The 144,179-nt window shown below is 47.6% G+C and overlaps 2 protein-coding genes across 2 annotated transcripts in view; both read right to left on the bottom strand.

The window, feature by feature from the left end:
* Positions 1-19,324, bottom strand: part of EIF2B5 (eukaryotic translation initiation factor 2B subunit epsilon) — a 105,331-nt gene extending 86,007 nt beyond the window's left edge. Inside the window, exons 1-2 of the mRNA XM_078667980.1 lie at positions 19,100-19,324; positions 16,317-16,441 (exon numbers count right to left, since the gene is read on the bottom strand). Coding sequence (XP_078524106.1) covers positions 16,317-16,441; positions 19,100-19,252 — 278 coding nt within the window. The 5' untranslated portion in view covers positions 19,253-19,324. The remainder of the gene's footprint in view (positions 1-16,316; positions 16,442-19,099) is intronic.
* A 61,938-nt stretch (positions 19,325-81,262) lies between these two features.
* Positions 81,263-143,780, bottom strand: LOC144790715 (5-hydroxytryptamine receptor 3A-like). The gene is made up of 9 exons (XM_078665433.1): positions 143,729-143,780; positions 130,268-130,431; positions 129,129-129,203; positions 123,424-123,482; positions 118,279-118,490; positions 110,245-110,405; positions 92,878-93,088; positions 86,498-86,725; positions 81,263-81,531 (listed from the first exon to the last, which is right to left on the bottom strand). Exons 1-9 carry the CDS (start codon positions 143,778-143,780, stop codon positions 81,263-81,265), a joined length of 1,431 nt encoding a protein of 476 aa, XP_078521559.1.
* Between the last annotated feature and the right edge of the window lie 399 nt (positions 143,781-144,179).

Genomic DNA, 144,179 nt, shown 5'->3' with positions numbered 1-144,179 from the left:
CTTGCCCTCGGCTCCACATAAGGTGCCATGATCCTGGCTACCATCCTTGGGCCGAGACCTATCCTGCAGAGGACCGCCTGGAGGAACCCCCAATCCACGCGGTCAAACGCCTTCTCAGCGTCTAGTGACAGGAGGCACGCCGGAATGTGCCAATGATGCACCTTCCCTACCAAGTGTGCCAATCTCCGCACGTTGTCTGCCCCTTGGCGGCCCCGGATGAAGCCCACCTGATCAGGGTCCACGAGTTCCGGCATGTGGGGGTCAAGTCTCTTGGCCAGCATCTTCGTGTAAATTTTAAAATCAGTATTGAGCAGCGCAATCGGGCGATATGACGAGCAAAGCGCCGGATCTTTCCCAGGCTTAGGGATTAGAGCTATTTCCGCCATCCCCATGTCCGGGGAGGGACCCTGGCCACCATCGAAGGAAGCAAAAAGCCTGAGGAGGTAAGGACCTAGCTGCTCCCGGAAGATCCGGTAAAAAGAAAGCGGTAGGCCGTCAGGGCCCGGCGTCTTCCCCAAGTTCAGATCCTTGATGGCCTCAGTCACCTCGGTAAGTGAAAGCGGCTCCTCCAACCTACCCGCCACGTCGGGATGCAAGCGCGTCCCGCCGTAGTGTTCCAGGACCTCCTCCGGCGGGGTAGCGCCGGCTGGATCTGCCGTGTACAAGGAGGTGTAATAGTCCCTGAACGCCTGCAGTTTAGCCTCCATCGCCGTTGCCCGAGACCCGTCCGGGAGCAGCACGTTCGCTATGTGGGATCTGGCCGCCTTGACCCTCAGACGTCTCGCCAGAAGCTTCCCCACCTTGTCCCCACCGTCAAAATGTACGCGCTTTAATGCTAATAGAGATTTCTCCGCACGGTTCGCACGTAGCATGCGCAATTGCCCCCGCAGGTTCGCCAGATGCCTCCGCGCTTTCAGAGTGGACCCCTCTTGGTGTCGCGCCTCCGCCTCCCTCAAGGCCACCACCAGGCCCTCCTCCACTGCCCGTCTTTCTCGCGCTCTCGCTATCTCAAGAGAAGTGATATGACCCCGAATAGTAGCCTTGAAGGCGTCCCACACTACCGGGAACGGCGTTTCCGGCAGATCGTTAAACTCAAAGTAGGAGGCGATGGCCGTGCGGATGTCATCTACCGCCGCAGTATCTCTGAGGAGGTGAGGGGGCAGGCGCCACTTTCGTTCCCTGGGGGGACCACTCCGCAGGTCACGGAGGCGTAACTCCACGTGCGCATGGTCCGAGATGGAAATGTCCGACATGTCCACATCCACCACATCACATATCAGGTCATGCGATACGAACAAGTGATCGATGCGGGAATAAGAGCGATGCGCACTCGAATAAAAAGAGTAGTCCCGTTTGTCGGGGAAGAAGTAGCGCCAAGCGTCGAAGAGACCCAAGTCGCCCAACTGTTTACGCAGCGCTGAGGACATCGCCCCCGATCCATGAAAGGAGCCCGCACTCCGGTCCAGCGCAGGGCACCACACCAAATTAAGGTCGCCCCCTAAGATGAGCGAGGGTCCGCCCCGAAGGACGTGAGCATGTAAGAGGTCCCGAATGAAGCGATCCTGTGCCAGGTTGGGCGCATACACATTGCACAACGCAAGACGGCGAGAGCCTACCTCGACCGAAACCTTGAGGAAGCGTCCGTCACCACCCCGGAAGAGCTTGTCAGTGCCCCGCCTGATGCCAGCTTTGCACAAAACCGCCACCCCAGCTGTTTTCGTATCTGCCGAAGCCCAGAATTGGAGGGGGTATCTAGGGTGCGCCATGCGTTTTGTATCTGCCTGGAGAAGGTGGGTCTCCTGAATGAAAATGATGTCCGGGTCATGCTGCAGGAAGTAATGCCAGAGCTGTTGACGCTTATTGGGCGAGTTAAGGCCCTTAACATTGAGTGATAAAATCTTAAGGGGTCTGGCCGAATCACTCGCCATCATGGAGGTCCCCAAGGTCAGTACGCAGAGCTACGCGCAGCAGAGCACCCACCATCCCAGAGCCCCACCCAGAGGGCCCACCCCCGCCCTCCGCCCCAACCTCCACCCCCTGTCCCCCATAGCAAACAGAGAAAGGAAGAAAAGATAGAAAAAAGAGAAAAAGGAAAGTCGAACAAGAAAGCCAAACATTCAGCAATCTGAAGGACCAACGGCCTAGGCCGCAAAGACTAGGCCAACTGGGCCAAAGTGCACTGTCTCCGCAGTAGGGCATCCTACACCCTCGGGTTTGAATGTCCATCGGGATGTCACTCCCCAGGAGACAGCCTCGGTGGGACATGGCTGGCCGGGAACACTAGAGGGTATGGAGCCCCCACCCTCCTAGGCCCGGCAAAAGGAGTTCAGGAGTCCAAGCCACCCCCCTCCCGTCCCACAACCATCCCCGCCCTCCGGAGGGGGATAAGAGAACAGTACCTCAGGTAGAGCGACTTAGGTATGCTGTCCATCTCACGGTGTGGAGGACCGTCCCGTAGGCGAGCGGTCTGCACGGTCGATCTCCGCCTCTTCCAGCGCTCTAATGTGGGCAATGACCTCCTGCCTGGCTTGGCTCGTTGTTGGTACGTCAGCAGGTGTCGCACGCTGTCTCCTCGGCACCGTGGTCCAGTCCGGGGTAAGCTGTGTCCTCTTGCTCGGAGGGCGCCTGGAGGGGGTCCCCGGTGGAGAGCCTGCAATGTTGAGGAGTCGCGCCGCCTCATCGTAGGATCGCAGGGATTTACGCCTACCCTCCCATTGAAAGATAAGTGCAAAGGGGTGGCCCCACTGATACGAGATGTTCAGGGACCGCAGTTTCTCCGTCACTGGGCGGAAAGCGCGTCGCCTCTTCAAGGTGTTGGGCGCCAAATCCTGAAAGATCTGGATCCTGTGGCCCTTGTATTGCAGGTCCGGTTTGTCCCTAGCACGCTTCCAAATCTCCTCCTTCTCCACAAAAAAATGCACCCTCGTGATGATGTCCGGGAGGAGCCCCGATCTCCCTGCAGGCGCCGCCACTCGATGAGCCCGGTCCAGTGTGGGGGGTGATACGTCCTCGTCGCCCCGCACCTCGTGGAGGAGTTGCGCCACAAAGTCCATCATGTCCTCCCCTTCTTCTCCGAGCGGCACGCCACGGATGCGGAGGTTGTTCCGCCTGCCCCGGTTCTCCAAATCCTCCTGCTTGATTTGGAGTTCAATGTTCTGTTGCTCCAGGGCCGTTAGACGCTGCCATAGTTGTTCCTGGTCCTCGGTGCGCGTGTCCGCTGTCCTCTCCAGGCTGTCCACACGGTCCCCCAAGTCTGTGACGTCTTTCCGAAGTTCCGTGACACACGAGTGGACCTCCGACCGCAGGGACCCGATCTCCGTCTTAAGGTCGGTCATGAAGGCGGCCATGAACGCCTGTGTGACCGGGGGGGAATCCGCAATCTCCGCAGGTGGGCCACCACTGGCCGCCGGCGCTCCCGCTTTGCCCCACATGGCCGTCACCGGGTTTCCCTTGGAGGCCGGTGCAGAGTCCGCCCTGTTGGTCCTGTTCGTGCGCGTCATCCTTTGCGTGGGCTACAGGGCGTCTTCCAAGCCGCGTCAGGGGCCTCGTCCGCCGCAGGCTGCTCGGGCGAAAGCGCAAAGCGCAAAGGGAGGCGGCAGAAGGCACCCGCGCACAGACTCGCACTCAGGGGCCCCGGCCTCGCAACAGCACACCCCACGTGGCACAGCAGACAGTCCAGGGAGCCCTAGGCCACAGCTTCTCCGCCCCCTATGCACGTCCAGCCAGGTATAGCAGCAGGTCTAGCAGCAGGTCCCCTCGTGTTCCTCCAGCGGGGGCTCCTAGTCCTCCAGAGGGGGCCAGCACCAGGAAGGGACACACACAGTTGCCCCAGGCCCGCTTTCACCTCCTAGGGAAGAACCGCCGCGAAAGCGCGCTGATCCGGCGCCTCCCTGAAGGCAGGCGACGTCCGCTCTCCAAAGTGCCCCGGGGGCACCCCCAGCCGTAGTCCGCCGTACTGGTCGTCCCCTCCGCTTCCCGCCTCGGCTCTGCAGGGCCGGGCTCTCCAGGCAGTCCGCTGGAGGCTAGCAAAGTCTCCGACCCACCCTGGGGCCTGAGTCCAGATTCCGCCGCTTCACCGCCCCACTCTTTGCAGCGCGGGGGATGGTTGCCTCAGAACCGCAAGCCGCTCCGGGGCCCCCTCTCCGTCACCCCTCCTTACCGCCGCGGCACAGGTGAGATCGCCGCTGAGAGGCAGTGCGGGAAGGGCGGGGGTCGCTCCGGGTAGGGATCGCCGGCAGCCTCAGGGCCTCCAAAGCACCGCTGCGGGTCGCCTCCTCCGCGGACCCAAGATGGCGGACGGACCCGGTGAACTTCCTCTCAGGGAGTCGGCCGCCCGTTCCCGCCGGCGCACAGGCGGATCGCAGAGGTTTCCTGCGGCCAGATGCGGTGCCCAGCTGGTCAGGGGTACCAGGGAGGAGGGTGGTGAATCCGGACCCCCGAAATCCGCCTTAATAGCTGATGATAGGCCCAACGGCAGCGGGAGCTCCGCAGGCACACGTCCGCTCACATCGCCGCCAAGCCACGCCCCCTTTTCATTTTTTTAATTAATACTTAAATAAAAGTGATTGTAATTTATAATGGCAATAGCTTAAACTTTTGTAAATAACTTTTGTGAAGATTATGTTCAGTGTATTTTATTGTGACGAAAATCCAAGAACAGAAGTGAAATATTACCATCTTTTTGTGACATTTGTAATCAAGCTTGAAACATTGAGAGACCATATTTGAATCAGTTGTTGTTTAATGGTTGCACAGATTGATGATGTGAGGCCGCGGAGCCATGTTGTGGTGGCGACGAGTGATACCGTGGTAGCGCATAGTGATGCCGTGGAGGCCCCGAGTGATGCCGTGGAGGCCCCGAGTGATGCCGTGGAGGCCCCGAGTGATGCCGTGGAGGTGATGCCGTGGAGGCCCCGAGTCACGCCGTGGAGGCCCCGAGTCACGCCGTGGAGGCCCCGAGTCACGCCGTGGAGGTGATGCCGTGGAGGCCCCGAGTCATGCCGTGGAGGCCCCGAGTGATGCCCGGGTGGCCCCGAGTGATGCCCGGGTGGCCCCGAGTCATGCCCGGGTGGCCCCGAGTGATGCCGCGGAGGCCCCGAGTGATGCCGCGGAGGCCCCGAGTGATGCCGCGGAGGCCCCGAGTGATGCCGCGGAGGCCCCGAGTGATGCCGCGGAGGCCCCGAGTGATGCCGCGGAGGCCCCGAGTGATGCCGCGGAGGCCCCGAGTGATGCCGCGGAGGCCCCGAGTGATGCCGCGGAGGCCCCGAGTGATGCCGCGGAGGCCCCGAGTGATGCCGCGGAGGCCCCGAGTGATGCCGCGGAGGCCCCGAGTGATGCCGCGGAGGCCCCGAGTGATGCCGCGGAGGCCCCGAGCGATGCCGCGGAGGCCCCGAGCGATGCCGCGGAGGCCCCGAGCGATGCCGCGGAGGCCCCGAGCGATGCAGCGGAGGCCCCGAGCGATGCAGCGGAGGCCCCGAGCGATGCAGCGGAGGCCCCGAGCGATGCAGCGGAGGCCCCGAGCGATGCAGCGGAGGCCCCGAGCGATGCAGCGGAGGCCCCGAGCGATGCAGCGGAGGCCCCGAGCGCTGCTGCGGAGGCCCAGAGCGCTGCTGCGGAGGCCCAGAGCGCTGCTGCGGAGGCCCAGAGCGCTGCTGCGGAGGCCCCGAGCGCTGCTGCGGAGGCCCCGAGCGCTGCTGCGGAGGCCCAGAGCGCTGTTGCGGAGGCCCAGAGCGCTGCTGCGGAGGCCCAGAGCGCTGCTGCGGAGGCCCAGAGCGCTGCTGCGGAGGCCCAGAGCGCTGCTGCGGAGGCCCAGAGCGCTGCTGCGGAGGCCCAGAGCGATGCTGCGGAGGCCCAGAGCGATGCTGTGGTAGCGCATAGTGATGCTGTGGTGTTCCAGAGTGATGCTGGGGTGGCGCTGAGTGATGCTGGGGTGGCGCTGAGTGATGCTGGGGTGGCGCTGAGTGATGCTGGGGTGGCGCTGAGTGATGCTGGGGTGGCGCTGAGTGATGCTGGGGTGGCGCTGAGTGATGCTGGGGTGGCGCTGAGTGATGCTGGGGTGGCGCTGAGTGATGCTGGGGTGGCGCTGAGTGATGCTGGGGTGGCGCTGAGTGATGCTGGGGTGGCGCTGAGTGATGCTGGGGTGGCGCTGAGTGATGCTGGGGTGGCGCTGAGTGATGCTGGGGTGGCGCTGAGTGATGCTGGGGTGGCGCTGAGTGATGCTGGGGTGGCGCTGAGTGATGCTGGGGTGGCGCTGAGTGATGCTGGGGTGGCGCTGAGTGATGCTGGGGTGGCGCTGAGTGATGCTGGGGTGGCGCTGAGTGATGCTGGGGTGGCGCTGAGTGATGCTGGGGTGGCGCTGAGTGATGCTGGGGTGGCGCTGAGTGATGCTGGGGTGGCGCTGAGTGATGCTGGGGTGGCGCTGAGTGATGCTGGGGTGGCGCTGAGTGATGCTGGGGTGGCGCTGAGTGATGCTGGGGTGGCGCTGAGTGATGCTGGGGTGGCGCTGAGTGATGCTGGGGTGGCGCTGAGTGATGCTGGGGTGGCGCTGAGTGATGCTGGGGTGGCGCTGAGTGATGCTGGGGTGGCGCTGAGTGATGCTGGGGTGGCGCTGAGTGATGCTGGGGTGGCGCTGAGTGATGCTGGGGTGGCGCTGAGTGATGCTGGGGTGGCGCTGAGTGATGCTGGGGTGGCGCTGAGTGATGCTGGGGTGGCGCTGAGTGATGCTGGAGTGGCGCTGAGTGATGCTGAGTGAATGTGGTGGTGCCGAGTGATAATGTGGTGGTGCAGAGTGATAATGTGGTGGTGCCGAGTGATAATGTGGTGGTGCCCGAGCGCTGCTGCGGAGGCCCAGAGCGCTGCTGCGGAGGCCCAGAGCGCTGCTGCGGAGGCCCAGAGCGCTGCTGCGGAGGCCCAGAGCGCTGCTGCGGAGGCCCAGAGCGCTGCTGCGGAGGCCCAGAGCGCTGCTGCGGTGGCGCATAGTGATGCTGTGGTAGCGCATAGTGATGCTGTGGTGTTCCAGAGTGATGCTGTGGTAGCGCATAGTGATGCTGTGGTGTTCCAGAGTGATGCTGTGGTAGCGCATAGTGATGCTGTGGTGTTCCGGAGTGATGCTGTGGTGTTCCGGAGTGATGCTGTGGTGGTGCGGAGTGATGCTGTGGTGGTGCGGAGTGATGCTGTGGTGGTGCGGAGTGATGCTGTGGTGGTGCTGAGTGATGCTGTGGTGGTGCAGAGTGGTGATGCTGTGGTGGTGCAGAGTGGTGATGCTGTGGTGGTGCAGAGTGGTGATGCTGTGGTGGTGCAGAGTGGTGATGCTGTGGTGGTGCAGAGTGGTGATGCTGTGGTGGTGCAGAGTGGTGATGCTGTGGTGGTGCTGAGTGAGGCCGTGGTGGTGCTGAGTGAGGCCGTGGTGGTGCTGAGTGAGGCCGTGGTGGTGCTGAGTGAGGCCGTGGTGGTGCTGAGTGAGGCCGTGGTGGTGCTGAGTGAGGCCGTGGTGGTGCTGAGTGAGGCCGTGGTGGTGCTGAGTGAGGCCGTGGTGGTGCTGAGTGAGGCCGTGGTGGTGCTGAGTGAGGCCGTGGTGGTGCTGAGTGAGGCCGTGGTGGTGCTGAGTGAGGCCGTGGTGGTGCTGAGTGAGGCCGTGGTGGTGCTGAGTGAGGCCGTGGTGGTGCTGAGTGAGGCCGTGGTGGTGCTGAGTGAGGCCGTGGTGGTGCTGAGTGAGGCCGTGGTGGTGCTGAGTGAGGCCGTGGTGGTGCTGAGTGAGGCCGTGGTGGTGCTGAGTGAGGCCGTGGTGGTGCTGAGTGAGGCCGTGGTGGTGCTGAGTGAGGCCGTGGTGGTGCTGAGTGAGGCCGTGGTGGTGCTGAGTGAGGCCGTGGTGGTGCTGAGTGAGGCCGGGGTGGTGCTGAGTGAGGCCGGGGTGGTGCTGAGTGAGGCCGGGGTGGTGCTGAGTGAGGCCGGGGTGGTGCTGAGTGAGGCCGGGGTGGTGCTGAGTGAGGCCGGGGTGGTGCTGAGTGAGGCCGGGGTGGTGCTGAGTGAGGCCGGGGTGGTGCTGAGTGAGGCCGGGGTGGTGCTGAGTGAGGCCGGGGTGGTGCTGAGTGAGGCCGGGGTGGTGCTGAGTGAGGCCGGGGTGGTGCTGAGTGAGGCCGGGGTGGTGCTGAGTGAGGCCGGGGTGGTGCTGAGTGAGGCCGGGGTGGTGCTGAGTGAGGCCGGGGTGGTGCTGAGTGAGGCCGGGGTGGTGCTGAGTGAGGCCGGGGTGGTGCTGAGTGAGGCCGGGGTGGTGCTGAGTGAGGCCGGGGTGGTGCTGAGTGAGGCCGGGGTGGTGCTGAGTGAGGCCGGGGTGGTGCTGAGTGAGGCCGGGGTGGTGCTGAGTGAGGCCGGGGTGGTGCTGAGTGAGGCCGGGGTGGTGCTGAGTGAGGCCGGGGTGGTGCTGAGTGAGGCCGGGGTGGTGCTGAGTGAGGCCGGGGTGGTGCTGAGTGAGGCCGGGGTGGTGCTGAGTGAGGCCGGGTTGGTGCTGAGTGAGGCCGGGGTGGTGCTGAGTGAGGCCGGGGTGGTGCTGAGTGAGGCCGGGGTGGTGCTGAGTGAGGCCGGGGTGGTGCTGAGTGAGGCCGGGGTGGTGCTGAGTGAGGCCGGGGTGGTGCTGAGTGAGGCTGGGGTGGTGCTGAGTGATGCTGGGTGGTGCTGAGTGATGCTGGGGTGGCGCTGAGTGATGCTGGGGTGGCGCTGAGTGATGCTGGGGTGGCGCTGAGTGATGCTGTGGTGGTGCTGAGTGATGCCGTGGTGGTGCTGAGTGATGCTGGGGTGGCGCTGAGTGATGCTGGGGTGGCGCTGAGTGATGCTGTGGTGGTGCGGAGTGGTGCTGTGCTTGATTTTCAAATATTGTCAAAGGTAGTGTTGGATAAAAATTGGTCACAGAGTGCAGTCTTTTTTGAAGTCACATTAGTTACAGATTAAAAGTTATAGAATAGAGTCTTTTTAAAGTCAAATCACTGCAATTCCTGGAGAGGGATAAACAATGTAGTGAAACTCAAGGAGGAGGTTTCAGTTGGGATTCAGGTTGTATGATGGACTTTAAAGCCTGATGTGCTGATTGAGAAGATATTTTAATGGTCTTTTGTAGCTCACGAAGGAGGGGTTTGAGATTCCACGACAGAGAGGGGCTGTGAAGGACAGAGAGGGGCTGTGAAGGACAGAGAGGCGACGCGCGGCGGACATCAAAGGAAGGGTGGGAGGGGAAAAAAAACTGATTAGCGAGCGAGAAAAGCCAGAAACACCAGGGGGGTGGGGAAGCAGATTGCCTTCAAGCTTTAAGCAAGCCCCTTTTACAAAAGCTCTCGCATTTGACGTGGCCAGCGAGTGGGAGGGAGCAGAAGCCTTTGATGGTGGTGTGCGAGGCCAAGCGCGCGCCTGGGGAAGCTTCATGCATGAGTGAACAACATGCATTTAACGAAATCCGGCTGGTTCAACAGATTTTCGTTCAGGAGTAATGGGTTCAGAGTTATAAATAACTCGAAGAAAAACCAAAGGTGATGATGGACGGAGCGTTGACAATACAAACACTCACCCCCAGTCAACTGATCTGGGTTTAATCCATCACCGTTCTTTAGCTCACTCCGCCACCCCAGTTCAGACATGGCCATATGCAAATCAGTCTGACCCTGTGCCTAATGGGAACAGTCCAGCCCGAACTTAGGGCGAACAAAGAAAAACCAAAGGTGATGATGGACGGAGATTTGTCAATACAAACACTCACCCCCAGTCCAGCCCTAAGTTGGCAGGGTATGCCCAGACGTGAGTCCCTTGCTCACTTTGCCACTGGAGTCAAGCAAGCCCGGCTGAAGACGGCTGTAATGCCAGAAACCGGTCCTGGGAAACTTGATTCCGGTCCAGGGAAGACATGGCTTGGCAGTTCGGGCTGGACTGTTCCCATGAGGCACAGGGTCAGACTGATTTGCATATAGCCATGTCTGAACTGGGGTGGCGGAGTGAGCTAAAGAACGGTGATGGATTAAACCCAGATCAGTTGACTGGGGGTGAGTGTTTGTATTGGCAATGCTCCGTCCATCATCACCTTTGGTTTTTCTTTATAAATAACTCGACCTAAAAAGAGGCACTTTCCTACACTTACCCTGGAAGTTCACTCCCTACCTCAACAAGAGTTGTTTTTGTTACTTGAATGGCGTGAAAGACTGCCCTATGACAAAGACAGTTCTCTTAGAGTGGCCATTCAACACAATTTTAGAAGGAGGATTTAATCAATCAAGCATTTGGAAAGCGCACTACTTACCCGTGAGGGTCTCAAGGCGCTATTGGGGGGGGGGGGGGGGGGTGAATGCTGCTACTGTGTGAAAAGCCAGGTCTTGAGGAGTCTTCTGAAGGTCAGTAGGTCTTGGGTCTGCCGAAGGCAGATGGGGAGGGTGTTCCATGTCTTGGTCGGCGAGGTGGGAGAATGATCTGCCGCCCGCGGTCACTCTTCGCATGCGGGGGACAGTGGCGAGGACGTGGTCGGCGGAACGGAGCTGGCGGTGTAGAAGAGGAGTCTGCTGTTGAGGTACGCTGGTCCGGTGTTGTGGAGTGCTTTGTGTGCGTGGGTGAGGAGCTTGAAGGTTATCCTCTTTTTGATGGGAAGCTAGTGCAGGTCTCTCAGGTGGGGTGTGAAGTGGCTGCGTCGAGGGATGCCGAGAATCAGGTGTGTGAAGGCGTTCTCGATGCGTTGGAGCCGTTTCAGGAGTTTGGCCGAGGCTCCTGCGTAGAGGGTGTTTCCGTACTCCCGTCTCCTGCTGACGAGGGCCTGGGTGTTCCTCCTTCTTGTTTCGGCGGGGATCCACTTGTAGATCCTGCGGAGCATGTGGAGGGTGTTGAAGATGGAGGAAGAGAGGGCGTTGTTATTGTTATTTTTGATTTATAACGCGCCCAATCACCTACAGGTCTCTAGGCGCTCGGAAATCGATGATACAAACAACAACTTGGCAATACAGAAAAAGGTATCCACTAGTCTAAATAGCATTCATAGACCTCCTAAACAATAGTGTTTTTAAACCCTTCCTAAAGCGTAGGAGGTTCTCTTCCCTGTGCAGCGACTCAGGTAGTGTGTTCCATAGCTGAGGAACTAGCACAGAGAAGGCTCTTCCTCCACTGGTAACAAGTTTGTACCGGGGGCAGACCAATAGTTGAGAGTCTGAAGATCTAAGAGTTCTCATTGGACTGTACACCACCATGCGGTCTTTGATGTATGCAGGCGCCAAACCATAAATTGCTTTGTGGGCTATGCACAGATTTTTAAATTCTACTCGCTCTTTAATAGGGAGCCAATGAAGGCTCTGTAGCAGGGGAGATGCTTTGGATCGTCTTGGCAGTCTAAAAATGAGACGAGCAGCGTAGTTCATAATGACCTGTAACCTATTAGTCAGGGTTTTTGGCAGGCCAAGGTAGAGGGCGTTTCCGTAGTCTATCCTCGAGATCACGATGGCTGCGACAATAGAACGTAGCATGGATTGGGCGTTAACCTGTTCCTCATGGAGAGGGTGGAGTTGAGGCTGACCCCTAGGTTGCGTGCGTGGTCGGTGGGAGTAGGAGCTGTTCCTAGTGCGGTCAGCCACCAGGAGTCGTCCCAGGCCAAGGGGGTGGATCCAAGGATGAGGACCTCCGTTTTGTCCGAGTTCAGCTTCAGTCGCCTGTTTCTCATCCAGTCAGCGACGGCCTTCATTCCCTCGTGGAGGTTAGTTTTGGCGGTGTGGGGGTCTTTGGTGAGGGAGAGCATCAGCTGGGTGTCATCGGCGTAGGAGATGATGTGGAGGTCGTGCAGTTGGGCAACGTGGGCGAGCGATGCCATGTAGATGTTGAACAGCGTTGGGCTGAGGGATGAGCCCTGGGGTACGCTGCAGATGATCTCGGTGGCTTCGGAGCGGAAGGGGGGGGGGGGGGCGGACGCTCTGTGTTCTGCCGGAGAGGAAGGAGGTGGTCCAGTCTAGGGCGTTCTCTTGGATCCCAGCGTTGTGGAGGCGTGTTTGTAGTGTGCGGTGGCAGACCGTGCTGAAGGCGGCTGACAGGTCAAGGAAGATGAGGGCCGCGGTTTCTCCGTTGTCTAGCAGGGTTATGATGTCGTCGGTGGCGGCAATGAGGGCAGTTTCGGTGCTGGGCATGCTGCGGAACCCGGAGTGGGACGGGTCCAGGATGCTGTTCTCCTCCATGAATCTGGTCAGTTGTTTGTCGACGGCCTTCTAGATGACCTTCATGAACTGTTGTTCCTGAAGACGAGGCAAATGCAGGGTCAGCTAAAGTTGCACAATGGATTTTCTGACAGGCAAGAGCAGCAGCATGAATGCAAGAGTAAATTAGGCCCATTGGTCTCTGAAACTACCAGGATGATGACCATCTTCAAAAAGAAGATCATAGATAGTTTCTTGTGATTATACCCTCTCCAGTTAAAGATCTCAGTATTGGAGTCTTCTTAGGATATAATGACACACACTAATGTAAGTGTGCGTTGTTGGCCCTGCTTATACTCAACTTCTCCCCGAGAGAACGACCCCCTATCATCTTTCCCAATCCAACAATATTTATCTAACAGGATATAAGAGTTTAATTCTGTAATTTGGGGAGGTGCGAGTATAAATTACCATGACAATGTTTATTTTTAGAGAACGTTTTTGATGGTTTTAGTTATAATCGAAATGTAACATGTAATTATGAGTTCAGAGTACCTTGCATTTATTCAAACAAGTTTTCTACATCATGCGTTGCTTCAATCTTCCAACTAATTTCCAGGCAAAAAGTTATAGTTCTTTCCATGAGAAATTTATCTTACAAAAGTGTTATATGATCTAACAACTTCAGCTGATACATCTTTTGTGGCATGTGTTACGAAACAATCTTTAGCGAACAGACTTCAAAATAGTGCTTATACTAAAAGTAATATCCTTTCTGAACATCATCCACTGCACCTTCTACCAATGTCTCCTGTTCAACTGTCTTTGGGAATATGTTTGTTCATCACACGCTGGTTTTAATCTCCTAACAATATCACCTTAACCATTCCATTAAGAGCACTCTGCCCTCCATACCAAATAATTCCTTAAAAATACAGTTCTCAATATGGTATCAAGCGCCTTGACTAGTTGTAGACCGCACTCTAATCACATCTTATTTTCACCGCTCAACCATTACTGCTCATAGACCATTCAGATTCAAAAGTGCTGCATGCAGTGTGCTTGAGCTCTTATTTGCCTTCATGTGTCTCCAGTGGAAGACAGAACCTCCCAAGAGAGCTATCAAGAATCGCCACTATTAACTAAAGTCTCTAACAAGGCACCAGCTGGGGCTACTTGATGGGTATAGAGACCACCAAGTTGTGAAGAGTATCACACACCCATCAAGTTTCTTGGATGACTCCGCCATCAAATAAGCTCTAACCAGATTTTGTCAAATGGGCAAATGCAGAGTAGGGCATCTACATACTGTGAGACAACGATGCTTTGAAAAGATTAGGGCAATGTAGTAACGGTGGGCAAATAAACAATGGCCGGGAGTTAGACAAACTGCAAGCATTCGTCCCAATCACCTTTTGTGTGTTTGATGTGCTGCCCTAAGTGGCAAGGGAATGCCTAGACGTGGGTCCCGTGCTCACTGTGCCACTGGAATTAAGCTACACCTGACAAAAGAACCACAATCAGGGCGAAACTGGTCTTGAGTTGCTTGTATTCTGATTCAGCAAGGGTCTGGTCTGGCATTTCGGGCAGGACTGCTTCTATTGGAGCAGGGTCAAGACTGATTTGCACATGGATGGGTCCAACCTGAGGTGGCATGATGGGCAAAGGAACGATGGGTTGGAATGCTACCCCAAAAGATTGCTAGTGGTTTATACAAATTGCAGGCATTTCTCCCATCAATTTGTGTGTGTTTCATAAATAACGTGGTACAGGCATCACACAAATTAAAATCACCCATCAGATGTGGATGCCATTGTTAATTTATTTAGACCTCTCAGAATATGCGAATGTTAAATTAAAACAATGGTCTATGTGCTGTAAATGCCAACTAAGGCCTTGGAAAAAGAAATTACAAGGTAACAGAACATTAAATAAACATAAATATGTTAGGCTTTCTGCTTGGCTGTTGCCCGTCAATGAAATCCAAACGACATATGATGGTATTCAATCTTTTCTTCCCAAAACTACTAAATCTGATCCAATAACTTCTTTCACAACAATACAGTGCCTCTAGGTATGGGATAATTGCAATCACCTACATAGTTAGCAAATCTTTTTGACCAACCCCAAAATATACACACATGATTAACCAAAAACATTTCCCATAATCCCTTCATTCACTGAGACCTTCCAAATAGTCAGAAAATCCACTGACAGATGAAATATCCTACGCAAACTGGAGTTACTCACAAGAATGATCTAGAGTGCTCTCCAACACAACAAAATCTCCCTTCGTGTGTCAGACAGATTCTCCTCGAATCAAAACCTATTATTATGCAATATTACAAAGGCTGCCTGCTAAGTACAAGAAATACACCCTTTGCTGGGGAAAAAAAAGCAGTTTACATTTTCTCTACTTTTAGGTCTAGATTTTACTTACAAAGAAACAGCTAAAGTCAGGTCTCAGGGACAAACAATTATCACTCTCTGCACTTCCACATTAAATTTATACAACAAACATCCAACTTCCTTTTTGGGTAAGACTCCGCTAACGTGTGTCTGTGTAAGGCATTTGAAAGCTGCCAAACCTTTTAGAAAACAGCTTGCATTTTCACACCTGATTCCCTTACATTGACTGAACCAAAACCTGCAACTCAGCCTCTTATTAATAAACAACTGCATAAACTGAGACTTAGAATTTTGTTTTGATACTTATTTTTTTGTGTTCGGTACTTTTAAAACAAGTCACATTGCAATCAGTACAAGGCCCCAAGGCATTACAGGCATTAACAATGGAAGTATGAAATGCCCCATACAGTCATTTAAATACATTCCTCCCAGGAGTATTGTTAAAATGAGCCCATATCCCCCTCATCAAATCACTTGCTCCATAATTTGGCATGCTTAGCTGGACAACCCAGTGCCTCGTAGAACGGCTTCTCTTGTTGGGTACACCAGTCCACCCCCTTCTCCCCAGTGCCAGAGTAGGGGGCCTTCACTGGGCTGCGATATCCCACTTGGCCACCAGCAAGACTATCCCCAATAAAGCCCGGTCTGCCCAAATCCCCCCCACTCCCTCCGGCACCCCCAGTAATATCACTAATTGGGAGAGATCAAGCTCTAGGACCACAACCGTGGAAAGTTCAGCGGTTACTCTCCTCCAGTATCGCTGTTTGCGATCACAGGACCATGCCATATGGAAAATATCAGCAGGTGCTTGGCAGCAGCGAAAGCATGAGGGGCTGGGCAGCAATTTTGCCCAATGGAGACTCATGAGGGACAGATATGGACAGTGCAAATAATATGTCTGCACCAGGCACAGAAGTGACGACATTGTCAGAACCGTAGGGGCCATCAAGGCGCCCCTCCAGTCTGAATATTCTATTGGACCAAGCCACCCTTCTCAGAGTGCTTTGAGTGTCGCTAAGGTGTCTGGGGTGTTAGTGATAAAGAGTATGACTTATCTGAGACACTACCATTTTACCCAGTGCCCCCATCATGGTATTTGCTTCCAATGAACTTAATTCTAGAATTAGTGTGCCTGGAGAACATGCACCCGTAACACATGCCGTAATTAAAGGTATTTGTGGAATTGTTTTCCAGATAGGGAATACGTTTGTTAAAGGTCTTGAAATAGGCCATGTGGGAGCCCTTCCAGACATCCCTTGGAAGTGTGATGCCAATGACATCCCAGCGGGCGAAACCTGGGACTGAGAATTCTCAAGGCCAACATCTCTGTATCCGGCAACTAGTTGCAGACATCTGAATGGAACTAAAGGAAAGGTCAAGCTAGCTTCCAACCTAAAGTTGCAGATCAGTTCCTTAAAGAGGGATCTGAAGCAATCTTGCCCATGTGGGGGATAGGAAACCTGTGCCAGGCTTCACTGTACACAAATTAACGGAGGGTATATACATCAGTCGCAGATTTCGTAAATCATGTGTACAGGGATTCTACTCAAGAAACAAAAGGAATGCAGTTCTTCAAGTACAACATAATTGAGGAAAGGAACATGTGTGGTTTACAACCACAAAAGTATTTCTGAAGGCTCTCCACTCATACAACGCTGGTTCACTGCATCCAATTCTGGCCCCCATTTCCAGCACTGGGAAAGAGCGAGAAAACATGATCATCAAGACAAGTAGGAGACTGAGAATTTAGGTAATAGAAGCACTACTTACTGTAAATGTTCCTTGATCTGTTGGCTCATACAGCAACAAAAAATAAAGGTCTCTTGAACTCCAGTAGCCGTAAGGAATTCAAGCGTATAATCGATCAATGCCACATTGACCAGCGGAAGGAGGACCTGCAAACAGAACATACACATGTAATGAGCACATCATGTGACTGGTTGGATGCCTTCATTAGTAAATGAGATAACAGGCATCAAGAGATAAGAGCAGGCAAGAAAACTGAGGAGCACCAACAACCTACTTCTCATCCCCCCCGACGTACTCCTTTTTGGGAAATGCCCCCAAAATCTGGAACTCCCTACCAACAAATCTCAGAACAAACCCCTCCTTCGTGACCTTAAAAAAACACTCAAGGATCTCCTCCCCGCTCGACACCTCTAACCTTCGAGCAATTTCACTGCAGTGCCTTCCCATAGACTCTCCTTTTTGCTCTGTCTGCTATCTCTTATTCACCTGTGTACATGTTGTAAAGCGCTCTGATACCCTCGGGTCTTGCTAGCGCTATATAAAACTCTCTAAATAAAATAAAAAATAAAGCTGACAGACAATGGTTTATTTGTTGTTTTGCTAAGGTGCAAAGCGGGAAATCTCACATATCTCAGATAGGTTTTACAGTTCTCAATGGGATAATCATGCAATCCTTAAGCGAAAGATGGGGGGCAAATGTGATTTCACCATCAGAGGTATTCCAAGTTATATACTGAGAACGTGAGCAAGAGATGTACAATCAATGAGCAGCACTTCATTAAACGTAGCTGGGGTAGTCTATTTAACTAGCTTTCTCGGTGTAAATGAATTTGATTATATATGAAGATAATGTACTCAAATCAATTAAATTAGCTCAAAAGATTTGAAGGCAGAGTGTGCTTCCTTTTCGCATTTACTTAACTAAGCATATATGTATGATAACATTATGCTGCCACTTTACTGGAAACACATGTAAACAGGCATTTTGGCAGCATGTTTGAGTAAATTACACGTATATAACCAAGTTTGAATAGAACTATTAACTAAAATGGCAACCACGTTCAGATACATCCATCCTACTATAGGGCAGAGATCAAACCACGAGGCTGAGCATCCTAATTTGTTTATCCTAAACTCTTGCACACTCGCACAAGGATCTATGTGGAGTTGTAGCAAACAAGAAAAACATGCAGTCATTCAAAATGAATGCCAGAAACCGGACCTCGGAAGCTTGTTTCCGGTCCAGGGAAGGCATGGCTTGGCAGTTCGGGCTGGACTGTTCCCAAGAGGCACAGGGTCAGACTGATTTGCATATGGCCATGTCTGAACTGGGGTGGCAGAGTGGGCTAAAGAACAGTGATGGATTAAACCCAGATCTTTTGACTGGGTGTGAGTGTTTGATTGGTTCAGATGCTCCGTCCATCACCACCCCCTTTTGTACCGCTTTTGGCCGCCATAAGTGTGGCAGGGTATGCTCAGACGCGAGTCCCTTGCTCACTTTGCCACTGGATTCAAGCAAGCCGGGCTGAAGACGGCTGTAATGCCAGAAACCGGTCCTCGGAAGCTTGTTTCCGGTCCAGGGAAGGCATGGCTTGGCAGTTCGGGCTGGACTGTTCCCATGAGGCACAGAGTCAGACTGATTTGCATATGGCAATGTCTGAACTGGGGTGGCAGAGTGGACTAAAGAACGGTGATGGATTAAACCCAGATCTTTTGACTGGGTGTGAGTGTTTGATTGGTTCAGATGCTCCGTCCATCACCACCCCCTTTTGTACCGCAATTGTGTGTGCTTGTGGGTCTACTGGATTACAATGAGAAACCATAGCATGTCAAACATTTAAAGTATTGGCGTCAGAATAATTTAAGTGTACGCTTTTAAAAAATATGTAAAAGATGTAGTCAAAACATTCATCACACTACTGGTGGCTGCAAGACCACTCCTGCACAGTTAAGCTTTGTGCGAGGTACCACCTGCTAATGCAGGCCACAGAGACAAAACTCAAGGTGCAAATAGTGAAAGGCGCAGAAGCCTACAAAGAATTCCAAGTGTAAACAAGTAAACACAACACCAATCGTAGTATAGCCAGCAGACTTTACAGTACTACACTAAAACACAGTAGGGGTAGAGGTGGATTAGCAGCTCAAGGTTCTCTAACACACAGAACTGGTACATTGTAGGCAGCAGAACAAGCTTCCTGCGCAAACAAAAACATCCCTTGTGTTTGAGCATTGTAGTATGTCAATATTTGAAGAAATCCAATAACGAGGTAATCCACTTGTAAATGTAAGTTTAATAGGGGAAAAGGACCCACGACCTCCTGCTTACAGTTTCAAAGCAGGTTCTAATTAAAGCCATGTACCAACATTCTAATCAGTAAAGTTCTACATTCAACATTTCCTAAGTGACATAAGAATTCTACATTCAACACTCTATAGAGATAACCCTAAATACATTACAAGCATCTTAAAGTTTATTGATTAGTAGTGTAATGAGCTTTCTTTTTTTAGAAACTTTATTTTTCCGTTTACACGTTACAATAAATGAGCAGCTTTAATATAGCCCAGGTGCCCTGCAGAATCCCAAACTCTCATAGCCTCCTAAGGGTTAATAGTCCTTATCTCCTACATGCAGAGGTCTTGGTGGGTTCTCCTATGCCTCTCACGGCTCCTCCCACCAGGACTTCTCCTCTCCCAGTCCCTCTCACATTACGCTAAAGTTCTAGCCCAAATCCCCCATTAAACCCAGTGCTCTGTGTACCCGCCACCATATGTGCCTGGCGTCACCCTGTCCCAGCTCCACTCACCCGAGCCCGGTCCTTGCTCACGGGGTTGAAGCGCCGGCTGAAGCTATCCGCCACCAGCACGGCTTGCAGGGGCGGCTCCTCGTCCTGCTCCGCCGGCCCTCGGCCGCCACTGCTCGGACGCTTCCCTCCCCGACTAGCAACAGTGGCCGCCATGTTTAGCTGAAGCCGAAGGGCCACGCGCGATGACGTCAAAGACCAGGGCCACGCGGATCTGCTGTCAGTGACAGAGTGCTGCGGACAAGGAAAAGAGACTAGAGCATACAGGCATCAAAACAAAAGAAGGACATGTGTGTGGTGGGACGCGTTACTAGGCAACCGGTTGGATATCCTATGTGCACTTCCCCAGGTACTGTGAAACAATAAACAAGCATTGAAAATGCAATAGGTCTCGCCCTCGTTTAAGTTAAAGCAATTCTGTTTGCAATTAGGCGGCTTTTTAGCTTTGCTTTTATTAGTGTTATTCAAACTTTCATGTACCTAACATGCATATGTATGCATGTATGTATAGGTATGCATGCTTTTATATTTGTATTTATATAGATATGCAGATGTATATATGTGTGTTTATATATATATACACACATATACATATATATATAAATGCATATGCATATATATATATATACATATATATATATATATATATATATATATATATATATATATGTGCATATGTGTGCGTGTAGAGAGAGGTAGGGAGAGGTAGAGAGGTAGAGAGTAAGTAGTAGAGAGTGAGTAGTAGACAGTGAGTAGTGAAGAGTGAGTAGAAAAGAATAGAGAGTGAGTAGTAGACAGTGAGTAGTAGAGAGTGAGTAGTAGAGAGCGAGTAGTAGAGAGTAGTAGAGTGAATAGTAGAGAGTGAGTAGTAGTAGAGAGTGAGTAGTAGAGAGTAGTAAAGAGTAGTAGAGAGTAGAGAGTGGTCGAGAGTGTAGTAGAGAGTGAGTAGTAGAGAGTAGTAAAGAGTAGTAGAGAGTAGTAGAGAGTGAGTAGTAGAGAGTAGTAGAGAGTGAGTAGTAGAAATTAGAGTAGAGAGTAGTAGATAATGAGTAGTAGAGAGTAATAGAGTGAGTAATAGAGAGTGAGTAGTAGAGAATGAGTAGTAGAGAGTGAGTAGTAGAGAGTAGTGAAGAGTGAGTAGTAGAGAGTGAGTAGTAGAGAATAGAGAGCAGAGTAGTGAAGAGTGAGTAGTAGAGAGTGAGTAGAAGAGAATAGAGAGTAGAGTAGTAGAGAGTGAGTAGTAGAGAGTAGTAGAGTGAGTAGTAGAGTAGAGAGTAGTAGAGAATGAGTAGTAGGGAGTGAGTAGTAGAGAGTGAGTAGTAGAGAGTAGTAAAGAGTTAGTAGAGAGTGAGAATTAGAGAATAGAGAGTAGAGAGCAGTGAAGAGTGAGTAGTAGAGATTGAGTAGTAGAGAATAGATAATAGAGAGTAGTAGAGAGTGAGTAGTAGAGAGTAGTAGAGAGTGAGTAGTAGAGAGTAGAGTAGAGTAGAGTAAAGAGTTAGTAGTAGCGAGTAAGTAGTAGGGAGTAGTAGAGAGTAGTAAAGAGTGAGTCGTAGAGAGTAGAGTAGAGAATAGTAGAAAGTAGTAAAGTAGTAGAGAGTGAGTAGTAGAGAGTAGTAGAGTGAGTAGTGGAGAGTGAGTAGTAGACAGTGAGTAGAGAGTAATTAGAGAGTGAGTAGTAGAGAGTGAGTAGTAGAGAGTGGGTAGTAGTAGAGAGCGAGTAGTAGAGAATAGCATAGAGTGAGTAGAGTAGAGTAGAGTGTGTAGTAGAGAGTAAGTAGTAGAGAGTAGTAGAGAGTGAGTAGTAGAGAGTAGTAAAGAGCTAGTAGTAGAGAGTGAGTAGTAGAGAGTAGTAGAGAGTGAGTAGTAGAGTGGGTAGTAGATAGTAGTAGAGAGAGAGTAGAGAATAGAGAGTAGTAGAGAGAGTAGTAGAGAGTAGTAAAGAGTAGTAGAGGGTAGTAGAGAGAGAATAGTAGAGAATAGTAGATAATAAGTAGTAGAGAGTAGTAGAGTGAGTAATAGAGAGTGAGTAGTAGAGAATGAGTAGTAGAGAGTGAGTAGTAGAGAGCAGTGAAGAGTGAATAGTAGAGTGAGTAGTAGAGAATAGAGAGTAGTGAAGAGTGAGTAGTAGAGAGTGAGTAGAAGAGAATAGAGAGTAGAGAGTAGTAGAGTGAGTAGTAGAGATTCGAGTAGAGAGTAGTAGAGTGAGTAGTAGAGAGTAGTAGAGTGAGTAGTAGAGTAGAGAGCAGTAGAGTGAGTAGTAGAGAATGAGTAGTAGAGAGTGAGTAGAAGAGAGTAGTAGAGAGTGAGTAGTAGAGAGTAGTGAAGAGTTAGCAGAGAGTGAGTAGTAGAGAATAGAGAGTAGAGAGTAGTAGAGAATGAGTAGTAGAGAGTAGTAGAGAGTGAGTAGTAGAGAGTAGAGTAGAGTAGAGAGTTAGTAGTAGCGAGTAAGTAATAGGGAGTAGTAGAGAGTAGTAAAGAGTGAGTAGTAGAGAGTAGAGTAGAGAGTAGTAGAAAGTAGTAGAGTAGTAGAGAGTAGTAGAGTGAGTTGAAGTTGAAATTGAAAATATTTGTAAAGCGCTCTGTGGCCAAGCGGCTTCCTGGCGCTAGGAGATTAACATTTGCCGATAGCAGACGCACCAGGGAGTAACTAGGAAGAGAAAGCTTGGGAAAACAGATGGGTTTTGAGGGCCTTACGGAAATGCAAGTAGACAGGGATGGATCTGATGGTCAATGGGAGGCTGTTCCAGAGACGGGGGGCAAGGATGGAAAATCTAGTGCCGCCTACTCTGGACTTACGGAAGCGGGGAACACTTAAAAGTGCCTGGCTAGAGGAGCAGAGATTGCGGGAAGGAAGATAGTGGATGATCATGGAATTGATAAAGACCGGGGCCATGCGAGCGCAGGCCATGAAGACCATGCAGCCCATCTTGAAGAGGGTTCTCTCCAGGATGGGGAGCCAGTGGATGGACCTGAGTAGAGGGGTAGTGTGGTGAAATTTAGGAAGCCGGTGGATAAGGCGAGCGGCCTGATTCTGGATGGACTGGAAGCGCCGCAGCTCGTAGGCAGGAATGCCCACGTACAAGCAGTTCCCGTAGTCCAACCGTGAGAGAATCATGGCCAAAACAATGATTTTGAGGGCATCAAAGGAAAAAAAACGGGAGATCTTTCGGATAATCCTGAGGGACAAAAAACAAGATGAAACAACAGAGCTAACCTGGGGACGCATGGAGAGGTCCTGGCTGATTTTAATTCCCAGGGTTCTAACTGAAGCAGAGGGAACTGGGGGAGGACCAAGGATGGAAGGCCAGAAGGCAGGGGTCCAGAGACTGGTGGACCCACCAGTCAGGACCAACTCCGTCTTTTCCGGATTAAGCTTTAGATGGTTTTGGTTCATCCAATCAGAAATAAAAATAAGTGTGGTTTGAAATTTAAGTAGGGAGTCAGGGTCGTGGGAAAGATCAAAAACAAGCTGAAGGTCATCAGCATAGTTGTACACGGTGACCTCCATGTTTAACAGAGAAACAATAAGGGGATAGATATAAAGGTTGAAAAGGAGAGGGGAAAGGGAGGAACCTTGGGGAACCCCGCAGGGCACCGAGCGGGGGGGGGGGGGCAGAAAAACCAGAGAGACGGACAGCCTGCGTCCGACCTTGGAGAAATGAGGCGAGTCAAGAGAAGGCGGGACCCTGGATGCCCGCTGCCTTGACACGGTCGAGGAGGATGGAATGGTCGACCGTGTCAAAAGCAGCGGACAAATCGAGGAGCACCAAGGCTTGGGGGGAGTTGGAATCAGCCTTACTCTTCAGCTCGTCCAGAACAGAGAGGACCACAGATTCGCTCGAATGGACGAAAGCCAGCTTGATGGGAGGTCAGAAAATGGTTGTCCTCGATGTAGGCCGAAAGGCAGGAGGTGATGTGGCTCTCCAGAATCTTGCCTAAGTAGGGGAGCAAGGAAATGAGCCTGAAATTGGCAGGGAGAGTGGGGTCAGAGCCGGATTTTTTTAAGATAGGGATAACTGTGGCCGATTTAAAGAAGGCTGGAACTATACCCTGGGAAATAGAAGCATTTAGAAGGGAAAGGGGGGTCGGGGCAACCAGAAAACAACTCCCTTAAAACGCGAGCCGGTGCACAGTCGGCAGGGGAGCCTGACTTAACTTTCCTGAGCAGAACAAGGAAGGATTCCTTAGAGATGGGTGGAAATTGGGTGAGAAAAGAGGACAGAGAGGGAGGGGGAGGGAAGGGGAAGAAGAGAAGATGGCAGGGGGATGTTCCATTTGAGTAATAGAGAGTGAGTAGTAGACAGTGAGTAGAGAGTAATTGGAGAGTGAGTAGTAGAGAGTAGTAAAGAGTGAGTAGTAGAGAGTAAGTAGTAGAGAATAGAGAGTAGTAGAGAGTGGGTAGTAGTAGAGAGTGGGTAGTAGTAGAGAGCGAGTAGTAGAGAATAGTATAGAGTGAGTTGTAGAGAGTAGAGTAGAGTAGAGTAGAGAGTGTGTAGTAGAGAGTAAGTAGTAGAGAGTAGTAGAGAGTGAGTTGTAGAGAGTAGTAGAGAGCTAGTAGTAGAGAAAGAGTAGTAGAGAGTGAGTTGTAGAGAGTGGGTAGTAGAGAGTAGTAGAGAGAGAGTAGTAGAAAGAGAGTAGTCTAGCACAGTATAGCGGGCATGGCGCGCTTAAAAACTGGCCATCGGCTTCTGGGGTGGCGCTGTTCCCGCCACAGGCACAGCCCGGCCTGGAGTGTGATCACGGGCACCGAGACCAACACAACAACACGAGGCCCCCACACTGCCCTAGACACTCGCGGGGTCGCCTGTATTGGTGCAGTTCACGGGCATTTGTTGGCTAGACCCCTGCCAGACTCCCATCTGATAACTGTCTAAATATAGCTGCACTATTTATATGCACTTCAATTTTTGCTGTTGTAGCCAAGCAACAAATAACATTGGCCCCTCCTCTCAGAGATTATTTGCCCTTCGAGGGGCTATATTAACTGCTCGTCAGGCCGCCAGAACCAAAAATAAACTGATATTCAGGGCTTGCCAGGGTCTATGGGTCACCATTGCCCGCCATGCCAAAACATGTGGGTCACATTGATTAGGCGGACGTATCTTTATTCCCTTTTAAGAGTAGAAATCTCAGGTGTTTTCTGCTCAGGCGATCACCGTTAAGAGGCAAATGAAGCTAATACCATCTGCCTAAGATCACACATAATGACAGTGGAGGAATTGGAATCAATCAAGTTAGTGTCTGAGCTCCATCCCTCACACTGACACGTGAAGCCCTGCCTGTGCGGGGAGATGGATATCAGTCAGCGCGCAACCGCGGGCCAGGAGAGGGGCAAGTATACCAAACAAGCATGTGTGTTTAAAGTGAAAGCATGCATGTTTAACAAGATAGCTGCGGACTGTCCACTGTCCTTACATGCACGCGCATGCTGTTAGGTTTGGACAAATGGTGAGAGCAGCCATCTTTGTCCATCCCTATTCGTGAATGTAAGGCTTTGGGAGAATCGATTACAAAAGGTCCTCTCTGGTGACACAGCGCATGCGCTGCTTTCGCCAGGCGAGACCTAAAAAGGTCTACCTATAATAACTTCAGGAATTTTAAATTCTATTAAGGACATGGATACGAGGATTACTCGACTCTTTCTTTACTACAAAATTCACAGCAGCCGTTGGAAACAATCAGATACCAGAAATTCAAATACACTTTTTTTTCTTACCTGTCAGGAGCACATAAATTCTGTTCCTGTATTACCATATTTGCGTCACCTTTTCGTATTTTATAATCTTTAATGCGTTTGTAACTTCTTGACCGCATCGCTGCGGCAGGAATTCCCCCGGGATGCGGAAGAATTCCACGCGTGCGTGGTTCGGGCGGCCCCCGGTCGTCCTCCGCACACACCCACCTTGACGTCAGACAGCTGTGGGCCGTCCGACGCACGGAAGCGGTTAATTTGCAACGTACCTTATTTGTAACTTACCCTACTGGCGCCACCCCCTCGTATTTTATAGTATTGAATGTATCTGGAACTTGTTAAGTTGAAACTTTCACCACAAGAACTACTCTCATTTCTTACGTATTTTACTTCGCTCTATTGTAAAGCGCTCTGGGTAAGGTTTGCACTATATAAAAATGCCTAAATAAATAAATAAATACATTCAAGACAGCATTATGGTAGGCATAACGAGTGTGACAAAAGTGTTGTGCACTGACCTGCAGGAGCAGGTTTCTAGTAGTGCAAACTCCTAGTCATGCAAAACCAGCCCCTGTAGGGTGAAGCCCGCTGATTTTTTATAGCTAACGCATCAAGATTTTTCAATTCTATTAAGGACACCGAGGTTCTCTTTCTTATTACTGAAAATACAGCAGCCAATGACAACTTTAAACAGAAAAAAACATTTAAACTACATTTCCCATGAGCCATTTGTCTGTTATCAATACTGCTCCACCAATCAGGACCCACCAGCCCTTATAAAACCCCATGAACCTTTAGTCCTTCCTCTTTCTTTGCAAAATAAAACACAGTTCAAACCAAGTATGAATGGCCTCTATGCAACATGGAATCCAGGAACAACTCCAAACAGCTGTCCAACTTCAGACATTCATCTCGACGTCCAGGAATCCAGGAGCACAATTCCATTTCTTTATCCTTGCAACTCAGCAAATGTTCCCCAGAAAATGTCTGAGTCAATTTGGTATCTGTGCCTTTCAAACATGAGAATCAATCAAAAAACCTGAATAATGGGGGCGTGGCTTGGCCAGCGATGATGGCGGTCGAGTTGTAGGTGCGCTCCGACCAGCCAACTAAAATCCTTTCAATCTATCCTGCCTCTGGACATCCCGAGCGGCGAGACTAGTCCCGGAGAGTTCACCGTTCATCTAGGTGACTCTCCGATAGCAGTCGGAGCCCCGAAGCTGCAACAGCGGCACTGGTGGAGGCCCAGTGCCGAGTGGCAACCTAGAGGGAGACAGGGGGAACTGAGCCGGGGCCTCCCGTACCTTGTCTGGCCAACAGCGTGTGCCTGGGGGTCGGCGTGACTGGCGTGGTGTGGCCGGAGGGGGTGGAGCACTCGGCCTTCCGGCGCCAGTGTTGGTGTGTTCCCCCCTGCCGCTGCGGCAGCGCTGGAGGAGGCTGAGCTGTGGCAGCCAGTGGGCAGTAAGCGAGGAGACTGGTGACAGCCAGGCTGCGGTGACTGTCTCTCTGGGCAGGGAAGCTTCGGGAGAGCGGCAGCCATTTTGTGGAGCTCTGGGCGGCCGTGGTGAGTTACCTGGACCCCGGTGTGGTGTGGCAGGTGGGAGTGAGCCGGCTCGGAGTGGGGGATGCCCCCTTACCCCCACCCCATTAGTTTTCCTTTCCTGGACGGCATCAGCCACTGCCCTGTGTGAGCTCGGCGGCCGGGTCGGGCCGCGGTGGTGGTGGGGAGTGGAAGGGCCCCATGGTCCCACGGTTGGTCGGCCCCTCAGGTAGTGTTGCAGTGGACATCCAGGCGACCTGGTCATAGCTGTACCTACTGTAGGGCAGCAACTCTGGTGGGGCCCGAGGAGGACGCGGCCCAGCTTCTGGTTGCAGTCGGGCCTCTCAACAGTGTGCTAGGGGACACGAGCCATGCTCTGGTCCTTGCTGGGCCCATTCCCACGCGTCGGTGGTCAGATTGGGCCATAGTGGAGTGGGGTGCGGCCCTCCGGGACTGAGGCAGAGGCGATTTGGTGATTGCTTTGGGGGCCCCCCGCGACAGACACGGCCCACCTGGAGCTCTTGGGACAGCGACTATTGGTCTAGAAGACACGCCGATTGGCCCAAGATCTACGCCTGGACCGCGACCTCCTATTGCCTCCGGGGCCAGCGAGGAGGCAATAGGAGGTCGCGGTCCAGGTGTAGATCTCGATCTGGCTCCACTCTCCGGAAGAAGGATTCGTCGCCGGAGAAGCAAACATTGGCAGAATGACTCTTGGGCCCAACGGAATGTGGGTCTCTGCACTTTGTATCTGGATGTCTAGTTAGGCTTGTCTTTATTCAAGGCTGGGAACCTGGCCACGCGGAGGCGGGCTGGTAGGAGTGTGGCCCGAAAGTTGTGGGTAGTTATTTAGGGATCCATTCGAGGGAGTGGTTCTTGTCCCCCGGTTGGGGACATGGCTACGATCCGACCGCAACAGGTGCTTCCATGTTTGTGAGGTACGGGGTGGGGGGGGATGGGGGTTGGGGGGTTTGTTTGATTTCGTATTTGTGCTGATTGTTTGCCATGTTTTCTGCATGCTGAGTCGTGCAGACACCCGTACAGAGGGCAGTGATTCTACACCATGTCTGGCGCGGAGGAGGACGGATAGCCCCTGGCTTCCTGCATATAGTCAGCTGGAATGTGTGCGGGGCGCTAGATAAAGTGAAGCGAGGGGCGATCCTTCAGTTTGCTTAGAGGGCTGGGGCCGACGTGCTCCTGCTACACGCGAGGATTTGAAGGTGTGGTCCCGCATGCCCCTTACGATTTATGGCAGGTCGGCCATTTTCAAAATGGTAGTGCTTCCCCGCCTTCTATATTAATTGCAAAACCACCCCTACCAGATTTCGCCCCGCTGGTTCTAGCAGGTTAATTTGGCGCTGGGTGGGTTTCTATGGGAGGGGTGTGCAGTTTGTGTGGCCCTGCGCACATGCTTCCTATCCACATACACTGGAGGGCTTGCTATGTCGGATGTCCTCTCCTATTATCAGGCAGCACATTTACTTGTTCTTAATGAGTGGTGGTACGGGGACAGAGGGGACCCGGCCTATGCGCTCGAGCGACACCTGATGGGTGCTAGGTCTCTACACACGCTGCTGTATTCTGCGTCCTTTCGAAAGTGCCTTCCCTCGGCTACGCAGGTGGTGTTTCATGTCTGGAGGCGGGCTCAGAGTAGGATGGGGCGGTGGAATATTTTGACCCGGGAGACTCCTCTTTGGGGAAATGGGCGGTTGCACCATCTGGCAGCACTACAGGGCTTCCAGGGTTGGGACTCTATAGGAGTCTTGTCCCTGGGAGACGTGATGACAGACTTGACACTCAAATCCTTCCAAGAACTTCGAGACGAATATGGGATGCCGCGATCCCAGTTCTTCAAATACCTGCAGTTCAGGCATGTACTGACACCTCACCTGGAAGGTCTGACTTTAGTCCAATAGAGGCTAAGGTGTTTATGGGGGAATTACCCAATCGAAAGATCTCTCGCATCTATCAGACGTTAGTTCATCATTGTTCCAATGACTTACAGAGACTCAAGACAGCATGGGAAGGGGATGTGGGCAACCTCGAGGAAGAGGACTAGGTGGAAGCACTGGCGAGCCCGCAGGGGGCAGCAATATCTACACGCCTACGACTAGTACAGTTCAAATACTTGCATCGTACATACTTCACCAGAGTGCGCCTGTGGAGGGCAGGAATGATTGGCTCCCCTCAGTGTCTCCGCTGTGGTACTGATGAGGGCACGCTTCTACATACAGTCTGGGGGTGCCTGGCGCTACATCGATACTGGAGGGGGGTGTTCTCCTGCCTGTCAGAGGTGTTGGCATGGGAGCTTCCGTGCACCCCCACGATTGGCCTTGCTGCATGTGATGGAGGGTATTGGGGGCAATAGATATAAGCGTCATTTGTTGCTGCTGGGTCTCATGCTGGCAAAGAGGGACATAGCCAGGGCATGGAAGGCGCCCCGGGCTCCACCATTGGCTACATTGAAGAATGGGATGGACTTTTGTATGGGGCTCGAGCTGACGATCTTTATTGCCAGGGGATGCCCCCGTAAACATTTTAAGATTTGGAAAAGGTGGGCGGATTACCGTGGGCTGGAACTGGACCCGCCGCCAGAGGGGGTCGATCCCTTGCCAGTTTGATAGGTGGGTGGAATTTGGGTTTTGCAGGGTGCTTGATGGAATCAGTGTGATACTTCGGAAAAGTAAATCATTGTTAGTGGCGGCATAAACGCAATCGGGAGGAGGGAGGGAGGGGGGTTTGTTTGGTTTTAAAAAGTCAACTGCATTATTGTTGATCCATTGATGTGTGCAGTAGACTCCGGGGTGGGGAGCTATGCAGGGATGTATGACGTTACTCCGCATACCGTTACAACTACCTACCATTACAACGCGACCTTTACAACGCATACCATTACAACGCATAGCGCTTTGGGGTGCTGGATAGTGGTAAGTATAATTTACTATTCTAACTCCAGTCCCCGTGGACCCTAGGGAAGGTGTTGGATAGTAAATTATACCATTCCCTATCCTATAGCGCCCCCCAGCGCAATGCGTTGTAATGGTATGCGTTATAAAAGTCGCGTTGTAATGGTAGTGCGGAGTAACGAATGCGTTGTAACAGGTGCATACCGCTATGCAGTATATGTGACCTGTGACAAATCAAATCTGTTTAAAAAAAACAAAAAAACCTGAATAATAACGAAAGAAACCTATCAACAGGAGGGCAACGAATCACAACAACATATGAGTAATCATTAATTACATCACTGTGGCGGGGTAGAAGAAGGGGACCGGAGACTGGACCTTGGTAGGTAAGGCTTTATTTTTATATATGATCTCTTTTTAGTACTGGATAGTCTTTCCCGGGTGAATCAAGCTGGGTCCGTTGTGGCAGCAGGAGTCGGGACCTTCTTATTATCCTCCTTGTTACAGGCTCTTCTATACCGGCTGGGTTGAGTGGTCGTCACCCTCCGTTACAGGATGTAAAAAAATAAAAGAAATGCAGAGTTTTTAGGCACTCGTTCTCTTCTCTTAAGACCCCAAGGGACAACCAGGGAGTGAGGGTTCACCACTGATGGTGTATAAACAACAACTATTTACAGGGCACGACGGTGTTGGAATACAGTGCAGGGTAACACGGGGAGGGAAAGGGAAGTAACCCGCGATAGTGAGGGGACTATTTACACTTAGTGCCCAGGCGCCCGTCTTTTACACAGCGCTCTCACTTCGGGACCTCTCCCCGCCTCCCCACACAGTCCGTCACCCGCCTTCGTACCTGGCTTAGCCACACTCCTCCAGGAGTGCGGCTGGGCGACTCGTGGGGACGGTGGCCTCCTGGCTTCTCCTCTTCACGGCTTTCTGGACACGTTCCTCCGCTTCGGCTTCACTGCTCCGCCACTCCCGTTGCTCACACCACGATCTCCTCCTCGGCTCCGTGACGTCCCACGCCAAGTCCGTGGCTTCCGCCTTTTCATCCAATCCGTGACGGTCAGCTTCTTCCGGGGGCGGGACTTCTATGGACGAATATGCACAATTAAAGGCGCCTTCCTCCTCGTCCTCGTAGTGCGCCGTCCACAGAGGGTCAGTGTCGACTGCCCACTCGTTCTGCGGGAATTGAAGAGAGGGGAGAGGGGGAGAATCAACAGCCCACCAATCCGTCAATAAAAGAGTATGTTCGATGACGGGGTCTCCGGACTACAATCACATAATGCATTTGTAACTTTCGGGTGGGATAATCCTAGTCTCCACGTCCTTAATAGAATTGAAAATTCTTGACACGTTAGGTAGAAACATTTGTATTCTATGTCAGGACCTGAGGCTTCGGATATGCTTATTTAAAGCTGTGGCACCACCAACCAAGCTACATCCACTATAGGTTTGTGGTAAAAGATCCTAAAGGTCGAATCAGAGAACCAATGTCTAGCTGCTAAAATGTCTTCCGACTGAGATCCCAATGAATACGATTTGGAAGCCATGGTGCATCGAACTGAGTGCTCTCCAAAGGCAGGTACATCAATCCCAACTTCAGCTAAAAGCCACTTGACTCACCTGGCCAAAGTCGCTGAAAAAACTGGTCAAAAAGTTTTTGAGAGTGAAATAAATAGCCGACCAGACTGATCCCTGCGAAGCTCACGGGTACAATCATCATAAGCTTTAAGACATTTGACTACACACACTTTCTGATTGTCTGGAAATGCTGCATAGCTTACACAATGTGAATTGGTCTTTGTACTGTTAGAGATCCGAAAAGACACCTCTGAAGGTGAAAATACTCTACGTGCTATGTCCAGAGCCTTTACATCTGACACTCACCTTCATGAAATAACGCACAAAAGGACAGTCAATTTAGCCGACAATGGCTTCTTTGAGAGAGCTTCATTTGCAGGCCAAGATCGCAAAATGTAAGGACCACATCAACATCCCCAGACCCAGCTCTCCAGTGCTGCTGCACCACTCTGTGTTTATCTGAGTGCTTTCTTCTGCTTTTCCCTCATTTTTATTGCTTTCAACTTCCTTCCCCCATTTTTCTAACTGCTTTCTCCTGCTCTTGTCTCATTTTTCACTGCTTCCTCCTTCCTCTCCCCTGTTTTTCTGAGTGATTTCTCCTGCTTTTGCCTAATTTTTCACTGCTTCGAATAGTTTATATCCTCATCTTCTGCTCCCGCTTAGCCCCACCCACCTCCTCCCAGCAACCCTCCCTTCACCCAGGACCTACTTAATAGTGGCTGCAGCGCGACCCCATTAAGCAGGCTCCAGGACCAGTTCTCCCGTGCTGCTGCACCACTCTGCTCCCTCCCTGTTTTTCTGAGTGCTTTCTACTGCTTTTGCCTTGTTTTTCACTGTTTCTCCTTGTTTTTTCCCTCATCTTCTGGTCTCACCTAGCCCTGTCCACCATCTTCCAGAACCCCTCCCTCCTCCCAGGACCTTGTTAATGGAGACCGCAGCGCGACACCATTGAGAAGGTCTCAGGACCAGCTCTCCCGTGCTGCTGCACTGCTCTGCTTCCTTCCTGTTTCCCTCTCCCCCATTTTTCTGAGTGCTTTCTCCTACCTTTGCCTCGATTTTCACAGGTTTCTCCTTCATCTCTCCCATTTTTCTGAATGCTTCCTGCTGCTTTTGCATAATGTTTCACTGCTTTCCCTGCGAAGCAGTTACCAACTCCAGTGCCTTGAGACCCTCACAGGTGAGTTGCTACACTTTATAAATACTGATTGATTGATTGACCATCCCTCAAGACTGAGTGCTTAGGGTTGGGAGGGAGAACCATCATGATACCCCAAGGAGTTTGCAAATCAATGGGGGTTCCCTGGTTTACCTCCTAAATGAGAATGCCCAGCTGAGAAGGCAGAGGGGAAGTTGTTGACCATCCTGTAAGCCATGCCTTGCACAGCAAGATGAGATAAGAAAATAACAATCATTTGTAAATCTGCCACTAAGGAAACCACACTCCGCTCACCACACCAATAAACCTATCATCACCATGCGGTAGCATGTCTTTTATGGGCACTGGGAGCCCAAGATTGGGAGAGGAAGAAAGTGGCTTTAATGAAATGCCTACCACTTGCCATCCTCTCCTGAAACCCCCAAGCCATGAGGGGCAGCCGCCCTCCATTATCAATGGTTGACAAAGCCCCATTGAATGTGAGAGAAGGTCCTGACAGGTCAGAATACTCACCGGTATGGCACACGATAGCGCCACCGCAAACCACGGTTGCTCTTTCCATCAGGGAATCACCATTATCAAGTCTGCTTTCTGTCACCACACCTCGGTGAGAACCCGCTGACTCATCACAAACAGAGGGAAAGAAAGTTTCCCATCCATGACTGAAAAAAAGCATCCAAACTCATAGACAGGGGGATCGGACTCCAACTGTAAAACATTGGATTGCGCATTCAGATGTAACACAAGCAGATCAACCACACAGAGCACCTACAACTGAGTCATGATCCTGAATTTGTGAGGGTGAAGTCTCCAGATGCTAGAGTTACGAAGGAACTGAGATTCCCAGTCCGCCACTATGATTATCGGACCCAGAAAATATTTTGCGGTCACCGCTATTTGATGCTTCAGACAATAAGGCCAGAAATCCTTGGCCATGTCAGCTAGGAGGCGCGAGTGTACCCCTCAGCTTGTTGATGTACCTCACTGCCGAAGTATTGTCCATCCGAAGAAGGATATAACATTTCATCTTGTGAGGAGACAATGTCTTGACAGCAAAGCATCCCGCTAGAAGCTTAAGGCAACTGATATGGAGGTGGATTTCTACTGAAGATCATCTGCCTTCCGTAGCAATTGGGCCACCGCAGCCCCTTCTGCTGGCATCGGACTCTATGATCACCTCAGAAATGTTGGCGAATATGGCCTTGCCGTTCTAGGCATCTATGAGATCCAGTCACCAGGAGATCTCATTTCTGTCTTCCTCTGACAAAATGATTTTTCTGAATAGGCCAGCCCTTTTCAAAGGGGGCACATTTTGAGCCTTTGCAGAGCTCGATAATGGAGAGAACTCAGAAATATATGTCATGGGTTGATGACGTTAGAAAGCCCACCAACCTGGCTACCATCCGCATCGAGATCATCTGAGAGGCGAGAGCTGATCTCAGTGGCTTCTTGGTGGCCACCATATCTGGGAGAGAGAGCTTGAGGTGTGCCAAGACTGAATCTACTTGGAACGCTAGCAATTCCAGACTGAGATAGAACTAAGAGAGACTTAATGACATTAATGATGAATCCTAAGTCCTGGAGAAGTTGGATGGACCAAGATAGAAGTAGGACCTTGTCTTGGCGTTGGTCCATGATAAGAAGGTCATCTAGATAGACAGTCAATCTCACCCCATCTCTCTCGGAGGTTCTCCACTACTGGTCATAAAAACTTTGTGAAGCACCAAGGGGCCGAGATTAGGCCAAATGGTAGAGCTGCAAATTTGTACCACTGCTGATGCCAGTGAAACTGGAGAAATCTCCTGTGAGGGGAGAAAATCTGAACGGTCAAGTAAGCATCCTTTAGGTGAAGTCGCACCATCCAGCCTTTTTCTTGAAAGAGGTCTTGAAGAAGAGGAATGCCCTCCATTTTGAAGTGGTGATAGACCACCCAAGAATTAAACTGCTTGAGGTTGAGAGCAAGGTGGAAGTCTCCCCCTTTCTTCTGCATAAAAAATATAGTGCTGGCAAACCCCATGGAGCGTTGGAGGGTGTGACTACCGCCTCCTTTTTGATCAGTTCTTGGATCTCGGAGTCGATGAAAAGACTTTCTGTCTACAAAAATTGGGGAGGGGAGGGGAGAGAACCCTGTTTGGGAGTCCCATAAAATTCCAGCTTGTACCCCTGCACAATATCAAAAATCCAAGCATTGTGCGTGACTATTTCCCAATTGCGTAGAAAATGCCTGGCTCTGCCCCCCAGAATAACTTCAGAACATGGAATGATCTTTACCTGCATAAGAGGAATCTGAGGTTGAGTTTCCTCCATGACAGTTACTCCTCTGGGAGTGCCCACGGCCCCCCAGAGCTCTGGAGGAGTAGAAGGTATTTGAGCCAGAGAAGGAAGTTGCTCCTCTTCCTCTGTCGGCGTAACCTTGGGGAGAAGCATGGTAGAAACCACGGCCCGACGCACGACCTCTGAAGCTCCTGACCCTTGCAAAAATGCTTGCTGTTGAAAACGTTTTTAGAGAGGATGGGGTTATCCAACGCAGAGAAAGTGTCTACATATTTTCCCAGATCTTTTACGAATATATCACCAAATAGGAGACCGTTTTCCAATGGGCCCTCCTCCAAAATTGCTAATTCAGCAAGTTTCGGATCTATCCGCGTTAGCAGAGACCTGCGTTTTTCTGACGAAATGACGCAGTTGGCGCTGCCGAGGAGGCACAACCTAGCAGGACATCATGAACAATGTGAGCATTTATCTCCTTGGCTTGAACCGCCATCTCCAACATTTTGGTGAGAGGCCTGAGATGTCAAACAGTTTGTCCTGACAACTGCGCCATGCGTGGTTGATTCCCTTTTTGCGATCTCTGACATATTTCTTCAGAAATGCCACCATGATGGGATCTAGGTCGGGAAAGTCAGCAACCTTACCCAGGAGAGACGGTCTAGGGCATTCAAAACACTGTTTTGCGCACACCTCTCTTTTGAAACCTTTGCCCAATCAGGGCTGGACATAATCTGCCACCTCTTGACATGGGGCCCAAAATGTCGAGCGAGGGTGAATGATGTCATCCGGATCGAAATCCAGAGATCTGTTCTGAATCCCTGCAGGACTCTCACCTATGTTATGACATTTGTGTTTACATTTGGAAGTGGAGGGTAGGGATTCATCATGAGACTGTTCAGACCCGGAAGCCTGAGAGGAAGTGACATCAGCGTAAGGATCTGTCCTATGAGAAGACCTCAAAGGGCCTGGCGCTGTTGGTATGCCATATTCATGGTCCAACAGAGCGGAGCTAGAGACCTATTCCAGCGCTTCAGTGTGTGGCCACCCAGATGCTGAAGGAAGGCAGGATCCTTTGATCTCATCTCAAAGGAGGAGGAGCCCAGGAGGACCTTGCGTTCAGTTCTCTCCTGCCATAGTGCGCCATGGGTTGCACAAAGGGACTGGGTGCTCAAATTAACATACTATTCACTGACTTTGTAGGTCTCGCCTGTCGATGCGCATGCGCATCGAGCTTGCGAGACTATTGGGGCTTAAACAGTCTTTAACCAACTTGCAAGGAATCGTGGCGATTCCTTGCAGTGCCCGTGAAATTCAAGCTCAATGCGCATGCGCATTGACATTAAAAGCGCGTGCACATGCCCCCAGCCGCCTGCCTTGCATGTCTTTTCCCTCAGCCGCACTCCTCCCACACCCCCGCTCCGCCCCCTCCCCTGTCTGCCGTGTCGCATTTCTTCAGGGCACTTTCTCCACGGCCGCCAGGCCACATCAAAGGCTTCCCCAGCACTGCCCCACCCATCAATCACCATCCCACTGCCACCCCCCTCCCTCTCCATATGGTGCGCTCTGCCTCAGGCCTCTGAGCCGTCCCTACGCTCCCCACCCACCCCCATCCTTCACACCCTTTGTCATTACTTCGGCCCAAGCCTGAGCCATCCCTACGCTCCCCGCCCACCCCCCTCCTTCACACCCTTCGGCACCACTCCGGCCCCGATCCTGAGCCGTCACTTATTCACGGCCGCAGGCCATGACTCGCATGTACTTCCCCGGCTCTGCTCCCCGCCCCACCTCCTCTCTATCCCTCGCTCTCCTTGTTTTGTTCTCATTCTCGCAAGCTTTTACCAAGTCTCAAGGCCGCACTTTCAAGGCCTGTCTCTTTCACGGCCAATGCTTGTTTACTTCGTCTCCCCCTAACCCCAACACTTCGAGATCGCTGTTATTTTTTTATTTTTATTTAATTAGTCGATTCCCGTGATTTGTGTATTTAAATTAGTAGTTTAGGAGATTAACGTTGAGCCAACGCCTAGGCTCGAACTCTGGTCTCCAAGTCTCTGGTCGGTGAAACTGTTTCAGCACAACAACAGCCACATCACAACCCACCATTTGGAGCAATGCGCTCCCGCCATGCCCCCCACAGCAGTGCCAAGAGCTTGTTAATTCTTAACTAACTGCGCAAATTGCTCTGTACCACAAACTGCTACCCCCCACGCCTCAACTCTCCACGTCTGCACTTCTACTCTTCCCTACTCTCTAACACTACACCCTCTCACGCAGGCTCTCCACACTTTCACTCGCTTTCCCTGCTCCTTCACCTGTCGGACTCCTCTTCGTCCTCTCACATTTATACCTGTTTAGTCCCATCTTTCCGGCTTTCCCTTCCCATCTCCTCCCTCTGCCTCATCTCCCTGACTTGTCATTCGACGACCCCCTCAGACACAGCCCAAGCCTTCCATCCATCGTACTCGCTTGCTTCCTCCCACCTTCCTCACCCTTTAACAATGTCCTACCCTCCAAGGTATCTCCCACATGCTTTACCTCTTACACTCCCCCTAACACACATGCTCTCCCCTCTTCATCGGCTCTTCTCTCCCTGTAACTTCTTCCCTTCCAACACCTTCTCCTCCCTTACCCACTCCTTCTCTCGGCCCCATGCTCCCTTCACACTCTGCCCCCCCCCCATCTCTCTCTTTTTTTCTGCCTACGCTGCCTTTACTGCCCCGTCCTCGCCTTTACGAATTTACGCTGTTTACCGTGTGTCTCTTCTTTTACAACTTATTTGAGTGTTTTTTGTGTCTACACTCCAGGCTTTTGGGGTTCTGTTAACCCAGGGGCGTAACGCAGGCACCTGGAGAGGGGCATAATTTGAGCCGGTGGTTACCGGTACGCACATGGGGAAATGCCATTAAAATATAACAGTTACTCCACTGTATGGTCTTAAATGTAAGGTTAGGTGGCTATGGGGGAGAGGAGTCACAAGTGCAGTGAAATAAACTTTCACTTTTAGCTTTCGTGTGGCCGCGCTTGCTAAAGCCTCCTGCCCTACCCCTTCCTTATCCCCTCTCCTTTGTGCCTCTTCCAAGAGCCAGCTGAAACGGGAGGAGATGGACTTGTTTTCGAGGTGCAAATGGGTTTTATTTAAAGGCGGTTCTGTACACTGACTGTCCAGTTGTGCAGTGGGAGAGGTGACATTGTGTACACCGTTGCATCAGCCTTGAAAGTGTGCAGTGTTGAGTGTGCATGTGTTTGTTGCATCCACCACCACCACATCCACCACCACCACATCCACCATCACCACCACATCCACCATCACCACCACATCCACCATCACCACCACATCCACCATCACCACCACATCCACCACCGCATCCACCACATCCACCATCACCACATCCACCGCATCCACCACCACCACATCCACCGCATCCACCACCACCACATCCACCACCACATCCACCACCACATCCTTCATCACCTCCACCACCACATCCACCATCACCTCCACCACCACATCCACCATCACCTCCACCACCACCTCCACCATCACCTCCACCACCACATCCACCATCACCTCCACTGCCACATCCACCGCCACATCCACCACCACATCCACCACACCCACCACCACTACATCCACCACCACCACCACCACCACCCCATCCACCACCGCCACCACCACCACCGCATCCACCATCACCACATCCACCGCATCCACCACCACCGCATCCACCACCACATCCACCTCCACATCCACCATCACCTCCACATCCACCATGACATCCACCGCCACATCCACCACCACCGCATCCACCACCACCGCATCCACCACCACCGCATCCACCACCGCATCCACCACCGCATCCACCACCACCGCATCCACCACCACCTCCACCGCCACATCCACCACATCCACCATCGCATCCACCACCACATCCACCGCCACATCCACCAGACCCACCACCACCACCACATCCCCCACCACATCCACCACCACCACATCCACCACCACATCCACCGCATCCACCACCACCGCATCCACCACCGCATCCACCACCGCATCCACCACCACATCCACCACCACATCCACCACCACATCCACCACCACATCCACCACCACATCCACCACCACATCCACCACCACATCCACCACACCCACCACCACACCCACCACCACTACATCCACCACCACCACCACCCCATCCACCACCACCACCGCATCCACCACCACCGCATCCACCACCACCGCATCCACCACCACATCCACCACCACATCCACCATCACCACCACATCCACCACCACATCCACCACCACCACATCCACCACCACCACATCCACCACCACCACATCCACCACCACCACATCCACCGCCACATCCACCGCCACATCCACCACCACATCCACCACACCCACCACCACCACATCCACTACACCCACCACCACTACATCCACCACCACCACCCCATCCACCACCACCACCCCATCCACCACCACCACCGCATCCACCACCACCTCCACATCCACCATCACCTCCACATCCACCATGACATCCACCGCCACATCCACCACCACCGCATCCACCACCACCGCATCCACCACCACCGCATCCACCACCACCGCATCCACCACCGCATCCACCACCGCATCCACCACCGCATCCACCACCACCGCATCCACCACCACCTCCACCGCCACATCCACCACATCCACCATCGCATCCACCACCACATCCACCGCCACATCCACCAGACCCACCACCACCACCACATCCCCCACCACATCCACCACCACCACATCCACCACCACATCCACCGCATCCACCACCGCATCCACCACCGCATCCACCACCACATCCACCACCACATCCACCACCACATCCACCACCACATCCACCACCACATCCACCACCACATCCACCACCACATCCACCACCACATCCACCACACCCACCACCACACCCACCACCACTACATCCACCACCACCACCACCCCATCCACCACCACCACCGCATCCACCACCACCGCATCCACCACCACCGCATCCACCACCACATCCACCACCACATCCACCATCACCACCACATCCACCACCACATCCACCACCACCACATCCACCACCACCACATCCACCACCACATCCACCACCACCACATCCACCATCACCACCACATCCACCATCACCACCACATCCACCATCACCACCACATCCACCATCACCACCACATCCACCACCGCATCCACCACATCCACCATCACCACATCCACCGCATCCACCACCACCACATCCACCGCATCCACCACCACCACATCCACCACCACATCCACCACCACATCCTTCATCACCTCCACCACCACATCCACCATCACCTCCACCACCACATCCACCATCACCTCCACCACCACCTCCACCATCACCTCCACCACCACATCCACCATCACCTCCACTGCCACATCCACCGCCACATCCACCACCACATCCACCACACCCACCACCACTACATCCACCACCACCACCACCACCACCCCATCCACCACCGCCACCACCACCACCGCATCCACCATCACCACATCCACCGCATCCACCACCACCGCATCCACCACCACATCCACCTCCACATCCACCATCACCTCCACATCCACCATGACATCCACCGCCACATCCACCACCACCGCATCCACCACCACCGCATCCACCACCACCGCATCCACCACCGCATCCACCACCGCATCCACCACCACCGCATCCACCACCACCTCCACCGCCACATCCACCACATCCACCATCGCATCCACCACCACATCCACCGCCACATCCACCAGACCCACCACCACCACCACATCCCCCACCACATCCACCACCACCACATCCACCACCACATCCACCGCATCCACCACCACCGCATCCACCACCGCATCCACCACCGCATCCACCACCACATCCACCACCACATCCACCACCACATCCACCACCACATCCACCACCACATCCACCACCACATCCACCACACCCACCACCACACCCACCACCACTACATCCACCACCACCACCACCCCATCCACCACCACCACCGCATCCACCACCACCGCATCCACCACCACCGCATCCACCACCACATCCACCACCACATCCACCATCACCACCACATCCACCACCACATCCACCACCACCACATCCACCACCACCACATCCACCACCACCACATCCACCACCACCACATCCACCGCCACATCCACCGCCACATCCACCACCACATCCACCACACCCACCACCACCACATCCACTACACCCACCACCACTACATCCACCACCACCACCCCATCCACCACCACCACCCCATCCACCACCACCACCGCATCCACCACCACCTCCACATCCACCATCACCTCCACATCCACCATGACATCCACCGCCACATCCACCACCACCGCATCCACCACCACCGCATCCACCACCACCGCATCCACCACCACCGCATCCACCACCGCATCCACCACCGCATCCACCACCGCATCCACCACCACCGCATCCACCACCACCTCCACCGCCACATCCACCACATCCACCATCGCATCCACCACCACATCCACCGCCACATCCACCAGACCCACCACCACCACCACATCCCCCACCACATCCACCACCACCACATCCACCACCACATCCACCGCATCCACCACCGCATCCACCACCGCATCCACCACCACATCCACCACCACATCCACCACCACATCCACCACCACATCCACCACCACATCCACCACCACATCCACCACCACATCCACCACCACATCCACCACACCCACCACCACACCCACCACCACTACATCCACCACCACCACCACCCCATCCACCACCACCACCGCATCCACCACCACCGCATCCACCACCACCGCATCCACCACCACATCCACCACCACATCCACCATCACCACCACATCCACCACCACATCCACCACCACCACATCCACCACCACCACATCCACCACCACCACATCCACCACCACCACATCCACCGCCACATCCACCGCCACATCCACCACCACATCCACCACACCCACCACCACCACATCCACTACACCCACCACCACTACATCCACCACCACCACCCCATCCACCACCACCACCCCATCCACCACCACCACCGCATCCACCACCACCACCGCATCCACCACACCACATCCACCGCATCCACCACCACCACATCCACCGCATCCACCACCACCACATCCACCATCACCACCACATCCACCTCCACATCCACCTCCACATCCACCATCACCTCCACATCCACCATGACATCCAACGCCACATCCACCACCACATCCACCACCACCACATCCACCACATGCACCACCGCATCCACCACCACATCCACCACCACCACATCCACCACATCCACCACCGCATCCACCACCACCACATCCACCACCGCATCCACCACCGCATCCACCACCGCATCCACCACCGCATCCACCACCGCATCCACCACCGCATCCACCACCACCGCATCCACCACCACCGCATCCACCACCACCACATCCACCACCACCACATCCACCACCACATCCACCACCACATCCACCACCACATCCACCACCACATCCACTATCACCTCGACATCCACCATGACATCCACCGCCACATCCACCACATGCACCACCACCGCATCCACCACATGCACCACCACTGCATCCACCACCACATCCACCACACCTACCACATCCACCACCACGTCCACCACCACATCCACCGCATCCACCACCACATCCACCACCACCGCATCCACCACCACATCCACCACCACATCCACCACCACATCCACCACCACATCCACCACCACATCCACCACCACATCCACCACCACATCCACCACCACATCCCCATCCACCACCACCACCACATCCACCACCACCCCATCCACCACCACCACCCCATCCACCACCACCACCGCATCCAGCACCACCACCGCATCCACCAACACCGCATCCACCGCATCCACCATCACCACCACATCCACCTCCACATCCACCTCCACAACCACCATCACCTCCACATCCACCATGACATCCACCGCCACATCCACCACCACATCCACCACCACCACATCCACCACATGCACCACCGCATCCACCACCACCACATCCACCACATGCACCACCGCAACCACCACCACATCCACCACCACCACATGCACCACCACATCCACCACCACCACATGCACCACCACCACATGCACCACCGCATCCACCACCGCATCCACCACCGCATCCACCACCGCATCCACCACCACCACATCCACCACCACCACATCCACCACCACCACATCCACCACCACCACATCCACCACCACCACATCCACCACCACCACATCATCCACCACATCATCCACCACATCCTCCAACACATCCTCCAACACATCCACCACCACTTTCACCACCACCGCATCCACCACCACCACCGCATCCACCACATCCACCACATCCACCACCACATCCACCACCACATCCACCACCACATCCACCACCACATCCACTATCACCTCGACATCCACCATGACATCCACCGCCACATCCACCACATGCACCACCACCGCATCCACCACATGCACCACCACTGCATCCACCACCACATCCACCACACCTACCACATCCACCACCACACCCACCACCACACCCACCACCACGTCCACCACCACATCCACCGCATCCACCACCACATCCACCACCGCATCCACCACCACCTCCACCACCACATCCACCACATCCACCACCACCACATCCACCACCACCACATCCACCACCACCCCATCCACCACATCCACCACCTCATCCACCACCGCATCCACCACCACCACATCCACCACACCCACCACACCCACCACCATCATTTCCACCACCACATCCACCACATCCACCATCACCACATCCACCATCACCACATCCACCACATCCACCACCACATCCACCACATCCACCACCACATCCACCACCACCACATCCACCACCACCACATCCACCCCCACATCCACCACCAACACCACCGCATCCACCCCCATCACCACCACATCCACCATCACCACCACCACCACATCCACCACCACCATATCCCCCAGATCCACCACCACCACATCTATATGTGTGTGTGTGTGTGTGTGTGTGTGTATGTCGCTCTGTGTGTGTGGAGGTGCAAATGCAAGGTTCTTGGATTTTCGTCACAATAAAATACACTGAACATAATCTTCACAAAAGATATTTACAAACGTTTAAGCTATTGCCATTATAAATTACAATACATTTTATTTAAGTAATAATTATTCACAAAATTAAAAGCCATTGTTATTTGTAATATCAATACATCTAAGTCACGTAAATCCAACACACATTGCATTACAAATGCTATAGGTGTCACATTTGCGAAAGTCAAAACTATTGACATTGTAACTGACAAAGCTATTAATTTTGCTATTTTCAAAACCAACACATAAATAAAAAAAGTCGAACTTTCCTAATGCGAGACCTATTGCATTTCCAATGCTTGTTACACCGAGTTATCCAGTGCCTACACTATTCTTTCTTCCACCTGTTACTCATATGGCAATTCACTGTACTACCCCCAGGACTCGTCCTCAGGGAGGAACTGCACCACAAAGATGCAGGGCACCGATTCATACCCTCCAGGAAAGTTTGTTAAGCAAAAAGAGGGGAGGGGAAAGGAGGTGAAGTGCAGTGCACCGTTGTGATTGGTCTGAGCGTCGTGGTTGGGCGCTCAGTCAGGGAATGGGGGCCTGGGCATGTTCTCCACACAGGCTGTAATGCAGCCAGCATGGAGAACAATGAAAGTGTGCATGACTGTTTTGATCGGCCCGAGAGGGCCGGCCAAACAGTCATGTGCATTTAGGAGTGGGCAAACCACTCCTCTCCTGCCCTGCTGCGATGGCAAAGCAGCCCCGCCCTCCCACCCATCTTCACGACAGCACGAAGCATAAAATGATATTAACTCAAAGTTATTATCTTTTTATGTTTCTACTTCGCACTGCTTAAAAGGTATGGGGCAATGCTCCCCCGCCATAGCAGAGGAGCCGCCACGGGTATTGAATTGGACCCGTTGAACAAAATTGCATTGAACCCTCACACAATATCAATTACCTCCCAGCACTGAATGAATCTAGGATATCTAGAATTCCTGCCTCACAGTTCCAGCATCAAACAACGTCTCACAGGGTAATAATACAAACATGTATTCATAATTAATAACTTTCTTACATGAAAAAAGAACATATAGCACCGGAAATTTTGTTAAAAATATATTTTCAGAATATTTAACAGGACTTTTGAAAGGCATCAAAACTTCTTGAAAACTGTGTATTCATACACGGTCTTCAAGTTATGATTTTGTTTTATATTGTTACCCTGTGAGACATTTTTGTACTATAATTCACTCAGGTCTCAACTGGGTTTACGGGTTTCTCCTGTTGTTTGTATCTTTGCAGTTCCAGAAAGCATACAAGGAAGAGCAGTCTCTCCAACCCCGGTTCAGAATACTGGGGGTTTGTCTTCACTCACTCTGTGTGAATGCTAAAGTTCCTCTCTTGCTTTCATGGTCCTCAGCTGAGTCTGGGGTTCTTTTACACTGGTGAATGGAATCTTCCCGCAACCTCTCTCTTGTCCGGCTATGCTTGTCTCTTATCTTGAGAAGTCCTTCTGTAGGCATCAGCGGGGAGGCCAAGATTGGTGCATGTTTCTTCTGATGATTCTGAAGATTGTTGTTTCCCTACCCACTTAAAAATTATGTGAAAAGGGTTTAATCAACTGTAGGCAGCTTCTTTCACTGAGATATTCTGTCTCTAAAGACCTTGGGCCCCTTTTAGAGCATTTTGATGCAGGGCAGCGCCGCAAAGCTTCCTGCCTTATGCCGTATGAGATATGGCTCATTCCTGTCCTCTTTATCAGCGCTGGTGCACCAATGGCTGCAAAGGGCCAACGCAGGTACCCTTGCACCATGCTGCAAGGGTGTCTGCGTTGAAATTTGGGTTTTTTTTGTTGAGGAAGGGACACCTTCCTTCGCAAAAACAACCCATACACCACCTCTGGGGAGGAGCAGGGTTTTGCCGCATTTCCGAAACTATGCATTGTTGTAAACCTGGGAATGTGTCAAAAACCATGGGCATTGAGTGGAAACACCCAGAGCAAGGCTCATGGCACGCCTCCCTGGGCAGCGTGAGGCAACGCAGCGACTTGCGCTGCGTTGCCTTACACCATCTGTATGAAGCCACGAAAAAAGCAAAACCAAAGGGGATGATGGACCAAAGGGGATGATGGACGGAGTGTTGAACAGTGCGAGCACTCACCCCCAGTCAACTGATCTGGGCTTAATCCATCATCATTCTTTAGCTCACTCCGCCACCCCAGTTCAGACATGGCCATATGCAAATCAGTCTGACCCTGTGCCTCATGGGAACAGTCCAGCCTTAACTGCCAAGCCATGCCTTCCCTGGACCGGAAACAAGCATCCTGGAACGGTTTCGGCCACACAGAGTGGCTTTCTGTGGCCTCGTAGATATGGGTAAGCCCAGTGCGCCACCAGAACATTAAAAAAGTGGCGCACTGGGCTTGTAAATAAGCCCTCTTGATTTTGGCCACGTGATGGTACTGGAATCTACACTTTGTTGGATGAGAACTCCCTTCCGAATTTCACCTTAACCATGTTGGCTGTTTGACTTTGTAGAAGTGCACAATTCCCAAAATATTGCCTAACTTGCTTTATCAAGGCCACTGTGTGGTATGTGTCCAATCTAACTTGGTCACCCCAATTGTTCTATAAAGGCCTTTGTTCATAGTTCTTCACAGTGCCTCCTTCGGCTCCTCTTGACACTTCTCGAATTGATTATATCCTTTTAGCTCATTGAGAACTTGTAACATGGAGCTTATTGGTTTTTTTTTGCGTCTGGCCCAGTGGAAGAGAGTTCACTGTCTGCGGAGGCAGTGTATGGCAACCTCTTGGGCAAAGAAAAGAGTCCACCTTCCTCATGCTTCCCTGCTGAAACAAGTTTTTGTTGTTTGAACTGATAGAGCGCGCGAGGTCACCCAACCAATAATTTCGCCGCTTCCGGCCCATATATTTCAATTCACCATATACATTGACCGGGTGACTTCACGGGCTGCTACCAATTTGTGTGAATTCCCTACTGTTATTCCTCAGCGTACCCGACTTACCATCGACCGACACGGGTACCTATGACCACGATGGATCAGGGAGCTAGCTGTAAAAGGAAAGGCAGCAAAATACAACTCAAAATGACATTCAATACCTTTGTAAAATGACCACGGACAACTGGAAGTTTTAAAGTCTTTATCTAAAGTTCGTCCTCAGTAAGCATTAGATTTACAAGGATAAGACAATCGATAATCAAGATAATGACAAGTACATAACTATAGAGAAATAAAGTCAGGGTAATCATGGAAATGCTAATATGGGATGCAACAGGAAACGCTATGCATTTAGGGCAAAAGTTCTTTGGACAGTTTAAGAAAGGCCGTTCTAGACCATATCAGAAAATGACAAACTGCAATGCAAAATATGATTTCTAACAGGTAGGGTAACATGGGAAACGTTATGGAAATATGCAATGACTTTACGTTTCAATAATTTGCGGCAAAAGCATGGAAAAATCAACATATGCAAAGGTGTGTCTTTATTGAAGCAAAAGACAGAAAAATAGAAAGGTGCAGTTTCAGGAGATTCGGAGTAATATTTACCTAGACTGGTGTGAAAACCAAACCCTGGCCACGGGTCAGTTAAGGACAGGAAACCCTCAAGGAAGGATACCCCTCAATGGACAGCAGGTGCAGAATGGACACCCAGGGCAGGACAGGAAACCCTCAGATTAGGAATCAGGACAGGACCTCAGGACAGGACAGGAAACCCTCAGGACAGGACCAGCACCCGCAGTTCGGAAGCAACGCCTGCGCTCCACCCTCTCTGCAGCTATCGATCAAGACCCCGATTGGGTCAGCGAACTCCCAGCAAAGTGCTCCGCCAGCACTGTAAGGTTCAGTAGAACCTTAGTCTATGGTCAATTTCGGACAGAGTACTCCGCAGTGCTCTGTATCTTCAGTCACCTATTGAGTGCGTTGGGTCAGTGACAGGTCAGCTAAACAAGACAAGTCGGACGACTTCCCTAGGTGAACCCAGGGTAGATATACAGTTTAGGGACGGTGTAACACCCCCCAATGTTGCAAAGTGTCAGAATCCCTCAATTTGGATTGGTCCTAAGATAGGATTTGGGTAACACACCAATCAGAACACACTATTTCGATGCCTACTTTGCATCTCTGGGTACCGCCTAGCGAGATTGGGGTTCTCATGAGAAAGTCCAGGGAAATACAATGACAAATTAACATTGTTTCAGAATAGGGACACATGACTCCGTCCTGCTGAGTTCGCAGGTCAGTTTCTCAGGAGCATCTTGCCCATCCCTGCCAGCTGGCTGAGTTCCACCAGCCAAGGTTGACTTCTCCCCAGGCGGACGGTCCTGCGCAGAAAGGACCTCCAAGATGGCTTTCGGCTCAGTCAGACCCCCATTTCCCGCGGTACATGAAAAGTAAGCGAGAACAAATTAATACATAGAAATAACGTTATGAAAACACATCATTGGTTTTGTACTTTCAACTTATCACAAAAAATATACTCATGCAGTCTAAATGTTAGCTACATATACACAGGCACAAGAGCAATGGCACGAGCAGTACCACGTTATTGCCAAAGCTGTGTATTACGCATGCGCAACTATTTCCCTCCAAACCTGCAAACACGTCAGGACACGTGAGTGTGACTGACGCATGCGCAGAAGCTATTTCAAAGCAGCGGCCATTTTATTGACTCGAATTAATCGTATTAGAAATACACATGTGCAAGCTTCATTTACCTCGTTCAAACATGAAATAAAGGTTAGTAAGACGTACAAATTATTACTTGGTTACACATGAGCGAGGTTCATGACTACAGCAAGTCGCAAATGCGAAGCTTTGCTTCATCAATCCCCTCTTTGATGATATTTACTATCATCACAAAATAAATGGAACCAGATGCCAACTTCTCACACCTTATACAGCTCTATCTCTTCCAGCAAGCTATTCAGCTTTTCTCTCTCATTTTTGGTAGGGTGAGAATTCTTCACCCTTTTGTATATCTGATTATTCATTTCTTCTAATTCAAGTTCATCCACACTTCGTTTCACTCCTCTCGCATTCACTTGATGCTTTCGGGTGTGCTTACGACATTTGCAACAGACAAATATGAAGAATAGGATAAGACCTATAATTCCAATTGGCATCAGTACCTTAAACAATAAGCTTTTACCTAAACTAGCAAACCAATGACCTACATCTGAGAGACCATCTACCAGTCTCTTCCAGGCACTGTCAACCTCGAGTGGTTTGAGTTCCCTTTCCAAATTAGTAATGTTTTTCACGTATCTTTTGAGTTGCACACTTTTGTCCGGAATATAAGTGCAACAATGTTGCGCCTTCAACATCCGGCAGACTCCGCCCTCTTTTGCTAATAAGGTATCAAGAGCAAGTCTGTTCTGCAAAACCATTGATCTGATCGCAACCATTTCGGTATTGACCAGCAGAAATCCATGAGCTGTGTCAGTAGACAACACATCCACTATAGTGGACAATTTGCAAATTCTGTGAGTGTTCAGAACCACTCCCACTCCAGGTATCAGTGCACTGAAAATACTGCCCATTATTTCACCTATGCTTTCTCTTTTACTACGCACTAAGCCATTAGTATTTTCACTGCTTCCAGCAACTTTGTTCACATGGTATATTTTCGGGAAGACAATGCTAAAATAGCAGCTTCCATACCAGTGATCCGGCAATTTGAAATAAGCCTTGTCCCCACAAATATAATAAATTCCAGGAAACACAGGCTCTGACCCATTTTTGAAACCCCAACCTCCAATTACCTTGTAATTATGTTCGCATTCACTGGAACCAATGAAAATGTTATTATAATAGCTAGTCTTCTCGCGGTGAAGACATAGCTTGCCTTTCTGTTCAAAATCCAGCAACAGAGCAGGACCCGCTCCACCATTTGAGGTGCCTTCCATGTTCTCAGCCCATTTTGGCCTTTTCTGTGTTTCGTCATCTGCCTTTCTTTTTATTTTTATTCTCCTTTTCTCTGCCATGTTCAGGAACATCTTTTCCTGCTCACGCAAAGAACAGGTCAAGTTATCTCTGTGTGCGTCACCTATGTCTATATTACCTATAGTCAGGAAGTATTCGCCCATATAGCGAGTAACGTCACTTTTAGTATGTACAGGATTCAAGTTCCCACGTATAGGGAGTTCAGAAAAGATCACGTCATTGTTGGAGTAATAGTACTGTAACGGTCCTCTTTTGTAAAATAAGCTTGCTAAAATGCTACAGGAGATTCCATATGTCAGGGGCAGGTGATGGTATGTCACGCCTTCAGCCACAGAGGTAGGTAGCTTCATGCAGACATAGCAATCTTCAATTTCCATAGTCTCTACATAGTGTATTAACAAGTTTGAGAAAACGTTTAAATGCGTTCTATTCTTTACTCCATGATAATGTAGTCCTCCCTCATCTGATGCTTCTAGGTCTCGTTTTGTTTGTCTGAGTGCTCTCTCATGTATTGCTACACTTTGTGTTGTTAGTTCTTCAGTCTCAGTATTTACAATTTCAGTAGGGTCAATATTAGTATTTTTGCCCACCGCAAAAGGAATGAAAACTGTTAGTCCTATCCAAATTAATATCAGTATAACTATACTACATACACATACCTTGCAGCATGTTTTGCAACGACTGCAACTAGGTCTACCATTCACGTTTGAATCAGACATTTTGGCTCAGAAGAAGTTTCTCGACCCCTCTTTGTGTCTTTACACCAGTGGCTTACTTTGTGCAAATTCACGGTGGCTCGTCTTCTTCTTCGGCAGAGTACTCAGCGACTGGTTCTCCGTCGCTCTCGTCAGTTATATCAAGATCTTCAAATTCTTCTAAAACGAGCGTCCATTCAGGAGACTTGTACTTTTTGTTTTGTCTTTTTATTCGATCACTCCTTCTCTTGGAAGTATCTTCTGGTTGTTCTGCTATGCGAGCACTTCTTCTTTCTTCTGCACGTTTTTCTTCTACTGTTTTTATTCTTAGTCTCAATTTCTTTATGTATCCAGGCTCAATGTGCTTTCTTTTCTTAAGTCTTTTAGTTGGTACCGAGACTTCGTTTTCTTCTCTTGCCCTCTTGTTTTCATTAGTTTGTGGCAATTCTGTTTCAGTTTCTTCCCCTTCTATCTGACTAGTTCCAGGGCTAGCATCTATTTCTTCTGCCTGGTTACTAATCTGGCCTTGTTCAGGACAGTTTTGCGTTTGTTTTTCAAAAGTCTCTGTTTCTGTTTCCTGAACACGTTCTTCTAATCCTATCTGATCCTGTTCAAGCACTTCGATCTCTTGATTTTCTTCTGCTCGAACTATTACGCTATGTCTAGTCTGTCCCTTCTCGACATCAGGAGTCAGTGGAGGAGTATCAATCACTTGTTCTGTCCCTGTCTGACCTTCTCCTTCCTCAGTTTTGATGTGAATCTCAAGATCCTGAGGTTCTTCGCCTGTGCCTTGCTTTTCCTCTCTAGTCCACTCTCTACCTTCACAAAGTCGCTCTCTTGTTCGAATGGGGTCTTCGGTGAGATCAATCAATGGTATCCACTCCTCTGGCCATATGCTCGGCAGCTCGTCTTCAGCTACTTCTGGCTCAGTTTCTTGGACCCCTTCAGCAGGCTGGACTCTGGGTAGTTCGTCATCAACTATTCCTGGGCCAACGTCTGCTGATCCTGCAGCTTGACTGGTACTGGGCTGTACGTCGTCAGCTACTTCTGGTCTGGCTCCTGCAGAGTCCTCTGCTGGACGCCCTTCTTCTTCAGGCTCTTCGTCTGGTAATACTTTCTGGGTGTGGCTGGCGTGTATCCAATGTGGAACCCCTGCACACTTTACTGCTGTGGTTGTTACCAGGATCACCTGACGCTTCTCTCCCCACCTTGGCTCCAGGCAGCTCTTCCGAGTATGCTTCTTTATCTTGACCCAGTCCCCCGGGACCAGTTTGTGGAGAGGAGTCGTTGGATTGAGGATGGCGTCTTCTCTGATCTGGCGAGAGATAGAACGCACTTGGTCACCTAATCTCTTGCAGTATTCAAGCACCAAATCATCAGTAATACTCAACAGTTTGCTTCCTGGTACCCATGCTTGTCTCATCACTCTTCCCATCAGGATTTCATGGGGACTTAGGCCTGTCTTGCGGTCAGGAACACTTCGGAGTCCCATCAGGACCAGGGGCAGGGCCTTCACCCAGGTCATGCCAGATGCATCACACAGTTTTGCTAGTCTGTTTTTGATAGTTCCATTTATTTGTTCCACTATTCCAGAAGCCTCTGGACGGTACGCACAGTGAAGCTTTTGTGTAATTCCAAAGGCCTTACAGAGTTCGTCGATTACATCATTCTGAAAATGTCGGCCTCTATCTGATTCAATAGTGACTGGAACCCCGAACCTAGGTATCAGTTCTTTCAGTAAACACTTAGCTACTGTCAGTGCGTCATTTTGGGGAGTAGGGAAAGCTTCCACCCACTTCGAAAATAGGCAGACCATGACAAGGACATATCGCTTCCCTTCACAACGTGGCATGGTGATGAAATCAACTTGTATTCTCACAAAGGGACCCCCTGACCTCCCAATTTTTCCCAGTTCCACCGCAGTTCTTTTGCCTGCGTTCATCCTTTGACATGGCAGGCACCTCTGGCAGAGGGACTCTGCTACTTTCCTGAACTTTTTACTGTACCAAATCTGTTGGAACACTAGAATCATGGCATCCCTACCAATGTGTGATCCTTCATGTATCAATCTCGCCATTGTGCCAAGTAAGTGTCTAGGTAACACAGGCATACCAGTTGGGCCCAAGATGACACCATCCACACGTCTTGGTCTACACCTGTCTTCCTTCCACTTCTCTCTCTCTTGCCAAGGTGCCGCCTGCTGCCACTCTTTCACTTCATCCCATGTAGGCACTTCTTCAAACACTTGAAGTTGGCAGCTGGTTCCGGGCCCCCCTCGTTTTAGATTTATGATATATCGATCTCTGGCGCACCATTGGGCCACTCGATCAGCAAAATCATTTCCCAGTGATACAGTGTCCATGCCCTTCTTATGAGCAACACATTTTACCACTGCCAGTTCCTTTGGTAACTGGATTGCCTCTAAAAGGTCTTGAACAACTTTTCCATTTCGAATAGGGGTACCTGATGAAGTCAGGAACTCCCTCTGTAGCCACAACTGGCCAAAGTCATGCACAACTCCATAACAGTACTGACTGTCAGTATACACTGTTATGCGTAAGTTTTTCCCAATTTTGCAAGCTTTTATCATAGCAATCAATTCGCTACTTGTGCAGACTTTACGTCAAATAGATAACCTGCTTCTTCAATTTTGGTTAAGGAGACTACCGCATAGGCGGCACTCAGGCCTCCTTGCTCATGTCTTAGACATGAACCATCCACAAATAATTCCTTGTCATGCACAGGCAATGGTGTTTCTTTAATGTCTGTGCGTGGTTTGGTGCTGAATTCTGTTAAATCAATACAATTATGCTCATCATCCACCCCATCTTTCATATCCATTGGATCGGGGAGCAAAGTGGCGGGGTTCAGAATACTGCACCTGACAATGTTTACATTTGCAGCACCCACAAGAATCCTCTCGTATTTAGTCAGCCGACTAGGGGTGAGGTACTGAGTTTTCGTTCTGGTCAGTAAAATTACCACTCCATGTGGAACATACACAGTTACAGGATGTCCCATGACAATGGACTCACTCTGCTCTAAACTTGCGCAGGTAGCAGCTACTGCTTTCAGACATCCTGGTAATCCAGCAGCCACTGGATCCAGGGTGGCAGAGAAATATGCCACAGGCCTTCTGGTTGTGCCATGTTCTTGTGTTAGGACTGACAATGCGCAATTATCGCGAGTGTCACAGAATAGGGCAAATTCCTTAGAATAGTCTGGCATTCCCAACGCAGGGGCTGTACACAGACAATCCCGTAGTTTTGTGAAGGCTGTTAAGCTTTCATCATCCCATTGTACCACATCCGGTGTTCCTCTCTTGGTCATTTTTATCAGGGGCCTAGCTAGGACTGCAAATCCCAGAATCCATTGCCTGCAGTATCCTATCACTCCCAGGAACATTCTGATCTCTTTCTGAGTACGGGGTAACTGCATCTTATGAATTATTCTCACTCTTTCTGACGTTACCTTTCTGACGCCTTTCTCTATCTGGTGCCCCAGATATTTCACTGAATTTGTACAGAACTGTAATTTCTCAGGGGCCACTTTATGTCCCTTCTCACTCAGGTGATTCAGTAGGGCAATGGTGTCAATCACACAATCCCTATGACTTTTAGACGCCACCAAGAGGTCGTCAATGTATTGCACTAGGACAGAGTTTCCAGGTAAGACCAAAGTTTCCAAACATTTTTTCAAGATCTGATTAAAGATAGAGGGGCTCTCTGTGTACCCTTGGGGGACCCTGTTCCAGACATACACGTGACCATTGAAGGCAAATGAGAAAAGAAATTTGCTATCTGGATGCAAGGGAATGGAAAAGAATGCATGACACAGGTCTATCACAGTGAACCACTCAGCATCCCAGGGAATCTGATACAGAATCACTGCTGGGTTCGGGACAATAGGGCAGCAGGGGACCACTATCTTGTTTACTTTTCGTAGGTCCTGCACTACTCTGTACTTGCCACTAGGCTTCTTGATGCCAATAATCGGTGAGTTACATGGGCTACTCAATACTTCCTGTATGATGTTTCCTTCTAGCAATTTCTGTATTTCCAGGGTAACACCTGCTCTCACTTCTGCATTCATTCTGTAGGGTTTAGTATTGGGGTATACTGCATTGTCCTTGATTGCTATCTGTATGGGGTCCACGTTTTTCATTAACCCTACATCTTTCCCAGTGAAGTCCCATACTTCTGGCTTCACTGCTTCTTGGAGTTCTTTGGGCAAATCCTGCATAGTCATTCGTTTAATCTCTGAGTCAGGTCTGATTAGCATTAATTTATAGATGCCATCTTCATCTGGGGTCTGAATTTCAACTCCCTTTGGTGTGCAAAAGATGGTACAGTTCATTTTGCACAGCAAATCACGTCCCAGTAAGTTCACTGGACTGGTGTCACAAACGACAAATCTATGCATTTCCTTAAAGTTTCCAATTGATATCTCCATTGGTTTGGTAACAGGAGTACTAATCAATTGATTAGATACACCCACTACTTGGATGGCTTCTCCCGAGAGGGGTAGGTTTGGAACGTCCACTGTTCTCACAGTAGAACGGGTAGCACCAGTGTCCAACAGAAAAGTGACATCATTTCCGTCAACCTTTCCTTCAATGTATGGTCCGGACTGGTCTACCGGCAAGGAGGCGCCAAGTACGCACTCCTCGTCCTCCCCTCTCAGGCCCCGTCAGTACTGGTCATCACAAAGGAAGGTATCATTTAACAAATACTGCGAAGTTGCTGCATTTCTGTTCTCATTGCTTTCCCAGACTTCTACCTCATCACCTTCTGTGGATTTTCCCTTATATACTTGCTTTGGAGCTCGGGGCACCTGAATCGTTTTTACCTGTGGTTGAGTCGTTCTTGGTCTTTCTTTCTGCGTCTGTGGAGTTAAATCAGGTGTTTTGGGGTTATCGTCAGGCAAATAAGGACACTCGTTTCGCCAGTGTCCAATTTCTCCGCACTGGTGACAGGGAAATTTCTTCATAGCCTCTTCTCTGCTCATTTTGGGCCGGGGCTTACCTCCTCACCCACCCCCAGGACCTTGGTTCTGAGTGTTTTTGGCCATGTTACTCAATTGTTTTTCCTGCTGTTCTGCGAGCTTCACTTGAGCCCACATAACCTTCTCCTTGAGAGCCTTTTTCTTTTCTGCCATCTCGTCCTCACAGTATTTTGCATACCGTAGGACCTCGTCTACCTTTTTGGTATGCCAACAGATTTTATTATCCTTTATCCACTGACAAATTTCGGGTCTTAAACCGTTTACAAACCTGTAAATGAAATGCGTCATATCCTTCATCTCGATGTTATCTATACCACTGTAGGTTTTAAACACCTGCAACAGCCTTTCATAATAGGAGTGTACTGTCTCGTCTCTTTCCTGCGTCATTCTATCTATCCTGGTCCAATCAGTTTCCTTTGCGGGCACCTTATTTTTCAAATGCTGAATTACTTGTTCATATTTTTTCATCACTTCAATCGACGGCTCCCCTGTGTTAGAGTCCCTCGGGTACTCCTCACTAGGCCAGGCTATGGCTATTTTACACTCGGTCCATAGATCTACCGGGACCACAATATCGAAAAATCCATCCAGGTCTTTCCACAGGCATTTTTGCACCTTTACGAACCTTTCCACCTGCCGGTACCAGTCAACTGGCTTTTCGCGCAATTTCGGGAAATCGTTAGTAAAGGACACAATATCCTGTCTGGACCATGGAACGTGCACATACCTCCCACCTGGTACTTCACGCATGGGGCATAACTGTTCGGGCTTGTCTACTTCTCTCAAAGCGAACTCAGGGGTCGCTTGTCTGGATCGAGCCTCATCTTTCTTTCGTGCCCACCTGCTTTTCCATTTTTCCACGTCTCCCCATTTTTGCAAAATTGCTAGCAACTCTTTAATCTGCAACTTTTTCCCTGACACATTCAAGTTCTCTATATCTTTGTCTGAGAATTCAGCTCTGTAGGGTTTTTGCAAGGGCTTGGACCTTGAAATATCTACCCCCATACTAGCTGCAGTGTCTGTCAGCTTTTCGTGGAGCACTCTGGTACTTCTGGTAAGGCTTTTACACATAAACAGCAACTCTTCTTCAGAGTAGGTATTTAATCTGTCTAATCCCACATTTCCTGCCATTAATTCCTCTATTTCTACCCTCAGTTTGTAGAGGTCTAAAGGTTTCGTTTGCGGAGTCTGTTTTTCTAATTCACGACTCCAATTTTCAATTCCCTCCGGAGTTACCAGAGAGACACTCCTAGTACCTGACGTTGATTCTAATTTAATTTCTTTCGCATTAAAAGGATTATGCCTCTTCTGCATTCCCTTCCCGGTCTGTTTGTTTGGCAGGTCCAAGAACACAACTTCGGACTCGCACTCACTGGACTGATCGTCTATCAGTAGGGGCTCCTGCCTTGGTGGGGCCATGATTGGGTTAATAACTGGAGGGTTTGGACTTCCCTGATTATTCCCATATAACGGAACCACTGGTCCAATTGTTACCGGAATAGTCAAAGCCTCAGGACTGTTATTTAACTGGGAGATTTTCTGAATTATTTCTGTTCTCTGTCTAGCTAGGACCTCTTGCTCCCTTTCATCTAGTACTCTTCCTAATGTTCGGTCAGGTATTATCTGTGGGGTCAGGTGAGGGGTAAAGCTCGGGGCAGTAGGATGCATTTCACTTGGTCCTCCACCATAATTTGGTTTTGGGAACAAAGTTCCCGTGCCAAATGACCTGCGCTCTTCCTCATATGGAGGCTGGAAAAAGGGCATTCCTGAACTTAATGGTTTTTCTTCGTTTTCATAAAGAGGTCTGGGGAAAAAGACTCTCTTGCTGGAATATTTTTCCTCCGGGCTCACGGGCACTCTAGGATATATATCTCTTACCTCCGCGGGTCCGGGATTCTCAAAATAGGGCGGTATCTGACAACCTCCCCCCCTACTTAGGGATCTGTCCTCCTCCTTAATAGATGGACGCTGGGGATTTTCTCCTGCACTGGAAGGTCGGGCTCCCTCATTATAAGGGGGCGGACTTCTCGTAAAGATGTCATCTAATAATTCATCGTCTGACTCCCCAAGAGCTCCCCAATGCTTACACTTTTCTGTCTTTTTCTCTTCCCCCGAAGGGGTACATGCTGGCATCATGGGAAACAGACCCTCAACAATCATGCTCTGTCTCCACTGTTTCATCTTTTTATCCCTGGTCTCTTGTTTCAGCCTTGGGTACCACTTGGTCAGACCTTTGTCCATTCGGGGTTTCTCTCTTTCGAAAGCCTCAATCTCCCATTCCTCTAATGCCTCATACTGCGTTAGTCTCGGTCTGGGATGCAATTCATTCATTCGGGTTCTCAAATTAAATAAAATCCTACCATTGAAGGTACCGTCTAACGGAAAAGCCAATATTCCGTCATCTTTTGTGTACTTTACCCAATTTTCCAACCACACACAGGTATTGTACCCTCGATCAAACATCATGAAAGAGGCGGGAGTTTTGGGTGGTGGGACAATAACGCCCTCTCTTGATTTAATCGGTTTGTCCGTTTTGAAGTAATTCTTTACCTTATTTACAAGAGACATTTTTCTCTAAGTTCCGTACATAATATCGTATCTATTGGCTTTCCACTGATCCCTTTCAAACCCTTGGCTTCTTGGATCGGGTCTAGTCTCTGGACAATACGAGTGCCACATACGATTTCTACGCTTAACTTTGTTTACAAAGTTACCTCCAATCAGAACGCGTCTTGAAATTCCGTGCGACCAATGGGGTACACGCGTTCAAATAGTTTCGACCAATGGGTGCGCGGCCCCTTCGTGAGACAGTTCTCACGCTTCGGCGCTCACCCCTCCTTCACAATTCCAGCCCCGCTACCCGCCCGCTGTTTCTACCAATCCCAGCGCGGCACGGAGTGACGTCAGAGACGCTTCGCGACTGACTCCCTCCCTTCACAAGGTAACGGAAACTTTCTTTCTTTCTAAAAGTGCTCAGTGCTTGGTTATTTTACAACGAATACACATTCGCCACAGTGCTCAAGTGTCTAGACAGAAAAAGAGTTTTGTTTTACTGCAAGTAAACTACTTCCATTTACTTTTCACACGCTGCGGGTAGATCTCTTCCGCCTACCCTTCACTCTAGCATCAGTGAACCTGTTACTTCCCTAAACTCATCCACTTCTCTGGGATATATCCGAGTCTAAGGTTTCCCAGCGGACCCCTCTGCTTTCACCCAAGCTCCGATGAACCTGCTACTCTTCCGATGTGACCCTTACTAGGTTACGCCACTATTGGAATTTTGCCAATGAACCTCGTTACTGACATTTATTCACACACGTATTCAGAAAAAAACCCTAGTTAGTGCTTCCCGGTTGTACCTAACCTGCACCTAACTTTCCTTGAGCCTGCGACCTCAAGGCAAATGGATTCTATTCACCACTTTGCCATTCAATTCCCCGGGGAGTTCGGACAACATTGAACGAGACGGTTTACAAATGCATGGATTAATACATATAACAATATAAGAACAAGAATACCAATGATAAAACAATTCATAAATTTCAAAGCAGCGTATTCTCAAGAGAATGATCAGGTCCCTCGGAACGGCCGCTCTTGTAGCAGCATTAATATACTAGCAGCTACCGACTTGACTAGACTAACTAGTCCTACCTAAATTTTAACTAGTCCCTAACCATACCTCTGCTACCAGAAAAACTGATAGAGCGCGCGAGGTCACCCAACCAATAATTTCGCCGCTTCCGGCTTCGGGCCCATATATTTCAATTCACCATATACATTGACCGGGTGACTTCACGGGCTGCTACCAATTTGTGTGAATTCCCTACTGTTATTCCTCAGCGTACCCGACTTACCATCGACCGACACGGGTACCTATGACCACGATGGATCAGGGAGCTAGCTGTAAAAGGAAAGGCAGCAAAATACAACTCAAAATGACATTCAATACCTTTGTAAAATGACCACGGACAACTGGAAGTTTTAAAGTCTTTATCTAAAGTTCGTCCTCAGTAAGCATTAGATTTACAAGGATAAGACAATCGATAATCAAGATAATGACAAGTACATAACTATAGAGAAATAAAGTCAGGGTAATCATGGAAATGCTAATATGGGATGCAACAGGAAACGCTATGCATTTAGGGCAAAAGTTCTTTGGACAGTTTAAGAAAGGCCGTTCTAGACCATATCAGAAAATGACAAATTGCAATGCAAAATATGATTTCTAACAGGTAGGGTAACATGGGAAACGTTATGGAAATATGCAATGACTTTACGTTTCAATAATTTGCGGCAAAAGCATGGAAAAATCAACATATGCAAAGGTGTGTCTTTATTGAAGCAAAAGACAGAAAAATAGAAAGGTGCAGTTTCAGGAGATTCGGAGTAATATTTACCTAGACTGGTGTGAAAACCAAACCCTGGCCACGGGTCAGTTAAGGACAGGAAACCCTCAAGGAAGGATACCCCTCAATGGACAGCAGGTGCAGAATGGACACCCAGGGCAGGACAGGAAACCCTCAGATTAGGAATCAGGACAGGACCTCAGGACAGGACAGGAAACCCTCAGGACAGGACCAGCACCCGCAGTTCGGAAGCAACGCCTGCGCTCCACCCTCTCTGCAGCTATCGATCAAGACCCCGATTGGGTCAGCGAACTCCCAGCAAAGTGCTCCGCCAGCACTTTAAGGTTCAGTAGAACCTTAGTCTATGGTCAATTTCGGACAGAGTACTCCGCAGTGCTCTGTATCTTCAGTCACCTATTGAGTGCGTTGGGTCAGTGACAGGTCAGCTAAACAAGACAAGTCGGACGACTTCCCTAGGTGAACCCAGGGTAGATATACAGTTTAGGGACGGTGTACCACCCCCCAATGTTGCAAAGTGTCAGAATCCCTCAATTTGGATTGGTCCTAAGATAGGATTTGGGTAACACACCAATCAGAACACACTATTTCGATGCCTACTTTGCATCTCTGGGTACCGCCTAGCGAGATTGGGGTTCTCATGAGAAAGTCCAGGGAAATACAATGACAAATTAACATTGTTTCAGAATAGGGACACATGACTCCGTCCTGCTGAGTTCGCAGGTCAGTTTCTCAGGAGCATCTTGCCCATCCCTGCCAGCTGGCTGAGTTCCACCAGCCAAGGTTGACTTCTCCCCAGGCGGACGGTCCTGCGCAGAAAGGACCTCCAAGATGGCTTTCGGCTCAGTCAGACCCCCATTTCCCGCGGTACATGAAAAGTAAGCGAGAACAAATTAATACATAGAAATAACGTTATGAAAACACATCATTGGTTTTGTACTTTCAACTTATCACAAAAAATATACTCATGCAGTCTAAATGTTAGCTACATATACACAGGCACAAGAGCAATGGCACGAGCAGTACCACGTTATTGCCAAAGCTATGTATTACGCATGCGCAACTATTTCCCTCCAAACCTGCAAACACGTCAGGACACGTGAGTGTGACTGACGCATGCGCAGAAGCTATTTCAAAGCAGCGGCCATTTTATTGACTCGAATTAATCGTATTAGAAATACACATGTGCAAGCTTCATTTACCTCGTTCAAACATGAAATAAAGGTTAGTAAGACGTACAAATTATTACTTGGTTACACATGAGCGAGGTTCATGACTACAGCAAGTCGCAAATGCGAAGCTTTGCTTCATCAGAACCATTCCATCCTCTCCCACCAAGGCACTCATTTTGCTGTGTTATACAGCACACATAGTGCGCATAGTGGTGAAACTGTAGCCGAATGTTGTGGCAGGCGGTGACACTTCTCAGGCCAGATTCTTGCCGCTTGAATGTAGATGTCACCCAGCAGCAAAGCCATGAGCCCCAAGGTCACCAACAATATTTATTCGCCTGGTTGTGCCGGGCACAGACTTGAACAGTGTGCCCTTTTCAACCAATGAGTGGTGGAACAGTGTGCCCAATTCAACCAATGAGTGGTGGAACAGTGTGCCCTATTCAATCAATGAGTGGTGGAACAGTTGCCCTATTCAACCAATGAGTGGTGGAACAGTGTGCCCTATTCAACCAATGATTGATGGAACAGTGTGCTCTATTCAACCAATGAGTGGTGGAACAGTGTGCTCTATTTAACCAATGATTGGTGAAACAGTGTGCCCTATTCAACCAATGAGTGGTGGAACACTGTGCTCTATTCAACCAATGATTGGTGGAACAGTGCGCCCTATTCAACCAATGAGTGATTCAGAATACGAACAGGAACTTTTGACTGCATAGCAAACAGTGCGTTATTGAAAGGCAGACCGGCTTTTTGAAGCCACTGGCCTGCTTTTCATTGCAGCCGGTGACCGCACCTGCATTTGAAAGGGGAGCAACAATTCTCTTGCAGGTGGGTACAGTGAATAACTGCACCTACCTGCAAGCGATTGCTGGGGTGAGTCCCAGGAAAACCCATGCCCCCTTCTTATGGGGTGCGCTTAGGCGGTGCACCCGCTGTGGGCCACCTCTATGTGGTGCACAGTCACACCGCCTCCTGATGTTTTTTTGCCTCTGCACCACTGTTTGTAATATGGCATGTCTGCAGAAGCGAGGCATCCGCCCACTGGCATTAGGACACGGCTCCATGCAATTGATAGCACGCTCCCTGGGATCACATCTGGACATACAGCACCAGCACGGTCCATATTATCACCATGCAAACATCTGCAGCCTCTTCTGTAATACCATAGTGCCCCAGGGTGCAAAAAGCAGGTGAACACATCCAGTGTGCATTCAGGGCGCCCTATAAAACACACCCCCAGGTGCTCAAAGCCTGGGCACAGTGCTGGGTTCAGCATTCAGGCAATGCCAGCTGTTCTGCAGTGACATCTTTAAATTGAGCTCCTGTATACAATACTCTGAGCTTCATACATTAAATCTATGTTGTGAGAGGACTCGGTGGGTGATCCGCTAATGAGGTCTCAGTTAAACTGTTAACGCAGAGAGCTGGTTCACAACCCTCCTGGTGCCCTGTGGTTCTCTGTGGTCCCCTGTGGAGTGAGTGACGCACCTGTGAGCCCCCAGGAGCCTTTCAAGCCTGCAGACCACCTTCATCCTGGGGTGTGGAGGTGTTAATGAGAAGCCTACACCACCCTATTAGCAGTAATAATAGAAAATGTACACAAAATGCAACAATATTTTTTAACTCTAATTAGCCCCTATTTTTTTAAATCATTTTTATTGGCATTTTACAATAAACTATAATCGGTACAGTACAGCATTATGTCAGGGAGCATACACGAGCTGTACATTTTTCACCTCAGTCAGCACGGTTTGCTTCGTCCACCTTTGTCTATATTTCTGTACGGGGTCACATGCGATACATATTAACCATTCTTTGGTCTTTCAGGTACTGTCATCTGACAATGATTCCTCTTGTGGGGGCGCACAAATATTTTCTTGGAAAGCATTCCACTTGCCCCATACCTATGTACATAGACTGATTTTTCTCTAATTAGGGCATATTTGACTGTATTAGGCACATAATATTCTTATTGGCACATAAATCATTTGCTGCCAATGGGGACTAGTAATGCACACAAAGTGTAGGACAATATATGTATGTCATAGTATGGAGATAACATATATGTACATGAGTACATATATATATGAGTGTATGTATATGGTTTTATGCTTCTTCGTATGATAATACATGTATGTCAGAGCATGTAAATATGATAACTGTGTACCTGTACCTATGCATGTGTTTTTACGCTTTCAACAAGGATATAACAATATATTTAGATATTAAAAAATAATGACGTTGCATGTATATTCAAGCATGATATAAATATGTATGTCTGGATATGTAGATAAGGCAGCCAAGAACTCAAGGGGACAGGAATGTCCCCTGCATGGTATACAGGTGTCTTCCTCTGCCATGAGTGCCCAAATGCATGTTATCTGGTATCCTGAACTTTATTTTGGTTGTGGCCTCACGTTAACCTAGCGTGTGTGCCAAGGTCTGTCCAGGACAATGCGAGGTCCTGTGGCCTAGTGTTGTCACCGAGCATGCCCTCATAGTTGGCAGAGGAATACTGTACCTCTCTTGTGTAAAGCACATAAATCGGTGGTGTTAGCAGGGAGAGGATGTGGCGCAGCGGCCAGAGCGGCCAACTCAAGAGCTGGCGATCCGGGTTCGAGTCTTGGCGTCGGCGAAACATCCTGTGATTCTGGGCAAATCACGTAATGTCCCTGTGCCCATGTACAGCGCCTGAATACCCTCATGGGTGATAAGTCACGCTATATAAATCTACAAACTAAACTGGACTAGACTAGCAAAGCGTGTTTTGTGATTTATAATGGGCCAGAACTTGTGAGTGTGGACTACTTACCCAGTGGGCGACTAGTTACCCCTTGGGGAGAGGATGTAGCCTTACTGCTAGAGCAGTCTACCTCGAGCCTTGGGGACCGGGTTCGAGTCTCAGCAACGACACTACAACATTTTGTGATTCTGGGCAAATCACTTAATCAACCCGCGCCTAACAAAAAAGAGTGTGTCCTTCTGTAACGAAACTGGTGCTCATGTAAAGCGCTCTGATACCCGATTTCTCGGGTCTAGTTCGCGCTAAATAAAACTCTAAAAAAGAAAAAAAGTCCAGCTGTTATTGAAATCCAAAACTCTGTGCAAACAACCCATCTGTATGTCGCTTAAGTGCGCTTGTAGAGTGAGCCTGTGATACATCTGTGCATCTTTCTCCCATTGCTGCTTTTCTGTCTTTTGCTGTTGTCAAAGTTTGATGATTAAAAATAAGTCCAAGTACCCACAAAACAGTGCTTGCTTGGGGGTCCACCTGTAACCAGCAGCTCAATTTGAGCCAACCAAAACAGGTGAAACGCCACAACCTTGCGAGATTGTGGGTATTTGCACATTTTCCCCCATGAATCCTGTTGAAGATTTACTTCTCAATGGTAGCAGTAGTTAAATGTTACTGTACATCGATCAGTGCTTAATTTGAGCCGATGGTTTCTGGTGCTCAGCACCGGCACTTAAGTATCAACACCGGCACTTATGACAGTCTGCCACACGATGGTGCTGTCAGTCACAGTTAAGCATAACAGCTGTTTATTAATTCAGTACCCAATAAAAGTGACTAATACGTATTGCCCAGGCCATTTTTGTAGCTGCTTTGGGGGCCTGGAATTATCACACTTCTTTTAAGTGTGATGGTTGGTAGTTGTAGCGGGTTATGCAAGCTGCAGCGGCCTCCTGACGAGAGCCCCGGCACTTATTTTTTTGCAAATTCGACACAGACATCTATATACCGTCCTCATATGCAACGTAAATGATTAATGTAATTAAATAGATATGGGTCATAAATCCAGTACAGAACCTTCCTAACACAGATGCCAGACCCAACGCACTTTAGAAATTTTATTCATGCCAAAAATTACAGTTGAAATAAATGTACAAATAAATTCGTCAGGTTGAGCAATCTGAGGCAGCCGAAATGTGTTTTGTCCCTCCTACTGGGACTTTATTAAGCGGTATAAATAATTAAGAATGAAATTCGAGCATCCATAGAATTGAGCATTATTTAATCCAGCGTAAGCACTATGGGTGAAATACCACAACTCATATTGAGATCCTAACTAGTAGGTGTAATGAAATGAAATGAAATGAAAAGGATTTATAGAGCGCATGGCTACCTGGAGGCGTCCCAGCGCTGCGGAGTATGCTAGAGGGGAAGATGTAGTTAAGGGAAGAGCCAAGTTTTCAGAAGTTTGCGGAAAGATAGAAGGTTAGTTTCACTGCGGATGGCAAGAGGCAGGGAGTTCCAAAGCCTGGGGGCGTTGTAGGAGAAGAGACGGCCCCCTGTGCGTGCCTTCTTGATTCTGGGTGTGTAGGCTAAATGTCAAATGTCATGTCAAATGTCAAAGGTTCTTATATAGCGCCTTATCACCGAAAGGTTTCAAGGCGCTTGCTTTGTGAACCTGTCCTGGTTTTTCCCTGTGAGATAACCCCTACTGGGCATCCCCAAGGTGAAAGCCAGGCATCCCGCCGCGGGGGGCCGTAGTGGAGATTAAGCAAGCTATTGCCCAGAGTTGCAGAGTGTGAACCCGTGATTCGAGTAGGCACCGAAGTGAGAATTATCGAGTCCGCGGACATTTGGGCTCAAGACACTGCCGCTTCTGGAATTGAACCCTGGTCCCGGGTCTGACCTCTGCTTCAGGATCTGCCTCCTCTAACCAGTGAGCCACACTTCTCCTCCCTAAATGGAGGAGGTCAGAGCGTAGCTTTCTATTGGCTTTGTATGGTTTGATCATGTCTTTTAGAGTAGGGGGGCCCCTTGCCCTGAAGGATCTTGTGAGTGGTGCACAGGGTTTTAAAGTAGACTTTCTCCTGTATCGGGAGACAGTGGAGAGATCTTAGAGCAAGCTTAGCTGAACACCGATTTTTTGTGCCTGTGAGAAGTCTGGCTGCCGAGTTCAGGACTACCTGGTGTAGACCAAATGATGCATGTCGACCCTATGAGAAGTGATCATTGAATTAATTTTGTAGAATGATGTGCGTCCGGGAAGTCTGAGGCAATCGGATATTGTCAGAAACAATGAAGGTCTACGGGCGGACCATAGCAGGAATCTCCTAGATAGGAAGTAATGTGGCGGTGTAAGAGACAGCGGGCATCAGCCTGTAGTTTTTACATAGTAAGATGTACTGAAGATCTACTCTTCTCAAAGGCAGGAGTGTATTGCTATTCCAGTTAGGCATATGGAATAAATGTAAATCCAGTATTTGTAAAGTGCGAACAGTTACCCGAAGGGATTCCAGCGGTGGGGTCCGTTGGGAAGATTAAGCAAGCTATTGCCCAGAGTCACATGGTGCTGGGCTGACCTGTCGCCGGTGCCAGGGATCGAACCGTGAGCCCCAGATTCCAGCGTCAGTCACCCTGGTCGCGGCGCCACACCTTGATGCGTTGAGGCTTTCTCCACAAAGAAAATATTTCCCTCATTAACTAACAAAAATAAGCAACCAAGTAGGACTTCTAGGGCATTCTGACAAATTTCACAAAATTTGCTTTGACCTACCACAGAAAATGATGTTTACAAACAAGGGGCCTCATTTACAATATTCTGAAGCACGGCAGAGAAGCAAGCCTTACTGCTGCGCTGCCATGCATCAAAATAAAGGGCAGGAATGCGCCCTTTTCTACAAGATACTACGCATTCGGGTCCTTCTCCCCTGCGCCCGTGCATTAACAGCAGCCGTGCGCCAGCGCCGACACCCTTGCATCAGCAGAATGCAGCACGAATAGAAAGAGGAATAAACGAGGAGAAATAAAAGTATTTCTCCTCGCTGCGCCACTCCTACGCCTCCCCTGGGTAGGCGTAGGATTCTGATGCATTCCTAGCTTGACAAAATGTTGTAAATCTGGGACTGCGTCAATTTCCAAGGGTGTTGCGTGGTAACACCCACAGAAACACCTATGGAGCTCCCCTGTCACGCAGAGTAAGGTGTGAAGGGAAACATATTTACAAGGGTTGTATGACTCAATAACTACTGCCTGAAGCACGACCTCCTTTTCCACGAAAGTTTTTACAACGATCTAATCGTTACAACTACTTCTTTAAGTATGACTTCCTTTACAACGAATTTTCTTTAATTACTCTTTTTTTGTGGGGGGGAAATCCCCCCACACCCCCCTTTGTTTTGCTTGATTTGAATTTTTTTTCGTCATATTTAATTCATTTTTTTAACAACGCATTTTTAAGATTATACTTTTAATATTAATTTTATGTATTAATACAAATAATCTTTTTAAGAATTGTCCTACCTATGACGCCAGTTTGGGTTCATTCGAAACGATGCAAATGTGTTTTTTTTTTTCTTTTCCTTTCGTGGGAGATATTTTGTGATTGGGCAGTGTTGAGTGACGTATCACTTCAACAAAGCCCAATCGTATTTTGCTTTTAGGGGATGGTAGGCGGAAGACAGCGGAGAGAAGTGACGTGGCCGGCAAGTTGTGGTTCCGGACGTCGTGGTTCCGGCCTTCGTTGTTGAGCAGTCTTCGTTGTTCTCCCCTCGTAGTTCAGGTGAGTCGTTGTTAAAGAATCGTGGTTTAGGATGTTTCCCATTTACAAGGCCATGAAAAGTCATGCAGGGTGACTTTACGTGGCCTTGTAAATATGGGTAAGCGCATTGCACTGCTGGTGTGTCCAAAAAAGTGATGCACCGGTGGCGCAATGAGCTTGTAAATAAACCCCAAGAAGTGATTAGTTAAGGCAATTTGGGCGCTTCCCCTTAATGAAACGAGGTACATTGAGAACCACGCGAACCACATGAACAGCCTGGTTCACGGGCAGTGTGTGAGGCTCTGCCATGCATATTGGGAGTTTCCTCACCGCCACAGTTTTTATGGTGAGGGGGTGGTGAGGAAACAAAGGCAGTCCAACAGGGCCCACTGATGCTTCTGCGCCAAGGGATGCATGCAGAGGGGCACATGGTGTCCTCCTGTTTGCATGCACCCCCAGTTCCTGCATGACATAGACTTGACAGTGTAATGGTGTTCCCATTGTGGTGCCTTGCTAAGATGCACATATGAGCCTTAACACAGCACCTCTGTGGGCCAGCCTCCGCAGGACCACCCGACTTAGATTCCTATCGGAATCCGGCGGGTGGTCGCATTATGGCATTGGTGGTGTGACAGTGGGGCGCTGATGTGGCGTCCGTCTGCCACACCGCCAAAGTCATATGAAGGCCCTCTGCAACCACGTAATCTCCCATGCTGTAGCCTGCTACTCATCCCAAAATGTGCTTCAGCATCCCACAGTAGGGTATGAAGTGTTACATACGTGCTACAATACAACAAATTACATTTAGCAGTTGCTCTTGTACAGTTGCTCTATGTTAGACCCGTCTGCTTCTGAGAGTCCCCTCACCACTATGATTTCTTTTGTTCCCCTGTACCTCCCAAAATTTGTCGCTTTTTATTTGTCTACCAGGACTTTTTATGTGTTGTCTCATGGGGTTAGATGTTCCTTGACGCCCAGTTGCTCACAAGGTTTGTGGCACCTATTTACAAGGCGCCTGGCCCAAACCTGTGGCATTACAAACTGGGGTTGTCAACCTGTATAAATGAACCTAAAATGGTGGGCACCCTTTCTTTCTCATGTGAAGTGACTCCCATTGGAGCCTTCATGAACCCTGGCCTCTTGAGGTTTTGGCGCCCTTTGTTTGGCGCGCATTTCTGACAGGAATTTCTTTATTTTCCTCGGGTACACAAAATGGCTGCTCTAGAACCCCAGTACGGTGGCTGTGAGTGTCCTAAATAACCCTCAAGAGTGCCTTGTCATTGTCACAGCCAGAGAAGGTTCTAGAACCGTCTGGCTCGTGCCAGTACCCCAGGGCACTGGCTATATAAGGCCCAGTCCCTGGCGGCCATTTTAGATTGAATGAAGGATTAAGAGATTCCAGACTTGACACCAGATTGACACCTGCCCTGTTGACCCCTGAGGTGGCTGGTAGCGCAGGCAGTAGAGCAGCAAAGGGTTGCTGGCATTGTGTCTGACTGGCGTTCCAGTCAGCTACGTGAGAAGTGATCTAGCGCCTACAGCGCCTGCCCAGCGAGTACCTCATTGCCCCCAAAGACTGTGGCCAGATTCGTGTGCCTCCCCGCCCCCCCGGTGGTGAACTGTGATCGATTTATCAAGTCGCGAGGCGAGAGCAAGTTCGCCGCGACCGCGACCGTCAGCTGTGCCCCCTTCGCGACAGGTGCCTCTAGAGGGGAGCTCGGACGTCTCCGAGCCCCACCAGCGTAGAGCGCTTCCTGCGCAGATTGAAGGTGAGGTGGTGCGCCGGGGCGGGGAAAGGCCGGCCTTCGTTGGGCGGGACTAGCGTCTCTGCCACTCCCCAGTGACCCGGGAGCTGTAGCTGTGGGCGGGAACCACCCTGAATGCGGAAGTCGGAGGGAGGTCCGTGGAGCCCCTGAGAGCCCCGTCGCTAACGAGAGGAGTGCTGTGCCCGACTGAATCGTATCTTGAATTGCAGCCGATGTGAGGTAGGCCCGTTTCCTCATAGTGAATGCAGCGTTGTGAAGGAACTGTGAACCGGCATTTATTTGACTGTGGCCGAAGGTTGTGTGACCTCTCCGGCAGCCCGTTCGTCAGTCTAATGACTTTGAACTGGTGCCGCCTGTGCTCAAGTGGTGCTAAAGCCCGTAGGCGCGCCTAGACTTCACCGGCAAAGCAGAGATCCTATCCCGGTGACCGCCGAGTGCAAATGATGTATTTACTGTGTTTCCTTGCCTTCTAGATATACGCGCATACGCCTTGAGTGATTATTAAAGAGTCCCAAACCTTATTTTGTGCTCAGAGAAGCCGTATACCTGGCCATTGAGAACAGCATAAACTGTAAGAGTTATCTTTCCCATTTGAAACGTATTGCCGATGTAATGATTCTAAAGTATTTAATTGGTGGCAGCGATCCCAGAAGAAAAATGTGGTTGTTTACTTAAATGAACCAATATTTATTCTGATATTTATTCTGATATTTATTCTGATATTTATTCTGATATTTATTCTGATATTCATTCCTGAAGTTATTCTATTTATTAATACTATTTATTACTAGAACTGTATGACCAAAAGAAATGTATATGTGCTTTCTCAGTCAACCCTATTTACAACAAAGAACTTTTATATAAAGGAATCGTATTTTTCTACAGCAGTGGTGTGGTGTCCTTCTTTTTGGTGTGGATGTACAAGGAGTTATTATTGGGTCAGAGCCGGCTTAACACTACAGCCTTCACTTGCCTTGTCACTTGAGCCAAGCTACCCCCTTTGTGCTGGGCTTGCCCATCGCAGGCCCAACATAAAATTGGTGCTCAGCGGGTGGGATTGCGAGCCGTGCTTGTTTTGAACCCCATAATAATTCAGTGTGCACCAAAGGTACACACCCGGAGTTTTCTCCTAGCGGCCCTCCAATTCAACGTTTTGTTTTTTCAAATTCTTTCCTGGAGGTGGGTGGAAGTGACCCTCAAAGTTCTTATCCTGGTCACCTACTTCGGGGTGGTTGTCCACACTTTTCACTGACAAGATGGAATTCGAAATGTCAGAGCTGGAGACCTATACTGTGGCACAGCTCAAGGATTTCTGTCAGGAGAGGGGAGTGTTTGTCAGGCGAGGGGCCAAAAGAGAGGAGCTCCGTACTAGTCTGCGAGCATGGGTGGAAGCACACACGGAGGGAACAGTGGAGGAGGAGGAATCGGACAGAGGTACTGTCATTGATAGGACTGCGGAATGTCCCCCGGGGGTGGGTGAGATGTCAATCAGCCCCAAGGCAACCTCACGGGAGGGCAGCAGTGTGTCATCGAGAGGGTTGTCAGAAACCGAGTTAGCTGACAGGAGAGAGGAAAGACTGTTAAGGTGGGAAATAGCAAAAATGGAGTTGGAAGAAAGGAGGGAGGGGAGGAGGTTGGAACACGAGTTCAAGCTACGAGAACTCGAATTCCAGGCCCCTAACATCACTCCGAAGGGTGTCGAGTCAAAGGAATTTGCCAGGGAGCCCAGGCCCCATTTACCCAAGGACGTAGTCGCCAGTTATACCGCTGGAGACGACATAGCCAAGTGGCTGGCAGCCTATGAGGTCTCCTTAAGAGCCCATGGGATCCATGAGAAGCATTGAGGTGGTGGATTATACCGGTACATGCCTCCGACAGGTAGGGATGCCCTATTGGCCCTAGACCGGGAGGAACAGGTTAATTACTCCGCCATGAAGGTGGCGCTCATCAGGAAGTTTGGGTTGACCCCGAGAAATACCGGCAAAGGTTTAGGGGCAGCCACAAGCTGAGCTCACAGAATTGGGTTGACTTCCTGGATTTTGCTAACAAAGCCCTTGATGGGTGGGTCCAAGGTAATGAGGTGGAGGACTATCGAGGGTTGTACGACCTGATACTCAAGAAACATCTACTCGAGAAATGTCTTCCCGAGCTGAGGCAACACCTGGTAGACAGCAAACTTACTTGCCCCCGTAAGCTTGCTGAGGAGGCGGACATTTGGGCAAGTACCCGAGTGTCCACGAAGGGGACGGGAGGAGATTCTCAGAAGTCCGGACAGGGCGCTCCCCAGAAGAAAGAGGGGGGAGATAACAAGAAGCAGGAGTTCTCCAAAGGCCCCCAAAGTACCTTTAAGGGGAAAAGTTTCTTCTCCACTTCTAAGGCTAACCCGCAGAAGAACCCTAATCCTGGCCAGAGTCAGCAGCCAAGGGTTATCCATTGCTATGAGTGCGGTGGTATTGGACATTATAAGGGAGACGTGAAATGCCCAAAGAGACCACCCCCTCCCACTGGAGGAAAGGCCCCGGGAGTCGCTAGTGTAGCGCTCGGGGAGGAGATGCCCTTAGTTAAGGGGGGGAGTGGGCGGGTGTCACCTTAGTGTCCCTGGGTGATCGGGAGGTGGTTCCAAAGATCCAGGTGCCCTCAAATACTACCAAGTATGGGCAATGGGTCACCATCAATGGCCATAGAGGGGAAGCTCTGAGAAATACAGGAGCCAGTATGACTATGGTAAGGAGTCATCTGGTGTCCTCAGAGCAGGTGATTCCAGGCGTACTTCATCCAGCCGCGATGGCTGATGGCAGAATGGGCCACTATCCTGTGGCCGAGGTTCCCTTTGAGTGGGGAGGGGTTGCAGGTTCACTTCGAGTTGCCGTAAGCCCCGCCGTGCCAGTCGATTGTCTGCTGGGCAATGATATGGAGCACAATGCTTGGAAGGAGGTGGAATACCGGACTCATACTGAGATGCTGGGTACACCTGATTGGGCCTGTGTGAGTACCAGGTCTGCGGCTGCTCGGGAGGAGAAGTCGCGTGGGTTGGAGCCTGGAACAATGGCCCACCCAGCTGCTAATGAGGGAACATTTCGAGGACAGGAGGAGCCTGCCTCGAGGTCCATGCCCCGGGAGACGGATAGGCCACCTGTGGAGGTGGACCCGGAGTCCGCGGAGGAGGACATGGTTCCGTTGGAGGACTTGCCTATCCCCGCTGAGTGGCGAGTGGAAGGAGGACCATCCAGGGAGGAACTGAGCAAGGGACAAAGGGAATGTCCCACCCTCGAGGGTCTGAGGCAACAGGCTGAAGCCCAGGCAGCAGGTAACGAGACTGGGAACTATCGTGTTTACTGGGAGGATGGTCTCCTCTACAGTGAACCCAGGGCGCCAGTGCACGGATTGTCACGGGCCCTGGTAGTCCCACAGTGTTACCGAGCCTTCCTATTAGAGTTGGCTCATGAGATTCCCTTGGCAGGACACTTGGGTCAGGACAAGACCTTTGCCCGGCTTGTCCCCCACTTTTATTGGCCTCGAATGAGGGTGGCGTCCGACACATACTGTCGGTCGTGCGTGTCATGCCAAGCCAGTGGGAAAACAGGGACGAAGCTGAAGGCTCCCCTGGAACCACTTCCCGTCGTTGGCACCCCCTTTGAAAGGGTGGGCATCGACATTGCTGGGCCCCTAGATCCACCTACATCATCCAGTCACAGGTTTATCCTGGTCCTGGTGGATCACGCCACAAGGTATCCAGAGGCAATTTCTCTGAGAACCATTACTGCACCAGTAGTGGCCAAGGCCCTGATGGGGATCTTTACCCGAGTGGGATTCCCCAAGGAAGTTGTGTCTGACAGGGGGACCAACTTCCTGTCAGCATATATGCGGGCCATGTGGAAGGAGTGTGGAGTGACTTACAGGTTCACCACTCCTTATCACCCACAGACCAATGGTCTTGTGGAAAGGTTCAACCAAACCTTGAAGGGTATGATCAGAAGTCTACCCGAAAGCCTGCGGAGGAAATGGGACGTCCTCCTACCCTGTTTGCTCTTTTCCTACAGGGAAGTGCCGCAAAAGGGAGTGGGCTTCAGCCCCTTCGAGCTTTTGTACGGGCACCCTGTACGTGGACCTCTCAGCCTGGTGAGGGACTCCTGGGAAAAGTCTCCCCGGAAAGTTCCCCAGGATGTAGTGAGCTACATGCTGGCCTTCCGAAGCCAAATGGCTAAGTTGTGGAAGCAAGCTTCTGACAACTTGGAAGCCAGTCAGGCAGTCATGAAAGCGTGGTATGACCACAACGCTCACTCAGTGGCGTTGGAGCCTGGCCAGAAGGTGTGGGTGATGGAGCCTGGAGAGCTGAGTGCCCTCCAGGACCGTTGGACAGGCCCCTATGAGGTATTGGAGAAGAAGGGCAAGTTTATCTATCTGGTGGACGTAAAGACCCCTCGGCATCCGCATCGGGTGTTACATGCCAATCGCCTCAAGCCCCACTACGAGAGGCCCGAAGTCATGTTGGTTATGGTGACTGACGGATCGGAGGAAGAGGACACGGAGCCTCTCCCCGACCTTTTTGCGTCTCAAGAAAAGGATGGGTCAGTGGAGGGAGTGAAACTCTCGCCAACCCTGACTCCTGAGCAGCAGGAGGAATGTTGCCAGGTCTTGGGGTCATTCGCTCCTCTGTTCTCCCTTGTCCCGGGTAAGACCCACCTGTGTACCCATGACGTGGACACAGGGGACAGCCCACCTGTGAAGTCAAAGTCTTACCAGCTGTCTGACAAGGTGAAGGCCAGTATCCAAAGCGAAGTAGCTAAGATGCTGGAGCTAGGAGTCATCGAACCTTCAAGTAGCCCTTGGTCTAGCCCGGTGGTGTTAGTTCCTAAAGCTGCCCCACCTGGTACCACACCTGAATTGAGATTCTGTGTGGACTACCGAGGACTAAATTCGGTAACCAAAACGGATGCTCATCCGATCCCTCGGGCGGATGAATTGATTGACCGGTTGGGAGCTGCCCAATATCTCAGTACCATTGACCTCACTGCAGGGTACTGGCAGATTCCCATGTCTAATGGAGCCAAGGAAAGGTCAGCCTTCTCCACACCTGATGGACACTACCAGTTTTGCGTCATGCCCTTTGGGCTCAAGAACGCTCCTGCCACTTTTCAGCGGCTGGTGAACACGATCCTCACCGGGATGGAGTCATTCTCTGCTGCTTACTTGGATGACATAGCTGTCTTCAGTAGCAGCTGGGAGTATCACTTGCAGCACTTGCAAGCCGTTCTCCAGGCCCTGGAACGGGCTGGCTTGACGATCAAGGCCAGCAAATGTCAGATTGGACAGGGGTCGGTAGTGTACTTAGGACACTTGGTGGGCCGGGGAACGGTGCAGCCCCTTCAGGCGAAGATTGAGGCAATCATGGCCTGGAAACCCCCCAAGACCCAGACTGAGGTCCGAGCCTTCCTGGGCCTCACAGGTTACTACAGACGATTCGTGAAGGGGTATGGCACTATCGTGGCACCCCTTACAGAACTCACGGCCAAAAAGCAACCCAGGAGAGTCATTTGGACGGAGGCTTGCCAGCGAGCCTTCGACACTCTGAAACAAGCATTGTGTAAAGCTCCAGTCCTGAAGGCTCCAGATTTTTCAAAAGAGTTCATTGTCCAGACAGATGCATCTGACATTGGCATTGGGGCGGTGCTATCGCAACTCAATGAAGAGGGTCTGGATCAACCCGTGGTCTTTCTGTCACGGAGACTGCTTCCCCGGGAACAGAGGTGGAGTACCATCGAGCGGGAAGCCTTTGCGGTGGTCTGGGCACTGAAGAAGCTGCGACCATATTTGTTTGGTTCACACTTCCTTGTTCAGACAGACCACCGACCCCTTTGTTGGCTCATGCAAATGAAGTAGGAAAATCCCAAACTGTTGAGGTGGTCTATCTCCCTACAGGGAATGGACTTTCGGGTGGAACACCGGCCCGGAGTTGACCACGCCAATGCAGACGGTCTCTCCAGGTATTTCCGCCTTAGTGTTGAGGACTCCCAAGGGATTGGGTAGCTCTCCCCACTTTCAGCTGGGGGGGACGCGTGTTAGACCCGTCTGCTTCTGAGAGTCCCCTCACCACTATGATTTCTTTTGTTCCCCTGTACCTCCCAAAATTTGTCGCTTTTTATTTGTCTACCAGGACTTTTTATGTGTTGTCTCATGGGGTTAGATGTTCCTTGACGCCCAGTTGCTCACAAGGTTTGTGGCGCCTATTTACAAGGCGCCTGGCCCAAAACTGTGGCATTACAAACTGGGGTTGTCAACCTGTATAAATGAACCTAAAATGGTGGGCACCCTTTCTTTCTCATGTGAAGTGACTCCCATTGGAGCCTTCATGAACCCTGGCCTCTTGAGGTTTTGGCGCCCTTTGTTTGGCGCGCATTTCTGACAGGAATTCCTTTATTTTCCTCAGGTACACAAAATGGATGCTCTAGAACCCCAGTACGGTGGCTGTGAGTGTCCTAAATACCCCTCAAGAGTGCCTTGTCATTGTCACAGCCAGAGAAGGTTCTAGAACCGTCTGGCTCGTGCCAGTACCCCAGGGCACTGGCTATATAAGGCCCAGTCCCTGGCGGCCATTTTAGATTGAATGAAGGATTAAGAGATTCCAGACTTGACACCAGATTGACACCTGCCCTGTTGACCCCTGAGGTGGCTGGTAGCGCAGGCAGTAGATCAGCAAAGGGTTGCTGGCATTGTGTCTGACTGGCGTTCCAGTCAGCTACGTGAGAAGTGATCTAGCGCCTACAGCGCCTGCCCAGCGAGAACCTCATTGCCCCCAAAGACTGTGGCCAGATTCGTGTGCCTCCCCGCCCCCCGGTGGTGAACTGTGATCGATTTATCGAGTCACGAGGCGAGAGCAAGTTCGCCGCGACGGCGATCGTCAGCTGTGCCCCCTTCGCGACAGGTGCCTCTAGAGGGGAGCTCGGACGTCTCCGAGCCCCACCAGCGTTGAGCGCTTCCTGCGCAGATTGAAGGTGAGGTGGTGCGCCGGGGCGGGGAAAGGCCGGCCTTCGTTGGGCGGGACTAGCGTCTCTGCCACTCCCCAGTGACCCGGGAGCTGTAGCTGTGGGCGGGAACCACCCTGAATGCGGAAGTCGGAGGGAGGTCCGTGGAGCCCCTGAGAGCCCCGTCGCTAACGAGAGGAGTGCTGTGCCCGACTGAATCGTATCTTGAATTGCAGCCGATGTGAGGGGGGCCCGTTTCCTCATAGTGAATGCAGCGTTGTGAAGGAACTGTGAACCGGCATTTATTTGACTGTGCGCGAAGGTTGTGTGACCTCTCCGGCAGCCCGTTCGTCAGTCTAATGACTTTGAACTGGTGCCGCCTGTGCTCAAGTGGTGCTAAAGCCCGTAGGCGCGCCTAGACTTCACCGGCAAAGCAGAGATCCTATCCCGGTGACCGCCGAGTGCAAATGATGTATTTACTGTGTTTCCTTGCCTTCTAGATATACGCGCATACGCCTTGAGTGATTATTAAAGAGTCCCAAACCTTATTTTGTGCTCAGAGAAGCCGTATACCTGGTCATTGAGAACAGCATAAACTGTAAGAGTTATCTTTCCCATTTGAAACGTATTGCCGATGTAATGATTCTAAAGTATTTAATTGGTGGCAGCGATCCCAGAAGAAAAATGTGGTTGTTTATTTAAATGAACCAATATTTATTCTGATATTTATTCTGATATTTATTCTGATATTTATTCTGATATTTATTGTGATATTCATTCCTGAAGTTATTCTATTTATTAATACTATTTATTACTAGAACTGTATGACCAAAAGAAATGTATATGTGCTTTCCCAGTCAACCCTATTTACAACAAAGAACTTTTATATAAAGGAATCGTATTTTTCTACAGCAGTGGTGTGGTGTCCTTCTTTTTGGTGTGGATGTACAAGGAGTTATTATTGGGTCAGAGCCGGCTTAACACTACAGCCTTCACTTGCCTTGTCACTTGAGCCAAGCTACCCCCTTTGTGCTGGGCTTGCCCATCGCAGGTCCAACACTCTAGGTTTTGTGAGTTGAGTTGATGTGTCTGTCAGGTTCTTTTTCAACATTGACTTCTGAGCATCCTTAACTGATTACTGACACAATATTAAGGTACACAATACCGTTTGACACAAATATCGTGTCAAAAATATTGTTTACCAAAATATTGTGTCCCTATACTTATAATGGTAAGTATAAAAGTATCGGGTATTAAATATCGTTTAGCACTAACATTGTCTAAAAGCAAACAAACATTTTGGTCCTGATTACGAGTCTGGCGATCTTGCAACCACCAGACTCGCGGTGGTCGGTCCACCGCATTACGACTTACAAGTCGTTCCTCCACCACGGGCCCCTTTATGGTGGGAGCCCCTCCATGAAAAGGTTGGCGGTGGAGGAACACAGGGGTCCCACAGGGCCCCCACCATGGACATACGTTTAGGGGGGCACAACATGTGCCTCCACCTCTGTATACATCCAAAGTTCCAGCACGTCATGGATGTCACCGTCCATGCCATGCTGGCTCTTTTTTGCCGTTCCCATTGCAGTGCCTGTTTTCCAGGCACCACCATGGGAAAGGCGAAGGACCGTCCGCTGTACATGAGTTCAACTTGTAATACAGCGAGAAGTCCTTGCGCGGGTTCGGCGCAGCTGTGCTGGCGGAGAATGTGCAACTGCGCCAAACTCATAATCAGGCCCATAGTTTTTAATCACACATATATATATATATATATATATATAAAGAGCTTAGTAGCTTTAGCAAGTCCACATGTGTGGAAGCAGTGAATGTATAAAAACATGGATGTCCACCCAGTAAGTGAGGAAGGCTATCAGGAGAATAATAATATCGGGCCCGTGCCCACGGTAAAAAAGCCTCCTCGTAAGTACGTAATGACTCAAACAGTCACAGAAATACTGGACCAGTGTCCTCAGCTATATTTTTGGAGTTAAAACATTCTAGAGCTTGCAATGTTTTAACTCCAAAAATAGAGGTTTGACAATAAGCTCTCTTTTTGTGAGCCCGAGCGTGCTGGAGTCTGTTTGTATGTTTGAGCAGGCACGTTGAGTATATATACACACATATCTGTCTATCTATAAATGTTTATTTTAAAACAATGTAAAAAATATAAACAATTCAATTAAAAAATATTAAATAACTAACTGAATAAATAAAACACAACAAAAACACAATTACATAAAATAAGATAAGATGTTAACAAAATTAAAAATCTCAAAATTAATATAACATTAAAAATATGAAAAAATAAAAAAAATACAAAATATATGTAACTAATTAAAGAAAAAGTATTAGAGTCTGGGAATGTTAGATATACTATCACCACTCTAGTTTATGGAACAGTAGGGAAAGTGTAGGACTTCAGAAGTGTTAAATTTACTATTCCCACTCTAGTCTAAGCAACTGTAGGGAAAGCGTAAGAATTTAGAGGTGAAACATTTACTACTCCTACTGTAGTCAGACAACAGTAGAAAAACTGTTGGACTTAGGAGGGGGTAGATTTACTATTCCCACTCCAAACAGTGTAACTGTGGAGAAAGTAGTGAATTTCGGACTGGTTAGATTTACCATTTCCACTCCAGTCCATGCAAAAGCATGGAAAGTGTTGGACTTTGTAGGTATTAAATTTACTATTCCCACACCAGCCTAAGCAATGGTAGGGAAAGGATTAGGTTTTGAGGGGTACATTTATTATTCCCACTCCAGTCAGCATAATAGTAGTGAAAGTGTTAGACTTCAGAGGGGTAAAAAGTACTATTCTCACCCTGTTTAAGCAACAGTAGGGAAAGTGCTTCACTTCAAACACATTACATAGTTGAATACCCCCATTAATTTAGAAAAATATTAAACTCTTAAAAGAAACATCATTCATTAACATTAAAAATAGATACCTATTTTTATAAACTATTAAACAATTTACATCATTAATAATAAATTACAATAAATTAATTATCAATAAAAAATTATTATTTACTATTGTAATAATTATTATTTACTATTACTATTTAAAAAATAATTTTAATAATTATTTACTAGTTTAATAAATAATATGTTAGAATAATTATTTATTACTTAATTAACTTCCCACCCTATACTTCTACAAACTGAACAGCCCACACCCAAAATAACACTAAAATAAATAAGATTAGCACAATTTAGTTAATTGATACTCAATGAAATGATTAACAATTAATAATTAGTTGTTCATTATTTAATACTCAATGAACTTCCCCCTATACCCTACAAACCCAGCAGCACGCAGCTAAACTATTGCTGAAATATATAAGCATTACACAATGTACATAATTAATAATCAATTACATATTCATTTTACAATGTATAATTAATTGTCAATTAATGATTATTTAATTGACTTCCGACCTTATACCCTCTGCAAACCAAGCAATCCGCACCTAAGATATAACTAAAATAAATTAGTATTACATAATTCACATAATTAATGTCAATCACATAATTAATTTAAAATGATTAATTCATTAATTTATTATATTAATAATTAAATAAAAAAACTAAATCACTTAAAATTACAAATTATATTAAAAAACATGATAACAATTATACAACACATAGTAACACATAAAATTAATATATGAACAAACATATTAAAATACTTAAATAAGGATATTTTGGCACTATATACCTGAAAACGATATTAAAAACAACAATATTCCTAAAGACTATATCACTTACCTGAAAAACGATACTCTTGACAATGATATTTTTGCACCACAATATTTTTAGTATCGCAATATTTTATTTCCGATAATTCTCTTTCTTGATATTAAGAACTCAATATTTTGTCCAAAAACCTTCTGGACATAGTGCTTTCTTTCATTTCCATTTTTACTGTATTTCAACAGGTCCTTTATGGCCCTGAGATCTGCCATGTTTAGCAGGCCCACCAGAAAGGAGCGGCCTCACTTCCAAATACCTAGTCTTTTCTCAATGGTTGGCTGCTTAGAATTGGATATGACTGGCTGTGATGTGAAACCAATATGTTCTTAAAAAAACTTATATTGGTACCTCTTCAGAATATAATCTGTATCTTCTCTACATTATAGGGGTGGAGGATGTGCACCAGCAGCTTACAGTATGCATGGTAGTAGGGCTGGGGCAAAGTCAGCCACAGTCTCAGTCTACAACCTGGACATCCACAATTCTCATTAATTTGGTTGATAGCTTGAAGAACAAGAAAATAAATCTAAATTGTGAGCATCAAGAAGAAACTTCAGCTCATTTGTTCTACTTCATCGACAGGTTTCTCGCTCCAGTGCCTGTGTAGTAACACCTTCCGGCCAGCCTTGTTGGCCCCACATAGGATGAACATCAGTTTCTAAGTTAAAAAGATGTTCTCCAGGGTAAGAGAGAACTCGTAAAATCTAGCATCTGGCCCCATCTGGTGGTATTGGATGTGGTGGATCCCTCATTATTGAAAAAAAAAACAAGGCAGGCTTATTTTAAAATATATAAATAAATTTTGCAGTACGAGAATGGGGCCTGGCCTGGGGCCCACGGAAAAATGACCCAATATTATTGTTCTGCCTACAGCCCCTCATGAAACCACTGTACTTGAGACTTACGACACAATCACAATCTCGCAAGAAAGCAAAAGGGTAGATATCGCGGACTTCATCCTAGGAGCTGTGGGGTAGAGAAGAGAGTGTTGAGTGACTGGAACACTGGATAGGAAACACTCTGAACAATGACTGGTTTCCATGCTTTGACTTTTCACAAGACATAACTATACCTGTTCATGACTATATGCATGCTATGCATGGAATCCTTTCCAAAGCCTAATCCCACACCACAACTTCTCTTTGTCCCCCACACTCTTCAATCTTTTCAGGGTTTCCAGCCACTTCAAAGTTGTTCAAAAGTGCCATTGTTGATCTTCATAAAATTTTAAAGACAGCTACATCCATATGTGCATACATTAAATACCAAGTTGATAATAAATCGTCTCACACACAACGTTTTGAAAAGGAATCAAAGTCGACCTTCGCCGAGGCAGACATTAACGAGTGTAGTTCACATTCAGTGTCATTGCATCCACTTTCATGCAAATCTTGGGCTATGGAGAGCGAAGGGGGTCTGCAAGAGGTTCTTGTCAACTCAGGAAATTCTGCTGGCCCGCAGGATGATCATAGCCAGTTTGTTTACATGAGTTGCACCCTAATTCGCTACAGTCCTGTCATAGTCATCTTGAAGTGTCTAAACATACATTAACAATTCTTAAAGTTTTGATGGTAGTGGTGGGCAGTTGTCCCTGTCCACTGCCTGCCCCCATTTCAGTTCTCCTCTCCTCAGTCCCACCATCTGTGTCTCAGCTACTTAGAGGTTGTACCAGACACACCAGAGGCTGATGATGACCACAGCGTAGATGGCAACAAAGGACAGATAAAGGCGGTACAACAACGAGTCCAGGATGTAGCCGATGCGGACCCACTCGCTCTCCTTCTCGCGTTCCTGCTGGTGCCGTTCCAGGAACCCGCGGATGCTCAGCAGGTCCTGGGAGATATGCTCCAATTGTTGGCGGCTGTGCATGCAGTCTGGATGCGGAGGAGACGGCGCCTGGGGGACCTTCAGCTTCTCTTCACTATCTATAAGACACGAATAGTGTGGTCAACGGAGAATCAACGAAAGCAGCAAAGTCACAATGCGTAACATTTTTAAAACCTAGTTAAAAAGCAGATGCATCGAAATCCATATGGTTTCAAAGGAATTATATTTTCAATAAGGTTTCTTTAGATTTTCACACTTGTCTTAACAACAAATGTAAAATTGGTCTGTCTATAAATGGTTTCTCTTTTATACAGTTAAGATTAAAAATGGCAGTTGATTCCTGAATTGGGGAATCTTCGACTTGTGGTTGAGCCTACAACAGCCATACTCGCCATTTAGGCGCATCTGTCTTCACAAAGATCTAGTCATCACCAGCCTCTATTGTCATACTCCCTTGAGCATCATATGTTGTGATATTGTCCGACAGCAAATTGACCAGTATTCTGACGAGTCAACGCTTAGGAGACAGGGGCTAAAACGGACTCACTTTAAACTGATAGCTTTATCTCAGAAGTGTAATAGGACTTTGGAAGAAAAACTCAATGTTTAAAATTTTGGACTGTGTCAACAGTGATCTTACAATTATACATTTTGCTACTCTGTACTTACATTGTCACATATCACTTTTGTACCAACAGAATCCAACATACAATTCACAGATGAATGTTCACATCGCATGTCACGGCCACACTCAACTCTTAACATACGCGTGAGCAGTTAAACCTCATCACATGATGAACAGATGCATGGTCAAACGTCATGGCACAGCTAGAACTCATATACAGAGAAGTAGCTACACCTCCTGTACAGAGTGAACCCAAACCATAAAGTCCAGAATTGTGCCTCCTGTCTGCCAAAACCTAATCCAGATGTGTAGTCATACCCCTGTCAGTGGCATAGACTTCCACGAAAAGACAATTACTTTCAGGTTGCTCAGTCTCAAGTACAAATGTATTAAAGGCATTACCCCAAAACACCATCAGGAAAAAATGCTCAATGTACCTCTACATGCAACATTCACTCAGGAGATGGGCTCCTGGTCACCTCCTCATGCAGAAGCAAATGCAGAAGTAATCAACTCTTCTCAGGGACAGATCCCGCCTCCAAATCCACCTTCCCAGACAAATCCGCTGCTCATGGACACTGATGCAGCCCAGAGCGAGGCTCAAAGGTCACCTGTTGTAACCCCTCCCTCGCCCTGTTAATCCGGAACTGTTTGCCTTTAGAAGTAATGTGTCCTTAACTAATTACACCCGCTGTATGATATTTGTTAAGCCTTGTAATTGCCAACTCCATAGGCCCATTGTAACGGGAAATATCCTTTACGACGCAACTTTCACTATGCAGTACCTTTACAACGCAGGTTTTACAACGAAAGACATTACAATGAATTGCGCTGGGGGGCACTGCAGGATAGGGAATAGTTTAATTTACTATCCAAAACCTTCCCTACTATCCACGGGGACTGGAGTTGTAATAGTAAATTAAACTATTCCACTATCCAGCGCAACCCCCAACGCAAGTCGTTGTAACGACTTGCGTTGTAAAACCTGCGTTGTAAAGGCAAGCGTAGTAAAAGCATGCGTTATGATGACATACATCCATTGTAACTATGGCTGTGTAGCCATGGCACCCAGTGGCGTAGGGTGGGCTGGGCCACAGGGGCGGTCGCCCCAGGCGCAGGATTCTAAGGGAAGCAACATTTTAAAATGTTCTTAAGATTTAAAAGATGTGCCTGGGGTAAAGGTCTCAATACCTGACTGGTGGAAGGGACTCAGGAAGTGCTAAAGGTCGATGCTGGCAACCCATGCTACACTGCTAATGGCCCCTCCTGGCCTGAGCTTTGTATCCTGTGTATCTTATAGAACAATATACCAGCCACTTCTTCACTATTTATAGAATTGCATAACCTTACCTATGAAATCTCTCATTCTATCTGCCACCATGTTACTTTATATCCCAACTCAATGCCTCGGCACCTAGAAACAAGGTGCAAATTAACAATAACAACAACAGTGTGCACACTAAGCAAAAAAACACACACCATAGTCCATTATGCAAAGACGTTTAACCACAGCTCCTATGACTGCCAGGTCCCAGCTCACAATGTATAGATCTATGAGCATGTCCCATATCACTTTGAGTATAAAGCTACTTGTGCACCAGCCAGAATGTGTAAACATGCCCCATGTCACCTGCCAGAATCAAGACATTTGACATTTGACATGCTTGGTTAAGGAAAGCACTGTTCCGCTTGTGCGGAAACAGCACGCGTGGCTTAGCCCCCGCGGTTAATGCTGTTTCCCTTTTTAGATAATCACTGACTCTTTAAATTATTTCCCTTTAAACAAATTTCATCCAAAAGCGTACCTTATGAACAGTCTGAAAATCAAGCCTGCATCTGGCCCAATGTACACACGTATGACAGAGCTAGTTACAGATTTTATCTAGTCTACAATAAATTAAATCTCTAATGAGCATCTTAGCTCTAATTACAGGAGCAATGCTTGGGTCAAGAACATTGAAGTCCTCCTAGGATCAGGAGCCGGACGACTCATTAGCCTTCAGCTTTACTTCACCAAGTTCTAGTTAACCAACCTACCTCAGGGGCAGAATCAATCACCTCAATCTGCTCTTTGCACCTCCAGCCCTCTGTTTTCAGCACTTTAAGGGTCAGAACAATGAACTCTAATCTGTTTAATACACGCACACGGAAAAGCCTCTGAGGATATTCGATTCATGGGGTCTTGTCTTCTAATTCTCCTTGACCTTTCTGCAGCCTTTGACACTGTCAATCACAACACCCTCCTCAACACTCTTCAACAGAGAATGGGCATGGAGGCCACTGTGCTTAAATGGTTTGCCTCCTTCCTCTGAGATAGATCCCTAATGATCAAAATAGCAAACAGTCTTTCATCTCCTGTGGCGGTAGGTCAAGGTGTTCCTCAGGGCTCTATACTTGCACCCACATTATTTAATCTCTATTTAGAACCACTGGGAAATCTCCTAAGTAAATCCAGGATCCACTATAATCTCTATGCAGACAACACTCAAATCTACCTCAAGGTTGCCTCCACTCATGATCTCTCCATCCTAAGGTCTACTCTCGAATCCATTCAAAACTGGATGTAAACTCATCAACTGCTTCTGAATCCCTCCAAAACTGAATTCCTCCTCCTCTCCTCCTCACTCTCTCCTCCCCCGGTTCAATCATGGATGGATCAGATGAATCTACTTAACAATAAACCCATCATTGTCGACAGCGCAAAATCCCTTGGTGTCATACTCGACAAAAAACTCAATCTAATCTCCCACATCAATTCCATTGCAAAGTCTGCTCGATACCAACTGCGCCTTCTTTGGGGAATTCGTCGCTTTTTCCCGGAGCAGAACCTTAAAACCCTGGTGCAATCGCTGGTCCTCTCCAGACTGGACTACTGCAATTCTTTTCTTACTGGCCTCCCCAAATCCCACTTGTCCCCCCTTAGATCAGTTCTCCATTCAGCAGCTCGTTTCATTTATGGGGCCAAAAGAAGCGACCACATCACACCAATGTTATCCACCCTCGGCTGGCTTCCCATCGAGGCTAGAGCTATCTACAAGACTGCCTGTATCACCCACAAAGCCTTGCACTCCTCCTCTCCTCGCTACCTGGCGAATGAACTGAAACTCTCTGGAGGCTCTAGACCATCAGGTAATGCAGAAAATCTACTGCTTGAACCTCCCACTTTTAACAAGGAAAGATCGATAGCCCAATCCTTTTCAGGCAACGCGGTGAGTATCTGGAACTCACTTCCGCCTCAGCGCCGGATCACCAGCTCCTCCCAGGCCTTCAAAACGGACCTCAAAGTTCTCCTCCTCCAAAGACACCTCCAAAAGTAATTCACGCCCTCTCTATTATCTGAAGGAAGACCTCCCATTACTGAAAACTCTATTCTCTATGACTATGGAAGTGCCTTCCCAGTGTGTTCTTGTGGTTAAAGTGTTTGCAATTTATTGCAGTATTATCCTTGTTCCTGTGTTTAGTACTCTTTTGTAACATGCACATGCCACTTTTCTCTTGTAACACACTGTTTGCTACCTCTCACATGTTGTTTGCCTTTGATACTTGCACAAGTGCCACCATTGCCTACGTAACGTTTGTTCTTGTGCCTGAGTGTCTAACATATATTGCAGTATTTTACCTCTAATTGTACTTTGTTTTCTCTTGTAACCTGCACACTTGTCACTTTTTCCTCCTGTAATGCACTGTTTGCTACTTCATATATTTTGTTTGCTCACAATTGTCACTTTTACCTCATGTAACTTAACGTCTGCTTTTGTAAGTTGTCCACCTGTAATTTTCTGTTCTTATTGTGAAGCGCTCTGACGCCTTCGAGTAAAGTCTGCGCTATATAAAAATGCATCAATAAATAAATAAATAAATGTCTTGGGGCATAGAGCTAGTTTAAGGACCCCATAAGGGGCCTTCCCTGAAGCTGATCCCACACATCACACTTCAAAGTACCAAACTGTGCTCTTTATTCAAGCTCACTTCTGATCTTATCTTTTAAGGCTCAACCTCCCAAGATCCTGCTTAGGGGAAAATCATTAGAGTTGTTACTGTTGTTATTAGTATTTTAATGTTGTTTTATACTGTGTTTTATTAACCCTGCTGCAGAGTATTGCATATGCAGAGGTTTATATTAATAATGCATAATAAAAAATTCTTCTAATAAATTAATATGTGAGCATGCCACACTCAGCCCGTTGTGCAGCAGTTTGTGGTGACACTACATGTCAGTAGTCCTGCCTATATCTATCCACCGCTCAAATTAATTTCATATTTCACAATACTAATTCACCACTAATCCTTTTTGAGTTCCGGAGTAGCGTGCCACTCGCCGAAAAAGAGCTTCAATGCCTCGTCAGGGGTAGTAAGCGCTATATAAATGCAATTACAATATAACGTATAGGTGTGCTACCACCTGGGCCTCTGATGGTGGTGGTGGCTTCAGTCCTCACCTAAATTGTTCTGTTTCACTTGGACACACATAGAAGTGGCAGTCTTCTCGTTCGCTTGCGGCGGGGCCTTATAGCAGACCAGCCGCGCAATGAACTCCACCAGCAGCGTCTTCACCCAGTTAGGAATCCTGGTCCCGTGCACGGCGCCGCGGTGTAGGACATGGGTGATGATCACAGTCTCCAGGAGGCTGAGCACCAAGAGAGCCAGGCAGACTGAGAAGTAAATACCTGGAAGAGAAGACAAAGAATATCAGTCACATTCATGGACTATCTAGATATGTATGTAAGAAATACTGCCTGTAAGAGCAGAGGGATGGCGCCTAGAAGATAATGCAGCCTTGAAAATGCCTCTAAACGCTGAGAGGGGAGGCGGATGGAGCAGTCATGGCAGGGAAAATAAGGGTGGGGTATTGTACTTGGAATAATCCTCCCTAATCACTAATTAAAAAACACCCTCATGTGTCAGGTTGGTAAGAAGTAATGGTGCCCTATTTTTGAGAAAGAGACTGATACTCAAGTGTGTGTGTGGGCATGTGCGCATGTGTGCGTGTGGGCATGTGTGTGTGTGCAAATGTGTGCATGTGTACGCGCACCTGTGTGTGAGCGTTTGTGTGTACATGTGTGTGTGTGAAAAATCTGTGTGTTTGTGCATGTGTGTGTGCATGTAGGTGTATTTGTGTGTGTGTGTGTGTGTGTGTATGTGTGCATGCATGTGTGTACACTAATCACTAATTCAAAACCACCCACATGTGTCAGTTTGGTAAGAAGTAATGGTGCCCTATTGTTGAGAAAGAGACTGATACTCAAGTGTGTGTGTGTGTGTGTGCGCATGTGCGCGTGTGGGCATGTGTGTGTGTGTGTGCATATGTGTGCACGTGTACGCGCACCTGTGTGTGAGCGTTTGTGTGTACATGTGTGTGTGCAAAATCTGTGTGTTTGTGCATGTGTGTGTGTGCATGTAGGTGTATTTGTGTGTGTGTGTGCATGCATGTGTGTACACTAATCACTAATTCAAAACCACCCTCATGTGTCAGGTTGGTAAGAAGTAATGGTGCCCCATTGTTGAGAAAGAGACTGATACTCAAGTGCGTGTGTGGGCATGTGCGCATGTGCGCGTGTGGGCATGTGTGTGTGTGTGCATGTGTGTGCACGTGTACGCGCACCTTTGTGTGAGCGTTTGTGTGTACATGTGTGTGTGCAAAATCTGTGTGTTTGTGCATGTGTGTGTGCATGTAGGTGTATTTGTGTGTGTGTGTGTGTGTGTGTGCATGCATGTGTGTACACTAATCACTAATTCAAAACCACCCACATGTGTCAGTTTGGTAAGAAGTAATGGTGCCCTGTTGTTGAGAAAGAGACCGATACTCAAGTGTGTGTGTGTGTGTGCACATGTGTGTGCGCGTGTGGGCATGTGTGTGTGTGTGCACCTGTGTGTGTTGTGCATGTGTGTGTGCGTATGTGTGCGTGTGTACCTGCACCTGTGTGTGTGCATGTGTGTGTGTCTGTGTTTGTGTGTTTCTTTGTGTGTGTGTGTCTGTGTGTGTGTTTTTTGTGTTTGTGTGTGTCTGTGTGTGTCTGTCTGTATGCGTGTCTGTGTGTGTGTGTGTGTGTGTCGGTATGTGTCTGTCTGTGTGTGTGTTTGTGTGTCTGTCTGTGTGTGTGTCTGTTTGTGTGTGTGTCTTTATGTCTATCTGTGTGTGTCTGTCTTTATGTCCATCTGTATGTGTGCCTGTGTGTGTGTCTGTGTGTGTGCATGTGTGTGTCTCTGTGTGTGTCTATCTGTATGTGTGTCTGTGTATGTTTGTGTGTCTGTATGTCTGTGTCAGCCTGCGTGTGTGTCTGTCTGTGTGTGTGCCTGTGTGTCTGTCTGTGTTTGTGTGTGCCCGTCTGTCTGCGTGTGTCTGTCTGTGTCTGTGTGTGTCTGTCTGTCAGTGTGTGTCTGTGTGTCGGTGTCTTTGTGTCTGTTTCTCTGTGTGTCTGTGCTTGTGTCCGTGTGTGTGCACATGTGTGTGTGTTTGTGCATGTGTGTGTCCGTGTAGGTGTGTGCATGCATGTTTGTACACAAATCACTAATTCAAAACCACCCACATGTGTATGTTTGGAAAGAAGTTATGGTGCCCTATTGCTGAGAAAGAGACTGATACTCAGGTGTGTGTGAGTGTGTGCGCACGCGCCTGTGTGTGTGCACATCTGTGTGTTTGTGCATGTGTAGGTGTCTGTGTGTGTGTGTGCATGCTTGTGTGTACATGTGTGTGTTTGTGTGCATGTGCGCACCTGTGTGTGTTTGTGCATGTGTGTGTGCGTTAGTTGACTGTTGTCCAGGGGCCAGTGAAGGACCCACATGGTTCCTGTGCTTTTTAAGCGGAGCGATTCACTAGTGGGCCAGAGCTACCACTGAGATCCAAAGAGCCTTCTTCTGTAGGGGGCTGCATCTTGTAATATCGCTCAGTGTCTAGATCTTCTGGTGGTGGGAGCACAGGGCTTGGGCCCCACTGGAGTCTTAACCGAGACATTTAACCCCTTAAGTGCTGCCGTTGGCCGTCACAAGCACTACCTTCATAGTGCTGCGCACGTCCAACGGCCGATGCGACCCCGCCCGTTTTGCGAAAGTGCCGCACTGCCACGAAATCGCGGCCGCAGCAAACGGGTTAAATCACAGCAGGCAGCGTTTCCCTGGCTAATGCTTTTGGGTCAACAAGATGAGAACTAGAGCTTGGCTCTAATAGGTGTACCAATACTCCCCTTCATTCCCCTAGGTGCTATGACTTCTTGTGAGGCAAAGGTGTCACGGACTGACGAAGGGCGCTCTTCGAGGTGTTAATTGCTGCATCCTGCACTCGCCTATCCTATAATAGCCTCACTCTAGGGTGCCTTGATAGTTACTTTAGTTTAGATAAGTTAATTTATTTTTAAAGTGCAACATACATCCTAGGGTCTTCTGCCACAAAAAAATTAAGGTAGGCATAAAGCCTAACTTTGAATTTGGCGCATGAGTTACTCCGTCACAAATGTGGTGGATAGCCTGCCCCCCCTTATTACATGTGCCATAAAATATAGTAACGTTGTAATAGGGCAGACGGAATATCTTCTATATTTGTGATGGAGAAACCTATCTGGAAAACTCTAAGAGCCACTAGCATCATTGTAAATTGCGGTCGCAAAGGGGTAGAGTCTGCGAATCTGCCCCTTTGCGACCACAATTTTTGCATTTGGGATGCATCATCCCAAATGCAAAAATCGCTATTTAAGTAATCACTAACATTGTGATTATTTAAATTACAATTGCATTTAGGGAATCGTAAATTGTGATTCCTTAAATGCAATGCCACAACCAAAAAGAATTGCGATGTCACAATTAAAAAACGCAAATTACCATCAAGTCAAAGTTGGTGGTTATTAGGGAGATCTTAGAAAAATGCACAAAAGTGCATTTTTCAAAGTTCTATGTTGCACACATACATGTCCTTGGGGCATGTGTGTGTGCAACAAGTGTTGAAATTGCAATTTCAGTGGTGCATCAGGGTGTACTTTTGGCACACTTGCACCCTTGAAATTGCATTCGCAATTTGCGAATACCTATTTGGTACTCGCAAATTCTGCATGCAATTCCCATTAATGGGAAGCAATTCCTTATTTGCGAATCGCAATTTGCGAGTCGCAAATAAGGAATGTGTAGCAATCACAATTTTTTTAGCGATTCCTACATACATAAGCATTTGCGATTCCTAAATTGTGATTTCTTGAAAAATCACAATTTAGGAATCGCCAATGCAGTTTGATGCATGTGGCCCTAAATCAGGTGCATAGTGTACTCATGCGGGGAACTAACGAGAAAAAAGTAAGGCCAGTTTTTTCTGAAGAATTGTTGAGCAGAAGTAATCTTTAGTTTAAAAGGCAAGGTATTTCATAACAGGGGGCAAGCACTGAAAAAGATTTCCCTCCATAGTGTAATTTTCTAAAGACATGCAAGACTAATAAGTTTAATGAACCAGTGTCAAGAGTAAGAGAGTGTCTGCTTATCTTATCACTCAGAAAAGAAGGGTCTTTTCTGACTAAACTTTTATGTACTAAACAAAGTTGATTCTGGTGGGGATCGGCTGCTCGCGTCACACAATAAGAATAGATTTAGATTTAGTAACCAGGACTTAAACATAACTACCCTTGTGGCTTGGTTTTGTATTCACTTAAATCTTTGCATCAAATATTTAGCTAAGCCAAGATAAAGTGCCTTGAAGGAGCCAAACTGAACATGTTATGGTGGCTCCAGGTGGTCATATGCCCTCCGGCGAGAGTAGGGGGAGAACAGGTCTACGTTTGCACCTGTAGTAAGTCCAGGAAGAGACAACTCCTGAGACCTGGATGTCCATTTAAGCTTAGAGTCTAAGGGGACTCCCAGCCTCTTAAAAGATGTGCCTTGGCTGAGGAACGTGACCTGGTGTAGCACGCTAGCGTGAAGGTGAACAAACAGAAGTGCCATTGCCCACCACTAGTACTTCTGCTTTGTCACGTTAATATTTCATCTAATTTTTCATATTTCATGTTTTCATATTTCAAATAAATCATTTTAGAATATCATGATTCGCGTTTGGTTTCTTAAAGGCAGAAAATTGGTTAAGTGTCCTCTTAGTAAAATTTGCCCCAAAAATTCCAATTAAATGTGCAAGATGTAAAATGCAAATATTAAATAAATAAGGAGAGACAACAGATTATTGTGGGATTCTTGTATTTATAGTTCATGGGAGAGACATAAAAAAGTAGAGCCTGACTCTGATCTATCTCAGAAAAGAGAAAAGCCATATCAATGCTGTCCGATCCCACATAAAGCCTTCAATAAGTCCAGTAAAATCCATTATAGACACACAAGGCCTGATTCACAGAAGTAACTTAAGACAAAATCCTAAACTTACTACCATTTTGGTATTCACAGAAGGCACTTACTCATTTTGGTATTCACGGAAGGCACTTACTCATTTCGGCATTCACAGAAGTAATTTAGGAGTGGATACCGAAAGTCTTAAAGTTAGGATTTTTCTCAGTTTAGGAGTAGTAAAGTTTGGATTCCTAACTTTAGGACTTCTAAATTACTTCTGTGAATACTGAAAGGAGGAAGTGCCTTCTGTGAATACCAAACTGGTAGTAAGTTTAGGATTTTTTCTTAAGTTAGTTCTGTGAATCGGACCCATGGTGCTTTTGTTGGGGCAGAGGTAGATAGGTGCTCTAGAAGAGCCTGAACCTGTCCAGGTATGCTGCAATCTGGAGATCTCTAAACATTCCAGTCTAGCATTTCAGGGTTTTTGGATTGCTGGGGAAAAGTAGGTGTGTAAATACTTCATTGCCAGCTATGGGCATCCGTGGCATGATGGCGCCCATACACATCATAAATCTGGTTATCCTTGGCATAATACAATCTTTGTTGCATTAACGGGCTGGTTCTTGAGATTAAGTGGGCCCTGCCATAACTGTGATCCTTTAGGACTTATCATGGGCATCCTGGGCATGATGGGTCCTGCCCTTGGCATATTGCTGACCATCTCTGTAATACTGGTGGCTCCTTGTCATCATAGAGAGCATTTTGTAAAATGTTAATCTGTGTGAAATTGCAAGGCCAGGATTATTCAACTGGATTTTGAATAGCTTTTGGCCAATTATTCAGGAAATCAGTTCTACAACAAACACAATATTGCCACCACTTTTCAGAGAGTTCTTGAGGACAGCCAGGTGATGTGTCAGAGTATGAGAGCATTAGAATATTTCTAGAGTGCCTCTTCAGACTATATGTCATTTTAGACAATTTATTTAACATTGTTCTGTAAAATGAAACATTTGGCACCAAATTGTGGACAAACTTACCTTGAAGGAAGCTGGACATGCTTGTTTTCCTTGCTTACTTGCTGCAATTCTGGTTGGGTCTTTAGACCCCACTACTTTTAACGTTCACAAGCCATCCCTGGTGCAGTGTGAGAGCTCCTTTGATATCTCAGCAGTAAGATAGCTGTGCCTGGCCAGAATGGATGTGTTTTGTGAGAGCTCTGTTTATGTCTCAATACAGAAATATCAGTGGTGAAAGTTAAGCTAGCTGAGCACTGAAAGTATTCTATGGATGTCTCAAATAGCGGTGCATGGTGCAGGTCAGTGTAGACGTGCATCGCGTGAGCCCTGTTTGCTCCAAAGTTGCCTGGAGAGTCTGGTGCTTGCATGATACCTGTCCCCATTCAGTGCAATAAAGGGCTGATACAAAAATGTGTTCAAGGGCTTATTTGGGTTGCCAGATGGTTCCTGAACTGGGGCAAGAAGCCATCTTGATAACCCCTAATGTTAAATAGTGATCTTGCACAATTTTGTATCCTCATCTGGGCAGCAGGCCATCCTGGTCACCTTACCAATAAGAGGCGTTCCATTGGTAGTGCTTGGCAGCAGGTCATTCATGATGAGCAGAAAGACGGTGTAGCCCAGAAGGAGGGTCATCTTGAAAGAAGCGCGGTCCACGCTGTGTGGCGGCAGGTAGAAGCTCATGATGTCTATCACCATCAGGAAGGCGCTCGGGATCAAAAGGTTCACCACGTACAGCAAGGGTCTTCGCTTCACGATTACCTGAGGAGTTGATCGGGCTTTAACAATGAGTGTACAGGGACTCAAAGGGAGGCGTATAGTGGAATAAGAAATCATAATGTAAAACAAGCTGGCGAACATGAAGATCAGCTTCATACAGTGAAACACAAGATGGGTTTGGGCCTCAGTACAGTAACACATGCTAGGGTATGGGGTATCAAGTATAGGGTGTTGCATGACATTACAACAAGTGCCTTTACAATGCATCCTTTACCATGCATCCTTTACCATGCAATGCCTTTGCCATGCATTCCCTGTACCACACATATGCCTTTACCATGTATGCCTTTACAATGAAGAATGCATTATCTGCTCCGCCTGAATAAATGTGATCAGAGCTACCTATATTTGCTTCCTATAAGGTGGACACAATGGGGAACCCTGGACTTCGATGATACCTTTTCTTTTTTCCGCTTTCTTTTCATTTCTCTTGGCACCACTTGTTTTCTCGAATCTTAAGAATCTACTTTCTTTTGATTTCTGAGATTTTCCAAATAAGAGACATTTCTGTTAGAATATTTAGTTTTTGATATCATTTTTTCTTTGATATTTTATACACAGCCCTGATGTAGTCATTGGCAATTGTGATATGCCAGACGAAACACGTGTTGGCTGTTTTTGGAAATACATCGTAGCTGTGTGTCAAGTATTTACCGAACTTGTATTGAGAAAATAAAGAAGAATTCTACTGGAACCAACTTCTTGTGGACACTTATCTTTACCAGAGTTATTGATATTGGTGGACTTGAGAAATGTTTTTGGTATATGTGTGACCATCGATTTATGGTTACAATTTTTCACATATATGATTTGTGATATATTATCAGTTCCTTGAAATCTAAGATACTATAATTGATTACAAGTGTACTCTGTTTACATATATACAATTGGAGCGCAGGTGAGATACCCCATATATCATTGTAATAGCCACACCTAGGTTTTTTTTTTTAGGGTAGCCTGGTAACCTCTCTTTTCTCACCTAGCTGCACCCTTTATTACGAATATCATTATAAATATCTCTGGAGATATTCTTGAGCGCCCTGAACTGTGTGGTTACCAGCCATTTATCTTTGCTTCCAAATACAGTTGCAATGTGTGCAGTTAAATATTTTGGCGCTAATATATATATCACAGATGCACTCATTTCTGAGGGTAATCTGTTAAAAGCAATATCAACTTAAAGTGTCTGCTTGGCCATCTGGAAACGTCTCCTGCTCTCCATGATGGACAGCAGCACTGTGTCATCTAAAGTGGTAATGCTATATTACTGCTTTAATAGCTTGACAGTGATTCCATTTGTGAGCATGTTCTGTACACACTAAGGACATTGGTCTTAGATTTAATATGGAAAGGAGGCAGGAAGTGGGAGCCCGTGATTCGTTATATATATATTTTTGGCCGGATTCGCGCACCCTGCGCTGAATTCTGCCGAAAATATTTTTTAAAAAACATTTTTGGCCCCAGGGTCCCAGTGGGACCCCCTGATCAGGCCTATGGGGCCAGGATGTATCTACCCCGCCCCCTTTTATTTTTTTTAAATCGTTTTTCTCACCTTTTTTCTTCCTTCTGACTTGGTACCGAGTCACAAGATGGCTGCCAACACTTCCTGGTTTGAAGTGTTGGCAGCCAATCAGAAGCAAGCTCATGCTTGGGAGGGCTCAGCCAATCAGATCTCACAATTCTCAAATATCGATATCTGTAAATCTTTAAGTATCTAAAAAACTACGGAACGGATTTACACCATTTAAAGATATGTGTGCTTTCTGGACCAAGAGCTATCTCTCTGCCAAATTTGGTGTAATTTGGTTCAGCAGTTCAGACTGTAGCCGTGTCCAAAGTTTCCTATGGAGAAAACACGTTTTGGGACCCCCCTTTTTTCTCTGCCCCCGCTTGACGAATCACCCCGAAACTTTCAAGACAAAAGTTGACCTGAGCGTGCCATTAGTTTTGAAAATTTCGTGAAAATTCGTCAAACGGCGCCAAAGTTATTGGCAAATCAAAACACTTTTCCTATGGAAACAAGGTTCTGACTATAACTACCTACTGGCTACCGCCAGTAGGTTTTTTATATATATATATATATATATATATATATATATATATATAGGCTCATGCTTGACCAACAGGGGACTGCTTCAAGACACAGCAAGCAGGTGGCTCCCAGATCGAACATTGGGCTGCTGCTTGAGGCCCTCATCCCTGGCTGAGTTCCGCCTGCTCGTTGGTCAAGCATGAGCATATATATATATATATATATATATATATATATATATATATATATATATATATATATATATATATATATATATATATATATATGTACGACAAATTCCCGGCTGTTCCCAGTCTCTGGTTACGGCGAGTCTGTGCGGGTGCCGGCCACCCTATTTACAAAAACGACTTTTTCCTCCCCGTTTGAAGAAAATTGCACAGACTACTCACGATGCTTCAGTGATTTTATTTACACGAAGTCAGCAGCTCCCTACCGACGCGTTTCGCCACCGTGACCAAGCCTTAAGTGGCGAAACGCGTCGGTAGGGAGCTGCTGACTTCGTGTAAATAAAATCACTGAAGCATCGTGAGTAGTCTGTGCAATTTTCTTCAAACGGGGAGGAAAAAGTCGTTTTTGTATATATATATATATATATATATATATATATATATATATATATATATATATATAAAAATATAGATAGATATTTATAGATTCTGCTCCTGGGTCTGCCATACACAGAAGAAGCACTCTAACAACTGAAAAAAGGTGTGACTCTTCACCTTTATTAAATTGGTATGAACTGCCAGCAGCTAACTAAGTGCGACCATTAAGGAGCTTAACACTACCACTCCCACAATGCATTGGGCGTGTAATGGCCCATTAATTAGTGCGTGGAAGTGGTGCACGAGAATTTAGTTACCAAGCCTCTGAGGAAGAAATCAATTTTGAAACGCGTCAGGCAAAGACGGAGTTCCTGCATATCCTGCCTGCATGCGACAGCAGTTCATACCAATTTAACAAAGGTGAAGGGTCACACCTTTTTTCAGTTGTTCGAGTGCTTCTTCTGTGTGTTGCAGACCCAGGAGCAGAATGTTTAAAGCGGCAGCCCAGCCGCGAAGGAGCACCACCCTGTCTAATACGGGGGCCAGGACATTGGAATCTTACCAATTTCAGTAGTGGAGCAGCTGAGCTGGGTGAGGACTGCGGCGCGTGTGGGGGCTCATTCGGAGCTTGGGCTCATACAGAGCGGCAGCTAACTAAGTGCGACCATTAAGGAACTTAACACTACCACTCCCACAATGCATTGGGCGTGTAATGGCCCATTAATTAGTGCGTGGAAGTGGTGCACGAGAACTTCGTTACCAAGCCTCTGAGGAAGAAATCAATTTTGAAACGCGTCAGGCAAAGACGGAGTTCCTGCATATCCTGCCTGCATGCGACAGCAGTTCATACCAATTTAATAAAGGTGAAGGGTCACACCTTTTTTCAGTTGTTCGAGCGCTTCTTCTGTGTGTGGCAGACCCAGGAGCAGAAGATATATATACATATACACACACAAATTGTCCTGTAGCAGCGGGAGCACTGTTCAGTGGGTGCCCGCGCCAAGACCAGGGCAGTGTCTCGTAAACATTCCACACAAAAAAAGGTATCGCGGCACACTTCTTGGATTTCAAACAGTTATTTTATTTCCAGAACGTGACAAAAGCTCCTACGCGTTTCGAACCGTAGTTCCTGTTCACGGCAGTGTTTGTCATTAGTCCCTCTTTAGTTTTACTATTTATACTGTTACACCCAGGTGTTAGTTGTGGTGCATGCTGGACCATGTAGTGTACACGTTGTTAAGATTTTTTAAACGAGCATTTAAATGCTCCTGCGTGGGGGGTGGCTTAAAACAACGAGGTGTTATGTATGTTACTACACTTGTAAGTGTTTTCCTAATATTAGAAAAAAACGCTTTTTACATTCATGAACATCATGAATGTTTTCGATCAATGTCACAGTAAGTGATGATTGATCGTGTATGTAACTTGTGACTAAGTGTCAATTGGAATATATTTATATATATATATATATATATATTCACTGAAAAAAACATAGGTTTCAGGGACGTTATAGTTAGTTGGACATTTCATTTCTACAAAACCAGAGAAATTCTGCCGTTATAGTTAGTTCAGCTAACTATAACTCGTGCCCCCGCAATGCACTGCTGATGACGTCACATATCACATCATTTATGACATGGTCAGTGACATCACTGATGACATCATCCAGTGACTGTGTGTTTCTTTAAAGTTTAAATATGTTTTATATATATATGCCAAGGTGTATTGAAGAATGAGTGGGTGTATAAGTGTCTGGATGGAGGATTTAGTAGGTGTGTGACTGACTGTATAAATGAGTGATTAAATGTGTCTTACTGAGTTTAGTGAGTGACTAAACTATGTGAATGTCTGTATCAGTCTGTCTGTTGTTGTTTAAGCTGCTGCATGGGTTGATCAGTAGCTACATGAGTGTCTCTATGGGTTCTTGATTGGTTGCCTGAGTATGTGTATGGGAGACTAAGGGGCCGATTATGATGGCGGACGGACTTGAGTCCGTCCGCCACCATAGAGTAGGAGGGACCGTCCGCAGGGGCAGCGGCGGTCCCTTCATACAGATTAGGATGTGACCGCCAGGGTGGCAGTCACATCTTCTATTTTTAACATTGCGGCGGGTGGAGCTTCAAGCTGCACCCGCCGCAATGTTAAAAATGCATGCACAGCATTTGCGTGCACAAAGCGGCAGGCACCGCGCGGTGCCTGCCGCTTTGTTCACCCAAATGCAGGGGGGTACCATAGGTACCCCCCATGTGCACCCCCCACCCCCCCTTCACCCAGGGGGCCCGCAACGGGCCCCCGAAGGCAATCTCCGTATGCTTTTCCACGGCGGAAAAGCCGCCGTGGAAAAGCATACTTTCTACGCGATCATAATATGGCTGGCGGTGTCTGATGGACACCGCCAGGCATGTTATTGCTTTTCCGACGCGGTCGGAAGGCGACCGCGGCGGAAAAGCTGCGGACTGAAAAATCGATCCCCCAGCCATCCTAATCTGGCGGGGGGTCTTTTTCAGTCCGCAGCGGATTTCCCGCATCCTCCGGGCCGGCGGTGGCTTCCGCCGGCCCGGAGGATGCGGGAAATCCGCAATCCTAATGAGCCCCTAAGCGTGTGGGTGTGTGGGGGGTGTGTGACTGTGCATAGATGTGTGAGTAGTTGATTCACTGGGTGTATGGGTTCAAGAGTGCATGTGGAACAGCTGTATGGGTGGGTGAATATGTGTATGTGTTAGACGGGGACCTGGAGGGTCGGCCGAGCAGAGTGATCGCACAGACAGGTAACTTCCCCCCCACAGATGGACACCACACAAAGCTTATGGTAACACCTTTTATAGGCACTTCGGGTAGTAGAGTGGTACGATACAGGGCGATCAGGACACAATGATCCTCTCAATTCTAGTCTCTAGTAAGGGAAGGGGGTAGCGGGACAGTCTTGGTACCCACGGGTACGGGTGTGTAACGGTGATAGCTCACAATCCTCGAGCTCGGTGTTCGGATGGGTCAGACCGCGGCAGCGCCAGCAGGTCCCGAAGAGGTCGTAGGTGGCACGGGCCGCGGCAGCGCCAGCAGGTCCCAACGAGGATGAAGGTTACAACGGGCCGCGGCAGCGCCAGCAGGTCCCACGAGAATGCAGGTTGCAACGGGCCGCGGCAGCGCCAGCAGGTCCCACGAGGATGAAGGTTACAACGGGCCGCGGCAGCGCCAGCAGGTCCCACGAGAATGCAGGTTGCAGAGGGCCGCGGCAGCGCCAGCAGGTCCCACGAGGATGAAGGTTGCAGAGGGCCGCGGCAGCGCCAGCAGGCAGGACAATAGTTCACAAGGCAGGGCTGTGGCAGCGCCAACAGTCCGTCAAGGATGAGTTCGTCGCGGTGTCTCTCGACTCCAGGATACAACTGCCTTCCTGTCCTGGGGCTGCCTCAGTTATAGGTCTGGCGCCCTTTGATGTCCGGACCCTCGCTCTTGGAGGTCGGGAGGTCTGGGATGAGGGAGTCCAGACACCCAGCAGGGGGGTGGAGCCAGCGCCCGAGGAGGCTGGGGGTGCTCGGCACCTGGCGGGGGAGAGCCGTCGACACTTCGTACTCCCATTGACCTGCCAAGTGGGCCGTTCACCTCCTGGGTGGAGGGTGGTGCCGGGATGTCGGGGCCTGGCCAGGCCCCGGGTTGGGGTCGGGCTGAGGCCGCGCGGCCGCGTGGTGCCGTGTCCAAGATGGCGGCTGGGCCGGGCAATGGTGCTGACGGTGGCCCGGGCCCTGTCCTGCGGGGAGGGAGCGAGCCCTTCATGTGGCCTGTCCAACATGCGTCCCCCCCAGCTGAAGGCGGGGAGAGTCACCCATCTTCTTGGGGACTCTCCTCGTCGAGGCGGAAAAAGCGGGACAGGCCATCCGCGTTGGCGTGGTCCTGGCCGGGTCGATGTTCCACAGTGAAGTCCATCCCCTGCAGGGAGATGGACCAACGTAGTAGTTTCGGGTTTTCCCCCCGCATCTGCATGAGCCATTGCAGGGGTCGATGATCGGTCTGGACCCGGAAGTGGGTGCCGAAGAGATAAGGCCGGAGCTTTTTGAGGGCCCACACCACGGCGAAGGCCTCCCTCTCGATGGTGCTCCAGCGTCGTTCTCGGGCCAGGAGCCGTCTGCTGATGAAAGCCACTGGCTGGTCAAGTCCTTCGGGGTTCAGCTGGGAAAGGACTGCCCCAACGCCATGGTCGGAGGCATCTGTTTGGACGATAAATTCCCGACTGTAGTCGGGGGCCTGGAGCACCGGGGCGGAGCACATGGCGGCCTTCAGCTTCTCGAAGGCCGCTTGACAGTCTGGGGTCCAGTTGACCTTCTTTGGTTGGTTTTTGGAGGTGAGTTCCGTGAGGGGCCCTACGATGCTGCCATAGTCCCTCATGAACCGTCGGTAGTAGCCCGTGAGTCCCAAGAAGGCGCGGACCTCGGTCTGGGTGATGGGGGACTGCCACGACTGGATGGCCGCGATCTTGAGTTGCAGAGGGGCCACCAGACCGCTTCCCACCTGGTGCCCGAGATAGGTCACGGACCCCTGGCCAATTTGGCATTTGCTGGCCTTGATCGTGAGGCCAGCTCGTTGGAGGGCCTGTAGCACTTCTCGGAGGTGGTGGAGGTGGTCGGACCAGTGGTGGCTGTACACAGCGATATCGTCCAGGTAGGCGGCGCTGAATCCTTCGAGTCCTGCCAGGACCTGGTTTACTAGCCGCTGAAAGGTTGCTGGGGCATTCTTCATGCCGAATGGCATGACCTTGAAGTGATAGTGGCCATCCGGGGTAGAGAATGCAGATCGTTCTTGGGCCCGGGGTGTGAGACCGATCTGCCAGTAGCCCGCTGTCAGGTCGAAGATGCTGAGGTAGCGGGCAGCTCCCATGCGGTCGATTAGTTCATCTGCTCGGGGGATGGGGTGTGCGTCTGTTCTGGTGACCGCATTCAAGCCCCGGTAGTCGACGCAGAACCGGAGCTCCGGCGTGGTGCCGGGGGCGGCCGCTTTGGGGACCAGTACCACTGGGCTGGCCCAGGGGCTGTCTGAGGGCTCGATGATCCCGAGGGTGAGCATCTTGGCCACCTCCTCTTGGATGCAGGCCCGTACCCGATCTGGTACGCGGTAGGCCCGATGGCGGATAGGGGGACTGTCTCCCGTGTCCACGTCGTGTAAGCACCAGGGGGTGACCCCTGGGGTGAGGGAGAACAGGGTGGAGAACTGTAGCAGGAGGACTCGGCAGCCTTGGCGCTGTTCCAGGGTGAGGGCCTCCGAGAGTCGGACCCCGTCCACGGAGCCGTCCTTCTCCCGTGACCGTAGGAGGTCAGGGAGGGGTTCGGAGTCCTCCTCGGTTCCATTGTCGGTTGCCATCAGGAGGCTGAGTTCGGAGCGTACAAAGTGGGGTTTCAGTCTATTAGCGTGGAGGACCCGGAGAGGGTTTCGGGAAGATTCCATATCGATGAGATAGGTGACAGGGCTCTTGCGCTCGATTACTTTGAAGGGCCCCGTCCATTTGTCTTGCAGGGCGCATGGTTCGGTGGGAGACATTACCCACACTTGTTGACCGGGTTCAAATTCGATGGAGGATGCATTTCTATCGTACCACCTTTTCATGTCCTCCTGACTGGCCTCCAGGTTTGCTTTTGCCATCTCTCTGAACCTTCTGGTCTGGTTGCGGAGGGTTAGGAGGTACTTGAAAACATCTGGAGGGTTCTTTAGAGGGGGCATTTCCCAGCCTTCTTTGACTAGGCTGAGCGGGCCTCGCACCGGGTGTCCATACAAGAGTTCGAAAGGGCTGAAGCCGAGGGACTTCTGGGGGACTTCTCGGTAGGCAAAGAGAAGGCACGGTAGTAGCACATCCCACTGGCGACGGAGGGGCTCTTCCAACCCCCCAATCATCCCTTTGAGCGTGCGGTTGAACCGCTCAACCAGTCCGTTCCCTTGAGGGTGATAGGGGGTCGTGAATCGGTAGGTGACCCCACACTGTTGCCAGAGGGACTTCATGTATTTTGAGATAAAGTTCGTACCCCTGTCGCTGACGACTTCTCGGGGGAAGCCCACTCGAGAGAAGATCCCCATCAAGGCTCGACCCACTACTGGGGCTGTTATCGTACGAAGGGGGACCGCCTCAGGATAGCGGGTAGCGTGATCCACCAGGACCAGGATGAAGCGATGTCCCTGTGCTGTTCGGGGGTCCAGGGGCCCCACAATGTCTATTCCCACCCTTTCGAACGGGGTGGTCACCACGGGGAATGGTTGTAGGGGTGCCTTGAGTTTGCGGCCGCTCTTCCCACTGGCCTGGCAGGTCGGGCAGGACCGGCAATGGTTGGATACATCGTTCCTCATTTTGGGCCAAAAAAAGTGAGTCACCAGGCGGTGGTAGGTCTTGTCTTGGCCCAGGTGCCCGGCCAGGGGGACATCGTGGGCTAGGTTCAACAGGAAGTCTCTGAAGTGGAGGGGCACCACCAGCACTCGCCCGGCCCCCAGTTCTGCGATTTTCTGTTCGCTGTACAAGAGATCATTGTCCCAATAAACCCAGTGGGCCCCGGTGGTGTCTCCTTGGCTCTGGGCGAGCGCTTGCTGTCGCAATCCCTCGAGGGAGGGGCAGGTCTTTTGCTCCTGCCGGAATTGTTCCTGGGTGGGCCCCCCTTCTTGACGCCACTGAGCCAGGTCGGGAAGCTCGGGGGGCTGTGTGGACCCCTCTGGGGTGGGGTCCGGGTGGTCGGTCTGGGGGAAGTCTTCTTCTGGAGGGATCGAGGGCGGAGGCGCTGCCCATTCTGGTTCTTCTGGTCTAGGGATGGTGCGGGTGGCCATGGACCGGGTGGTTACGCATGCCCAGTCCGGGAGACCCAACATCCCCAGATGCTCTCTTCTTTCCACAGCGGCCCACGGGGAGCTCTCGAGATCGTTCCCCAGGAGGCAGTCTACGGGGGCATCGTCACGGACAGTTACTTTCAGCATGCCGGACACTCCTCCCCATTCGAAGGGGACGCAGGCCATCCGACACAGGCTCTCCGAGTTGTCTGCCGATCGGACGGGGCAAAGTACGTTTGGTAGGATTTGTTCTGGGGTCACCAGGTGACAGCGGACGGCCGTCACACTGGCCCCGGTGTCACGCAGGGCCTCGGCCTTGCGCCCATTGATGCTCACCCATTGGCTGTACTTCCGAGTGTTGGCGGGCAGGGGAGTCCGCGGGACCATGTCTCTTCCTCCCAGGCATGCCAGGGTCATGGCGGCGGGTTCCCACTCGAACTGCTCCGACTCATAGGTCTCCGTGTCTTCGGAGATTTGTTCTTCTCCCAGGGCGGCGGCCGCCATCTGGCGGGGCCCGGGGACCTGGTTCTTCGGGCAGGTCGGGTCACTGGCATAGTGGCCGACTCGCTGGCATCGATGACACGTCACGTTAGCTCGGAACCCCGGGCGCATCGGGGGGTTTCCCCGGCCTGCTGGAGCCGGGGTGGCGTTCGTGGGTGCGGCCGGGGCGGCGTCTCTGCCCCGGCCCGGGCCTCGTCCTCCTCCTCGGGGACGATGGTGACCTTGGTTGGTTCTGTTCTGCTCATTCGGCCCACTCCGGGCCACTCGGGTGCTCTCCCACCGGTCAGCCTCGGTGGCGAGCTGCCGGGGTTCAGTCAATTTACTGTCGAGGAGGTGCTGCCTGAGCTCGACAAAGCAGTTGTTGGAGAGGTGCTCCCACACAATGAGATTGAAGAGTTGTTCGTAGGTGGTTACGTTGTTACCCTTGATCCACCCCTCGAAGGCTCGGCTGAAATAGTTCACGTATTCCAACCACGTCGTACCTGGGATCCGGGTGCAGTTGCGGAACATCTGGCGGTACATTTCGGGTGTAAGTCCATATCGACTGAGGAGGGCGGCCTTCATATGGTCATAGGACGTCATTTGATGGTCCGGAAGCTGCAGCAGGGCATCACGACCCTCGTTGACGAATCTCCCCCATAGACCGGCTCCCCAGTCACTTCGAGCGACCCGGTGGGCGGTCATGGCAATCTCATAGGCTTTGAACCACTGCTGTATGTCGTCGTTCCGGTGATATTCTCGGACCACATCCTTGGGGATGTGGACCTTCTGCTCGGTAGGACCCGGGGAGTGCGGTTGCTCGGGCACCCCTAGGTTTTTGTTCAGTTTGCGTATTTCTATCTCCGCTAGTTTGCACTCGTGCTCGTATGCCAGTCTTTTTTCTTCGAGGTCTCTCTGTCTCTGTTTTTCCTCTCGCTCTTCTCTGAGCCGTAAGTGTTCTAAGTTTATTTTTTGTTCCGCCAGTTTCAACTCTCCGTCTAATCTGAGTCGTGCCAAGTCTAACTCGTGTAATCTATTTTTTTCCCGCGCCTGGATCTCTTCATGGGAGGGGCCTGGTCTCCGTTCCTCCGTCCGGGTGGTGTTGACTTCCGGGGCTGCGGGGTCCCGGGGGGTTGCGGTATTTGTCTCTGTCCAGGCCTCTAGGGCGTTTTTGAAGTCTTCTTTTGTGCTTAGCCCGGTGGTAGCAATGCCTAAGTCCATGCAAAATTGTTTGAGCTCTCGGTGGTTGTATTCTTCCAGCTTTTCCATCTGGAACTTCTCCGCCGATCCGCTCTCTTTGGTCGTCATTGTGGTTTTAGTCGTAGGGTGAGTTACTGTCTGTACGGTACGCGTTGGTTCGGATCGCGCCGCTAGCCACCAATGTTAGACGGGGACCTGGAGGGTCGGCCGAGCAGAGTGATCGCACAGACAGGTAACTTCCCCCCCACAGATGGACACCACACAAAGCTTATGGTAACACCTTTTATAGGCACTTCGGGTAGTAGAGTGGTACGATACAGGGCGATCAGGACACGATGATCCTCTCAATTCTAGTCTCTAGTAAGGGAAGGGGGTAGCGGGACAGTCTTGGTACCCACGGGTACGGGTGTGTAACGGTGATAGCTCACAATCCTCGAGCTCGGTGTTCGGATGGGTCAGACCGCGGCAGCGCCAGCAGGTCCCGAAGAGGTCGTAGGTGGCACGGGCCGCGGCAGCGCCAGCAGGTCCCAACGAGGATGAAGGTTACAACGGGCCGCGGCAGCGCCAGCAGGTCCCACGAGAATGCAGGTTGCAACGGGCCGCGGCAGCGCCAGCAGGTCCCACGAGGATGAAGGTTACAACGGGCCGCGGCAGCGCCAGCAGGTCCCACGAGAATGCAGGTTGCAGAGGGCCGCGGCAGCGCCAGCAGGTCCCACGAGGATGAAGGTTGCAGAGGGCCGCGGCAGCGCCAGCAGGCAGGACAATAGTTCACAAGGCAGGGCTGTGGCAGCGCCAACAGTCCGTCAAGGATGAGTTCGTCGCGGTGTCTCTCGACTCCAGGATACAACTGCCTTCCTGTCCTGGGGCTGCCTCAGTTATAGGTCTGGCGCCCTTTGATGTCCGGACCCTCGCTCTTGGAGGTCGGGAGGTCTGGGATGAGGGAGTCCAGACACCCAGCAGGGGGTGGAGCCAGCGCCCGAGGAGGCTGGGGGTGCTCGGCACCTGGCGGGGGAGAGCCGTCGACACTTCGTACTCCCATTGACCTGTCAAGTGGGCCGTTCACCTCCTGGGTGGAGGGTGGTGCCGGGATGTCGGGGCCTGGCCAGGCCCCGGGTTGGGGTCGGGCTGAGGCCGCGCGGTGCCGTGTCCAAGATGGCGGCTGGGCCGGGCAATGGTGCTGACGGTGGCCCGGGCCCTGTCCTGCGGGGAGGGAGCGAGCCCTTCATGTGGCCTGTCCAACAGTATGGGTGTGTTGGTGAGTGAATGGATATCTCAGTGGTACATTTCCAAGTAACTACATATGTAAAAGGCAGTGTATGTGAGAGTTGGAGTACATAAATGACTGTACGTGAAAGTCAGTAATTTTGACAGTGGCTGTATGGATGAGTGTGTACTTGTATCAGTGTTTATATAAGAGAGTAAGTATGTGTTAGTATCTGTATGAATAAGTGAGGTGGTGTGTGTATAACTGTATAGGTGAGTGAATGGGAGTGTGATTGATTCTTTGCATGGCTGACTAGGTGTGTGAGTAACTCCATGGATGAGTGACAGAGTGTGAGTGTCTGTATAGGTGTATGAGTGCACATGATAGTGTTCTATTGATGAGTGACTGCATGCATGTAGCAGGCAGTACAAGCTCTTGTTATACCCAGAGTGGAATACGGTTGCGTCGCCCTTTGTGGTCTACCCAAAGCATCAACTGCACCTCTTAGAGCTTCAATTAACGCTCCAGCAAGACTTATAACTGGATCTAAACGTAGCTTCCACATCTCCCCGGACCTTCAATCCCTGAATTGGCTACCCCTAGATTTGAGAATTCAGCTGAAAATTGCGTGCATGACGCACAGAGCCTTACACCAAAAGACTCCCAGTTACCTGGTACAGAAACTGACGATCTCTGGTGGGACCAGATCCTCAAGAAATGCGGAAAAATTACTACTGAAACCACAAATATTCCATAAGAAAAAAACCTATAACAGATCCTCCTCTTGGATGGCACCCAGAATTTGGAATACCTTACCTCCAGAAATCAGACTTAACCCGTCCACTATTGCTTTTAAAAAGGAAGTTAAATCCATCCTCATGGCTAAATACACTTGAGTATGGTCTGCTGAATCAATGGGGGGAAAGACAGCTAAGCTCTCAACCACAAGACACTTATTGATGCTAAATATAACTATATTGTTTTTCTTTATTATATTCTTTGTACTTCTGTTTGGATCTATTCGTATGGCTTGTATATGTAACATTTACTGTTTGTATAGCGCTCTGATATCCGCTAGGATCTTGTTCGCGCTTTATAAAACTTTCAAAATAAATAAATAAAATGAGTGATCGTATAGGTGAATGGGTGGATGTGTGTGTAGACCTGGGAATCAGTGAGTGCGTATGTAGTAACTGGTATTGGTGTGTCAATGGTTTAGAAAATGGTAGTCTGTATATTTTACAGTGGGTGTATCAAAGGTTATATTAAAGTGTGAGGAGGTGCATCAGATTTTCACGTGGATGATGTCATCAGTGATGTCATTTGAGATGTTATCTCTGCGAAGCCAAAACGCGTCTCTCTGGTCGCAGGATCGAGGGAGACCCAAGAAAATAAATAATGCCGTATCCTTACAGCCTGTGTACGTGCCTTCTTCAATTGGAGCAGGACTGGGTGTTTATATATATATATATATATATAAATGTATATATATATATATATATATATTTTCCTTTGCTTTCCTTTGGATTTAAATGCATATATATATGTGTGTGTGTGTATAGTGCAACATATACAAAGAGCATATCATCTTGACACCAACAAGTGAATGATGTTATCACTGTTATTAAGTGTGTAAAACTTTACTTTAAAACCACACTTTTTTGATAGCCCTATGTGTTTAAAATTGTTTTCACATAGGAGTGGTTTTGTGCAAATGAGACTGATATACATTTATGACCAAAATTAGAGCATTTTTAGCTTTTTTTTTACAGTTCTTATGCTTGAATGTTTTAACAGATTTTAAATGCCAAAAATCATGTTTCATGTTTACATTTGTATTTTTATCTATTTTACATTTATGTATATATTTATTGTACATTTACGTATTTATTGAATCAAATGTATGAGTATTTGCACATGGTGAACCTTTTGTGGGAGCGCCCGCAGAGAAGTAAATACTATGTAGTATTTCTTCCATGTCTATTAAGTGGTCACCTGTTTAGCCAAGTAATGTTTTGCACTGGCACTTTAAACAAGGGTTGCCAGTAGGTATAGTTAGGACCGAGTTTCTGTAGGAAAAGCATTTTTGGCTTGACTATTACTTTGACGCCCTTTGACGAATCTTCAAGACATTTTCCCCCAAAGATGTATGACTGTGATTATAGTTGTGCATGTAAAGTTTATGGGTGATCCGTAAAGCAGGGGCTGACAAAAGGGGGGGGGGCTCAAAAAAGTATGTTTCCCATGTTAATTCCCATCGAGATTTTAGACACGACTACAGCCCGAACCACTGGATGAAATTACACCAAATTTGGCAGAAAGGTAGATCTTGATCCAGAAAGCACACATTTTGCTATTTGTTGTACAGCCGTTCAGTAGTTTTTAAAATATTAAAGGGTATCCAATTTTATATATCTAGGGTTTGCAAATAATGACAATCTCATGCAGAGATCTGATTGGCTGCAACACTTTAACCAGGAAGTGTTGGCAGCCATTTTGGGACTCAGCTTGAGCCGAGTGCCTGACAAAAGGAAAAAATAAAGAAAAGAGGACAAGTGAGGAATACCCTGACCCACTAGCTCTCGTGCTGAGGTCCCCCAGGGACCCCGCCAGGGCAAAATCGCATTAAAAAAGAAAATTGCAGCGAAATTGCCAATATTTGCGGCAATGTTTTTTTAAAACAACAAGCATGGTCTCCCATACTTGTTTGAGTATTTCCTCTGAGTGGGACAGGTCGAACGGACCCCCTCCATTGGGCTCAAAGATGACAGGGACGTTATAGCTAGGAAATAGATTTGTTTAAAACCTTACTGAAAAAACCAAAGGTTACAGGGACATTATAGTTAGGCTCAGATTTCTCTTGTCCACAGAACCACTCACCCCCCTATACAACCTCTCATACACCTACTCACATCCAAACAACCACTCACATACCCATTCACAGACACATACAAGTACTCACGCAACCACTCACTCATCTATAGAGCAACTGACACACCCACTCACTCATCCATACAACTACTCATACAACCAGTCACTCACCCATACAGTCACTCACACAGCCACACATTCACCCATACAGCTACTCACACACCCACCTATTCACATATACATCTATTCACACATCCACTCACTCTCCCATACAGTCTCTTAACACAGCCACTCACACGCCCACACAATAACTTACATATTCATTCACAAATCCGTACAAGCACTCACAAATCTGCTCACTCACCCACACATACAGCCATTCACAAAGACACGCACTTTCTAATACAGCCACTCACACACAAGCTCACTTATCCAAACACCCACTCACTCACCCATACAGCTACTTACACTGCCAGTCACTCACTCATACAGCCATTCAGACACGCACTCACTCACCCACCTAGTCACTCACACACCCACTCACCCCCCTATACAACCTCTCATACACCTACTCACATCCAAACAACCACTCACATACCCATTCACAGACACATACAAGTACTCACGCAACCACTCACTCATCTATAGAGCAACTCACACACCCACTCACTCATCCATACAACTACTCATACAACCAGTCACTCACCCATACAGTCACTCACACAGCCACACATTCACCCATACAGCTACTCACACACCCACCTATTCACATATACATCTATTCACACATCCACTCACTCTCCCATACAGTCTCTTAACACAGCCACTCACACACCCACATAATAACTTACATATTCATTCACAAATCCATACAAGCACTCACAAATCTGCTCACTTACACATACAGCCATTCGGACAGACACTCACTCTATAATACATCCACTCACACACAAGCTCACTTATCCAAACACCCACTCACTCACCCATACAGCCACTTACACTCCCAGTCACTTATTCATACAGCCATTCAGACATGCACTCACTCACCCACACAGTCACTCACACACCCACTCACCCACCCATACAGCCACTCACTCACCCACACAGCTACTCACACATGCATACAGCCACTCAGACACCCACTCACACACCCATACAGCCACTCAGACACCCACTCACACACGCATACACACAGTCACACAGCCACTCACAAAATATATGTTAGAAGTAGTATCACTCATTAGTAGTACACCAAGTATACTAATTTAACTGTTGTAGTAGCTTAGTATGTCAGGAGTGATATAGTATGTGAGGTCATAAGCAGTGCATTGGGGGGTAAGTTATAGTTATCTCAGGTAACTATAACTGTGGAATTTCACTGGTTTTATACAAGTGAAATCTGAGCCTAACTATAAAGTTCCCAAAACCTTTGTTTTTTTCAGTGAATTTCTAAGGTTTTTTTAAATTCTCCCCATCATGTTGCTCTATTTCTGACCTCACAGAACAGAATACTTAAACAACCATCTTTTAACAATGCTGAACAGTGTCAATTCAAAAACTGTATAATGCCATCTTAGAAGCTTTTACACATGTAGTTACATAATTAGTGTCTTGGGTATTGTAAATAAGTAAACTCCATTTTTCCTACAGAATTAAACCACTGGGATGGTCATGTCACTCACAGGAGTCTGTCCTTTTCTTGGAATTGCAGAGCCCTAGTACAGTCTGAGGGGCTCCAATTTAAGAATGAAAAAACATCCTTTAAAACAAAGAAATAGGTAAGTGTTCTGAGATCCTTTCTGACCATGGTAAATAAATCAATATTTAATCTGAAGCAGATATACATATTATCAAATGACCTTTAGATAAAATTCCCTTCACGTGTCTCTATCAAACTATCAAACTGTTGCACACACATCACATACAAGCAGCTTCAAATCTTGTTGGCAAATCCTTTTTGGCAAATTTCAGATCGACTTCAAGATTTACTTACCCAAAAGGTGACGATGTCCCATTCATCAATGCCAAACTTCAGGATGTCGGGGTACCCTTCGATTCTCACAAGTTCCCACTCTCCACTGGTCTCCAGGAATTCCTTTGAGTTTTCTGAGATCTGTTCTATGGTCAAAGCCAGTCCCAGTCGGACATCCCTCACTGTAAGTAACCACAAGAGTGTGAGGAAATGTGTTTTATGTAAGGAGTTAAACTTTACCATTTGGGCAGAAGTATAAGTACTCTCTCAAAAGTAGAAGTACTCTCTTTTTAATATGTTTATTGTCTTTGTCATGCAATAAATGTAACATATGTCCCAAATGAGCACTCAGGTGTTGTGAGCGTTGTCGTCTGACGGGCCTCAAGTAGTAGCACTGGCTTGTAAGTTGTTCGCCCAGAATTCAAGTAGTTTAGTTCACACCAATCTGAGTCTGGATTTGATGTATGGGCCTAGCTGATGGAGGCTTAAAAGCACCTCTCATTTGTTAGGTTGCTAGAGGAGCGGTAAGAGTGCTGCACCATTTGCCGCTGTCCATGGGTCAAATATACAGTCTGGCTGCTATATTTATTTAGTAAAAGTACCACATACAAGAAGCAATGGTGGAAACTCTTGGTGTAATGTTTTTAGGGTTAGGGTCAGTTAAATTCCAGCCAGTGCACAATAGTGAGGGACCACAGGGTCAGAAAGAGTTTTTTTTGTCACTTCTTGCTGGAGATAAATTTTCCCGTCCCGTAGATTTGTTGGAGTGAACATGTTAGTTTCAGGTCATCAACTTTGAAGGTCTCAAAAAATTGCATAGATGCACAGCACCTCTCTGCAGTATGTTTGCCTGCTTGGGTTTGGCATAAGCTTCTGCCTAAGTAGCATCTTTCAGGTCTCAATGGGCAAGTGTCGGAGGCCTTTAAGACCTTGGCCGGCTGGCCACTGGCCCAACTGAAAGGGATAATTCACCAAAAGTGCTTCTGCCGAGATGGAGGGAGCACTTTAGGAAAAGAAACAAAAAATAGTGGCCAACTTGTTATGCCCTGGTGACATAAGGAACCAGCTGGTGTTTTTACATCTCCCAAAGGTAGACAATCAAAGGAGAGTTGTCCATGTCCCTGACATGCTGGGAATGTTTCCCCAGTGTGTGGCAGTTCCTGACTGTTTATTTCTCCCCAAGACTAGAATATGGTGCATTGACAAAAGTGCAGCTAATGTGATGTCAGAAGTCCCAGCTTAAATCTGAAGGGTCTTCCGACACTATCTCAGCCAGATGATGTCCTGCAAGAGAAGCTTTTGATGAAAGACATAGCTGTGGTTCTGCTATTAGAAACACAACACTCTCCCAGCCTCTAAATAAGATGGTGGGACTGAGAGCTGAGTGGACAGCCACGCACTAGTTTTTGAGGGATGCTCCAGTACCACCCTGGTCTGAATGATTCCTTAGAATGTATACAATTTTGTATATTTCATTTAAATATTATGCATTCACTCTGTTCACGTGTTTAAGTATTAATCATACTAAAGTATACAAAAAGTGATGGATAGAATGCTTAATTTAATCTCAGCCACTGGTAAATACTTGAGCCGCATCCCAGTCCATCGTTATTTTACACAACATGCCACCTCAGTTTGGACCCAGCCATATGCAAATCAGTCTTGACCCTGCTCCAATGGGAGTAATCCAGCTGGAACTGCCAAGCCAGGTCCTCCTTGAACCCAGCACCAGGTTTGCACTTGTCATGGGCTCATCAACCAGGTATAGCTTGGTTCCAGTGACACAGTATGCACGGCACCCAATTCTGGGCACTGCCATGCCACTTAGGGCGACATACTAAAGTATACAAGAATGTGATGTATGGAATGCTTGAATTAATCTCAGCTACTGGTAATTACTCGGGCTGCATCCCAATCCATAGCTATTTCGCACACCATGCCACCTCAGTTTGGACCCAGCTATATGCAGATCAGCCGTGACCCTGCTCTAATGGGAGCATGGCTTGGCAGTTCATGCTGGTCTGTTCCGATTGGAGCAGGGTCAAGACTGATTTGCATATGGCTGGGTACAAGCTGAGGTGGCACGGTGGGGCAAAAAACGATGGATTGGAATGTGGCCTGAGCGATTGCCAGTGGCTGAGATTAATTCAAACTTTCCATCCATCACCTTGATGTTGTTGTAGTAAGCATCGATAATTTCTCCTAGCTTGCATTATTTGGTAGGATACCATGGCCTGGATGCATTAGTGATCTTGGAATGTATAGAATTTTTGGTATATTGCTCGCAGTGTCTTGTCACCAGGTCATAGCTCTTTCTCAGAGCTTAACTCCTTAACCGCGGCGCAAATTCCGCCGCGGCGAAGGAGTTCTATTGAGTGGTCGGGGCCGCGTTGGCTAACAGACGTGTGCGGCACTACCGAGGTAGTGCTCGCAACGGCTGTTGGCCGACGCGCGCACGCAAGGGGTTAATAAACCATTTCGGTCTAGCTGTCTGAAATAATCACACATGGGTATTATACCTAGGGCCACAGGAATTATGCAGAATGAGAAGGCCAAATTATGCAGCACATTTGAGTAAAACAGGCGAGGGCCAAATATGCAGCAGGGTTGAGTAAATTATGCATCAAGAAAAGGTAAATTATGCATCAAAATGCTGCACATTTTGTAATAATACTACTTAAGTATTTCATTATTTTTAAACTTGATAACTCTGTATGGGCATTGGTTGCATCTCATTAGTACCAGCTTAACACCCAAATATGGCTTTGAGTAACAGAAAGGTTATCCGTCCAGCTTTGCAAAGGGCCTTCCACTGTGCAGCAGTATGTGCTGCTGCATTTTTATTAACTTGTGAACTGTTTGTGCTAGAAACAAAATAGTTTTTGGTTAAAATCTGCAGATTATGCAGCAGATGAAGTATTATGTGGCAAATGCAGCAAATCTATAATAATGCAGTGGCTGCACAATCGCATAATGTCAGTGGCCCTGATTGCACATAAGTATAAACACATGCATGCTTTGTTTTGTATATAGCACGAACCTTGCTGACTAGCAATACAGCACTGTACATTAATGAGAGTGTGAACAGACAATCATGGACATCAATTGGGGATTCACACATCTGAACTACACTATGATATTTCCTCTTATAGTTGAAGAGCATTTCATATCTGTGAGTTCATACCCTTCGTTTCCATTATGTTACACCTTTTGCTGACGTTGGGCCTTATTTAGAGTCTGACAGTCACAATCTCTATCACAAAGTGATAGATATCCCCTCTGCTGTATTACAAGTGCCTTAAAATATAAAGCACTTGTAATACAGTGGACGGTCAATTTCGTCCATCAAACTCAAAATAAGGCCCTTTATCGGCGTGTCGAAGTTCATCCATAGAGGTCCTCTAAAGTTTTAATTTGATCACTCGTGGATTGTTTTGCTTCTCTGCGTCGTCTTTTGCATGTTTGTTTGTATGCACGTATTTGATTAGTGCAAACCTAGCCGAAAGGCAATGAAGTGCTGTACTAGGTCGATAGCAAAGACACAGTCAGCATGTGTTCCTACGGGTTTTTAGACAGAATATCGTGCCACAAAAATCGAGGGCAAAAATATTTTGAAGTTAAGTTTCTATAGGTTAGTAAAGTTTTACTCTATATAACTCCACATATATCTACCTTGGCAATACATATATCTTCAAGGTGCGTAGATGTGGAGTTAAGAACAGTACATCTATCCTTACTTATTTGCATTTACCTTCTCGATATTTTGGTCCTCAATACTTTTGACATAATATTCTGCCCATGTGATATTTGTGTTTCCGATATTCTGTCAGTGATCCATTTCTAAGGATTGCTAGTTGCCCTATAGATCGGGGGGGATGTTGCTCCAGATCCTGTGATTATAGAAATAGAAGGAGATTTAGGAAACAAAATGTTCTGAGCTCCTTTTAAAATGTTGCCATTGAATAGTGGTGTGGCTAGGAGTCACTAATTTTGGCTCTTGGGTGTCAGTGACCTATTTAGGGACACAGAAAATAAATCACCATAAGCTGGCAGTGTGGCTGTCCTGCCAAACCCTGACAGCGCTGGACTCGCCCCACCCGCTCACACTTTAAAGCGAGCCGCCACTCACGGCATTTTGAAGCCGGAATTTCATCTTCATAATGCCTCTAAGCTTAAATCTTTGCCTCCTCCTCCGACCCCCCTTGACTCTGAAACTACCCTCACGTGTCTATATTTAAATACCAGGTCCATGGTTAAACACTACCTGGACATTTTCCTCCTGCTCCAGGCCGAACAACCAGACTTTTTATTTATCTCAGAGACCTGGCTCAATGAGGGATCCCTGCCTGACATTTTAGCTGCAGTTCCCTCGAACTATTACATACTGCATGTCGACAGGCCAGCGGGCAAGAGGGGCGGAGGGGTTGCCGCGATTATTCGCAGCATCCACAAAGTCTCTTCCTTACCATCTCTTGACTTAACAGGATCAGACAATCTGATTTTTAAAATGGATATGAACACTGGATCACTACTTCTGATCCTCATATACCGCCCCCCTCAAAATATGCCCACTTTTGCAGCATCTCTAGCTGAACAACTTGCCCCCTTAATAATTTCCCACAATAAAATTGTGCTACTGGGAGATTTCAACCTCTGGCTGGACCTGGTTGAGTCAGACTCTCAGGCAGCTACGCTAAAAGAGACCCTTTTAGACATGAACCTCATCCAACACATTCACCTTTCAACCCATGACAAAGGGCATAGCCTAGATCAAATTTGGTCTCAAAACATCTCCTTGGCTATTAAGTCCATCATGCCCTGCATTTGGTCGGATCATTTTCTGATCAACTTTACCATGACCACTGAAAGAAGTAGAAAGCCCTTGCCTCAGCTAGGAGGAAAGACTAGAATGTGGAAGAATGTTGACATCCCCGCTTTTATTGGATCCTTAACCTCCTCCCTTCCCTCACTCGATCAGGACATTGAAGGAATGGAAGTAACCTTCTCTGAGTGGCTACTTCAGGCAGCTGATGTTTATGCTCCCTGTACCAACTTTCCCTGCTCTCGCCCCAATGACGCTCATAGGTGGTTTACACCTCACTTGAAAACCCTTAAACTCAAGGTCCGTCATTTGGAACGAAAGTGGCGAACAGCCTACTCAGGACAAGACAGGGCTAACTACTGTAAGGCTCGCAAGGACTACCAAAAGCTCATTCTGAAACATAAAACCGATTATTTTTCGGAAAAAATTCTCAAGGCTCAAAACAAATCTAGAGAATTGTTTAATATTGTGGAAAACCTCAGCACTAGTGATAGAACCTCTCTCCCGATGGTCCCCACACAGGAGCTCTGCAACTCACTCAACTCCTTCTTTTTTGACAAAATCTGTACCATTAAACAAAGTATCCCTATCACTCAGCCTTCTTCTTTCTTGGCAGACACTTTTTATAATTTTGTTACCCTGGACTTCTATCCCCCCATTGAAACTGCCACTTTATTCAAACTCCTTACAAAGGTCAAATCCGGATCCCCTGATGACATCTGCCCCCCTCACATTCTGAAAGAAGTGGGCACCAGCCTGTCCGGGTGCTTACTTTCTATGTTGAATGGATCACTTATACAGGGTAAAGTCCCAAGCAATTTCAAAAAAGCCCTCCTCATCCCCCTTATAAAGAAGGCAGGAGCCAACCCGTTAGATCCGCTCAACTACAGACCTATATCTTTGCTGCCATACTGCGCCAAACTTTTGGAGTCTCATGTTTGTGACAGCATTTCCGCGTTCCTGGAGAAATCGGAGTATCTTGCACCTAATCAGGCTGGCTTCCGCCCTTGCCATTCTACTGAGGCAGTCATTCTTTCGGTGCAGAATACTCTGAGGCGGAACGCGGATGCAGGGATCCATCAGGCTCTGGTGCTATTGGACCTCTCTGCTGCATTCGACACGGTCGACCACACCATCTTGGTCGACCGTGTCGAGCAGGCAGGCCTTAGGGGCCCTGCGCTGAGCTGGATCCGCTCATTCATCTCTGGCCGAACTCAATCGGTCAGACTGGGCTCCTTCACGGCTCCTGCTATATCCACCACCTGCGGAGTTCCCCAAGGCTCCTCGTTATCTCCCCTGCTTTTTAATTTGTACTTACGCCCCCTTTTGTACTCCCTCAGGAATGCAAAGGCCACCATCTTCAACTACGCTGATGATTTGCAGCTCATCTTTCCGTTGAACACCAAGGACTCTGTGGTAGAATTTCAAAACACCATGTCCCACATTTTGAGTTGGATGAGCTGCAATCATCTGAAACTCAATCCAGGAAAGACCGAACTGGTCTTGCCTGGACAGAGTACACTTAGTTGGAATCCCAGCTTTTGGCCCACGAGCATGGGCGTCCCCCCATCTAAGTCACCCTCGGTTAAGAGCCTAGGCATTTTCATTAGCGAGGATCTTTCTTTAAAAAAACAAGTTGGAGCAGTTGTGTCCTCCAGCTTCTTTCAGTTAAAGAAAATAAAAAAAATAGCTTGTTTCTTCTCTTCAGCGGCCCTCACACAGATCGTCATCTCCTTGGTTCTGTCCAGACTGGATTTTTCTAACAGTCTCTACCTTGGGCTCCAAACTGGAGAGCTTAAACGCCTCCAGCTGGTTCAGAACCAAGCAGCCAGACTTCTTTTGAACATACCTAGGAGGCAATCAGTTCGACTCGGCCTTAAACAGCTACACTGGCTGCCGGTTGAGCAACGTGTGGCCTTTAAGGCCGGGTGCATTTTATTTAAGTCTGTACATGACACTGGCCCCCTTTTCATTAGAGACTTATTTAAAAGATACAGTCCTTCCCGTAACCTCCGATCCATCCACAAATTCCTCCTGACTGTACCTCCATACAAGAGGAAACGTCTCGGAGGCAGCTGCTTTGACCACCTTGCAGCTGCCTTCTGGAACTCTCTTCCTCTTCATCTAAAACTGAGTGACAATATCCTCAGTTTTAGACATTCTTTGAAGACCTGGCTTTTTTCTCAGGTACATCACTGAGTTGCCATCACCACTAACTGACTGTCGTGCCTTGTTCCGCCCTATAGCGCCATGAAGCCTCCGGGCGTACGAGCGCTCAATAAATGCTGACTAACATTAACATTAACATTAACATTAACATTAACAGTCCCCACCCCTCATCTAGAGATGGCAAACCACAAGGTTTCAGCATCAGCTGGCTCCACTGGTTGAAACCCTTGCCCTGGCGGACACTGCATCACTTGGCCGACAAATCATGCTGACAGTTGCACTGCCTTACTTAGGATGGGCCAAATATCACTGGATGCGTCTGCTTTGCATAGCGGGCCTGGACAGGGAAATCAATGAAGGACACCACCACAAAAGAATCACCTTCAACTTCTTCATGCACGCCTACAAAGCCCTCCACGACACCGGACCTGCCTACCTCAACCACCGCTTCTTCTTATACACACCCACCAGACATCTCAGCTCCACCCAACTGGCACTGGCCACAGTCCCCCAGATTCGCAAGACCTCGGCTGGAGGAAGATCCTTCTCCTACCTTGCTGCAAAGACTTGGAACTTCCTGCCTCTGCATCTCATGCAATCACCGTCACTTCCCCAATTTAGGACTCACCTCAAGACCTGGCTCTTCGACTTCGACTGAACTGCCTGTGCCTTGAGACTCTAACGGGTGATTAGTCACGCTTTACAAAAACTCTGATTAATTGAACGACCACACAGAGAGGAAACTCCCTGCATGTCAGGCCCATTGATTGTTTGTTAGATTGTTATTGAAAAAACAAAACACTTTGGTAAGCATGCCAAACAAGCATGGCGCCAACTCTGCAAATCCGCGGCAGGTGCTCTGAAAGTTTTTGGGATCTACCACCAGCTTGACAGGGATCTCTATGTATGTCAAGCGGTCCTCCACCTTTAGCTACCTGGTCGGTCAGTAGGCCACCTGTGAGAATCTAAAACACTGCTAGCCTGTGGTCTAACAGAAAGTGTTGTTCAAAGTTCCTAGACGCTCTGCCCCTTGCACGGCATGGAGGTATGGATATTCGTCTTACCTGTGTGCATGTAGGAGCCAAAGGTGAGGGAGCAGTTCTGCACATCAAACGGAAAGTTGAAGATGCCCAGGTTGCAGGAGCTCACCACGCGCAGCATGCGGTCATAGCGGATGGTGCCTGTGTGGTTCACATAAACGTAGGGCGTCCGCTGGGACTTGTCCTCATCGATGCTGAGGGGAGAAAAAGGCGGAGGACAGATCTCACGCTCCAGCCTGTGGTCAGGAATAGCAACGATCACAAGTAATAGGGGAAGGAGAGAAGACGACACAGTCAGGCCGAGGTCCAGCCTAGGGCAGTGGAAACCCCAGGCCTCTGTGTGCAAATTTTCATTCATTCAGTGGCTTCTTCCATTACCACCTTGTCCATCTTCCTCGTCACAGTTCTTTCTCTATGAAGGCGAGTATCACCCTATAGATAGGAAACTTCTTTGCTTGGCAAAAAATAGTAGCTGTTCTCTTAAAATCTCAAGACACCTTTTTTGTTCCTAATTTTTTACCCTTTGTAGCCACAATAAGCATCATTACCCTTCCTCCTCTAGTGCAGCACCAAGCCAAATAATGCCTGGTAGGAGGACAACCCAGGAGAGAAACTTTGGCTGGATTGTAGGACTGTGAAGAGGAAGACTTGGACTCAGAGTAATGAAGATAATCAGACAGTTTACACCCATCAGATGAAATCGACACCCTTTTTTATTAAGGAAGGGTACGGCTACAGATAAATTGCGAGTAGATCTCTTAGATTCATATAAATTCTTCTTTGCGTTAATATCTCAGTGATATAAGAACTTCTGGAAAAGATATGGGAGATAAGGCTGATAGGGTCAATTGTCTTGATAGTGACATGGCTCTTTTTATTTCTCTATAGTGGACTTTGCCTATAGATCTCTATATTTGTTATTGTAACTACTTGTGAAATTCTTAACTTTTGGGGTCAGTGGTGAAAATGGTTTTGACAAGGTGGTGTACAATTTTTTTTTCTTCATTCATGCCTGAATAGAACTGAACAGTAATCAGACCTCATTAATGTCATTGAATATTTTATTCAACCTAATATCTTAAACTGATTGCTTGCTGAAGCTGTAATCTATAAGGGGTAGGTGCAAAAAAGGCGGCTTTGTTGGTTTTATTGTACTGGGTCCATCACTACAATAAGTGGGAGCTTATGCAATACCAGAATCTGAAAGAATTTTAATTTCAGGTGTTTACCTGTACTGAATTCAAGGTGCACATTTTGGAATGTGGAAAGGCTGAGTAGAGGTGTTAGGATTAAAACGAGTGATCATACATTATGCACTCAGTTTTGGAGATGCTGTTGCAGTAGCAACTAAACTATCCTTCTAGACTTAGCTATTTTGATACTTAGAGCCTCTTGGTGAGAGTGTGCACAAGACTATGGCTGCAGCTGAGTCCAGGTGGGCAGGAATGTGGGCAGACAAATGTGGGCAGGCACTTTCATTAATGTGGGAGTTTCAATGTAGATTAAGGTGTCCAGTTGTGGTGGTGTTATAGACCAACATGTTTAGGCATCTAAGCAAAGGTTTCTCCAGCATGTAAGATGCAGGAGTAGGTAAGTATTCTCTGTTGACATCTAGTGTAGCCTGCAAATCACAAACATTGTTGCTGGTCAGGACAACCCAGAATGTTATTCGTCTGTGGACGTTAAATTGGTTACCATTGAGTTGGATTTTGTGAATACCTATTAGTTACAACTCAACAAAACTGTGTTAAAAGACAATATATAAAAACTTTTTTTTTTTATTCTACATTAAACTGGTTAGGATGAGTGACACATCTTTTCCTTTTCCATATCCTCCCCCTGAATCGAACCATGGTAAATGAGAAGGTGAAAAATGAATGTTTTCTTTGTTCATTAAATGTCCTTGTGGGATCACTGACATAATATCGACGACACAAATATCGAGATACACAAATATCGAGTCAAAAATATCGATTGACAAAATATCGACTCCCTATCTTCAAACAGGTAAGTACCAAAATATCGACTCCAAAATATCGACTTACAAAAATATAGACTGTCAAAATATCGATTTTTTAAAATGTCTTAAAAGTAAGTTAAAACTAATATAGTAATAAATATATTTAATATAAACTTAGAAATAATTATTAAAAAAATATAATTTTAATAAATAATTTATATAATTAAAAAAATTATATCACCAAAAATTACACACACACACATATATATATATATATATATATATATATATATATATATATATATATATATATATATATATATATATATATATATATATATATTTATTTAAACATATTATTAAATAAACATATATAACATTTTAGAAAATGTTTAAAATTTATTGTTACAACTATAGTGAGTTCAACATTAGCAAAAGTGTTGGATAGCGTAGAGGTAAAATTTACTACTCCCACTCCAGTGGGTGCAACAGTAGGGAAAGCGCTGGATAGCGTAGAGGTTAAAATTACTATTCCCACTCCAGGGATGTATGACGTTACAACGCATACTTTTACAACGCCTACCATTACAACAAAACTTTTACAACGCAAAAACTTTTACAACGCATACATTTACAACGCAAGATTTTACAACGCATATACCTTTACAACGCATACCATTACAACATAAGTATTGGTAAGTATATAATAATTTTTTGAATATAAATTAATAAAAAATATTATAATATAATTTAATATAATTTAATTTTATTAAATAAATGTAATTTAAATGTAATTTTACTTTATTTTTACAAAGTACCCCTGTACCCCAAAAACCCAAAACTGACCCTGAACCCTAAAAATACCCCTTTACCCATAAACTGAAAACTGACCCTGAACCCTAAAAATACCCCTTTACCCGAAAACTGAAAACTGACCCTGAACCCTAAAAATACCCCTTTACCCAAAAACTGAAAACTGACCCTGAACCCTAAAAATACCCTTTTACCTACAAACTGAAAACTGACCCTGAACCCTAAAAATACCCCTTTACCCCAAAAACTGAAAACTGACCCTGAACCCTAAAAATACCCCTTTACCCAAAAACTGAAAACTGACCCTGAACCCTAAAAATACCCCTTTACCTACAAACTGAAAACTGACCCTGAACCCTAAAAATACCCCTTTACCCCAAAAACTGAAAACTGACCCTGAACCCTAAAAATACCCCTTTACCCAAAAACTGAAAACTGACCCTGAACCCTAAAAATACCCCTTTACCTACAAACTGAAAACTGACCCTGAACCCTAAAAATACCCCTTTACCCCAAAAACTGAAAACTGACCCTGAACCCTAAAAATACCCCTTTACCCAAAAACTGAAAACTGACCCTGAACCCTAAAAATACCCCTTTACCCAAAAACTGAAAACTGACCCTGAACCCTAAAAATACCCCTTTACCTACAAACTGAAAACTGACCCTGAACCCTAAAAATACCCCTTTACCCCAAAAACTGAAAACTGACCCTGAACCCTAAAAATACCCCTTTACCCAAAAACTGAAAACTGACCCTGAACCCTAAAAATACCCCTTTACCCAAAAACTGACAACTGACCCTGAACCCTAAAATTAAAATATTTATCAATTAATCAATTATAATTAATTACCAATAATATTTTAATTAATTACCAATTAATAATTAATTAACAATTAATTTTTTAAAAATATCAATAAATAAATTAACATATTTAATTAATTATAATTAAATTACTTCCCACCCTATTCCCCTATAAACCCACAACCCGCTACAGAAAATAAATTAGTAAAATTAAAATATTTATCAATTAATCAATTATAATTATTTACCAATTATATTTTAATTAATTACCAATTAATAATTAATTAACAATTAATTCTAAATTATTATCAATAAATAAATTAACATATTTAATTAATTATAATTAAATTACTTCCCACCCTATTCCCCTATAAACCCACAACCCGCTACAGAAAATAAATTACTAAAATTAAAATATTTATCAATTAATCAATTATAATTAATTACCAATTATATTTTAATTAATTACCAATTAATAATTAATTAACAATTAATTCTAAATATATATCAATAAATAAATTAACATATTTAATTAATTAGAATTAAATTACTTCCCACCCTATTCCCCTATAAACCCACAACCCGCTACAGACTTATATTACACAAAAAATAAAAATTATTATTAACTTACCTTAAATTCGATATTTTTGTTGTCTATATTATGTCTAGTCGATATTATGTCCATTCTATATTTTTGATTCGATATTATGTCCATTCTATTCGATATTAATTTTCTCTAGTCGATATTTTTGTTGTCTATATTATGTCTAGTCGATATTATGTCCATTCTATATTTTTTACTCGATATTCTGTCCAGTCGAAATAATTGACTCGATATTATGACTGTACACCGTCCTTGTGATGGACACAGAAAGAGGTAAATTGTTGTGCTATGTATTTACTAGTATAAATCTGTTCCTTTAGCTCTAACGCTGAGTTTTGCAAATAATTGCCTTTCCCTCTCATTGCATATCAAAGCATGTCATAGCACTTCATAGCATTTTAATTTTCTCCTGCCTAGCCCCAACACTGTGGAGTAAAATACTTCAAGACACAAGATTTTACATTAACCTGATTTCCTTCAGGAAAGACCAAAGTCTCACCTCATCAAAATCTGCCTTACAGACTAACACTTATGTACAGTTTATTCGGTGCTCTAGCTTCATTCATTACAATGCAACTTGTGACTCTCCATTACAGGTTTTTCACAGACTTATCTTACACTTCTATGTTACTGTGAGAGTTTTTGTGCATTTCATATTTTTTGTGCATTATTAGCAACGTGCAGAACATAAACGTATTTTAAAATTTAAATGTGAAGCCTGACATGGTGCATTTAATTTAAAACAGATTGTCTGTGTTTTGTTAAAGTGTATTTTCCAGGCTCTTTCTAACTAACCCTCAATTTAGGCCTAGACGCCATCTTGTTTAAAATGGACGTCTCCTCTTACAAGTTCACTGTTCATCATTTCTAAAGCACACGGTCATGAAGAGTCATGATTGTCTATTTCCATTGATATTGTTCTTGAAAAAAACTTTCCATCACATACACAAAAATATTGCATTTCCCGCGGCCCTTTCGCTGGCTCACTGTTCCTCATTCATTCCCATTAATTTGCTGTAGTTCATGTAACTAGTTTCTTCTGCCATCTACAGATGACATTAGCATATAGTTAAACACAACAGTGGGACACTATTAGAAGTGCCCCTAACCATGGCACAGTTGCTGCTATCTGCGTTTGCAGTAATATCTTTCAATGTCATCCATTTGTCACTTGTAATCCTTATTTAATCTTCTTTTCACGTTTTGTGCTCATAATTTAGACCACATGCAAGTACAAAGCCAATTTTCAAAGATACATTGAAAGATATTACTGCAAACGCAGATAGCAGCAACTGTGCCATGGTTAGGGGCACTTCTAATAGTGTCCCACTGTTGTGTTTAATATTAATCACGAGCCTTTGGAGCTGGGCTCGGCACCATTGAGCACGCTAGATTTAGGTTAGTGAACTGTGATGGAAATATGGTGTGCAACCCACCCCCCACTATATGATTAGCATATAGTTGCCAGAATTGATATTCATGTAGTGGGATAGTGCTTAGATTCTAAGGCAATATAACGCTTCTTAAAATTGATTTGCTAAGAATGTAATTCTTTTGGTCACCCGCAATGATTTTGAAACACTGGTTTCCTATGGAAGAAAACTGCATGTAACCCCTCTTGTTTGTGGGTGAGCCAGAAACTATGGCACCTGCCTGATTTCTTAATGATTTTGAAGCTTTTTTGAGACTTAGAATTTTTCTGTTTTGCACATTATTCTGTAACACCCTATTTATTAGGGGTAACAAGCACTATATAAATGTTAACCTTTTTTCCCTCTTCTATCCCTCCGCTATCCGTCTGAATCCAAATAACCGACTAATATCCACCACTCAAATTACTTTCATATCTCACTATACTAACTCAACACTAATCCTTTATGGGTTCCGGAGTAGCGTGCTACTCGCCAAAAAAGCACCTTAATACCTCGTATGGGGTAGTAAGCGCTGTATAAATGCAATTACAGTACAATTTACTGAGAGCCTTCATAACTATGACTTCATGTATTTGCATTTATGATCTCTGTATTGCACTCTTGAAATTTTTTATAATAAATCCTTAACATTTCTATTCCAAGTCTACAACCCAATTAGTGAGTTAGTCCTTCCTTAATTGATTGTATTATGATATATGTTTGGGGGTTCCTTAACTCGGGACACATTGCCTCATAAAATCAAAGTTTAACACTGTCTCAGATTCAACTGATCCATAACAGAGTTGTTAAGGTAATATTTTGGGGTGTACAATTTTAGGGGTTCCCCTCACCCACATTACTTCATACCAATGCTCACGTGGCTGGGTCAGTGCTATGCCACCCCTATTCTAAATACGATACATAAATATAAAATTAATGAATATTGATACTGAAAGGATTCTTGAAACATTTTACTTACAACTCATAGACAATGATATCTGGAGTCCAGAGGTCCTCCACGGGCAGTGAAATCTTCTGCACCCCTCCACACTCAGCGGGATCCCAGGTAAGGAATTCATGATGCCAGTACTGGAAGAGAGAGAGGGGAAGGATGCAGAGTGAAGAGAGAGAGGCACAGGGTAAAGGTGAGAAAAAACAAAGGGATGGAGGAGGAGACAGGGAGTGTCAGTGTCCAACACTGTGAGAGATCTCATTCCAGTGAGATGCCTGGAATGTTTGAGCCAGCATTCAGCCACTCGCTGAACGCATAGTTACAGTGGGAACAGTGCTATAATTGCCTACAAGCAGCACAGGCCGCAACGCCCATACATCTATACCTAAACTAAGTCCCGCATAGCACACCACTGAGATGGAGTGAGTCAGGTAGGGAGGGGTGGGTGGAGGGTAGGGTTGGAAGGTATAAGAGGGCGTGGGGAGGCTGTTTCTTTCCTTTTCTTTTCGTCTTTTCCTTTATGCATATGAATATTGATACCTTGTCTTACCTTGCTAGTATCTGCTGTTAAGGCGCTGACCGGGTCATATATACATTATTGCTGGAATACTTTAACGGACCCTGCTGGACACTTTGCATGGCTTCATTTTTTGGAATGTCCCTTTATACAGAATGATAGCAGTATTGTCTAAGTCTCTGAATTAATTGTGAAAATCAATAAATTATGTGTTAAAAAAAAGCAGGGATGTCAGGGGGGGAAAGGAAAAACAAAAGGATGATAGCAAGAAAGGAAGGAAGGGAGGAAAGAAGAAAGAAATGAAAAATGAAGGAGGGACGGAGGAACAGGAGAGAAGGTTGAAGGGAGGACAGAGAACATTTCTAAGAAGAGGTAAAAAGTGGCAACAAGGTGAAATGCAAATGCAGTGGTGTAAGTGGCAATGGATAATAACAAAGTCCAAGGATGAAAGAGCAATGGACCAGGTGACAGAGAGGAACTGGTCTTGAGGGCATTGACAGTTAATGCAGTACATGCTGAAACAGAAACAGAAAGACACAGGAGCTGGAACGGGGACAAGCACATAAAGTGACACAAGACCCAGGAGACATAGGCATGGTAACACTGGACCAGGGATGTATTGATACTTGGCCTATAACATAACTAAACACGGATGGGCACTAGACAAGGAATACTTAAAAGAGAGGTTGGCAATTGCACAGCTAGTAGATCTGCAATCTTTTTCTAGTTCGAAAACTGTGTTAAATTAATTTAGGTGCTCCCTAGGTATCGTCTTCACCCTTCAGACGAATAACTCATGAAATATCCAACAGTGCTTTCAATTGGCAATTGATAGCATCCCTTGGGGCACACTTGCGTTGGGGTGATAATCCTCCATCAAATCATAAAATAATTTTTGTTCAATCTTAATCAGTTCAAAAATGAAGTTTTATTTCACAATGTTCATTGATGTTTGTTTCTCCACATCATCAATAAAGTTTTACTTATTCAACTCTTTCAACAATGGCGTTTTCAAACTCCAATGCATTTTGGGTAATGACCCTTCGTCTGGGAGTATCTACAAAAAATGACATATGTGGAATACTAGTCATGTCTATTTCATATCGTCAGTGGTAAATAAATACAACCGCGGTTAAGACAATAGGGAAAGCCGTTTCACGGCGTTTTTGTAAAATTCGTAAAACATGTTCTAGCATGCTTTTACACCTCGTAGTCACTATCCCTGGGTCTTGAACTAACTACTCACGACGATTGGATTAACACTAAAGGATATATCACTGATATAAACTAACTCACTAAGCACTTTTTTTAGGACATAGGATAAAACATTTGTTAGTAGTTCACTAAAATCGTTTGAAATCTCACTTTGTGATACTTTGAGCACTGTGAACGATACATGATTGACTCACAAATCACCTCGAGCACGAAACTAACTACTTATGCCACTATATAAATAGACATGACTAGTATTCCACATATGTCGTTTTTTGTAGATACTCCCAGACGAAGGGTCATTACCCGAAAAGCATTGGAGTTTGAAAACGCCATTGTTGAAAGAGTTGAATAAGTAAAACTTTATTGATGATGTGGAGAAACAAACATCAATGAACATTGTGAAATAAAACTTCATTTTTGAACTGATTAAGATTGAACAAAAATTATTTTATGATTTGATGGAGGATTATCACCCCAACACAAGTGTGCCCCAAGGGATGCTATCAATTGCCAATTGAAAGCACTGTTGGATATTACACTAGACAAGGAAGACATACACTGGGACAAGGAGACAAAGTCAACTAACATAATGTAGCAGAATGGTTTGAAATAAAAAGTTATATAATACCAAAAAAGTAAGGAAAAACATTAGAAAAGTCAAAAATTAGACTACAGCAATTTGACTATACAAAAAGGTTGTGAAATGCATGGGCTAGAGATGGTGGCAGGGGAAGGTTTATGATTAGGATTGTGATAGTATGTTCAAGGGTTAGGGCTAAAGTAAAGGTTGATCTGAGGAGTGAGGTTTGTGGCTGAGTTGGGTGGAGTGAGTAGCTGACTTTAGACCGTGAAGAAATTAGGAAATACATGGTGAATCATCTCCAGAGACAGGTAAGCCCTAATTCCCTTATTTTAAAAACTATTTTTTTTACCTCCCGGGAGGTGCAAGAGGGTCTGTCTCATGGAAAAACCATTGTATAAATGACAAGCAAGGATATATTAATGATAAAAGCTCCCAGAGAGGGAAGGTGGCAAATAGGACTGCGACGAGGAAGAGTAGGGATGAGTGCAATGAAGATGACGGTAAGAAATCTGAGCATTACCACTTCATCCCTCTTTCTCGTCCCCATCCTAACTAACGAGAATAAAAGAAGCACTATTAAAGGTCATTGAAATACCACAGAAATCCAGTTGAGATGAAACGCAGAAGAAACGTTGAATCGTAGATCAGTTGACATATAGAGTACTTACTCGTTCACTGAACTCAGAACAGCTGCGTCAAATTACCCTAACCAACACCTGAAGACTAGGGCTCAACAGAAAATAATTATGAAAATTCTAAGAGCAACACCCCAAGAAGGAGGGGTACCTTGTGCAATGTCCTAAAAAGGAGCAGGAAGAGCAGCTCCATCCAGACCATATGCCATGGAAATGAGTGTCTATATCCAACTACTAAGGGTGAAGATAGAAGGCATTTTGCCCTGTCAACTGGATCTAAAGTCGACAAATGTACCATCCTTAGTATGGAAGCCTATTGTATGCTGTAAGTATATTCTCACTTCCGAAAAAGCAGAGCGAGCATACGTTGTCCTGTGAGAATTGACACTGGACACTCGTGCATATTGGTGTGCCGCCACGATTTCTTTCGTGAACTCACTACTGATACCTGAATAGGGTTGTTTCTATGTACTATTTTAGAAAAACCTATACAAAACCCAGAGAGGTAACGTGTGATTAGGAAGTTCCCTAGACTTCACATACCAATTCCCCAATCACTGTGTAGACGAGGTTACATAGGTCCCGAAGGATAGCCGCTAGATCATTTTTGTGACTGACTCACGCTTGAAACATGTTGACCCAGTAGCTGTCTTAGATGATTATTTCTAGTGGACAGTGTCATTATTTTTAATATAGGCAAGTGGACTCTGTCATTTAAAAGTCTCTTTTGAGAGGACCTTTTGTCCTATTTTTAGATTGCACTAAAATGTAGGCACTAATTACACCAATCTATACCACTAGCCACACACCCCAGCTTCACAGACGGCATAATAAAAGATCTCTGGTAAAGTGCCTCCTTGAGGGGGCCCGTCGAGCATTGCAGTGCTGCCCCGACGTGGAGCAAAAGCTTGATGAAGCATGACACCCATCTGGGTGTGTGAGGGCACTTGCTTCTAAGGAGTCGCATTCCCTGCTGACACCTTAGGACATGTCCGACCTGTAGTATAGATTTATAGTTGTTGCTTTCAACAGGAACTGCATACTCCCTGAAGAAAGTATGCTCTAACAGTGCCCCAACATTCAAGGAATGCAGAGCACAGGGATATGGGAGAACCCCCACTGATGAAGGTAAAAGTCAGAAAAGTCAGGAGAGAGACGCGACACCCAATTCTCCAACAGAAATCAAAGAAAGGAATAAGACGATATAAGAACCCTGAGCTTATCCAAACTCCTCGATATAGAAAGACAAATAACATGCTGATATAGAGAAGAAAGACATGGGATATATACCGGTTTGGAGAAGAACAGCTTGATAAACCAGGTTAGAAAAGAAAGATATATGACAAGTTGGTATAGGGAAGAAAAATGTATGACATACCGGTATAGAGAAGAAAGACATATGACGTACCAGTCGCAACCACAGGAACGTGGTGAGTATCTGAGTCTTTTCATTCTGCATAAGAAAGAGAAATAACATAAACTTATATAGGCTGATTTCCACTCTCACTGGAGATTTCCAAATGGTTGCCATAAAATATCCATAGAAGCTCTCTTGCCTGGCAAGATTCACCACATTACCAAAAAAAACATGGCGCCTAGAATTTTTAATGGGGCCTCAAATGTTTAATGAGTTCTCACGACCAAAGAGGTTGGCTTCTCAAGGATCGAAAATGATTTTAATAGACTTGAGAACTAAGACCTCTTCTTACTCATTTTGTGGAGTTCTTCTTAACTCTTCTTTTACAAGTCAACTCTTTTCTAAGTCAACACTTCTACTCATCTGTGAACCGTGCATAAATGCCACACACCCCACTTTCAAACAAACTTAGACTGCGTCCTCCCCTTACCTTTGTGAACTTCCCCATCCCACACTCTATAAATATTGGAAGTATTAGACTCTGCACATCCTCAAAAACAGTACCCCGCACACCTCAAATCCCAACCTGCAGATGGAGAGGATCACCCAATATGTCAACAAATACCCAACATGAAGAGTCCCTTTGGCTGACTTGAACTAGCTAAGAGTTACCTCTTCCAGCCTAGCCAGTCTCATTTGGATGCTCCAAATAAATTCTTAGTTGTTAGAATCCTTAGAGAGAGAAATGGAGGGAGAAATAGGGACAAAGTAGAGAGCGAGAAGCAATAGAAAGAGCCAGAGAGAAAGGGACAGAAAGAGAATCATTGTGCAAATGAAGTATTGTAGAAGAGAATGTTCCTTAAACAAGAAACCAGGTTATCAATGCCCCAACTTACACACTATAAAGGACAAAGTCAATTAATTCTGAAAGGTGATCCAAGCATCTTTGTCTGACTCCATTATTAAAAATGTGTAATATCCCACTCGGAGCATACAGCAGTGCAGCACATTTTCCTATCAGCACATTTTTGTCTATTAAAGAAATATCACCCCGGACAGAGTGCAACCCTCACCATGCCCTCACCCTAGACTAGAGAGGGAAATGGATACTACCCCCCCCTGGAAAAGCTGCCCATCAATCTGACAATCGATGCCCGTACCACTCCGAGGATGGCGTATATGGTGAAGGAGATGTTGGCGCTGGTGGGCCGGTGATAGTTGAGCGTTGGCCGGAGGGATCGCCTGTTGAAGACGTCCTGCAAGGACTCATAGGAGGGTCCGGCCTGTGACCCTGTGCAGGTCAACATAGAGTCCACAACCGGAACTATACAAGAAAGACCAAAGAGAAGCACGTGAGTGAAGAGCACGACTGAGAACCACTTACATAGTCAATGGTTACCGTGAGCATTTGGCGGGACTCCTTGCCGTACTGGTGCAGAGCAATTTCATACTTCTCTTAAGCCTGCCTCAGTAAGTCTATATTTAACTAGCAAGCACATAAGCCATATGTCATATCTTTAGCCTATACATAACCAGCAAATACATAGGGCTCTATTACGAGTCTGGCAGTCCATGGACCGCCAAACTTGTGGGGGTGCCTCACCGCAGTCATCAGGAACCACCTTTTCACTGGCGGGGGTGCGGCGGTCATGAGGCCACAATATGTTTGATATAACCTTGATCCGAAAGGAGCGCTTTAATTCATCAAAATTCCCAGGTTAATTACTCTTTATGTAACCCAATTCACAAAAAGCCCACAGGCATTTTATATGTATCCAATTAATGCATTTTATTTCACAATGTTCTCTTCATAACTCCAGATCACACCATAATAATCAATGTCAGCCAAAAACAATGTTCTCTTCATAACTCCAGATCACACCATAATAATTAATGTCAGCCGACGCGTTTCGTCCATTAGGGACATCATCAGGGCTTAAAACATTATTATTCGCAGTTCGTTTCTAACCGGATACCCCTCTTGGCAGCATCCGTCTGTCCTTTCAATTGTATGTGTGATCTTTCAGTTCCTTTTCAGTTCAAAATGAAGTCCATCTGGTCGGTGCGATCCTTCCCGCCCACAATATGTTTGGCAGGACTGCAGCGATCCTCTCCGCTGGCGGTGCCATGGAGGTTTCTACTCCTTGAGCACCGTGGCGGAGAGGAAACAAAGGGGACCCTGCAGGGCTCCCTGTCCCTCCTTTGCATGAGGATGCATGCAGAGGGGGCACAACATGTGCCCCCTGTATGCATGCACCCCAGTCCCTGCACGGCATGGACTTAATAGTCCATGCAGTGCAGGAACTGTTTTTGACGTTCCCATTGCGGTGCCCATTTTCAGGGCACCGCCATGGGAACGTAAAAAAAAAAGCCCGCCAGACAGGAGGAAACTCCTAATCTGGCAGGCGGATCGACCATGGCTTTGGCTGTGCAGCGGCGGGGAGGACTCACCGCCACACCGCCAAAGTCGTAATCGTCCATAGTGAGACTTTACTGAGCATGCATATTGAACGAGAAGATACAGACACTGCCTTGGAAGAGCCCTCCTAACCCAACCTGCAGAACCTCACCTCCAAAGTGTGGTACATTCACTCACACACTGCCACCTCTCCTCCACTGGTTGAGGGAGGGGTGCAAGGGTCATGCTTCAGGAATGGAGTTCAGCCTCTGAGATCCTACAATCCTCACCTTCCCCTTTCCTCACCTTTCCACCCTCTCTCTCTACACATGAATCCTCACAGCAAGAGCTCTTCTTTGTCTCTTGTTGACAAACAACCTTCTCACTTCATTCCCTCCAGTTTTTATTTTCTTTTAACCCGTTTCTAGAATTATTCTCCAAATTCTATTTTGCCCTGATTCCTGCAGAGACTGCTGTTGTTCTTAGGGATGTTTCATGTTCCTCTTCTTACAATAGTTTTAGTGTGGTTCTTTCTAGGAGGTTGCCAAGCAACCCCATGATGTTCTAATGTACAGTCAGGGCCGGCGCTAGGCATGGGCAGTGTGGGCAGCCGCCCAGGGCCTCGCGCTCAGCAAAACACAGGGGGCCTCGCGCCCCTGTGAAAGGTCACACTTTCACAGCTCACTTCAGGGCCCCCGGCAGCGCCTCGGGCGCCTTGGTTAAGTACCGGCCATTCTCGGCTCTGTTTGGGCATTTTGTATCCAAGCAACAGAGGCCCCTTTGTTTCTTTCGAGCACCAGCCGGACACAGGTAAGAGAAGGTGGGTGAGGGGAGGAGGGAGCAGCCAGATCAACTGGCTTTTGTTATACTTCGAATCTTGGTAGGGCAGTGTCTTGTATCTTAAAATGTATGCATAAGCAATATTTGACTTGTACTGATCTGACAGGGGGGGCAATATTACATACACATCGAAAATATATTTACTGTTGCCATCTAAGCTAGGTACAGCTACAATTGAAGCACACCCCTTCAGCTGACGTTTTTTTTTTTTTTTTTTTGCTCTCTGATGAGCTCTCTGCAGTGTCTTGGGAAGTGCCTTGTTACGGTTTGAAGGCCCAGGGGAGGGGGGCCCCCTCCCAGGGCCTCATAGCACTGTGTCGAGCTGGAAGGTCATGGTGTGGGGGCCCCCTTCCCTGGGCCTTGTAGCCTTCGGTGTCTGTTTCAGAAAGCGCAGAAAGAGTGTAGGTTTTAAGCAGGACTCATTTATATATTGGTGATACATTTGGCAAGTTAGTGAAGGTGGCAATGTATGCCTCCAATGAGCCTGTCCTGGACTACAAAATTATCATCTTTGTAATGTGGGCATTGTAGCCATCGGTGGCTATTGGGCAGGAAGCAGAGACGTGAAAAAGTAAGTGAAGCAAAATCAGTTGCAGTGGAAACCACGTTCATAAATTACTAGTAGAACAGCACCTTGCCGTTTAAGTATAGTGGACCTTTTAAACAAGCATTTGCAATGCAATAGGTCTCGCATTAGGAAAGTTTGAGCTATTGGTCTTGTAAATGACAATTTTATTATTTATGTCTTGGTTTTGAAAATAGCTAAATTAATAGCTTTGTCATTTACAATGCCAATAGTTATAACTTTCGCAAATGTGACACCTTTAGCATTTGTAAAGCAACATGTTTTGTATTTACGTGACTTAGATGTATTGATATTACAAATAACAATGGCTTTTAATTATTTAATTAATTAATACTTAAATAAAAGTGATTGTAATTTATAATGGCAACAGCTTAAACTTTTGTAAATAACTTTTGTGAAGATTATGTTCAGTGTATTTTATTGTGAAGAAAATCCAAGAACAGAAGTGAAATATTAACATCGTTTTGTGACATTTGTAATAAAGCTTGAAACATTGAGAGAATGTATTTGAACCAGTTGTTGTTGAATGGTTGCACATATTGATGCTGTGATGGCGCGGAGTGATGTGGTGGCGACGAGTGATGCTGTGGCGGCGACGAGTGATGCTGTGGCTTTCAGTGATGCTATGGTAGCGCATAGTGATGTTGTGGTGCCCCTGAGTGATGCTGTGGTGGCCGTGAGTGATGCTGTGGAGGCCGTGAGTGATGCTGTGGTGGTGCTGAGTGGTGCTGTGGTGGTGCTGAGTGGTGCTGTGGTGGTGCTGAGTGATAATGTGATGGCGCTGAGTGATGCTGGGGTGGCGCTGAGTGATGCTGTGGTGGTGCTGAGGGATGCTGGGGTGGCACTGAGTGATGCTGTGGTGGTGCTGTGGTGGTGCTGTGGTGGTGCTGAGTGGTGATGCTGTGGTGGTGCTGAGTGATGCTGTGGTGGTGCTGAGGGATGCTGTGGTGGTGCTGAGTGGTGGTGTGGTGGTGCTGAGTGGTGCTGTGGTGGTGCTGAGTGATGCTGTGGTGGTGCTGAGTGATGCTGTGGTGGTGCTGAGTGAGGCTGTGGTGGTGCTGAGTGATGCTGTGGTGGTGCTGAGTGGTGCTGAGTGATGCTGTGGTGATGCTGAGTGATGCTGTGGTGGTGTGGTGGTGCTGAGTGGTGCTGTGGTAGTGCTGAGTGATGCTGTGGTGGTGCTGAGTGATGCTGTGGTGGTGCTGAGTGGTGCTGTGGTGGTGCTGAGTGGTGCTGTGGTGGTGCTGAGTGGTGCCGTGGTGGTGCTGAGTGGTGCCGTGGTGGTGCTGAGTGGTGCCGTGGTGGTGCTGAGTGATGCTGTGGTGGTGCTGAGTGGTGCTGTGGTGGTGCTGAGTGGTGCTGTGGTGGTGCTGAGTGATGCTGAGGTGGCGCTGAGTGATGCTGTGGTGGTGCTGAGTGGTGCTGTGGTGGTGCTGAGTGACTTCTTGCAGTGATCATTTCGATGGCCATGCTATCAACTTCTCAACCATATTGCTTCAAAATGCATTTTATCCTCTAGTCCTGAAGTACGGCATGGACCAGAAGATGCTCTTTATGCGTTACTGGCAAGATGTGTCAGTAAATCAGATGCTCACTCCTGACCTGCGGTTCCTACACGTAAATCGTGCCTAGGCAAGCTAACACTTTTAACCTTCCAAGGTCGGTATATTACACACCCTTAAAGATTACGTAATAGTAACGCTCGCCACTGCACAAAAAGTCTGCTCTACATTGCTGTTCACTACCGGTAGGTGAGGTGGCCTCCTCTAGAATTCTCTGCGCTTCAACACTCGCCAGTCCTCTTATAGCTCCTTACTCATCTCAAGCACCTATGACCTAGGATACTAAGATTAAATGTTACTATGTTATGTTACGTCATGATGGTACCTTGACTCTACAACTTGATAGCAAAGCATGCTGTTCCGTCTCACAGTCCTCATACCCCACTATGCGATTGCTCCTCTTTCTTCTATACTGTGCCTGTACTCTTTGTTTGAAAAATCTCAATTAAAAAGATGCTGAAGCCCTTTGAGCCCAATGGGCAACGTGCCTGATCCTGAGTAATCACTGTTGTAGGTGCTAAGCTTCCTGGTGCAAGGTCGGCGATCTTTGGACCAATCTATGTAATTTTCACTTTCAAACTAAAACCAGCAGAATCAAAAAGTTTTAACTTGTCAGCTAGAAGAGCCATGGGCCAGATGTTCAAACATTTTTGTGGTTACAAGCGATCTGGTTTGGAGTTTGTGACCTCACTGCATTTTGCAACAAGCATTGTGTTCATTCTCTCAACCTTGTTTCATTGCAATATTTAATTTTATCTACTTTTTATAATAAATTGATATTTGCTCACGTGTTTTCAATCCCCTCTACTTTTTGTCCATGTTACTGATATCCACATTAGTTAGCTTCAGTGATGCCAAATAAGATCAATAGTACTGCGATGTCGCTTTCTGTGATGTCACTTCTTGTGACGCAATATGCAACAAGGGGGGCCTCACATCTTCCCTTTCGCCCGGGGCCTCAGAAGGCCTAGGACCGGCCCTGTGTACAGTGTGCTGACACCTCTCCGGTGAGCTGCGCTGTATAAAAATGTAGAATAAATCAAGAGATAATGTCGGCCGCGTGTTAGGAATACAGATCTGTCTTTACAGAAAATTTCTAAGCTGCACCAATGCTTCGAAAGCCTATGGTATGCTCATCAGGGCACTTGCTTGAAGATAACAAAATACCCGTTTTAAGTCCCCTTCTCAGACATCCCTGTATCATTATAAAGAATGTTTGCATGGGGACAATTCGCAACAAGGATCAGCCCTCTGCCTTCACTACCCCTTCATCCACCCACCCCTCTATCTATTCATTCATCCATCCATAGAACAAGCCTACAGGTCATCCAATCCGAATCCGCCAGCCCAGCAATCACCCCATCCGTCCATCCATCTAACCCGAAACTTCCCCATCTCCATCCACCCTCTCTGCTTCTACCCACTTTCAGCCACACTCTTCAGTAAACATCTTTCCAGCCGCCTCACTCCATCTTTTTCCCAGTTCATCCACCCCTACCCTATCCACCCTAAAGTCTGTGATCCCTCTCGTCAGCCTATCCACCGTCATTTGGTTATCCACTCACCTTCTCGCATTTCGTTTCTCTGTCCATCCACCCATCATGTATCTTCTAACTCATTGGTTCATGTGTAACTCCTATATTACTACACTCATTCACCTATTCTGTAAAGGTGATGAACAGACTCACTCCTTAACCCTCCCTACCACCCACCTACCCACCCGCCTCTTCCAGTAGCCTACCTTTAAACGCCACATTCGGATCATCAAACCCTTCCTGGGGCTCCACTATACTACCTACCCCCACCTTCCAACCACATGCACCCTTACCTTTCCCTCTCCTTACTTCCTTTCATTCTTGCCCCCTCTTCCTCTTCTACACTACCACCCCAGATCCGTCCAAGTTCGACCACTCTGACTCCATGTCTGACCCACATCACTCCCTGCACCCCTCACTCCATCTTCTGCCCTTTCTGTGCCCTTCCCTCCACCCTCCCACCCATCACTTCATCAACTACCCATGCACGACTTCAACCCCACCTCCCACGTTCTTCATTCCCCTCCCTACAGACCCCACAAGCCGCCTCTCCGGGTACCCATCCAACTACTCATCCATCCACCGCTACCCCCTCCTCTCCATCCAACTCCACTGCTTGATTTTTTCTCTCCTCCATCCCACCACATTGCTCCTCCATTCAGCGCACAACCACTGCCGTTCATCGGTCCTTCCAATCACCCATCACATGCAGTCAGTTTGGCCAATCCAACACCTCACCGCTCTCTCCAGGAAGCCACCACTGCACCCCTGCATACCAGTCCATGTTACTAGCCAACCCCCCTCTTGTTACCCCTCATCCCATCAGCCCAGGACCCCATGCACGCCACTCCCCACCGCTCCATTCCACGTCAGTCTGACGTCACAGGCTTTTCAAATATTCGTCCCTAGATCCACCGGTCTAACATGTCTCAAATGTTTGCCATCTATGAATCTATGGATCTCGTCCGTCTATCCATCCATCCTATCTAAGCATCAACCCCACCCACTCATCCAACCACAATCCATCTTTCCATCTGGAAAATCCGTCAACACAGTTAAACCCGCCCACATATTGATCCATCCATTCATCCAACGGTACAGACATCATGTTACTAGACGACCAATCCGATCATGTTTGAGCTCACTCACTGTCCGTCCATCAAGCCACTCATCATCCATCCAGTCATCTGTCCATCCGTCCATCCATCTACCCTTCAGTTTATACACCTATTCATCTATCCATCCGTCAAACCATCCGCCCGACTGCACTTTTATAGCGGATTAGTGATCCCCTGGCAGGCAGGTTCCGTGAATGACTGCACCCGTCTGCAAGGGGATGGCCCCCCAGAGGGATACAATAAAGGGAGCCTCCTGAGAGCTTCTTTACCTCTGCGACCCGCATCTATAATACGGTGCGGGCTCAGATGCAAAGGAATTCACTCATTTTCATGAGGCCACACCCCCATGCAAATGAGAGAGCCACACCCCCATGCAAATGAGAGCCGCACCCCCATGCAAATGAGAGAGCCACACCCCCATGCAAATGAGAGAAAGCAAGCTTGAGAAAGCGCTGGGCTTTATATACGTCAGCGCTTTCAGTATTACAGAAGGGGACGCACAAGCGTCTGCGGCCCCTCTGTAATACCGTAGTGCCCCGTGGGTGAGCACAGTGTGCGCAAACGCCCGTTGCACCCCCTGGGCGCTTCTATAATACAGCCCCAGGTGATGACTAAAGTAAGGGGGTCGGGAAGGGGGTACAGAACAGTTGTGGCCAGCATTATTCGCTGGGAGGGTCACGGGGGGAGGGTCGCGTGGGGAGGGGGGTTAATTAAAAAAAATAATGATAATTTAAACTTACATTGGCCTCCGGTCCCGCGTCGCGTCTCCTCTCTCTGCTTCTACAGGAATCAGGCAGTCTCCCTCTCCTCCCCTAAGCCAAACACAACGCAGCAACGGCGGCATTGTGATTGTCTAGGACGCCGACCCCACAGGCGTCTATGGGGGGGCCATTTTCTCCATGTAGGCTGCATGCAGCCTACATAGAGAAAATGCAGAGTGTGCTTGACTAGTTTGATCGGCCCAGTAAGCGCCCACATCAGTGGGCAAGCCATTTCTCCCCTGCCTGGAGCAGTGACGCCCACCCGCCTGCCCCCAACCAAACCCTGTCTTCTGCTTTCTCGCAGAGCGAGAAGCAAAAACATAAAATTGTATTTAAAATACCATTTTATCAGTGCTTAATTTGAGCAGGGGCTTTGCTCAGCACCGGCACCTAATCCTCAGCACTGGTGCTTATAGCACCAATTAAGGACCTACTCATTTGGAAAGCAGGCAATTTTCCTCATAATTACAGGAATGTGAGCCACGCTAAGACTCGAACTCGGTTTTGCAGCTCCGAAATCGGCAGCTCTAGCCATTAGGCCCAGTCCTCTCCAGAATAAGTGCTGGGGCTCTAGTCAGGAGGCAGTTGCACCAGCCTATTTCTCCTGTTAGCGCTGCCTCCTGAGGTGAGCCCCAGCACTTTTTATTTTACAAATTAACCACTGCATTTTATGTTTCTCCTTCTCGCAGTGCGAGAAAGCAGTGGGGCGACGCTCCTCCGCCCATGTGGAGGAGCCGCCCCCGGACAGAAACATCAAAGTATCAGTTTGCTGTTTACAGGAGTGATCAATTTCCAAAACAAAAAGCCAAGCCATTTTGGTGAAGTGTCAGCTCTGTTATGCCTCATTAACAGGAACTCTGGGGAGGAGATGTGGTCTAGGCCTGAGCTGCCGACTTTGGCCCTGGGGAACATAATTCCACTCCCAGCGTCCACTCAACAACCTGTGATTCTGGGAAAAACGCTTAATCTCCCAGAACTTTATAGTGTAATCTGGTGCTCTGATGCCCTTAGATCAAGTTTATTCTACATAAAACGGCAAAAAAATAGACTCTGCATTAACCTAAAGAAATGTCTGTGAAATCTACAACATAGTTGCCCAAAAACTACACACACCTATAGGAAGCAGCAATACCCTGCCCTCAGAGCTGGAAATCAGCCAACCTCTCGTGGCGTGCCCGCTCCTCCCTTCAAAAGAAAACGTACTTTAATTTGTATGTATTGCAGTATATATATAGCTCTCTATACCCCGGAAATTGCTGCAGATTTCTCCTGTTCGTGCCCCTGTGTGCCATTTTTTAGTGCACGGTTGAAGGTGTATTTGGTGAGGTGCATGAGGTTGAGAGATGTGCCTCCAGTCACGGCGCATCGGACAGCCCTGCGCTTAGTTGATGCAACGTGTGAGAACAGACACACTAGACAATATACAATACATACCGCCTTTTTTGGCAGCCCTGGTAACAGTGAAACCACCATTGACTGTGGAATTAGCCAGGGGCAGTTGGAGGGTGGCGTTAGCGGCCCTCCTGCCCTTTACATGCCTCGCCCCCATGGTCAACAGCTGCAGTGGGCCGCTGTTTCCTTGACTGAGCACTAACATTTAGAAAGATGTTAAAGGGCGTCATTTATTTACAGTTTACTGAATGAAAGGAAAATAAGCAAAGTAGTTGCCCTGCACCTCCCTCTATCTATCTATCGCCCTCACTCTATCTATCGCCCTCACTCTATCTATCGCCCTCTATCTATCTATCTATCGCCCTCACTCTATCTATCGATCTATTGCCCTCACTCTATCTATCGATCTACCTATCTCCCTCACTCTATCTATCTATCGCCCTCCCTCTATCTATCTATCGCCCTCACTATCTATCTGTCTATTGCCCTCACTCTATCTATCGCCCTCCCTCTATCTATCGCCCTCACTCTATCTATCGATCTATCGCCCTCACTCTATCTATCGATCTATCTCCCTCACTTTATCTATCTATCGCCCTCCCGCTATCTATCTATCGCCCTCACTCTATCTATCGCCCTCACTCTATCTATCTATCGCCCTCCCTCTATCTATCTATTTCCCTCACTCTATCTATCGCCCTCACTCTATCTATCGCCCTCACTCTATCTATCTATCGCCCTCCCTCTATCTATCGCCCTCACTCTATCTATCGATCTATCGCCCTCACTCTATCTATCGATCTATCTATCTCCCTCACTCTATCTATCTATCGCCCTCCCTCTATCTATCTATCGCCCTCACTCTATCTATCGCCCTCACTCTATCTATCGCCCTCACTCTATCTATCTATTGCCCTCACTCTATCTATCTATCGCCCTCCCTCTCTCTATCTATCGCCCTCACTCTATCTATCGCCCTCCCTCTATCTATCGCCCTCACTCTATCTATTGATCTATCGCCCTCACTCTATCTATCGATCTATCTATCTCCCTCACTCTATCTATCTATCTATCGCCCTCCCTCTATCTATCTATCGCCCTCACTCTATCTATCGCCCTCACTCTATCTGTCTATCGCCCTCACTCTATCTATCTATCGCCCTCCCTCTATCTATCTATCGCCCTCCCTCTATCTATCTATCGCATTACCACAGCATCACTCAGCACCACCACAGCATCACTCAGGGGCACCACAACATCACTATGCGCTACCACCGCATCACTGAACGCCACAGCATCACTCGTCGCCACCACATCATCAATCTGTGCAACCATTCAACAACTGGTTCAAATATGTTCTCTCAATGTTTCAAGTTTTATTACAAATGTCACAAAAAGATGTTAATATTTCACTTCTGTTCTTGGATTTTGGTCACAATAAAATACACTGAACATAATCTTCACAAAAGTTATTTACAAAAGTTTAAGCTATTGCCATTATAAATTACAATAACTTTTATTTGAGTATTAATTATTTTAAAAAATGTAAAGCAATTGTTATTTGTAATATCAATACATCTAAGTCACGTAAATACAACACATATTGCATTACAAATGCTATAGGTGTCATATTTGCGAAAGTTAAAACTATTGGAATTGTAAATGACAAAGCTATTAATTTCACTATTTTCAAAACCAACACATAAATAAAAAATGTGTCATTTACAAGACCAATAGCTCAAACTTCCCTAATGGAAGACCTATTGCATTGCAAATGCTTGTTGAGTGCACGGTTAAAGGGGTATTTGGTGAGGTGCATGAGGTTGGGAAATATGCTCCAGTCACTGCGCATCGGACAGCGATGCGCTTAGTTGATGCAACGTGTGAGAACAGACACAATTGACAATATACAATACATACCACCTGTTTTTGGCAGCGCTGGTAACAGTGAAACCTAAGCCTGTACACGCATTTCAAGGTCTTCTCAAATGTGATAATGAAGGAAAAGGAGGCAAAGTGAAGCAGAAGAATTGCCTAGGATCACACAGTTTGGTCTAGTGGGAAGCCGGGATTGATCCTAGGTTTTCTGGTTTCACATTGTGCTGTTTAGCAAGTAGAAGGGTATCTCTTTAACTCTCTCATATTACATTAAAAGTTGATGCTTTGTCTTTAATTCTTGGCATATGAGGTTAGAGCGTGGGTGGCAGGCAGAAGCCACATGAAAGCTCAGCATCACATATTGGCAATTAAGGGGACAAAGAAGTAGGAAGGATATCATTTGACTATCATCAAACAATTTGGTGACATAGGACAAATAAACCGACGATGCAAGACTCCTTGGGGCTAGATTCATAACTTTCTGACTGCACCATATCTTAGTGAGAAGGTTAGGAGACTGGGGGGCATATTATCAACGATTTGCGTTGAACATCTCTAATTGCGCTTAGCGCAATTTTGAATATTGCCGTATATCGCCGGTTCACATCCCCGTGTTAGGGGCGTATTTGCAACAATTTCCAAACAGGCGATGTTAAATCTGGTGATATACGGCGATTTTCATCAATATCGCCTGACAGCCAGCGATATTACAACTGCGCTGATGGACATGTTGTTAATAGGGAGAGGTGGATGTAACCTTACAATCTACCTCCCATTATGCACATGGCTAAGTCAAAATATTTGTAGACGTTAGTTTCCCCGATATCCGCGGTTAGTGCAGCTTTTTTCTTCCCTACGCGATTACTGGCCCGGCTTGTAAATTTCGCGATGTGCGGTTAGCGAATATTTTCGTGTTGTTCCCTGAAAGGTACGCCTACTTTGCATCTCATTAGCAATGCGAAGCGAGGCGATACCAAAACGGCTGCTAAGTGCCGCTAAAGCAGCGATAATGCCCTTGTAAATATGCCCCTGGGTGTTACCTCCCCGGGGGAAAAATTCAATGATTATTGGGTTAAAGCCCCGTTTTGCTGTCACATACTCACTGCCAGAGTTTAGTTTGATTTAAGTCTTTCCTATCTCTCTTCAAAAAAGGAGCAGAGAAATGTGTTCATCAAATGATTACATAAGAGCACACAATTTGTCACTACGGGAGGCCGGGATTCATAAAAAAAACAATGCCTTCTGGTTCCTTACTTTCCATCTTGCTCATTACACAACAAAAGGGGTCTGCGTGGTTCCGAAGGTGAGACTCAGGGACCCCTCTCACCAAAGGAATACCACTGGGCCCAAATTCACAAGCAGCTATATTGCCAAAGTGGTAAAGCCGGGATTAAACGCCAGGCCAGGATCATAGAGCCATAGCTAAACACAGCACAAATCAATATTGTCAAATCTATGACTTTTCTAGACGGGAAACAACCTTTACAACGCAACCATTACACCGCACTACATTTACAACGCAGTCATTACATTGCAACATCCTTTACAACGCATGTCACTACAACGCATCCATTACATTGCATGTCACTACAACGCATGTCATTACAACGCATGTCATTACAACGCATGTCATTACAACGCATGTCACTACAACGCAGGCATTACATCGCATGTCATTACAATGCATACCATTACAACGCATAGTACCCTTACACTATCCAACACTTATCCTACTGTTGCACCCCCTGGATTTAGAATAGTAATTTTTACCCCTACACTATCCAACACTTACCCTACTGTTGCACCCCCTGGAGTTAGAATAGTAATTGTTACCCCTACACTATCCAACACTTACCCTACTGTTGCACCCCCTGGAGTTAGAATAGTAATTTTTACCCCTACACTATCCAGCACTTACCCTACTTTTTCACCCCCCTGGAGTTAGAATAGTAATTTTTACCCCTACACTATCCAACACGTACCCTACTGTTGCACCCCCTGGAGTTAGAATAGTAATTTTGACCCCTTCACTATCCAACACTTACCTTAAATGCAATGTAATGGTATGCGTTGTAAGGGTATGCATTGTAAAGGTATAATGCGATGTAATGGAATGCGTTGTAAGTGTAGTTTAAAAAAAATCACATAGTGTATGTGATGTAAATGTAAGCGTTGTAAAGGCTGTTGCAATATAAAAACTGTGTTGTAAAGGCATGCGTTGTAAATGTTAGCGTTGCAACGTCATACATTCCTTGTAGACATTACAGGCTTTCTGTGCAAACCAGTATGGAATGAAACTCTCAAATTAACTCCACAACGCACTGTCCACCCCGTCTACATGTTTCGCTCCCCCTATGTGCATCTTATAACACCCCAGTCCCACCACCCTTCCTCAGGCTCCACCCTGCTGGCATCAATGCAGCCCTCAGTCTAGTGCAGACCATATACTTTGGCTCCCCGGAAAATGTTTGCAAGTACCCATGACCCCAGGTATGTGCTACAAAAGAGTGCGTGCACACACACACTCACACACAGCGGACACACCACAAACCTTGAATCAGTGCGCCCCACAGGGCAAAGTAGAACTGCTTCTTGGCGTCCATGGTCTGAGGCGTCCCCTCTTCACTCCCCTCCTTGCCTGACTCCGTCTCGGCCTCTGCTCTCAAAGGACGTCTCTGTGCCAGTGATGTCTCCTCTCCCAGAACTTTCTTTCACCCTGTTGGAGTGCTCTGTAACTTTCTTTGGCCCCTCTCCATTTTCCTTTGACTCTGTCTGTGTTTCTTGTTTTTCTTCTCTCCTTCAGTTGATTTTAGTCTCTCCCTACCATTGGCGCATTGTTCTATTTCTGCTCCATCGCTCCGTTGTTCCTACTTTCTAAATCTTCTACTATTTGCGCCTCTTTCTGTTCTCTTCCACGGTAAATATTTTCTACCTTTTGCTGTCTTTTTTTCTCTTTCTCTTCTCCCTGACTTTTTCTTTCTCGCTCTCCCTGTTTCTTCTCT

This window comes from Lissotriton helveticus, chromosome 11, assembly GCF_964261635.1.
Source record: "Lissotriton helveticus chromosome 11, aLisHel1.1, whole genome shotgun sequence".
Lineage (NCBI taxonomy): Eukaryota > Metazoa > Chordata > Amphibia > Caudata > Salamandridae > Lissotriton > Lissotriton helveticus.
The sequence above is the reverse complement of the archived record's forward strand: the minus strand, read 5'-3'. Positions and strand labels throughout refer to the sequence as shown.

Excerpts from the sequence above, each read along its gene's own strand:
- LOC144790715 (XM_078665433.1), bottom strand. The coding sequence starts at position 143,780 with ATGGACGCCAAGAAGCAGTTCTACTTTGCCCTGTGGGGCGCACTGATT. Across the intron at positions 130,432-143,728 it reads GTGGGGCGCACTGATTCAAG|TTCCGGTTGTGGACTCTATG; the intron begins GTTTGTGGTGTG and ends TTTCTTGTATAG. Across the intron at positions 81,532-86,497 it reads AGTGAAACAGAACAATTTAG|ATAGTGAAGAGAAGCTGAAG; the intron begins GTGAGGACTGAA and ends CGTGTCTTATAG.